This window comes from Pezoporus flaviventris, unplaced genomic scaffold, assembly GCF_033815535.1.
Source record: "Pezoporus flaviventris isolate CSIRO_AGI_PZ_B2104156 unplaced genomic scaffold, CSIRO_AGI_Pfla_v1 ptg000021l, whole genome shotgun sequence".
Taxonomy (NCBI): Eukaryota; Metazoa; Chordata; class Aves; order Psittaciformes; family Psittacidae; genus Pezoporus; species Pezoporus flaviventris.
This window is the reverse complement of record NW_026892569.1, coordinates 6,169,071-6,313,249: the sequence shown is the minus strand read 5'-3', so window position 1 is coordinate 6,313,249 and position 144,179 is coordinate 6,169,071. Positions and strand designations below refer to the sequence as shown.

At 43.3% G+C, this 144,179-nt stretch overlaps 1 protein-coding gene across 3 annotated transcripts; it reads left to right on the top strand.

Annotated features, from left to right (window-relative positions):
- The first annotated feature begins 57,455 nt into the window (after positions 1-57,455).
- SLC25A26 (solute carrier family 25 member 26) lies at positions 57,456-140,815 on the top strand. 3 transcript variants are annotated; one of them, XM_061455816.1, is made up of 10 exons: positions 57,456-57,671; positions 59,455-59,611; positions 61,203-61,312; positions 75,071-75,175; positions 76,850-76,897; positions 116,083-116,127; positions 127,046-127,115; positions 135,137-135,201; positions 136,377-136,450; positions 140,391-140,815. In XM_061455816.1, the coding sequence occupies exons 1-10, from the start codon at positions 57,639-57,641 to the stop codon at positions 140,485-140,487; spliced, it is 804 nt and encodes a 267-aa protein (XP_061311800.1). In that variant the 5' UTR covers positions 57,456-57,638; the 3' UTR covers positions 140,488-140,815. The 3 variants fall into 3 exon arrangements, with proteins under 3 accessions (XP_061311800.1, XP_061311801.1, XP_061311802.1); XM_061455817.1 differs by lacking the exon at positions 76,850-76,897; XM_061455818.1 differs by lacking the exons at positions 75,071-75,175; positions 76,850-76,897.
- Positions 140,816-144,179: the final 3,364 nt, after the last annotated feature.

The following is a 144,179-nucleotide window of genomic DNA, read 5'->3' as shown; positions in this document are numbered from 1 at the left end:
AATCAATAGGCACACTGCTCACTCAGAGCAGTGGCCAAGAGCTGAAGGAGGACATGTGGGCAGGCACTGCACGGCCACCCAGCTCTTTGCTAAAGGGCTTTTGATTTCTCAAGGAGAACAAAGCCCACTGCCCTCCCGTGGGCGCCAGTGTGATATCTGAAGGATATCTAATAAAACGAGTGAACTCTGAAACAATGCAAACAAACATCAGGCATGAATTGATCGGAAACCTCTACTCATTCTCTGACCTGCTACTGACACAAACCTTCTTTCTAAAGCAGGGAAGAAGAAATGGAAGTTAACCATTTGCTCCTGACAGGAAGCAGAACGCAGTTTCTTAGAGACTGCTTGCTTGTGGGAACAAATAAATACAGGAAAATGTTTCCTAGGTGAAAGATTTGGATTATTCTATGCTCACTAATTGGTTTCCATATCTAGCACACACTTGTTTTCAGAGGGGTGGTGTGAGAGACATGTAATGGGGAGAAAACTTTGCAAACCTTTTTTTGGCTTCAATGGGTCCCAGTTGTCTACCCGAAGGCTCTAATTCAGCCAGTGGATTACTACTTTTATTCCATTCATGTTCACAGAGCTCAGTTTCTAAAGAGAAATAGAGATTCTTGTGCACTGATACATCTATATACATGCACATAAAGGAAACTAAGAGTTGTTGTGCTGTTTTACATTACTTTATGCTGCACAACATAAGTGGCTAATATCACATTGCAGTGATTTTTATGACGTTTACTGTGGAAGGGTCTGTGCTACACATCACATTGAGGTCTATGGGAAGCTTCCTTTTACTCTGTGGCATGGCAAACTGCTCTACTTGAGAATAAATATAAGAGCATTTAGCTCCTTATGGAGCTGGAACAGGAATCAGTGCCCATGGAGGGGGGGTAGAGGAAAGGTAGATGTTGGGAAGGGCTTTGGATGTGAAATTTTTACTCATTCTTTGGGCCCGAGGGAGAGAAGTGCCTTACTTGGCAGGCAATGCTAATGGAAATAAGGAGTCAAGTCTTTCTAATGAGAAGAAAAACACCACACAATTAATTAATTTAGGCTCCTGGAAATTAGTTTGCTGAACATACTTAAGGACTAAATGCAGGTGTTAAGCCTGGCCATTCCCACACTAAATTACATGCTCTCACTTACACACATAATCACTGTCTATTTAAGGTTTTCCCATATTGCCTGCTATTATGGTATCTAGGCAATGGTTCCCATACTAGTAACTTGACACCTATTTTTACCGTACTGCTAAAGTACTAAGTGGTACTGCTGTAGTCTGTCCTAAAATCAATTCCTAATGTTACTTTAGGAACAAAAGTAAAACTTGATGTATTTTTCCCCAAAGGTTAATATCATATGTTTCTGATTGAGCACAAGAAAAAAAGAATGTTTCCTTACAGGATGGATTTTGTTATGTCTCTTGTACAGGGCATGGAGGAGCGAAAAACCCTTAGAGGATTAGTAACAAGCAGGACCAAGACCCCACTTCACTGTGTAAAACTCAGCTAGGGGAGAAAGCTGCTCAAGAAACTGAGATAATTTGGTCTTTTCTGTTTGTGCGGCAGCAGGCAGGTTGCCCACATTGTAGGTGGTAGCATGGCCAGCACCAGTGGAGAGGTCAGAAGCTGAGATAACAACAGATACCAGATCATTGACAGGAACAGCATAACCCTTGGTGACCATCAAAGTGTGTGACTGAAGCTGTCCTTACTTTTTAGCTTCTGCCTGGACATGAGGAAGAAGAGGGATTTTCAGTCTCCCTGGAGGCAGGTAAATACATGCAGTAGGAACACTTTTCCATCTTTGCCACCAAAGTGCATCCAGCTCTGTACAACTCCCTGGATATTTCACTGCAAACAAGCAGGCAAATGCTGTGCTACGATACTGTTACATGAATCAGCTTCTGCTTTTCAGTGTGCTTTAAACTGCATGATAGAGCATGGGCCTTAATAGCTAGGTGATGATTCATTTATGATGATACCAGGACAATCCAAGTGAGTTTTTACCTTTTATCCTAAATGTAATGCACTCCATCTATTCCAATTTCAGCAAGGTCTCAGCAAATTCAATGATTGGATCAGTATTCAGCACTTTTCATGCACAGATCTAAGCCCAACTGCTACTAAAAGTTTAACAAGACCAGCTTTTTGCATTAACTTTATAACAAGAAACAGCCTCATTTCTGGGGGAGGGGTGTCTCTCTACTGGAGGTAAAGGGCTTTAGTCTTAGCTTGTGGAACACCGCATAATTCAGTGTGCTTTAACAGTCATGAGAGGAGATGAAGAGATTCAGAGGGTCTCCAGTTGTGGCTGGGCAAAGCTTCTGCCAGCAGCTTGCTGGAGATGAGTGAGCTGCAACGCCCCTCTCATCTCCAGCTGCTCAGCCCCATTATAACAAAACTCAGATGCATTAAGCACATTCCTGATACTGCTTTTCTATGTAAGCAAACGCAGGCAGGGAGAGAGGCTATGTGATGGGGAGCGGGACATGAGACAGTCTCTTAGTGTAGATGTTGTCCACGATACGAAAGGAGTTGGGGAATGCTGGAGTTATACAAACATTCCTGAAATAACACGAAAACTTTAGCAGATGTTTCCTCCATCTAATTTTCCCTCCTTCTCTTCTTTCTGTGTGTGGCTTTGCAGATCTTTGTGCTTTTGAAAACTCCCTTTAATGCAGACTAAAGGGTCTGCATTAAAATGTCAGGTTTTATTTTTCCAAAAGACAACTGCCAGAAATGAAACCCTAAATGCTCATTTCATAGCCAGGCAAGGATCTCCTGGGAACCACAGGGAATCCCACCCTTATTTCTGATTAGATTTTTGACAGCAGCATAGGAGCCAAATTCTCAGTTGCCCAAAGGCTTTCATCTTGATGAGAATCAGACTTGGAGAAGCTCTAAGGTACCAAATCATATTTACTGTCTCTGTTAGTTATTGGCAAGGCGTCTGGAAATACCTTGGAGTTAGTGTTTTGATTAGAACTCAATCATAACTTTTAAAAACGGAGATAGAAATGATCTCATTTTTGAGCCAAGAACTTAGCAGATCTGAGGAAGGAATAACTTTTAGCAACAGTTTATACAAAGAGCTTTGGAAAGGATCAAAATCTTCTGCTGTGCAGAGCAAGGTGATCCCTGACAATTTAGGATCAGGACAAGTCCCTTTGTAGGCTAATTACTCAGCATGCTCCTAGCACAATTTGCTTGAGCTCTTCTTGGTCATAGATGGGGCTGGTATATCAAGGTAGATGGATTGTAGCTCGATTTCCACACTGTTGTGGTGAGCGGAATGTCATTTGTTCCTATTGATCTCAACAACAGCAGCAGTGGGTCAGCCTGGCCCTAGAAAGGTTCACTCTGAAAACTCTCCTTCAAGTGCCCAGACACAGTGACTGTGAGCTATTCTTGTACAGAAACATAGATGGTGACTAGGGTGGGAGAATGAGCAATAAAGAGCTGCAAAATGAGGGGTACTGTAAGGTGGCAGAGGGGCTGAAACACACTGCTCCTCCTTGGGTGGGCCTTTGGCTATGCTCTTCCCCGTGCTTTCCCCCCTTTACCTGCTCTACTCACAACTCATGCTCTTTCCAGCAAGAGCTGTTTCTGTTTTCTGCTCTCACAGGATAAAGGATTCTTAACCTCACACTTTATGAAATGTAACACACAGAGAAAAGGCTAATAAATGACAGATGATGAAAGCACCCTGCTCGGATACCGAGAGCACTGGCCCATCCCATGTGCAGGGACACATCTATGAGAGGGGGCTGTTTTCCAACTGCATTTTCCATGTGCCATTTTTGGTTCTGGGGATGTATTATTCTGTTTTTAAAGAAAACAGAGATGTGAAGCTGGGAAGGGGCTCCTGGACAGCCCAGGCTGCAGTGGGTGGCTTTGCCCTCTGCTGGGTAAAACCAGACCTGCTGAAGCTTTTCTGATTTGGATATTCAGGAACCAGCAGATAGCTTTGCCCCAAGGAACACTGCATTTAGAAAACAGCCCCAGCCAAACCAATATTGTTATTGTTATCTTATTCTGTAAGGTAGCTTCAAATTTGCATTCAGGATCTGAACACCTGGGAAAGAGTGGGGCTAGTAGCAATGATGGAAGGTAAAGGATAGGGAGACACAGACATGCATGGCACAATGCAGAAAAGGGAAAAGTGGCAGGTTGTGTCTGCCCTTTATTATGTCCTTTATTGTGACTGCCCTTGCTTCTTCCCAGCCCCATATACTCACACAGATTTCAAATGAGCATATCAAGGTAGCAAATCCAAAGTACATTTGAGAGTTATTGATTTAAATTCAGCAAATCAAATACATCTTATTTGAAACCTATCTGCGGTAACAGGATATGCCATCTGTTTCTTGCAATGGTAAAGGACAGAGACTTCAGTTCCAGAGACATATGGAAAATGTGATGGTTTTTACCCATTTTTCTCGGTTGTGAACCTTCAGAAGCAGAGAGCACTGCCTTCAAAATCCCATGGAGGATGAGATGCTTGGAGCTCCTGCCAGGGGTGGGCATGGGGGTGCCAGTGCTGTCCAAAACCACCCGGAGGTTTGGCACAGTGGCAGGTACCTTGTACAAGTGCAATGAGCACTCACTGTTGTGATGGTGTTTTGGGGAAACATTAGATGACCCAGTGGCTGGGCCCGGCTTTGTGGGCTTAAGGAGCAGGTTTGGATGGGACATGAGAGCAGCTCTCCAAAGACAGAAGTGTTCTCTTTCTCCTCTAGCACATTGACCAAGTCCAGCATGTGCTTTTGGGTTAGTTTCAGAGAGGAGGGATGGTTCCCCTGGCCATAACGAACATTCCTGTGTCCTTCACTCACATAGAGGCTCAGGCTGGCCAACCTCACTCTATCAAGGTCCCGCTGGAGGAAACAGAAATGCATTAACTCACTGCCTGGCAGTTTCCAGCCCTTCATAAGACCAGGTTTCTGCTTCAAATAATGTCAAGGACTAAATACAATAAATCCATAAACAATATTTTCTCCCTTTCATGTATATTTCAAAAGCCCTTCCTGAATTTGGGGTTCAATCCAACAAGTTCCTGAAGGGTAAACAATGTCCTAGGAGGGTAAACTATTTATCTAAGGTCACCCATAGTGGCACTCACAGAATGAGAGATGAAACAAAGCGGTTCAGACCACCCGTGTACCCCCACTGAAAGAAAACTGCAGTAACTCTGTTTTATCATTCATCAACTCAAAAAGCTATAAACACAAACTCATCCTAGGCATCAGCTCCTTTTGACTGATTCCAGCCCAGTGCCATTTCACATAGCTGCAGTGCGAAATCTAGTGATTTCATATTGGCTATGCCGCACTTGGGAAGACAATAACATTAATTTTTATTGTAACAAACAGTCTTAATTAAACTTGCAAAATAAATACATAGTCGTGCAGCCCTTTTCTGTGCTGGAGCTTGGCATTCATCTTTATTATTGTTATTAAGTGCTAGGAGATGAGAACATTTTGATGAGTAATAACGGCGCATACCCAATCAATGCATATCTAAAATATATGTTTACAAAAGGCAGTGGCACGAAAGTATGACTTGTGCTGTTATGGCCAGCTAGATTAATGCCAGTAATTCATCATGTGCCGTGGGGATTAGAGAGATGAATAAGAATACTTGTCATGGCTCTCTGGCAAGCAGGCAGCAGTGCCTGGTCTGTATCCCAACCTCTCTGCTCCCACATTTCATCCTCAGAGTCATGAGGCGACGTTCAAAGATGAAATATGCCCCAAACTTTGCTGTTTATGGTCACTTACAGTAATTGTTTCACAGGGAATAAAAAACAGGAATAAATCCTACATTCTTTTTCCTGTTTCTCAGAAGAGATGAAGTCTTAGAAAGTTTCAGCTTTCTCTCTTTTTCCAGTGATTTACAATTGGACAAATGGGAGTTTATATCCCTTTAGTCCAAGTTACTACTGTTAGCAACAGCTCTGAACTTAAGTTAAAGATCTTTAAAATGGAAGTTCAGACAGCCCATGGTGGAGGTCTTGCTCAGAGCTCTGAAGATTCCCCGGGTCCATACATCTGGGGTACATACATCAGTGAGGTACCATCACTGTCACCCAGCTCAAGCTCTCATGTAACAAAGACCTCTGAAACATACCCAGCACTTCCAAGCTTTAACCCAGGAATCTGTGAATGATGCAAAGCATGTCTGAGAAAGAAATCCAGCCTTAACTGAGAGATTACAATGAGCACAGAATTTACCACATACCCCCATAAGCTGCTCTGGAGCTTAATTAACTGTTCATTTACCACATCCATTGAAGATTGTTCAAATGATTCATTTTAGGCTCAGCTTCACTCAGTTGAACAACTTTGCTGTCCTTAAGATCTGATTTCAGTACTCAGCTCTGCCACCAAATGACTCCTTCCCTGTATGCCTCCATTCCCATCTGCCCCTAACAACACATCCTTTGTCCATCTTGTCTGGTTTGATTATGTCTCACTTCCAGCTAGGGGTTTTCCTGCAGACACACAGCATTAGCATGCTAGCAATCTGCTATCAGGTATGGCTTCTAGTTGCTATACAAATATTTGATAACAACTAAAATGCTGGACTTTACGCTAAACTTATTCTCCCCAATAGGCTGGATCATATCCACCCAGCTGTGAGATAACTCAAATCTGGTATGTTAGTTCAGACATATATATTTTACAACTAAAAATATCAATCACAATACATTTGCATTCAAAATTATTTTCATTTCAGTTAACTAATTCAAGAGTCAACCCTCTGAATTTTATTACATACCATCTGAAAGGGCTGGGAGATGGCTATATGCCCTATTAGCTCTACACAAATACTCACCAGCACTTCCCAGCAGCTAAAGGTAAGAGGAGGAGGTGTATGGGAGCTCAAGCTGTGCACACCCAGCACTTCTGAATTTCCATGCTGCCCATGGCTTACACCAAATTTATACAACCATAGCACAGGAAAGTAAGTATCTCCTCTGCAGTCACTCAGTGTATTTTATGTGTATACACTTGCCAGCACCCAGGACTCTGATGAGGGCTTCACCTCACATTGCAACTGGGCTCCCAAACACAGCTTCAATTTCAAACCACTAGCAGGAAGTGCCTGTGGCATGTGGTGAGTGGTGGCACAGAGAGAGGTGACCTGTAGGCTTTTCCAAACCCACTGCAAACTGCTCCTGTGTATATGGAGAACATTGTTTAATTATACACAGGTCGCATTGGGTTCAGTGCATGTGTTGGAGACGAGGAGCAAGACCCTCAGGAGTACAGGCTGATGAGGTGTCCTCATGCTGCCCTCCTGAACCCTCACGCACAAGTACAACACACTGACTGATGAGAGCATCTCTTTTTTCTAGTTCTCTGACCTTCCTGCTCAGCAGTGAACTTTCTCCACACATGGGGCTCAATTTAAGGTACAAAAAGGATGTTATCTTTTTCCTCCTCTTCCCTTTATCATAGCCTATTTGGCTTTGCAGTATTGTCATTCAAACACTCGGGCAGTTGGGTCAAGCTATGATCATACTTTAGCACATCAATCCATGAAACACCCCCTGCAGCTGAAACCTACGGTAGTCATACCACTGCCTGCTCTTTTGAAAAGGAATTAAATCCCCTCATACAAGGGATAAACTGACCTGGCCAACAAGGGTCCTAAAAACATGGCTAAATGTGCTTCTAATGCAGAATGTGTCTCTCAGTGAGAAGACCCACTGCCTGGAAACAGTGATTCATAGTGAAGTTAAAGTCACTGTGCGTTTTATTCTCCCTTGCACCAGTTAATATGAAGCGGTTACACTGATGAATCTCACAAAGAATCTCCTAGCCATGCTATTAATCAGTGTAGCTCCATTGAAATGATGGAACTGCACATACTTCTATCAGGTGTGGAGCCAGCCCTATATATTTTCTGGAGAAACAGCAGGATTTAAGACAATAAAGTGGTGTCTAAATGACTGAACCAGAACCAAACCCCAAAATGTAGGGGAAAGGAACGTAAAAACCATGAATCTAAGAATAAAATCATACTTTTTGATACAAACAGGTAATTTCCACTAATTTATGACACTCTTCACTCACTGATATATATGGGAATTTTGCCACAGATATCACTGTCGTCAACCCAGTATGATTGAGTCTCAGAAGAAAACATCAAATCCAACTCAGTCACACCTACATTTTCTTATGGGATCTGTGCATGCATTTTACCCCCCACAGGCATCCTCCCCTAGAAATACACAGTTTACCTGCCTTTGGTATTTTTCATGGTTCATTACTCAGGGTAATTTATGACAAGTTTATGCTGCTACAGTACATCATTTTGTAATTTTCTGCAATAAAACCATTGCACTGACTAGTCTTGATTCTTTATTACATTTGAGGTCACTTGAAAGGGTAATTTCATCTACTGAACATTAAATCCTGCAATAATTCAATACTTTCAAGTTATTTGAAAGCAGGACTCTCCTTCTCTTCTGCTGGATCATGTGGTTAGCTCTGAGTAGCCATGGCTGGAAGAAAATACTGTCATGGTTGCAAAACACACCTTGGTGGCAAAACACACCTTGGTGGCCATCTCTGAAATGCTTAATATAGTTGAAGTAGCTTGTATGGATATGCTGAATGCCTGATCTTTTATAAACAGTGGACAGACTCACATTTATAGAAGGGGCTTTGGGAAGAATGGACCAGACCATGGTCCAATCTCAATGGAATTTCCTTCAGTGGGAGCTAACCAGGATTTTAAGCATTTTTCCGTCATTGTTTTCACAGCTAAACCATTGGAATCCCTTGAGATTCTTTAAACCTGATGAATTTGCTGCTAAAATACTCAAGGAAATGTAGCTGCACAGGAACTGGTTAAGTAATAACACTAGAACAGCTTTAATATTGCACCATATCAGTCACAGAATCACAGAATCACAGAATCACAGAATGGTTTGTGCTGGAAGGAACTTTAAAGCTTATCCAGTTCCAGCCCCCTGCCACAGGCAGGGACACCTTCCACTAGGGCAGGTAGCTCCAAGCCCTGTGTAACCTGGCCTTGAGCACTGCCAGGGATGGGGCAGCCACAGCTTCTCTGAGCACCCTGTGCCAGCACCTCAGCACCTTCACAGTAATCAATTTCTTCCCTGTATCTCAGTCTCTCCTCTGTCAGGTTAAAGCCATTCCCCCTTGTCCTGTCCCTACAGGCCCTTGTAAAAAGCCCCTCTCCAGATTTCTTGTCAGTTCCTTTGGGCACTAGAAGGCTGCTATGGCCTAGGATGGATGGTGGAGGCAGTGCCACAGGCTGGCATGCAGCAGGAAAGAGAAGAGGCTCCAGCAGAGACTCCCTGTCCTTTATTGTGCACATCCTAAACAAGAGCTAGTGAGATATTTCTGCCCATCCCTACCTGTTGGCACAGCTTTTCACTACCCTGTGCTGAGAAACCGAGGCTACTTTATTTCAGAGTTCAGCCACATCCAGTTGAGGGAGGAAGATGATAATGAACAGAAAGCTGGAATATCTCCAGTGACTTGCAGAAGAAGCTGTAATACACAGAAACACACTGATTGCAAGGGCTGATGTCTGGCACATGCTGAGGCTGGAAGCTGCCTTATTAAGGAGGTATTTTTTCCCAGTTAGAACCCAGAAGTGGTCTCTCCTCATGCCCTCCTCTAATTCTTCTGTCCTCTAGGATTTTCCACTGCCTGCATTTCTCCATCATTTCTCTTTTTCTTTCTCTACAGTTTAACTCTTTCATTTTCCTACTAACACCTGTAATTCAGTGCCATATCTCTCCAGCCTTTCTTTAGCACAGAGTGAGAGAAGAGAAAGCAGGGTTTTGGCAGGGAATATTTTGGTAGCTCACCTTAGCTGTTTCGTTCCCTGGGTACTTAGCTGTAGAGCTTTTAACAAGGGGCAGGGGTAATTGCAGCAGTTTTCCTATCCAGTAACTTGGGTAGCAAAGAGGTTGGAATAAACAGATGACTTGGATGCTCTGAGAAGTAACAGGCATGACCTCTTCTCTTTGTTTTAACCAGTGCTTTGCTATTTCATCCCTGCACTTGCCCCAGCTGTCAGCCTGTGGCCTCCTGTAGTCTCTGCAGAGGAGAACGTGGATGCAAGATTTCATGGGTGATCTTCACTTCTCACCCACAGCTCCTCACTTCAGGGGGAAAAATAGCCTTGAACATGAACTTTTGATTAATGAAAGAAAGAACCCAGGCACTCTCTGCTTGTTTCAGCTGAGTTGTTAGTTATCAAAATAATTTGTGCTCAGTCTAGAGTGATTCTCAGCTTGCTGTAGAAGTCTGCATTGCCGTTTCCTTCTGAATTTCAATTAGGTGTCATTTCCGTGTATTGCCCAATTTTTGCTCAGGATAGATGCCTCTCATAACATACTGAAATTGCTCAATGCAGTGAACTTACTCTCTTTAAGAACTTGAATCATACTAAGTGGCTTTACTTACCATCTGCTTTTTTGAGTTACTTACTCTTCTGCTCATGCTGCCTGCAAGAGCCATTTGTTTCCTTGCCTATAAATTAGTGGTCCAGAAGAAACTGCAGTGTTGTCAACAGATTACTAAAATACAGTTCTGAGAACGGACCTACAAAAGAGGTTGGAAGCAAAACTTAGCACAGAGCCAAACTGTCTGTAATTGGATTTGGAGACCAAAAACATTATAATGAATAGAGTGAAAGAAACAAACAGGATCATTTATTTTACTTGATTATTAACAAAACTCCTCAGTTACATGTGATAATTACTGGCAAAGATTTACATACAGCAAGTGTGCCTGAAAATGTGTAAGCCCATTTCTTTTTAGCAGATCCACTATCCGCATACCAATTACATGACATAAAATGCATTGAGCTTGGAGAAATCCCACAAGGCTTTCAACAGCAAAACCTGCTAGCCTTTCCCTGCTCTGTGCTTGGGATTTCTTGCCGGATGTCCTGATTAAAGCAATGAATACATATTCTCATCAATCTGTCATGTATGTTTACAAAATTATCTCTAGAGAAGCTTATAGGTTGGCCTGGAAATGAGAAGTGACACGAGATCAAGATCTTCAGTCCTCACCCTGGTAACATACTAATGGATCATAATGGGGGATTTTGTGCAAGCAAGGTATGTGGGTACATCTCCATTAAGAGCCTTTCTTATCATCCTGCATTTTAAAAAAGCAAAGTGTAGAGATTTGCTAGAGTTTTCATCCATTAAAATAAAGAATGAAACTCCAGCTTGTTCCTCCGAGACTATACCATCCTAGGGGTTGATTTAAAGGCTACTTATAGAATGGAATTTGCTGAATTCAGAGTTGGACTCCAGTAGGTGAAAAGCCAAATGCAATAAGGTAGATGCAGGGATGGAAGGAAACAGCCATGCCCGTACGTATATAGAGATTCAACTTTGGAGGAAGGAGGAAGGTGTTTGGTGGGCTGGGTGTTGATATTAAGAGGTTCAGATACAGGAAAATACACATGCTTTGTACTGGCCTCACCTGTTTCTAGGCTGGCCTGACTACCTTATGTAGAAAAAAGCATTAAGACTTTGGCTGTGCAGCACCTGCCAAAAATCCTTTGAGCACCCCTGGTTCTCCTGCAGTGCAGGGAAATGGAGCGGCAAGAGGAAGATGGACATGACAGATGTCCAAGCTTGAGCCACTCAACTCAGCTTTCACATGAAGTATCTGGGTTAGAGAGCCCGTTGCCCAGTTTGCAGCTCTAGGTGTTGCTCCAGCTCCCGAGGCAGTTTGCAGTGACCCAGAAAAGGAAGGTGTTAAGGATACCAGTCCATCTCCTTTCCTCCAGACAGGCATGGTGGGAGAGAAACCCACCGAGCTGTACGTCTAATGCCAATGGGGCTACGATAGGGGTGGTGAGGGGTAGAGACAGGGTGGTCAATGCTGAAGTTTAAGGGTAGCAGGGAAGTACCTCTTCCTGGAGTGGCAGAGGGCAATACAAGCCAGAAATTGCCCAGTATTTACAATTCCAATACCAGATAGCAAAGGAGATGGCCAGACAAGCAAATCAAAGGAAAGTCTTGTCCAATTTTCCTCTTGTTACCTCACTGAATTTAGTGGACTTGCACTAGCTGAGGGGGCAGAACAAGGGAGTGAGCAGCAGGAGAGGAGGATAAAGAGCCACTGTCCCCACTTCTGGAGGTCTTTTCATCTCCAGGGCTAAAGATCACAACCCACTCACAGAAGAACATATGGCCCAAAATTGGATCTGATGCTGTAATTTAGGACTGCCCCCACACGTTTCTCAGACACGTTTATCTCTAGCTCAGGTATTGTGTGTTGCAATGCAACAGCATTACTCATTGTCTGTTACAGAGGGTGTTTTTTACCTACAAATATAGCGTAACAATCTATTACTTGACAGCAACATCGTTCCCTCATTACTGTTCATAAAAGCAGAGGAGATAGACATGTATACTGCAGTGTGACTGACTGCATGGTCACAAATATCTTCAGAGGGAAGTGAGTCTTTCACTGTTTAGGATGTTAGAGTCCATACCTTAACTCTTCCTAGACCTCAGGAGGGGGACCTAAGATCTCCTGGATCACATATCATTTGATATGAGCCCTAAGACTTAAAGCCCTGCCTTCTTTGAAAGTTTACAGTCTCCCTATGTATTAGAATCAACATTTTATGTATTTAGAGGAATGTACTTCAGAGAAGCGATCTGTGAAATCAGAAAGATGAGAACTGGGTACCATCAGGAAGCTAATGCGACAGGCTTGTAACAGCTGAATGACATTTTATAGTTCCAAGACTCTTTGCTGCAGACTTCACTCTTGTGCTGACAACAGTTGACGTGTCCTGCTCTGCCTGAGTCTTATCCCAGCCCCTGCAGACAGCCAGTTCTAGTCAGCCTGTAGAACACGCATCTGACCTTTCTGGAGCAGGTATAAAGGCAGATGGACATGACGTTTGCTGATGATGCTTTTGTCTACTTCATCTAAGTGCCTTAAACATACTGGGCTCGTGTAGCACCTAACTGGAGCTGCTGGCTGAAATGTTTCTTGTGTTGCAGAGATGCTACACTTTCATGCCATACTTTCTTATGATACCCTGGAAGAGATGGAAGTGAAGAAACACAGATAACCTTGGCAACAGAAGGTCCATGCTGGAAAAGGGGAAGGAAGGACACAGTCTACAGTTGCACATCCTTCAAACCTTGCTATAAGGCATTTTACAGCCCCACTGAGTCACAGGCATACCTGCTTAGATGTATTAGCCTGAATCTATTTTCAGCATTTACAGTGCAGTTGCACCTTGGACTGGTGCCTCATGGTGTTCGACATGATACAGGAAACACACAGCCAAGGCTCCAAATGATGGACCCAAACAGCACAGCTATAGGTGAACACAGCATGGTATGGATTGCATGGATTTCACCTCCCAGCCAAACTTTGCTTCTTTTCGAGTTGTTCCATTCCCTCATGCTGCTATCTTTGTCTGTTGGAGAGGCACATCTTGTGCCTTTTCCCCCATCCCATTTTAGTGCTAATACTGCCAGTGGAATGGATTAATGGCACACTATTTTCAAGCCTAGTAATCCTTGTCACAAAAGCGAGTGAAAGCATACGGTGAAAATGAAGATCTATCAGCCCTGCTGTCTGACTGATGGCTCACTGTGATAGCTAATGCAAAGAAGAGGACAAAAAAAAAAAGAAGAAATCCCTTTCTTATTTTAATACCAAGAGCAGTACACAGCCCCTGTATCCATGTTTTTGACACACACTACAGTGAAAATGGCAGCATGCTGGAATGTCATTGTGACTCCATGACGGGCTGTAATTTCACAGCCCTCCGTGGGCACAGTAGACAGTCAGCACTCTGTCTGCAGGTACTTGGGTTAAAAATGCCTGTCGCTCATTCTGTATGCTGTATTGTGGCATCACCTAGACGGTATTTCAAGCTCTTTATGCCACACAAGCCATTGTGTATCCAGTTTTCCACTAGTCAATTGGGCAGGAACTCAAAGTGCAGCATGACTTGTTTTCTCAGTCAGTAACTAGCCACACTTGACACATTTATATCTAACACTAGCTGGAAAACAATGCATTGAAATGAAATTCATTGCACGCATCTTCAGCTGCCACACTGCAAGCATGCTCTTCACTGACCTTTTCCTCTGTACCACCTTTCAGGCACACCACAAGGCTCCCTGAGCCTTCACAGGAGCAAAAAGAAGAGTGTACTTGTTTTCTGTACCCCCTGTCAAATCTCGTCTTACTATTTCCTTTTTTTCAAGCCAAAGGCACAGCTGGATACTACACAGTTAAGATGTTGTTATCCTAGGAATCACCTAGGAAAACTTGGTTTATACTTTAGCCCTGCTGGTTCAACTTTTTGTGCTTGAACATATTGCCTGTGTGCAGATCCATCCTGGGAGCGGGAACAGCCTTCATGTGAAAAAGGAGCTGTGTGACTAATGTTATACAGGAACAAATATGGCTGTGTGATGCTGGGGTGAAGGATACAGTGCTCTGCTTCTATCCCTCCAGTAAACCAGCTTTGCTCATTAGTGGGAGCCCTTTCCTTGATGGATTTCAGGCCAAGCCTCATGAGCTAAGCACTTTTCCTTTCTACCAACATGTGGAGGAGGAATCATATTCCCCTTCTTTCCAGGGGAATGTCATGGTTACACCTTGGCCCTGCCAAAGCATTGGATACAGGCAGGAGGAGGAGGTGGGGAGTCCAGGGGTTGCCCTCCTGACTTCTGAACTCAGCAGTTTTAGCCCGGGACAAGGCTGGCCCAAGACATCTCCTCCTCCAGCTTTGGCAAAGGCAGTATGAGCCCATCAAGAGTCTGGCCTGATGGGCAGGTATGTAGGACTCACTCTTTCCAATAGGATGGGGCATGAAGCGCGAAGCAGCAGTTTGGGTCCCTTTCCAAGGTGTCTGCCCTAACCTTTCAAAGGGATTGCTAATCCTCACTTGATTGTTTCCTGCTTTGAGCAATTTACATAGTTATTAAGTCCAGCCCTCATTCTCTTCACTAAAACATGCAGAGGACAGGGCTGAATGAGAGGTGAAATTTCATTGCTTTGTATTTTGTCTGCCTGTTCCTATCGGTAGGGAGCAGCTACAAAGCCTGGCAACAGTCTGCAGAGAGCCTGAAATGCTCCAAAATTAAAAAGACCCAGGTTCACACTTCTCCTGACTCCTCATTCTCACAGAGAAAAGGGGAAAAAAGAAAGAAGGAAAAGAGAAGATCATTTGTTTGCAGAATATTTCTGTATGTGTGTGTTTTGCAGGTTAATTGGAAAGGGTGTTTCTATGCCAACAAGGGCTGAGAACAGACGGCCAAACTTGGAGAAGCATCCACCCCCAAGCAGGCATTTTGGATGCACAGATGATGTGGCCCAGTGGCTAGCATAGGGAGCAGCCCAGCAAAAGATGGGACCTCTTGACCACAAGTCTCCCTGTCTGCAAGGCTTGTACTTCAGTCTATCCCTGCTCTTATTCATCCTGGCAGATCCAACAAGAAGGTGATCTGAATGCTGACCAGAACAGGCTGCAGAGCAGCTCAACAGCCAAGTCACCAGCAGCTGGAATGGCTGCTCCTCCTCTCCAGCAATAGGAAGGCACCAAGTGTCACTCAGCTGTGTAGCTCTCAGGGACTGTTGTGATGTTTGCCTTGCATAGTGGGTTTTGACTTTAGGATTTAGAAGCAAATGCCATATAAAGGAATCAAGTCAGTAACACTTTATTAACCTGTGAGGTATTCATATCAAAAGTTATCTGCTCCAACTCTCTGCCTCCAAAGATATTTAAAGTTTGGGGGTGAGCACAGCGTTTTAAAGGGAAATAATTTTAATAAGTGCATATCAAATTTCCAGATAAAGTTAAAAAGAAAACTATGAAAACTTGGCTTCAAACTACTCAAAGAAGGCAGAGAATGTTGAGGTTCTTCGTGACTCATTTTTCACGCAAGAACTATAATTTAAGATGGCTTTCAGGACTGTCTTGGGAGGAAGATCCTGCTCCACACACTTTTGCATTCCGAGACATTTGAAGTGCAGATGGGAAAGGAGGCGGCTTAGGCATGCCTCTGGATGAGAAGCTACAAATAGGCTCTAAATGGAAGCCAAATCATTTCTTATGGATTTCTGGGGTGAGCAACATACTCATGGTGGTAAATGGGTCTCTAGGACATTCAGGACAATCTCTCCTGGCTGAGTTCAGCACCTTTGCACAGGTTTTCAAAGCCAAAAAAGAAGTGTCCTACAAGACCAGCTGAGGTCTTGCAGCTGGACTGACCAACATCTCTTGGATCAGCACCCATTTCCAAACTGTAAGTGGTATGTTAGTGGGAAAAAGAATAACCTTCCTCACTGCAAATTCAGGTGGTGAAAACAGCTTAGAAACGTGCATCGAGTGGGTCCTGTTATAATGCCAGAAAGAAAATCAAACCTTTAGAGTTGCTGAGTGACACATATCCCAGCTAAATACAACCTCACTGCAGCACCACATCACAGCGGCTTGTAGCTGAATTCATTTGAATCATCAAATGAACAGGTTTCACTGTTTGCTTATCCAGGTTTTCCCACACGAACAGGGAAACGGAGTGGGTAGGATCAGGCCATCATAACCTGCAGCCAGCCCCTGCCTTGTATCTGTGCTTCTCAGGCTGCTTTTGGAGCTTGACAATGCTGTGCTTTGCTCAAAGCCATTTCTGTCTTAGCCCATGTTTGCAGTGACTACATCAATTTTTGGTTTTCCCAAGTTAAGATCAAAAGATATCACTTCAGTAAGCTATTTCTTTAAACTAACCTTGGAAATCATTACCAAGAGACAGAATAACTACAAATCTGTATCTTGTTTAACAGCCGAGCCACTTTTCATATGGGGCAATGCAGCACTTTGCTGCTTGCCATGGTCAGTAATGGAAGCCACCGAACAACTCTGCTCCTTCCTTTGATCTGCTGAGGTGCACACGAGCAGGGTCAGCACATTTCACAGCTTTAACACTTGCCAGCAGAGAGTTAATCGGTGCCTTTAATGTTCGTCACAAAACCACCTTTCTAATGCTTGTGTTGTGTGCCTGTGTATCTGTTATTAATCAACACACCTGTGCTGTCCGCACCAAAAAGCTTTGCTAAGGTAACTTTAAAATCATAGTTTCGTTTATTCAAAGCAATGACATAAGCGACACCAGCAAAAACACACTGACTCTATTACAGCCACAAATTATCTCCAGGACTGAGTTAGAGATAAAAGCTTTGCCAGGACAGCAATGCTCCTTAGGGATCCCATTTTTTCATGACATTTCCACGCCAGCAGAAGTCATGTGAAGGAAGCTATGCCAGCATAAAGTTTCTTTTGCCAGCAAAGAAGTGTTGGCCAAAAAAATTAAACACTTCACTCTTACTGCTTTCCCAGGAAGAATTTCTGGTTTAGGCTCAGATGTAACTTGAGCACTGGGGACAGAGTAATCCACTACATTTGAAAAGTCTTCTCTGAAGAAGCAAGGTAGGCAAGGCACCTCCAAGAGCTTTTATTGTGGGCAAGTATGTTCTATTCACAGTGCCCTGACATCATGTAGTTTTCTTCTTTGCTTATATAGCCAGAGCCTCTCCACCAGAGCTCTGGACCAAAGAAAATGTTCCCAACAAATAATCCAGGCGATAAGCAACTTGATTTGTGCTTAAGGAAATCACTTGCCAGAGAGCTGTGAGGCAGCTAACACCACCAGCCTCCTCTGGAGCTTTGCTGGCCTTGTTCCCTGCAGTGCGATGGTGCTTAGTGCTGGTTCATAAGCAGCACTGCAGCCAGACTCGGGAGCTGCAGTATCAGCTACACCAGAGACAAATACAAGAGACACCCTGCCCTACTGCCATAACCTGGACCCTAAGCAAGTGCTGTAGGAACTTCCAAACAATACCTTAACTATGGGATCACACCAGCCAAGATGACCAATTCTTCATCACTGTTTACTTCCAACTTAACACTGTGAGCTCTGCTCCCCTCCATCAGCTCCAGAGCACTGACCAGGGAGCGAGGAGGCAGCCCTCATGTCCTGCTTGAAATTCCTCAGAAACACCGCGGATGTGGTGTCTGTGCTATCTGGATTGTAACGTTTTTGGTTTTGCTATCCTCTAGATGCAGAGCAATAAAATTAGCATTCACATTCAGATTTATAACTCAGTAAAGGCAAGTTCCCTCTAATAAAAACAAGCTCATTTATGAGACCAGATTTCAGGCATGACTTGCAAAAGGGAAAATAACATCCTGTGTAATTCTAATGGCTCACACCTCAGTGGGCAGACACGGCAGATATTTTCCTGCAGCTCTGCTTCTGCTCTGAGCCTTCCCTAATCCGCGCAGTGCCTGTGGGTCATTCACAAAGTCCTCTGGTGCCACTCTGAGCTGCTGGCTTGGATCTGCAGGGATCCTAGTCCCACAGTCTCTGCCTATACATCCTGGGGAAGGGGAACAACTACAGACCCTCCCTCTGCTTCCCATCACACACTGCTAAGCACCCTGGTGCAAGCTTTATGGTTGAGGTGTCAAACAATGACCGCAGAGGCTGAGGAGGGATAAAGCCCCTTATGCTGCTGCACTGTTGTTAGTGCCCTCACAGTCATTTAATATTACCAGGCATCACTCCTGGGACTGTGTGTGATGCACACTTGCTGTGGTACATTGTGCCTGGGTACCTCCCCATGAAGTGAGGCATCTTCTTGGCCCCTGTGGGCAAACAAAGTGGAAGGACTGATCCATAACCCACTCATCAAGCAAAATGAAGCAAGAAGAGATGAGTTTAAGCCCTGCTGTTGCACATGTACTCTCTAGAGGCACTAGGGAAAGGGTCGCCTCTGCCTGTTACTGCAGCATTCCTCATGCTCCCTCTGGCTCCCATCGAACAGATCACTCTGTGAGACTTCACCATTTCACTTCCCACCAAAGTCCTTCTGCTCTCACAATTCCCCCACCCTTCAGCCAGAAGCAGGAGATTCGGGAAGCAGGTGGGAAGGAAGCAGCTAAGGGTGGTTGTGGTCTGGCAAGTTGGGGGAACCTTAAAGTGTACACCAGGATAGATTTTAGCCTTTGACACAAAGGGTTGTGAATTGTGCATCAGGAAAGCCCAAGACTAAAAGTCTTCCTCTTGCTGTATTTACTCTACCAATAAAATATCTTTATAGCAGCTGGCTGTAATGTAAATCCTCTTTAAGAACTAACGGCTGTGCAGGGGACCATTAACGAAACAGCTCCATTACTAAGGCTTTTGGTCAGAGACTGCCTGTACTTGTACTCCTTACTCTGCAGGGAGGACCGCTCTGTGAGGCTGCATGGAGCTGCTCAGAGACTGCTTTGCTCAGGGCTTTACTGCTGCATGGCACACTGGCTCCCTGCCCCACACACCAGATAATGGCTGGATTTCTCTCTCCAAATCAATGTTGCTCATTAGAAAACAGCTGAATTAGGGCCACAGGCTGGTTGCTGGCCATGGAGCTGATTTAGGTCTACCAATAAACCTGACCCCACTGCAGACCATGAGGAAGCTCAGGGCATATGTATGTGTCTAAGCACTGCTCTGAGCCCAAATTCCTTCTTGTGCTGCATCACAATGCCCTGCTGCACTTATGTGCAGTGGTTGTGATACACTGCTCATCAGCAAACCCCACCTTGGGCAACCTTTTTATCTGTCAGTTCATGAACCCTGGATGTATTTGCAGGGTCTTTGCAATGTAACACTTTCATGGATGCATTTAAAAGAAAACCCCAAAAATCAGCTATCACCTGAAAGACAGTAATTATTTGCAAAATTATCTCCTTTTGAAGTAGTAATATAATCATTTGCCTCTCTCTGTCCCTGAGGCATCTGCCTTTAATCTAAGACCTTGCAGGCCTTCCAAACAGTGCCTGGCTCTGTGATGCTAAATTCCCAGGATGCTGCACTTGGTGGATGCTCTTTCACACTGACAGAAATGGAGAGGCCCCGCTCCACCTCAACATATTCTGGGATACGACTCAGCTTCTTAGTGCCATATGTGTCGAAAGGTGTGAAAGTGTAAGCACAGGGCAGGCCGAGGAGCATGACAGAAGTGATCAGAGCAGAGAGCCAAACAGTGACATGCTTGATGTCCTCTGTCTGATTTTGCCCATGTAGGAGGATATAGGGAAAAACAGCCAAAGCACACTGCAGTGACAAGAACCTAGGCCGTTGCACTGATCAAACAGCATTTGCCTCTTTCTTCCAGCACAGCATCATTCCTCAGCCTTTCCTCTGAGCAAGGGATTACCTTGTTGCACACTGGGCCATGCAGCACATTGGCATGGACCTTACCCAAGCCCTCATGTGCATCAGCCCACAAGCATCACCCCTTGTTATGGAGAAAACTCCAGGAACAAACTTGCCAACAAAGTTTTCAAGCTGACAAGCAGGTATTCAAAGTTTTCAAGCTGACAAGCAGGCACCCACACCGATCCGCTTCCACAGAAGAGCCCACTCCCCCGACCTCTGCCCCTCGTCCCTCCTCCCACGCTCAAACACAGGAGCTGCCCGAGCTCCCCCTCTTTCCCCCTTGGTTTTCCCCTTTTTTTCTTTTCACAGCTGCTCACCCTGCTCTGCAGGGGCTGCAGATGCCTGCCTCTGCAACAGCACTTCTGGTTTAACCCCTTCGTAACTCTGAATGTGAATGTGCCGCTTGTTGCCAGTGACAGCAATCTCTTCCTCCTTATCAATATCAAGTAGGACGGATACAGAGGCTGCTTCTCTCGGAGGTACCTGTGATACATAATTTTCAACCTATCTTCCTGATTACTGTTTTTTGAACTTTAAACATCTTTCCCCAATATCACAGGCTGAACAACATCTCTTCAGCTTAACTTTCAGTTTTTCCCTGTCCTTTTCCAAAGCCGAAATTAAGGAATCTGGCGGAGCTATATTAATTTTGCATTCAGTCTGTCACTCCGTGTGATTTCTTAAAGTGAAAAACATATCTGCGTACATTACTTCAAGCCATTTTCCTTGCCCCCTCAAAACAACATTAATTGTAACAATGTATTATAGTTCAGAGTTCCATTTTTAGGCCATTTTTCCTGATCTTCCAAAGTATACAAAGGCCACCATCGGTTACAATATTTTACCAATGTTTTCTTATTTACCGAGCCCTCAGGAGACTCTCCAGTGTGCCTCAGGAGCTCTTTCCAGTGTGCCAAAATGCACCCAAAGGACTCTTTTCCAAGATGTCTTCACTCTGCTGATTTTCCATTATCAATCTCACATTCACACAAACACGGGATCCCACAGACACACTCCACACAGTTACAACGCTTGAGACAAAAGACAGAGACTAAAATTCAACCAACCAAACAACAGTTAATAACACAGTTATAACATCTTGTCACCAGTACCAAAATCACAAAACCAAGATCATTACTGTAAAAAGCCACAAAATAAGACAAATGCCAGTAGAATCAAAAGCAATACATCCTAACCCCTATGACTCAGATCATATTGTAATATTAATAGGGGGTTTCCTTGAACCCTTTATAGTTGACCAGCCTGTCAGTGTCCCAAGAAGAACGAGACCCTTGTGCCCAACCAGCCTGTCCGTGTCCCACTGTGGGATGTACTGGACAGCGCACTGTACTGGAGGGTGATTCGACTAACCTATTCAGGGACCCACGCTGACAGCATCACTGAATCAAATCCCTTATAGGCTGTTGATAGCACACTGGACCCAAAACCATTTCCACAAGACACCCCTGTGTCTTGTAGGACCCAAACCACAAGATGCCCCCTGCTTAGTTATAACAGTCTGTCACTGATACCAAAATCAGAAGACCAAAATCCTTAATGTAACAAGCCACAAAATAAATACCAACAAGATCCCAAACCATTTCCACAAGACACCCCCTGCATCTTGCAGGACCCAAACCACAAGAAGCCCCCTGCTTCTTATGGGTGTATGCCAGTAAAATCCAAAACCTTTTCTACAAGACACCCCCTGCGTCTTGCAGGACCCAAACCACAAGATGCCCCCTGCTTCTTGTGGGTGTATACCAAACGGACGCTAGCAGCCGGGTATACGCCTTTACCTATGAGATTTCCTATCTCGATTTACAGAAGGCTTCCAAACCATGCGTACGCTTACCAAACCAATTTACCAAACCGAGATGCCCCCTGCACCTTACACACTATATAAAAGAATACCTTTTATGAGATGGTCCTTGTCTGCTCCCGCAGCGACCCGAATGAGTCAAGGGGTCCCTCCGGAAAAAATTCCCGAGGGCCCTAGGGAGCCCTGTCCTCAGCGGGTCCTGCAGCCGAGCAGAGAGGGTCCCACCTGGGGTGCCAAACTGATACGGAGAAAACTCCAGGAACAAACTTGCCAACAAAGTTTTCAAGCTGACAAGCAGGTATTCTTTATTGCTGTGCCGGGAGACACGGGGGATAGCTCCTCCTAACGTGTGTCACCCCATTGCCACACAAGCCGTCCTTTCATAGCCACTGGGCATACATACATATTCATGAGGCTACGTATGGATTACATCATTTTCCAGAAAGTTCCCCGCATGCGTACAGAATTGTGGGGGTGGTCTCTGAGGGTCGTTTACTTCTTCCAACAATCTTCATCACTTCTGGCAGCCTTTGAAGCATGCGCAGTAGATGCTCATACCAGTTTAATTGGTTCATTAGCACCAGAGGCATAATAATCCTCCTATCCTCCTACTTATCAGTGAGTTTAACTGTAGCCCATCCTGGACACCTGTGGTTCCCAGATACTCCTTATCCCTGTATCCTGGTCTTCTAGACTATTTTTCTTAAACTGTGTCAACTATAACGATTCATCTTGTGAGAATTCTCAGTATGTTCTCTAGCTGTACTCTATTTTTTTTTCTCTATGTATCATGCACCTCAGTAATTTTCCATTGCTACTGTTACAAAGCCATCAAACTTAACATTACTTAAATCTAATTCTAAAGGTTTCTATATTCCATTTTGTGATTTTGTGCCCCCTTGTTTCACCCTGCACCATGCTCACCCTCAGCTCCCCCATCAACATCCAACGGTTTGGGCTGTGCCTGCTGTGCCATGCTCCCTGCCTGGCCGGCAGCCCATACTCATTTGCTTGTGCTAAGCCAAATTAAGCAGATAACTTCTGGCCTCCCACGGTGGTTGCTCCTGTTGCAGTAGTCTGGGTCACTCTGTTCTGCCTAAGGCTTAAATTCTTCAATACCTTTGAGGTCTCCTCACTGGTCTTCAACTCAGCTGGTGCTGGCCAGCGGGTTCAGCAGGTACTGGGAAGGACAGGGGAGGGACAAGAGACAGTACAGTCCCCTCAGTTTTTATTTCTATCTTCAGCAGCCACAGATGAGGCTCCCATCACAAGGGTATGGATGTTTTGGAGCTGTGGGCTGCCAGCCTTTGCAATGCCATGGGCTCCACAAGTAACAGTGGGTTATTTTCCTGGCAACAGCACAGACCGTAAGCCCAGCACCCTGTGATTGCAACCTCTTTCAGAGGCTGGAATGCTATGAAATGGGCTGAGTCTATCACAGAGCTGTGGCTTCAGATTTATGTTTCACAATCTGCTTTCAAGCAGAGATGCTGGCACAAGGAGCATCCTCCTGCAGGATTCTGGCTGCCTGGCAGGATTTAATCAGTTACGTTCATGAAATCTGCCCCAGCCTGCACCTGCTGACCTTGTCCCCAAGGCTTGCAGCATGTCAGATGAATGCAGGCTTGCAGATCCATCACTATCTTTTCCTAAGAACTGGTATATCATCCATCCAATGAACTCTGATGATCTTCCTCCAATCAGCATGCAGATTCCTGTTAGCATTTCTTAGATAGTCAAAGAGTGTTTTGTGCAAAACCAGAGAAAAGATCTCCCATGGAAGAGGTAAATGAAAAATAGCTGCACCTTTGCACAAAAGCTCTCCTCCACTCCTTGTCTGGTCATTTAAATGGGTAATTACTGTATAGTTTCGATCTTCCTGCTCCTCCATAGGTGTAAAGGAGAAGATGAAAGCTTAGGTTACCCATTATGAACCAACAAGGTCCTTGCTCTGAAGCCTGATGGCCTCACTCCTCCAAGGCCAAATCATCTCAGTGACCACATCAAAAGAGAGAGTTGTAATGATGAGCTCAGCCCCAGTGAGAAGACACAGTAAGAGCAACCGCTTTGAAACGGAGCTCTTTCTTTGTGAACAAAAAACATCTTCTGATTTGGCACAAGTGACAAGGAAAATATCCTTTACGAGAAAAAGTAGAGAAAACATTGCCCTTTAAGCCTGTTAAAATACGAGCATAAAGGTGGCCATCCAAAGAGTTTTCACTGACTCTTAATCAGATGAGGAGTTTCATGGTCTCATCCGTATTATTCTGTTATTGAGGTATCCGAGATAATTAAAATGAGCCAGCAAAGGGTGGATGGTCACATAAAGGACCTGCTCCAAATGAAAGTCCATTTACTAATGTACATAAAGATTAGCAGAAAGCACATGGCAAAGCATGCTCCAGGGCTCTGTGGGGTTATTCAGAGGAGGACAGTTTTCACACTAATGCTGGCAATTCTCCCTTTCCAAAACTCATCAGATCTTCACTACAGATCCCTACTTGGTGCATCTACAAATTATCATGTCTCCTGGCTGAATGTCCCCCCTTGGCTATCAGTGTTTAGGTTTGCTCATGATAAGGCTGAACACAGTTGTAATTCCAGCCTATATTATCTCACGTTGACTGTACTTTAAGTGTTTACTGTAGGGAGTTGTTATTTCCCGTTTTTACAGCCTACCAAAGTTTTCACCTTGATCATTAGAATCCACAGTACACAACAGATGGCTGATTGATGCCAGATCATTTGGCTTTATCACAGCAATCTTTCTGTCTCTCTTTTTTTTTTTGGGGGGGGGGTGGGGGGGTTGGGGGAATATGTGTGAATTTTTAGCATTTCAAAGGTAAAATTAATTATAAATCCCGCAGTAATTTTGTGACTGAAAATCCCCAACCCCATCGTCAGGAACTGACCTTGGAATTAAACATGTTCCTCCAAAGTTCTGACGTGATAAAATGTTCCTGCATTTCCAGGCTTGGTGAAACTCATCATGTGAGTAGGCAGCCGTGAGATTTTCTGGGTCTGCTTTCCAGGCTTGGCTAATCACATAGCTTTCATAGCAATAAATCACTATTTCAACAAAGGGCGGTCTCTTCGGCAGAGACGTGCAACTTTTACTTACAAAGGTATGGATTATTGTGTTTATTAATAGACATATTCTGCAGCTTTGTCTTGCTTTGTGTACTGCAAGCGGTGACTTGGCCCCATGCCATCAGCACACAAACATTATTAATGAAACCTTATTCTGCCACATCTAGACAGATTATGAACAAACGATGAGGAGGGATTTGCATACAAGCAACTCCATCAGGAGCATGTGAGAGAGGATCATAGCTTCTGGTAAATTAGATATGCCATTTCCTTTGGGGAAAAGATCTGAAATTCAGGTCTAAACTTCAGATCTAAAATACCAGAAATTGTATTATAGACTCAAATGCGGCATGCACTAGCTGCTGGCATTCACCTGGCACTTCATTTTGTCAATGACTGGGGAATGACAAATTACTTCCAGAGGAGGATTTGAAGGGCTGAGAGAGCCATGCCCACTACAAGGGATGCGCTGGGTTACATTATCGGTGAGCAGGGCCATCCGTGGCAGGAGCTGTGCTCTGTCTAGTCCCAAGATACAGAAGTATAGTCTGCAGGACACAGAGAGCAGGGATACAGAGAGCTCACCAGTTTGGTGATGAAAATACATACAACTGCGGCTATTGATTACAGGCAGTAAATTACTTACTGGAATTAAACCACAATCATTCGTGAGTATCTCCTGATCTCCTAAGGGATAAGGTCTCTGCTTTTCCCAGGTCTCTGGCTTTTCCCAGGGCACTTGTATAAGGGTGGCAGTAGGGTTTATTCACTGCACAGCAAAGCATTCCACTTTGAAGCTTTTGTCTGTGTTTCATGTCAACAGGACATCCCTCACCCACCCTCAAATCTCACTCCTGGTATGGTAACCCCATGTGAAGACATCTGTCTCCACCAGTATTTCTATACTCCAATGCTCTGCTGCAAAAGGGAAACCAGCCAGCATGGCTGATGGTTGTCAGATCCCCCAGATATCTCCATATAGGGGTGCTCTCGGTACCTGTCTCTTTGCAAACACCACCAGTATAAGAAGAACCACTGAATAATTGAATTGTCAGATAGTGGTACTCAGCCATGGAAAGGGCTGCACTGAGACTGTGGTTCTGCAGAATAGTCTAAGTGGGAACACAAGACACATAGAAGATCTTTGTAGCATTGACCACGTAGGTTTTTCAACAAGATAAGCCTTCTGCGTAGACTAATATGATCCCATTACAGTATCAGGAGCTTTGTATGAACTTACACAGCAAGATGCTGCAATTCCTTTTTAAAAAAAGGTTTGAGATATCTTGAAATGCTCAAGTACAGGGAAAGAGGAGCAGCTCAGAGGCACATAATTCAGCTGCAGCATCTCACCTGCCAGAGGCAGAGAACGGCAGTCGAGCAAACACATAACACAGCAGAACCCAGCTTCTGGGGTGGCCACCCCGAAGTGCAGAGCGTGGTCTGATCAATCTTTGAAACACCATTCTCATCATATCTATTATTCATTAGACACCACAGAAAGGGGACTTGCAGTTCTCTGTGGAGCTTAGATTGGCTGACACCATCTCCTAGTACCTTACATGAGCACCATCCCCGCCAGGCACACTGCCATGTATCTGATCCCCAACACAGGAGCAGAAAGAAGCATTATGGCTGCAAAAGGATGACACGCTGGGAGGTTTCATTATGCCACATTTGACCTTCCAGGCTTTCGTAATAGATTGTTCTTGTCATCAGGGCATAACAAAATGCATTGCCTTGCTGGCATTTGCTGCTAGCAGCAATACAAATCTTAGCTCCGCTAGCTTTGTTTGGAGGTCCAGCACTCTGATTTAGAAAGTAACTTCAGAGACCAAAAAGCTTAAATTTTTTTTCCTCCAAAAGATTAGATTTTAAATCCCTTTGCAAGAAGACATTTGCAGCTGAGCAGTCCTTTCAAACTACATTTCTTTCTAGATAGGGAAGAAATTGAAGTGCATTAGAAAATGTCCAACCAGATCAGTATTCTTAAATATTGGTATGCAGGAGGCTGGAAAAAGTGCCTTTTCTTCTCTGTGCAGTCCAAGAGAGGCCCTCCAAGGGCTTTTGAAGCCCTTGCCCTGCACCTATTGTGTGCTTGTGCATCCCAAACATCCTCTTCATTATTCATCGAAGACTCTCAGCTTTATGTTTTAATTTTCAATTCCATGCCACAGCTAGCTGCTGTTTGCGTCCTGTCTCACCAAAGTTCAGTAGTCAGCAAGAGAGGTCACTTTTTCAATGATGTACTTTAAGTACTATATCACTTCTTGATGCTCCTATTGCTCACAGTTTAATTACACTGAAGATAGCTGTGATAATCTTGAACTAATTCTGTTTTCTGAAGGTCACACAACCCTGTCCTCCTCTCAGCCTCTCATAAACTCTGTCAGACATAATATCATCCTTGGTTTCCCTCTGAGGTGGCTACATTTCAGAGAAGAGCATATGAGCACCAATATCACTGACAATGATGGAGAATTATCTTTAGTCCAATTATTAAGCCACTGTCTTAAATCCACTCGTCTTTGATCACGTGCAAGCAGAAGCATTGCTGGGGGAATGTCTCTAAAGGCTCTGCAAATATTCATCTTCACCTCCTTCATAAATATATACATATTCTTTCACTCTCAGCCCCTCATTCAAGACCTGGCATGCAATTGAGTAAAAACGCTGTATTTCCTTTACTAGGAAAATCATCTTGGAAGAAATATTGCATCAACTGTGGTTCACTAATGCACAGCCAAAAGCTGTCATTAAGTGATACATCATGCATTAAAAGGTAAAGTTATGGGTTCTAAAACAGTTTTGGTAAAGGAAAATTAAACTTACACTAAATTACCTATGGAAATCACTCACCTAAACACTGACTTAATTCATTACAATTGGTGCCATTATAGTAAGTACCAGATATATTCATAACTGCATGGCATTTATCTTCAGTTAATGACCTGTAGGAAGGTTATTACATAGGTTTCATCCTTTGGTTGCTGTAAATGGAAGTATTCATGGAGCTGGCTTGCAATTTTACCCTCCACCCTGAAGAACAGGTATTGCTGAGCCCTCTTGCAGTGAGACTAAGGTGTGGACCAGCCGGTAGCTCAGCATCCACCCTGTGCTGACATACCCTGCCCAAGGGAATAAGCACCTCATTTCGGTTGCTCTGGCCAGAAGCTATAAGGAGAGGCCAGGAGCTATAGGGCGAGGTTATGACTACTCCACCCTCCTGGTACTGCTGGTATGGGTCCCTTCAGCATGGTGTACTTGGGAAGAGCAGGCCAGGAGCAAGCTTTATCTCAGGTTCATTGGTATAACACAAGATTTCTGAGCTATCTGTGAGAAATACAGGACAAACACGTCCTACCCCTAATTAATGGCTAGCTGTAAGTCTACTTCTGCTTCCAGAAACAGGAATTAATGCTGACTCTGGTCGCAAATGGGTCCATGAAGGGTCAGAGCAGTGAATAATCAGCCCTTCTCTCTGTTTACAGGCTGGACAAAATAATAACAAGTTAGTAGATTACAGCAGCCCATCCACTTCCCTTGTGGGCATTAGGTTTTACACACAAGTCACTAATCTGGTGCTTTTTACCCATGTTGCTTGTACTGGAAGCAGCTGCATTGCCAAATCCTAGAAGTGTGGTCTTTACTCATAGCCAGGTTTTGGGAGTCATGGTCCAAGAGGTACTGGGCTGAATGCTGTGCAAAACAGCTCATCTTCCATGGCTGCTGCTTTATTCTTGATAGTTAAGTGTTCTTGGTTTTCCTAAGCCTCATCAAGGCAGTAGGTGACCCAACAGGCTGAAAGACCTGTTGTTGCTATTCGTTCACCTCCAGGTCTTTCGGTTCTCCTGGGATCTCAGTTCAAGGATGGTGGTTCACATCACCTCTGGTTCCCTTAATCCAATTCTTCCTGTCTCTAACCACAGTTAATGCTTGTAAAGCAGAGAAAGCAGCTGCCTGTCCTGGCAATTAATGGGTTTTCTTTGGCTGGTGTTTTATCTATTGGTCTTTCCTCTCTGGACTAATTTTAGAAGTTGGATTCAGTGCCAGCTTCACAAATGGTCTTTTCATTTTGTAGAGGTGCTTGGCTTTGTTCACCAATAACTTCATTAGAGGTACTCTCCAAATTCCATCTCTGCTTACACAGCCCTCACAATTTTCCTTATTTTCTCTTTCCATGAGTATATCAGAGCTCAGAGGACCCATGGTGATGGAATGTGGGAACACTGACGAGTCTGTAGGAGGAACAAGGGCTGCAGCACCTGGGAAATTGCTGAAAGCCTCTTCCAATCGCAGCCACATTAAGAATGTCAACCCTTGATGAAAAATGAAGGTGTTCGGGATGCTGGGAGCTGAGAGGAAGAGAGGGGACAGACGTTTCACAGGCAATACACAACTGGGAGGAGTGGCAGTACACCAGATGGTTGTGCTGCTCTTCAGAGACACCTTGGCAGGCTGCAGAAATGGGCCAACAAATGCAAAGACCCGTGCCTGGGAGGAATAACTCCAGGCAGCCAGACATGCTGGGTGCTGACCGGGTGGAAAGCAGCTCTGCAGAGACGGTCTTGAGGGTCCTGGTGGACACCAAGTTGAACGTGAGCCAGCAGTGTGGCCCTTGGATGATGGACCGAAGCATGTGATACATGAGAATACGTTGAGAGCTGGGACTACTCAGCCTGCAGAAGAGGAGGCTCAGGGGGATCCTATCAGTGTATATAAACACTTAATGGGGAAAGTAAGGAAGATACAACCAGACTTCTCAGTGGTGCCTCGTGAAGGAACAAGAGGAAATGGGCTCAGACTGAAATACTGGAAATTCCACTTAAACATAAGAAACAACTTACTGTGAGGGGTGGTTGAACACTGACACAGGTTGCCCAAGGAGACTGTGGTGTCTCCATCCTTGCAGATGTTCAAAGCCCAATGAGACACAGTCCTAGGCAAGCTGCTTTGAGTAGATACTAAGGGGTCTCCAGAGCTGCCTCCCAGCCTCAGCCACTCTAGTTCTGTGACTTGTGCTGTCTCTAAGGCAAAACTTCAACTATTTTCAGCAGGGTAAATTTTGTCTGCAAATGTTTCTGACATTATCTGAATTTCTACTGGTGTTCCTTCTTTCTTTTTAGGAGCAATAACCATCTGTTCCAATCCCCTGAATGAAAGCTTTTACCTCCTATCAGCAGGCATGGTAGGAAAGAAGCAGCAAAGACTGAAAACAGCTTATTGTTTATTAAAGTTTGACTGAGTTTATATCCTTTCTGGAAGTCTGCAGTCTTGTGTATGCTGACTATTCTCCTGGATATCTTTCCTACGGGTTTAAATGGCTTGCTTATTTTTTAACTCCTTAATAAATTCTTGGTCTCAACAAAAACTCGTGGGGGCAAGAAGTACCTGAAAACGTGTTGCATTAATACGGAATAAATTCCCTAGAAAAAGTCTGAGTCCTGGTGTGATGGATTGTGCAAAGATTTGCTTGCATTTATCAAAATCTGTGACCTGAGGCCTGGGAATGGAGGAGGGTTGGGATTTGACCAGAATGGTTCTGACCCTTGACAGAAGAGTGAGATCCATAGGGACAGGAGCAGCATTTCATTCCAGCATCGCTGTTGTTCTGGTTTTATTTAAATTGGAAAGGTGAGAGGGCTTGGAAAGCTGCCAGTGTTCATGCTATAGTCACTGGTAAGGTAAAATGTGCCTCAAAAAGATATACAGCTCTTCTTCCACAGCTGCATTTGCTTTAAATCTGGAGCTAAACCTCTCCATAGAACAGATACAGGGAGCATGGATTGCACTGATTCCTGCCCCACGTGGCTGGGAGGAGTTTTGGCACCTAACACCAGGCCCAGCCCTGATGCAGGAAGGGGTGGTGAAGGGACTGACTGCTTTGCATGGCTTAATTGCCCAGGGTACTGCAATATGCAGCAGTTTGTTAAATCATGGCTGATGTTCAGCTTTATTTCTTTGTGAGAAATGGCAGCCAGTAATGAAGGAGAGCATTTAGTCAATGGTAATAAATAAAAATAATTTCTCTCTTAAGAAAGAAAAAAACAGGAAAAACAAAGGAGCCAGAGCTGGGCAATCAGCTCTTCTTTTCTTCTTGGATAACATCACCAACAAAAATATCCAGGAGCTTTAAGGAACCACATGCCCACACAGAAGTTTATTGGTGTGACAGAGCAGATTCTTCCTTGACTTGGCTCTTCCATCTTATGCTTAAACCTTAAGCCTATCCTCTGTCAGGCATGCATTATAAAAGAGATTTTAGTTCTCTGCCCACGTAACACTTTCTTCCCTCTTGCTTGAGCCTCCTGCTCTTGGCAAGAGCAGAGTCTCCTACAGAAACAGATGTTTCCTTCTTGCCTATCAAGGACACACCACTGAGGCTGAGGCTTTGCATCCATTCGCTCATACTTCCAAGCCCCACAGATAACCTCTGCATCCTATGGGAGCTCCCTTCTTTCCCTTGGGAAACCCCTGCCCCTTCTGAGCAGCACTGGGAGAAGATGCTAAAGTGAGCAAAGTTTTCCCAGAGTGTACTCAATAGCTTCAAGGCCAGGTTGGACGGGGCTTGGAGCAACCTGCTGCAGTGGAAGGTGTCCCTACCCATGGCAGGGGGTTGGAATTGGATGAGCTTTGAGGTCCCTTCCAGTAGAAACCATTCTGTGATTCTATGTCAAGGCTTTTGCTGTATGTCTGCTCCCATGAAAATCAAACCAGGTTACTGAGATGCCATATGAGCTCTTACTGACTGTACAACAGCAACTTGCAGGGTCTGTTAAGAATAGACCAAATGTCTAGGGATGTTGCTGGCTCTGCCTGGTCCCTGTGTATTTGCTCATTAGTTCGTGTGCTCTTCCCTGCAAGGTTCTGCTATCAGTTTTCGGAAAGATGGTATGTACTAGTTACTACACTTGCCTTCCTCTGTTCTGTGCCTCATTAGTTGCAGCTTTTGGCATGCTGATAAAATGTTATCTCCCAGATAAGCTGAACACACTGTGTGGTTGTCTTGACTAGTGCAGTAACACTTGGCCTCTGTTTCTATGGGAAATAACAGAGTGGAAAGGATACCTTCTGAGACATGATTAAATTATGTCCTTGGAGTATTGCCTCCACAAGCAGTGGTGTCTGAGTGGGGATCGGAGGATGAGCATCCCACTGCTGCCCTCTTCCCTGCTGGGTACCATCAGCACGCGGCCATCTGATGCAGAAGCACACGTGTGGTGTCCTGACCTGACAGCTGAGCAATGGCAGGGACAGCAGGAGACCTGATTTAATAACCAGGTGTGCTGCCTAAGACTGCAAAAGGCAGGGATCAGCTTGGAAAGGTCATGCTGCAGTGAGCTGTAAGAGACTGACATGGAATGAAGGATCTCCCCCATGCCAAAAGCACAATCATACTTTTGTGACTTGGGGGAATTAAGTTCTCCCTGGGGGCAGCTAATCTTTCTGTGACACTGGGCCACTGCCCACCTTGCATTTGAAAGGATGCCTAGGACTACATGTGGGTTTGTCCAGTACCTGAGAAGTGGGAGTGCCTGGAGTCAGTGAGGATCCAAGCACATCATGGGACACGCTGAGGCTCACCATCCAGCTTTGAAACTATGTTCTTGGTATCTGTATGTATCTGTATGCCAGTAGAGCAGCATAAACCATTTCCTATGAACCCATCATGTGTTTTCTCTGCTGTTCTTCCACGGATTCCCCGGTGCACACACACAACATGTGGGATCTTTTCTGCAAGCCCCTCATACCTGACTGTCAGCATTAATATAGTAGGAAAAGCACCATAACACTTTTCAGCACTGACAGGAACCAGGCTTGATCCATGAGAGCACTGTATATATTCAGCAAGGAATTCAGAAAACCAGCTTACCAAGGAGTAAACCAAAAAAGCTCAACATTTAATACCCTTGTCTTTTTGCCTTCTCTCCAGGATATGAATCTGGACCCTTTTGATGTTCTGGGTTTTATTTCATTCAGCTTTCTAGATGATGAAGTGACTGAGATCATCACTCCAACAAGACAAAAATGGCTAATACACAGGTAATGCTACTGCCAGCAAAGGGCCCAACTTGCTCTAAGGCCTCTGAGCAATCTGTGCTTGGTGATCTCTGCAGATGGTTGAAGTGGCTCATCTCCTCTCTAGCAGAAGTGTTTTGTGTTCTCCGTGGGGAGGGGGGGGGGGGAACAAGAATAACTGCATAAATTACCAGTGGAAGCAATCTCTTCCCTGACAATCTTCCCTGTCTGCTGTGCTCCTAAAGGACCAGTATATGCTGAGTCTGATCAGGCCTGTCTGTTCGTGTCGGGAATTTCAACAAGAGGAGGGAGAGGAGAGACTCTGCTTTCCAACCAGCATAAAAATCTCCTGCAGCAGAGATTGCTTCCAGTGGGCTTAGGCCCTTTACCCCCATTAATCAGAGGAAAAAGTTGCTCCTAGGCATTACCTAGTTACCTTGGACTTTGTTTTCAGAAGTAACAAGACCACAACTACCTCCTGCTGAGCATCTGGCTTATGTTTGAACAAGGCTGATTTTCAGCTGGGACATGCCTGGTTCTGCCTGGATATTGTCCTGCTTTTCCCATGGCCCAGGCAGGGCTGAGTGTGACCATCTTCATATCACACAACCGATGCAACCACAGCACAGCTTCACTCTATTTTCAGTGCATGGAAACAGGCTTATGAAAGCGTCCTTTACAGGTTTCCTGTCCTAATCCAGGGAGAAATCACTCTCATTGTTCACTGAGCTTAAGGAATTGCAGGGGTTTGTACATTCCTCTAAAGAGCTTGCAAGCCCTGCAGAAGCAGTGCCTGTGTTCTCTGCTTTAGCACCTGCAAAAACCACTCAGATCAGCAACTTGCCAGAGCCACAGAATACATAAACCTGGTATTTTTGCATCTGCTTAGTGTGTGCTGTTAGTGGGAACAAGCTGAGTAGGTTCATGTCTTTTTTGCAGGAGAAAGTGGATGACTCAAAATCCTTTCCCTTGTATTTTTAAAAGGAAGCCAAGAGAAGCCATTTCTCTCCCCTGCATAAAAAACATTTGACAGGACCCAAGCTCATTGTTTTCCACATTTTGGGTATAAATCTCTAGAAGCAGTGATTGCAGCTGAGATAAACTGCAGCCTATCAACTATTTGGACTGAACTGTGTCCTCCCACAGTGTCAGCTCAGGTAGGACCAAGCATCCTCTTTGGGCTGGGTGTACATGTAAAGCTGTTTTCCTTGGTTCTGATTGGTATTTCCCAGCCCTCACAAGCCATAAGGATTTGGGGACTGCCTGGAGAGATGGGATGAGGCAGAAAGGGAGAAAACACCAATATGGAGTTGTTAACTGTTGTCTGAACGGCTGGAGTATGACTCGAGGTGGGAATGAAATGCCACTCGCAACTGCACATGGAGTGAGAAGAGTGTATTAAATCGTCTCCTTTTCCTACTTGGGCACCACCTGCTGGCATGTAATTAAATTAGCATCACCAGGCAGAGAGCAAACTGCACTCCCTGGGAATATGCCAGGGTTTTTCCAGATTATTAAGCAAGGTGGAGAGGAAAGGTTCTGTAATCCCCTTGTGCACTCCCTGTACCGGCACATAGTCACTGTAAATACATCTCCCTGTACATCCCTTGTGTCTTTAAGAGTGTGGTGGAACACTTTCATGGTGTTTTAATAGAATCATAGAACCACAGAATGGTTTGGGCTGGAAAGAACTTTAAGATCATCCAGTTGCAGCCCCCCTGGCTGAGAAATACTGGAGCAGCATACTTGGGCATCCCAGAAGGAGCTGCAGCAAGAGCACAGCCCAGGAGCCAGTGAGTTGATCCCAGCAGGGATCTGCAAGGGGGATATCAGGAGAGGACTGTGGTCACATCCCAAGAGCTGCTGATAGGTTTCTGGGAGCTTTGACTTCACATCTGACACAGATCCAGCTTGCTTTGCAACCCTCAAGCAGCATAAGCTGCCAGAAGGGAAAGGAGATGGGGTGGAAGGAAGGGTGAGAGAGAACGCACATAGGGAGCGAAGCACTAAATAACCATGCCAAGGGTTCAGCCTGACCAGCTACAGTAATCCAGGGCACTGCAGGACATAGTGTTGGCCCACAGATGAAGACAGGGATGTATCCACAACACGGGGACTAGCAAGCCTTCCTCTTCAGAAGTGTGCTGCTCCCTTTCCCTTGCAGAAAAGGAGGAACAAGTTTGCTGGCTCAGGACTCTTCCCAGGGCAGGTAATACGGCCAATTTATTCCTCCCAGGCACCCAGAGTCATCTGCTGGTGCATATACTGGTAACAGGGTAAGAGAGCCCGTCGTAGGAAGTGATCATCCCAAGATATTTCCTACTCAGCTTTTGGCTGAGAGCTTCACAGCTGGTCCCAGACATGCTGTTCTGTTCCTCCACATTGAGAGAAAAAGGATAACCAGGTCTTGGATTGGGAAGGCTGAGGGGAAATGAGAAGTGACATCCAAAATTCCTCATTGCTTGCAAGATATGTGTACACCACAGGAGAAAACAAGCCAAGAAGAAATCAAATTAAAACCCATGCTTGTGAGAAACTGCCGAGAGTGAAAAACCTCCAAACTATCATTTTTGTTGCAATCTGCTGTTGAAGGCTTGTGGTCTCACTGGACCCCTGGTACTGTGGGAGAGCTGTGTCAGGGGGCTCTCAAAAGGGATGGGGAAAGCCCTGTGAGACATATGGGCAGTTATGGGCATATTTATACAGTATCTGCCCTTATCTGGCTGCAGAAATATGTAACCTCATAAACAGCAGTGGTTTGGGGAGCCTCAGACCTGCTGCAGGTCAGATCTCGGTCCATTTCCTTGGCTACGAGCTGAGAGAGACACAGGAGTAACTTCCCTGAACACAACATGCATATGAAGCTGTCCAGGACAGCAGGAACAAGCTCCCAGGGGCCGAGGCAAAGTAAGGACCTCACCCCAGGGTAAAACCCAAGCCTGTCTGCCCAGCCAGCTCCATGGGAGCATGCAGGGGATGCATGCAGAGAGCACACGAAGTAATGATGCTAAGGGTGTAGGGTCAAGCACATCCCTGGCACATGACAGCCCCATGGTGTGTGTGTTGGGTCCACATCTACGGGGGTCCTGGGCCAAACACAGCCCCTTCCCCAGCAAGCAGGAAGCACTTAGGAGAACGGGAGTCGGTGGAAAAACAACTTGTGGAACTTGGGTTGCTGGCGTTGCATGCTGTTGGGGTGGCCACGGAGAGAAAGGCTATCCTGGACATCAACTTCTTATCCCCAATGCTCCAGCTGGGGTATTCTGGACACAGGGCTCTCAGCAGGGTGTACAGTGCTTTACTCAATTCATTTACTCATCAACTCATTGATAAAGAGCTTGAACAAAAGTTCTGCTTATCAGGGCTTGTTGGCCTTCCCAGACGAGAGAGGAAAACAGCAGCTTCCCCCAGATGGAGAGGTGTCACCCTGGACATGGGATTTCCTCAGTGGGCTTCAAAAGCAGCATGGCCTGAGCTAAGCAACTTTGTCTTCCTCATCATATCCAGGGCTCCAGCGCATCGGCTGCCTGGCAAGACCCAGCTGCATGGGGAAGCAATCATGTCCCATGAGGATGCATGGGGACATGAGCTGCGCCCCATGAAAAGCTTCTCCTCACATCAGATGCTGAGAGATGAAATGTAGTGAGAGATTATGGATGGAATTTCTGTTATTAAAGAATAAAGGTAACTTTGCCAAAAATACTATTTCCTGGAGAATTCTTTGCAAGAAGTAGAAGGTAATAAAGTAAAAATGTTTCCTCCTTATCAGACACAGGAAGGGAAAATCAGGCATTTAAAAGCAACTTCTGGAAAGGCCCCTGCAATGTATAGGATGTGTGGAGCTGCAGGTGGGATTTGTGCAGAGGGAACAGAGTGATCTGAAGTTGAGGAAAGAACTTCCTACAGCTCTGCTTGTGTACAATGATGGGGCTTTCACTTGGCAGCCCTCTGCCTACTCGGTCATTCCAAGCTGTTTCAGATCCCCATATGGGTAGGAGAAAAAAATCTCAAAAGGGTCAGAAAAAGGATTTTTTTCAAACAAACTGGGAATATTTCCTAGATTTCTTCAGCATGCAGAGAAATGTGTGTTTTCATGTGCTCCCTGCAGTAACAACAGCTCTTACAGACACAAAACAACCCTCCCAAAATGCAGCTATACCAGCATTTAGAATGAAAACTGCACTCACATCCAGAGGAATGTGGAATTCCCCTGGTCACCATAATTTCCTGTGGATCTGAAGGAGATGGTTAAAAAAAAACATGCAGATGGAAGCACTAAGATGCCATACCCGATAGAGCTGCAATTTCCCTGCCGGATTTGGCTGATGGGGAGTAGTGGGGCTGCCAGTGGGCACTATGTAGAGCTCAGCACTGCCTGACCTGCAGCCCTAGCAGGGGAGCGAACCTTCCTTGCTTTGCATGTAATGACCAGTGCAAGCAGGGGCTGAATGAGCCTCCAAGGCAGCACAGGGAAAAAAATAAGTAAGAAATAAGTGAAAAGGACTTTAAATGTGTTGTGTGAGCAATGAGGCTTTCCCCTGTGCTGGCTCGGTCTGACAATCTCTCCTAGTCCAAGTTTCAAAGAGAGATTTACACTAGCAAAAATATAGTGAAAGGCTCTCTTTTATATGTTTTTTAAAGCCTATGAAATCAAAAAGCTCTTTGAAGCTCCAGGAGCTCTAGACATTGTCAAAAAACATCTGCTTCTATTTTCCTGCTGTATTTCTCCTTGATGGGAAATTAAACCAATCAAACTTCGGTCATGGAGGAGAGGCAGGATAGCCCTGTGCTGATAGCCCGCGTGCTGGGCTGGGACCCAGCTCTGCAAGTAGGGATTTGTGGCACCTGCACAGACCAACACTGCTGGAATTCCAGAAGCCAGGCTTTGCATCCCCTGCTGCGATGGATGGGGTTTGGTCCAGCTTGCTCAGGATACCTGCTCCAGTTATGTGCTGTCCCCAGGCCCAAAGCCCAGCTGCCCAAAGCCCAGCTCCCCAAAGCCAGCAGCATTTGCTGATCATCCTCCTTCTCTGCATAGAGAAGTCTTTCTGGATAGCTAATGCTGGAGGACACCTTTGCCTTCTCCTTCCCACAGCTCAGTCTCAGGAAGCTTTTCCCTTAATTCAGCCCCATCTGTGATTGAAATGAGAGCTCTATGAACAGCAATGGTGGCCTCAGAGAGGCCACAAAGAGTTGCCTCCATGCCCCTAGCAAGGGAGGAAAATGCTGGCCAGCCCCCAGCCATCACATAGCTCACTTGGAGTTTACAGTGTGGAAGCAAGCTGGAGAGAACATCTGTGGATGTGTCATCTGAAAGCACTTTAATGAGAGGAAGCCCATTTTTCAGTGCTAAAGCAGAAGCTGAGAGGAATATTACAAACTGTGAGCATTGCTTTCTGCTTCTTTCACAGCATGTCTGAACCATCTCATCTGGTGCACTAAGAAGTTAGTTTAGATTTCCTGAAAAACAACCCCAACAACCCCAGGAGTAAGAGCACATCTCCCTTGCTGCTTCTCCTGCAGGTAACTGCTTAATAGGAACATCTCACTGCTGTCAAAGAGAAATAAACCAACCAGGCCTGGAGGTCTTCCTCCCCAACTGTTATCTGCAAGTGCCCACAGCTGCTGCATGTAATTTCTAGCACCCTGACTGCTTATATGACACAGCTACAAAAATATCATCATGGTGAACAACCTCATTGTGTAAGAAAAGAGTATTTACTAAGCTGGAATTGATCCTATAGGGACAGCCAGGGTAGTGCACTCTGTGACCCAGGACAGTCAGAGCTCATCCAGCTTCAGTGGTGGCCAGGGCTGGCACCCCTCCATCACCTGGGGTGATGGGGTTCCTTCTGTGCAGATCCTGTTCAATTAAATACCCAGCAAACTGGGCTCAGATGTGCAAGGGGAGAGAATGCGTAGCTCCTCAAGCTGTTGTTTCTCCACCCACGTACTGGGATAAGTAGAAGATGTAATGGAAGGAATTTGTGTCCAGACTGAGAGGGTATGGAGGAGAAGCAAAGAACATCCTCTAGAAGAAAACCATGTTTCAGCAGAGGATAATAGGGAATACCTTATGTAATTCTGGCAAATCTGCTCAGAGGCAATGCTTGGGAAGGTGAGGGGCAAAGCTGGTGTTTCATAGCCTCAGCCAGCCTTCGACCACATGTGAATCCTGAGCTTAATAGCTATTGGAAGGGAAGGGACCACTACAGCTTCACAACTTCAGTTCCTCAGCCCTTTTGTCTTTCTGACATCCAGCCCCAGCTTTCAGTGATTCTGATTTTTCAATGGCAGCCTGATTTTTACTCTTCTCAGAAAACTTCAAATAGCTTCTAACTACAGCTCCAACTGCTGCAGCTGCTGGCTGTGAACTCCCTGGTTCTCCAAGGATACTCGCTCTCATCCTGCTGTGATAGGCAGGGTGGGACTTAAAACCAGAACAGAGCTCTTAGTTCTTCCCTGTGGCTCTTGTGTGCTCCCAAACCCTACACTCGGGTTTCCCTCCTATTGGAGATGGGAGCTGGAGGCTCCTTTCCCAACCAACAGGCAGCACTGATATGCAATACCTGCAGCATAAAAAATATTTGGGAAATTGGAATGCAGGGGGTGAAAAGACCAGCGTAAAAGTCTGTACTCAGCTTGAGGCTGAAAATCAGTGTGTACCCCATTCACTCACCTGATTTCTCCCCTCCCCATTAGCTCTGAAAGGGTCACCAAACAGCCACGGCTGAATATTATTTCTGTATGGAGACAGGAAGAGTGACGAATTGGCATTCAAAATGGATACAGCTTTTGCAGCAGGGAAGAAATTTGAGGGAGAGAGACTCAGCTGTGAAAAAGAGAGGTTATAAGATAAAGATTCAACCCCCAAACACACACAGAAACACAAGGGAAATGATTTTAACAGTAAGGCCCAGCAAAAACCAGGATGCCAAATGGGCTGCAACGCAGTGTGAGCTGCATCTAGTGGCCAAGGAAAGTAGTGCTTTTCTTTGAACGAGCAGTTCAGCTTGGTAGGAAAAGTAATGACCAAGTCTAGAAGTAGAACTAGCACTTCTCTCCTGAGCAGCAAGGACTGGACCCAAGCTACAATCGTCCTGCCTTAGCAGAAATATCAGCTCCCATAACAAGTCTCAGCATTTCAACCAGCACTCGTTTGGAAGGCAACATAGGTGGTCCTCCTGCTGGAGGCAGCAGCTCTTGGAGCCTGAGACCACTGCAGCCACCTTTTGGGGATCGGTCCCAGTAAAAACAGGCTGCTGCTGCTGCTGCCTGCACCACTCACAAACAAGGTGTCATAGGCAAAGGATTTGGGGCAGACAGGTAGCAAACACAGTACAAAGCAGAGGAACACATTAGCCAAGACAGCCTGAAGGCCGAAAGTACCAAGTGAGTCTCTGCAGCTTCGTATTCTTCTCAGGCATATATAATCCCTGGTTCACATTATTAGGATCCTGAGTGCTTCCTCCCATAAATCTTGACAGTCTACTGACAACTCAATTTGAAAGCCACGGTGCTTCCTTGATGCAGAGCTTCTTTCTAAACAGGAGGCAGAGTACATCAACCCACACCACGATTCATTACCCTCAACTCAGAACACACGGCAAGTCAGGGATAAAGCCATGACGTTTTGATTTACACAGTCTAATCAAGGAAAAGGCTATTAACCGAGGGGCAATGGATTGTTAAATAAAATGACAGAAGGAACATAATGTCAAAACACTTAGTTCTGACTCCTGGAACACATAATTGCTCTTCTTATCTATCCCAAGTCTTTGCTATGAAAGTTAAAGCAATCCCTCCAGCTCAGATACAACTATAAACACACTGAAGACCTGATCTGGATACCATTTAAGCATTTAGAGCATGGCAAAGTACCTGAAACTCTGAATAAAGGACTTTCTCAAGAGTACTCAGTAATAGCGAGCTCAGAATTCAAGACCTGGGCACTACCTGCAGCACTATTGCTGCAAAACTTGCAATAAGTTGTCCTTGACTGAGAGCAGAGTTAGCTTTGTGGGGGGCACAGACTGGAGGGATGTGCCGCAGCAGGTTGCCAGAGTGCAAGAGCAATATCTGTGGTTGTAAATATTACACTTCTGGCACCTCCATCCATTCAAAAGACCATCTGAAAGCTGTGCATCATTGTGAAGAGAAGGGGAGCCGAAACTGAAAAAGCAAGAGAGAAATTCACAGCAGCACAGAAAGCCGTCAAGAGCCATATATCTCTCTATAAATCCACTATAACAACTATATCCCTCTTACAGCACAAATAGAGCAAACGCAGAAAAATCCCAACCCATGGAAAACTTCTTTTGCCACAGCCCCTATTAGGGCTAGCTGTAGGTTGTCCTCCTCTCTCCAGGGCCACCTAACACCTTTCACTACCACCTCTTAGTCCTCATCCCTAATAGAACTGTGCTGCTCCAGCTCAATCCGTGAAGTCCCTTCCCACTCTGGTCCCATCCTGCCTAATATCATTAAAGCCCCTATGCCTCCTCCACAGCATGTGCCCAATTCCTACCCACCATGACCAAGACAGCATGTGCTGGTACTTGATTCTCCCAGCCTACTACACTCAGGGCAGGAACTTTCCAAGTGGAGCCAGAAGCTGCCTGCCTAAGCAGTTTTATTTGGCAGGGATCTAATTAAAAGACATGGGGATGGAGATTCAGGCAGAGTTCATTGTTCTCTTTGTGCTGGTTTTGGTTGGGGTAGAGTTTGTAGCCCTATAGAGCTTCTAGAAACCAGGCACCAGTGCACAACAGATCCTCCCTCAGTCCCAATTAACATGGCTTGCTATAACTATTTGTCTAGGCCTTCCCCACACCCCCCCCCAGTTTTGTGCTTAGCTTACCTGCTTTGCCTTTCCATATTTGTTCCTTATATATAAAGGAGATAGACAGCAGTGCCAAAGAGACCAGGGAGCACTTAACACCAAAGGAATAAATGTGAACACACAGCCCACAGATGCACACTCACAGAAAGGCATTTCTGAATACCACTTGGCTCTTAAATAACTCACAAGGCTTATCCTGAACTATACTTGCAGCATGGTGAGCAACAGTACATGGAGCAGAAAATGGTGCACCTTGTATTTATCTTCTCATGAGCTCTGAGGGCAGGGATTTCAGGCTATCCTGACTCCAGTCTTCACCCCCTGGGTGTTATCTCAGGCTGAAATAGCTCCTATGGCTCTGAACATTCTACACCACCAGCGTCTTTTCTTTGAGAACTTGCAAATGATATTACAGTTTCTCCTCTCATTCCTTTTATCAGCTCTCCTACTGCCTGTCTACCTGGCTGCACATCACCTAAGCACTCTGTTGAAGTCCAAACAGGCTCTTTCAGTACTCTTCTTGCCTAGGCTGGGTTCTAACTGAGCACAGATTACATAAAGAGTCCCTACAATCTGGCCCATTTCACTTAAGGCAATTCTAACCAAGCAATAATTCATGGCGTTTTCAAATACAAAATTTAACCATAAAGCAAAAATTTGACAAAACTTGACCATAAAGCAAAAAAACCTCCTGTTTTCCTGCTTTATCCCTTCATTCACTTCTCACCAGCCTGGATCATATTGCTTTCTGAAATCAACAACCATTCCCATTAGTAAGCAGCTAATGTCTGACTCTCTTCTCTTCTACCCTGCTCCCCTCCCAGAAAAAATAAGAACACCCTCTCCTGCCTGCCTTTTAAAGGGATTGTCTTCCCAGGCAAGCCAGTGACTGGCTGTTTCCTGGATGATTTGGATCAGTTGAAGAAGGGGGCATCACAGATAAAGCAGAGACCAGTTACATAAGGAAGGTTTACTTGCCTGAGGGTATAGCAGTTCCTGTTCCAAACTAAAAGCTTTTTGAGTTGAGGAGCTGATGTTACACTATGCTGCTCCTACAGCACAGCAATGGGATAAGCTGGAAATAAATAGGTGAGCTTTTGTTTTATTTTTGCTCTCTAAGGTCAAATTACAGCAAAGCTCTGTTTGTTGCAGTGATTAGTTTTCAGGATGAAGGAGCTGATGCTCCTTGCACAATAAGTTGATTTTATGCCTTTTCTGAGTACTTTTTATTTGAAAGACTGTCCCTGCTCCAATAGGCTGCTAAAAGCCAGGCCTGCAATTTAAGTTGTGGGTTGTGAATGGTTGATTATGCAAGGCAACTTTGTTTCCTAGTTTTTATGGACTTTTGCACACAAAAATCAACACAAATACTGGTCCTGGTGACTTTGGAGTGACCCTGAAACATGAATCCTGGTCATGCCAGACATCCTGCACTGTATTCAAGGCTCTGAATACAACTCTCTAGCAACTATTTCTGTATCAAGGGAAGCAGGTTTGAGTTAATATAGCAAATGTACATTTGTTTCCTTTGCTTCACAGAGGGATTCTGCTGTCACAGATGGATTAGTGCTCTCTTTCCCCTCGGTATTAGTTCTCTTAAATTATCAGCCCAAGATCTCCCGTTGGTTTTAAGCTCTGAAGTAATCTTCTACTGTACCTAACCTAAACTGCTGTGTGGTTTCTGGGGTCATAGGAAGTGCAGGAGTGGGGACTTGTTTGGGCCTGTGTAACAAGAGCACTAGCAAGTAGAAGAAAGTAGAGGAAAAAAGTCTGCTGATATCAATCCTAGGCTGGGGGAAACAGTCTTTGATTGGCCTCTGGGGTTCCTCTGGTTGCTGAATGTCTATGGCATGGGAAAATGTTGGTGAGAAATCTGTCAAATAAGCTTTTCCCTTGAATCAATAAAACTCCTTTCCTCTGAAAGGGATTTCTTGGCTATTGCCATACAACTAGCATTGAGAGAGAAAAGAGCCATCAAGTTTAGATGCCAACAGTGTCAGTTTGATGCTAGAGGGAAGGACTTGCCTTCATGTCAGTCCTGAGCCATTTCTCCCTGTTGTCACATTTCTGGGCTTACCAGAAGTGGCCATTGCTTCTGCCTCTCTTTGCTCAGAAAAGTCTCTTTAACATTGGCTTATGGGAGAGTTTTGCTGCTGTCTGATGCTGCTGTCTTGGCTGCCAGTTGGCTTTCTCAGGCCTGAGGTGAGATCTGAGTTGAGTTCTGCCCCGATTTCCGGCTTACATGCACAGGGAACAGGCAGGGGAATGATCTCCATCCTCTCCCTCACTGCAAAGGAGCAGAGGACTCTGCAACCCAGTAACCTGTCCCTTCCCTGTATTCCTACATCTTTATTGCAGGAGCATTTCAGCTCTTGTCCTGGGGTAGCAAAATTTTTGGCTGATATTACTGAGTAGTTTTAATTTTAAAATGACTTTATCATTTTGAGAAGGGTGATGAGATGTGCTGAGGGTTAGTTTGGATGTCTGAGCTGCAAGAGGAATTTTGAGATTTGATCAGAGTCCACTGGAGAACCTATTTTAAGTATGCTGAAAATGAAAGACAAGTACACCAAAAAGGGTTCAAGAGCATTAGTACTTTCAGCCTGAGGCTGTCCAGAGCCCTTAAAATACATTGTGTCGGTTTGAAGAAATAAGGCACCATTATGGCTTTGGCATCAAAAGCAATGTAATGGCTCTTCTTTGCTGTCAGTGGGTTAAAGGCTTTCTCTGAACTTCAGTGTTTTCAGTGGAAGATGTGTATAATGAGCCTCGGATGGGGCAGTCTGTCACAGATCATTCAATATCTGCAACAAAGCAGAGCTGCTTCAACAGTCCCTGAAACAATATTTTTCTAGTTGAAAGCGATGTTAACAGCATGTTGAAACTCTAAGTAGGGGAATGGGAGGATTTTAAGGTGACTTCTCTTGGAAAGGCCAAGAGTTTTCATACACTTCTCTTTCAAAAGGCAGATCAAAGGAGAGCTGCTCATTGTGTTTTTTTGAAATCGTTTTGGAAAGTGTAATAGAAAGGGAATGGTAATTCAATAGAAGTAAAGAGCTGGAAAAGGTATTTTAGAGGAAAACTAACTTTTTTTTTGGCACCCTGGAGAGGTTCTATACATGCTCATCACCCTCACACATGGGAAGTATGAAGTGTCTTGAAGCATGGCTGGTTCAGCAAAGCTGTCCCATGAGCCTCTCCAAGGAGAGGTGAAGATGCCCCCAAGGCAGGGAGATTCCATGCCTGATCTGTGCCAGTTCTGTTGAGTATCCCAGGTGTGCTAAGAGCAGAATTAATGTATTACCAATTTTACTGTCTCTCTGGAAGAAAAACACGGAAACCAAACGTATCACTTGAGCTTCCTGTGAGAGCGATTACTAAACCAGCTCAGGGCTTTTCTTCCAAGATCATAAGCCTAGCTGACTTTCTTATTCTAATTCAAGTGGGAAAGTAAGATAGCATGTGGCCTTCAGTCTCTTCTATTTGTACATGTTTCTCAGAAGATTAATTATTTATGATAATGTAATTATAGAAGTGAACAAACAAGTGCATTGCCCATTCTCCTTCCCCCGCAAAGAGGCTGCAGTCTGTCAACAGGACACTAGATGGTAGTCTCGGTTTAGAAACATCTCCACGGGTGTCCAGCATTGCGTTGCATTGACAGTAAATCGCGGCTGTTTCAGCGGGATTTGCTCTTTGCAACACGAGATTTGAGGTGAAGCAGTTGTGATGTTGAAACGTTATTGAAAGCAGTTCTTTGCAGTTAGGTTCAGAGGCTGGTAAGCAATTCGCAGCTGATCTCCAGAGAAAGAGATTTCTCCTCCGATAATTTTGCAATTAACCACTACTGATCTACCTGAAAGCCAGTGAAATCTCTCTGATGGTGTGAGCACAAGTTGTGATCAAAAGCGAAACTCGGCCTCCAGGGTATCTCAACGACTGTAGTAAATTGGACATGGAAAACATTTTCCCCCTTATCCCCCTTACTTTGGAGCAGATGTATGAGCAAGTGTCACCTGAGACCATGGAATTGTCCTAGCTTGCATGCTATTACATGAAGTTGTCCTAATTCACTTTTGGGGTGGACAGACTGTGACCCATGAAGTCATGCAAATTTTATCCTAAATTACTATGTTACTAAATTACTTGCATTCTTTGCTAGGGCTCCAATATGCTTTTAGATCAAGCCTGTTCTTTGAAGGAGGTGGGCTAGAAACTTTAATTTGTATCTTCCCCAGTCAAGCCCCAACACCCTGTAAGACACTCCCCTTTACTTGCTTCTCTTCCCTGAGAAGTCAGAATTGTTAAGGCTTATTTTACAGTTACTGCAGATACATTTATAAAAAATAAAATCCACATATGCCATCAAACTGTCAAGAATAGAATACGAAAGAATTCAATAGCAGCACTGAAGCAGAAGATACTTAGTTGGCTTCATTTCCCACTGACCAATATTCAGGCTATTTTAGAAGTGCCAGCTGGGGATGGAGATTCTTCCAGCTTTCCCTGAATCAAAGGAAGGATTCCCTTTGGCACCAGTGAGGTTAAGACTCTCAGCCATGTTCCTGCTTGCTTTGTTCGTTTATGTTTCAGTGTGAGATTAATAAAAAATGCATGTGGGATGTGGAAATAGCGGGTTTTAATTATTAGGTATCACAGATTGAGAAATTAATTCAATTCTCACTGCTGAGGGACTGGGAATGGAATGCAAGGAAAAATCAGGCATATGTTACTCCTGATACAACCCTTTTGGTTTCTACAAATTGCAAACTAGTATTGATTTTTATACATAAGCTATGAACAAAAAGGAATTACAAAACTCCTCAGCAGCCTGAAAAGCCAATATCGACCAAGCTCAAATGGCATTTCGGAGAGCGATGCTTAGCTGATGAAAATAAATAGCACTAAAATAGCTTCTCACTTGTAATTTTTATCTAATATTGTATCAGGTCTGTAATCCTTTGGAAGTGTCATCTAATGCATCACTGGTGACTGCAGAGATGTGTGCAATTAATAAAGAAGGTGCCTGGATGTGGAATAGCTATCCACCTCCAATCTTCTTGATAGGTTTCAGTTTGATGTATGATATTCTTCTGATGAAAGTACAAAATCTATTAGCTCACAAAGTGAGTCTCATTCTTGAGTTCCAGCAAAAGAAGTCCTTTGCTCAAGGCCCACTTTCATACCATCAATTTGTCTTTGTCCCAGCATGCATCTTCAGCTGTGAAACTATGTGGTCATGCCATAATTCTTCTAACAAGAGTGGATGTGGGGTTGAAAATGTGGATTAGAATCAAATCTGGTTTAGTATTTTGCTACCTTTTAATACCTGCAGCAGAGGAAGGGAGTAACACGAAGCAGAGGGGTGTGAATGGACAGGCTGCACATGAAGGGAATTCTAGCAGGAAGGAGAGTAGAGCATGGGTATGGGATGACTCAGATCCTGTGGGATCAGTCTGTTCAAACATGCAGATACGACTTCCTACTATCATCCTGGTGCCAGTAGAAAAGAGCCTGTGGAGTAGGCATTAGGTCTCTGAATGCATCTAATGTTCTGCTTAAACCAGTCCCAGGTCTCCCTCAGGTTCAGCAGAAAGTGAGACCCAGCTCCTTGCCTTCCCAGAGCACTCTTCAAAATGCTGGATTCTTTCCTTTCAAGGGAATTTCAAGTAATCCTCAGTTCCTTCAGTAACCTCCAGTACTGAGATGAGAGATCCTACTAGGCAAGTGCTGCTGTCATTTTTAGGCTCAAGAGGATATCTGTTTGTACAACCTCTTCAAGTATATAAGCTCCTACTAAGTACGGAAGCTTGTTGCTTGCAGTAGGACATGGGTGTTTCAAGTTCAACACACACTTTGTCAGTCTGAAGCTTGAATCTACCTGTGGCCAATGGCAACAAGAGCAGCCCCATCCCTTAGGTTAGAAATATAACTGTTTGACTGGTTTGAAATTAAACTGAGAAGCAGGAGTTGTATATGACCAGATAAGGAAGGACTTCAGGAAGCCTTTCTCTCTATCTTCATATCCAAGATGAACTTTGATAAACTTGGATTAAAAAAAAACAAGCAAAATTTTCCTTCCTCTTTTGACTTGCAAATGAAGCTAAACTTTTACAATCAAATCTGATTTGAGTTTACTTTCAGCTGAAAAGTTCACCACAGACTTAAAAGACTAAAGCCAGGACTGTAATTGCATATTGTGGACTGCCCCTGCTGAAAAAGTTTTCCTGATTTCAGAGCAAAATCCTACTTAGTGAGAGGGGGTTTTGTACTAAATGAATGGTTAGAAATGCAAAAGTTGATGTTTCTCATTCAAATGCAGGAAGGATATTGGTTCAGATCCCTCCTCCCTCCTTTGAAATACTATTTACCTACATCAGAGCTAATAAGGTTAATGTGTTAGATATTCCCTCCAGTGTAAATTGTATTGGTGGGAAGAATACTGCCTGAATAGAGTCCTCCAGCTCTCTTCATTTGCTTTCAATGTGTCAAATTAATTTTGCCACATGGGTAATAAAAGCTGTGCTTCTGTGTATTTCTGTAAACATTGTATGATTTAGAAAGTGTTTATAATTTCTTTCAACAATGAAACTTAAACTGTGCACAGTCCAATACCAGCGAGTAATTTCAGAAGCGACTGAGGCATGTAATTGAGTTTGTCAGAGTAATTGTATTTTGGAATAGATAGTGGTGTGGGGTTTTTTTAGTAGTTAGACTCTTGTATTTAGTATGCTGATTAATTCTATTAGAGGAGTTAATTAGACTTAGAAGGTGGGGGTGTGAAGGGATACAAATCACTTTAAGGCTCTGCATTTAACTCAGAGTTGATGACTCTGTGCATAGGGAAGGGCTGCCTCTCCCTGCTTTGGACTCAAGTGTGTGATTAGAGCTCATCAGTGCAGCCCCGCGCCTGCTGACAAGGACGGGCGATGATTATGGATGCAATTCTCTTTCAAGTGTGAACCTCCGAACTGAGGTACTGCCAGGGTACCTGCAGAGTTGACCAGACCAAAAAATAAGCTCCTGTGCATACTCCATAATAATAATTACAATATCTGTGTTTCTGGCACAGCCTCCCCATATTGTTTCCTGTAAAGAATAAAAGGCAATAAGGAATAAACAGGCACTGCTTAAGGGCACTCTCTGGCTTTGCAGACTTCAGAAGAACTTGGGCCCAAGTCTTAGCATGAGAGATTGATTTTCTCCTGTGAAAAAAAGAAAGACTCGGATGCTGGAGGTGCGGCAGCTGCAATATCAGCCCTGGAAGCACTTGAGCTGGGAGCTGAATGCAGGTCTGCTGACATCTCCCAGCAGGAGCTGGCACATCTTGCTCACAGGCAGCTGCACGGCCCCTGCCTGCACCAGAACAGTAGATGATCTGTAGAGGAGCTGGCTTGTCTAGAAGAGGCAGATGACCTTGCAGCTACACTAAAGAGAATCTGTAGCTCTGACCCAGAGCCTGTGCTCATGGAAGTTATGAACTATTTTAGCAGAGCATCACTAGCCCTGGGATGCAAATGGAGGACTGAAAGACAGTGATTCTTCCTATCTGTTAGCTGGGTGCTGTGCACAAAGAAGTAAAGCCGTAAGAGTGACTGTGGAAGACCTGACATGGCTCTTAGTCTTCTGCATCTTGGTCCATGTACTTCTGGAGAAGGAGTCTCAGTCTGAATAGACATGAATGAACATGAGCCAGCAGTGTGCAGTCGCAGCCCAGAAAGCCAACCGTATCAAAAGGAGCGTGACCATCAGGTCGAAGGAGGTGATCCTGCCCCTCTACTCTGCTCTCGTGAGACCTCACTTGGAGTATTGTGTGCAGTTTTGGTGTACTCAACACAAAAAGGACATGGAACTGTTGGAACAAGTCCAGCGGAGGGCCACGAGGATGATCAGGGGACTGGAGCACCTCCCATATGAAGACAGGCTGAGGAAGTTGGGGCTGTTCAGCCTGGAGAAGAGAAGGCTGCGTGGAGACCTCATAGCAGCCTTCCAGTATCTGAAGGGGACCTGTAAGAATGCTGGGAATGGACTCTTCACTAGGGACTGTAGTAACAGGACAAGGGGTAACGGGTTAAAACTTAAAAAGAGGAAGTTTAGATTGGATATAAGGAAGAAATTATTTCCTGTAAGGGTGGTGAGGCACTGGAATGGGTTGCCCAGGGAAGTTGTGAATGCTCCATCCCTGGCAGTGCTCAAGGCCAGGTTGAACAGAGCCTTGGACAGCATTGTCTAATGTGAGGTGTCCCTGCCCATGGCAGGGGGGTTGGGACTAGATGATCTTAAGGTCCTTTCCAACCCTAACTATTCTCTGATTCTATGATTCTAAGGAAGGATATTGCAAAAGGGAGCAGCAGTCAGGACTACACACAGTCCAGGTCAACAGGATGAAGGAATCACGATGCTGTGTCAGGGAATTGTTCCCAGGCTGCCTGGTCAGGCCACTACAGCACTGTCAGTAAAAATGCCTCTTATCTTCCAACTTCTTCCATGTACAGATAAAGTAGCCTGGTCAGTACAGGGCATATTTTAATAAGATTCAGAGTGGTAACATCTGGCAAATTCACATGTCATATGCTTCTTATTCTCTGCACACAAACAGCCTATGTTCTCATGCTTTTGTGTTTCTCTTGGATAATGCCTTTTCTGCAAGAGAATACAAATGATAGGTTATCTGCTGGGAATGGCAATGTGGCTCACAATGGCATGATGCAAAGAAATGAACAGAAACTTTCACTGTTGGGAAACTTCACATCGGAAACCAGCTCCGATAAACCCACTGACAAGAGAAGAGCTGGAAATTCTCTCTTGCTGCAAAACAGAAGGAAAAGGGCCCTGGAAAGTCACAGGAAGGTGAACAAGAATTTCTTGTCATCAGTCTCCTTCCGCTGTTCCTGGGAAAGACCTCTCTGCTGCCTCTCAACAAAGGGTTGTGCTCCACAGTGTCAAAACAGAGAAGATGTCTTGCAGCCAGGAGAAGCGACTGAAGTATCTGGGTATTCAGTGGCTATTAAAGCAATAGTTCAAGGCTTTGGGTGTCTACAGATGCAAATACATGCCTCCAGGGATAGTCTAAAATGCCAAAAAAAGTTAAGTCTCTGTAGCTGACAGGATTTATGATCCTGAAAATGTTTAGGTGGGTGCAAAGCCCCAGTCCCATTCCCTCCTCTTCTGGAGCTGCTCTTTCACCTCCCTCCAGGAGCATCCCTGTGGGTTAGACCTGTAATTGGTGACTCAAATACTAGAAACTGGAAAAGGAAGACTGAGGTTAGGCAGCCTTCCTCCCTTGCTGTTGACCTCCTCTTTAGGGATAGGGCAGCACACACATCCTGTCTCTGGTATGGATTTAGGGATGGGACTCTTTGTGGAACAGTCGCCTCCATCCATTCTATTGCTGTCCCTGGCCCTGCAGAAGGGGAAAATGAAGCAAGACTTGATGTGATCTTACAGGACACAGGCAGCATTCTGAAGTGGTTCCAAAAAGGGGTGTGCAGGAGCTTTGGGGCAGGCAAAGTATCCCAGCAGAAAGTCCTTACGCAAGTCTGTACTCCCTTTGGCCCTTTGCTCCCTCTCCCTACTCTGTCATAAATGTACTTTGGTTTCTTTGTCCATCTCTGAGTAGCCAAAACAGACTGAAAAAGACTTTTCTTTGAATTAAATGATACTAAAAATGAATTATATGAAGTACAGAGTGCCAAACACATAGCATGCTTTTTTAAAGCAAGCTATTATTTGCACAGTTTACACTTAGAGAATAGCTGTAGTTTACATGCTAAAGTTCAGCAGTTCAAAGAGCCCTTGAGCTCCTTTCTTCAGTAGCACCTCCCAATAGGTGGATCGTTTTGGCCACAGTGGCTGCTCTATATGTCAATGCAAGCACTTCCTATCAGCCATTGCTCCCTGGGAGCTAGAGAGGGAATTTAGCTGATAAAAACTCTGAGCTGAGCAAACAGTTGGCAACGAACTGATTTCTCTAAAATATTGCTCTGTACAAAACCAATTGCAATTTATTTCTGCCAAGAGGCTGCTGGAGTTGAGCAGCAGATCTTGGGTCATTCACACACCTCTCCCAGGAGCCAAGGCTACTGCATGGCACTGCTGGACCACAGCATTGGGATAAAGGATTCATCCATCCCCATGGAACAAGAAGGGGTCAATGTCCAGCTGTCCAAAACCATGAAATTCAAGGAAATCCAATTTTACTTGAGTCTTTTCCTTAGAAAGGTCCAGCAAAACAGTCCAAGGGGTCATGCTAGGCCTCCACCAGGATGACCTTGGTGTACTAATGGTCTGTACTGGTTAGAAGGGGAGGGTCAGAGGATTCAGCACTGATGTCCATTCCTTCTCCTAGGAGAGGACAGCCCATCCCATGTTTCATTAACACTGGCTGCAGCCTTTGGAAGAGATCAGATCTGTTAATCCTCTCCTATAAAAAGGAAGGCACTAAATCACCAGAATGACTCAAGCAATTCAGTGGCTGAAGGAACCCAGTGTCCTGCTTCCAGGCACTCTGGAAACGTCAGGGACGTTCCACTGGGACCATTTGGAAAGGCACAACTGTTTAGGAGTTTAGGACCATCCTGTTGCAAAGTTTTTCTTAATTCTGCTTCCTGAGTCAATTAAGTCATTGCAGCAGCCCATAAAATGAGCTGAGAACAGATGTGAGTGATTCCAGTGTCCGGGGATTGGACTGTAACCACAAATGCAGGCATAATTTAGATTTTCCTCCATTTCTCTTATGTGCTAAATGGAAAGATTAGATTAACTCAGCTGTGCTGTAGGACTAAGTGCAGGGAGTCTCTGGAACACGTGCTCACATGGAAAAGATCACTATGTTGCCACTGGATCATTATTTCACTTATTTTACCCAGAAGTTAAAATATATGTTCTCTGTCCTCCCCAGCCCTTTCATCTTCAGTAGTCCAGGCAGCCAATAAGGCACAATAAATGAGGAGCATCAGAAAGTTGTACAGTTTAAGGCTTTCTATCATTATTCAAAATCCATATCATCATTAATCACTTCTTTTTCTTAATGAATTTGGGGACTGGTGTTTCTGCTGCTAAGTACTCAGAGGAGTTATTAAATTTCTGGCTGTCTGGTTCCCCCATCTGTTTCCATAAAAATTTACTGCAATTAGTATTTCAGCAAAGTTTCTAAAACCTGCCAGATTTCTTAAGAACAGAGAACACTACTGTAAATGTGAGGGGGAGCTTCTGGTGTCTGAGGAGCAAAAAATGATCTAAAATGCATATTAAACAACCCTTCCCTGTAGTTTGCAGGAGGGTTAAAGCAGGAAAAAAGGGAGACAGACAAAATGAGGAGAGGCTGGAAAAACTGTTGCCTGTCCAGATCCAGCTGTTCACTGCTGGCTTGATATCAGGGTAATATTTCTTTTTCATCCTTCTGAAGTAGGCAGCTCTAGAAGCACATGCAGCAGCCAGGGAAGTGGGCAGAGGGCTGCAGCAGAGCTGCTGAGTATGCAGAGGTGGGGCACCAGGCAATGGGGGGGCTGCTGAAGCTGAGTACCAGTCCTGGGCACAGGACTCTGCTTCCTTGAGTAAGGGCCTTGAATTTTACCATAATGAAGCTGTGGCCAAGAGCATTGTGCCTTATTCCTGGCAGAAATAAACTGCAGAACATAAGCCTGTGCTTCCCCGAGAATATGGCAGGAGTATGTGAGTATCAAATGTTCAAGGAGGCTGGTGATGACCTGCAGAAGGACCATTGTCACACCTATCTAATGCATGGAAACCACACTGCTCTCTGATGCACTGGTGTGATCTCAAGGAAGTCCCTTTGCTCTGCATTAATTTCACAGCTCTGCATCTGTTTGCAATAAAATGGGATAAACAAGATTTGGATGGACAAAGGGCTGTGTTTTGTTCCTATTCTTTCAATTAACAGGCCCCTCCTGCCACAATAGGCTCCTATGGTGCATCACAGCCTCTTGGGTGCCATGTGCCCACAGAACTGAAATTCCCCCTCCAGATGGCCTCCCTGACCCCATTATGTACCTGCTTAGGCACAAATTACAGAGATTCCCGAGTCTTTATTTTCACTGTATTGATGCCAGGGTAATTTTCTGCAGCTGATAAATTTCAATCTGCTTTTAAGAACAGTGGGATGGGCTGGTTGTTTCTCAGGAAGAGCTGTAGGGTGTTGTCCGAGCTGAAGCAAAACTCACATCCAAGGAGAGCTGACTAACTGGAAAGGGTTGGTTTGGATGTGCCTGAATTGCCCAGGAGAAAGATGATAAACAGAATGAAGAGAGCAATGGCTTTAATAAATAAACTGGAACATGTGTGCAACTGATACCACCAGGGGCTGATACATGCCAAGAAGTCTGTTTTTAACATCTGCTCTTCAGCAGCCTTAATTTGTTATGACCAGATCAATACATCTTCTGCTGCTGGTGTCAGACATCCTTTAGCAGCTAGAGACTGGGAGAGGAAATACACACAAACATTTAGACATGTCTACAGATACATAGATATACAGCTAGAGGCATTTTTGTACATGTGCATTGTACCAGTGGAAGGTTTAATAATATGAAATCGATTCAAAATACTGCTTAAGTAGCCCTGACAAAGAGGACCTACAGTGGCTGATACTCATTCCCTATGATCTCTCTTTTGTTGCAGAGTATAAACTAGAGGATTGCTGTGTTGTTGGCAGCTCATATCCCACTCAGTGCATCCAAAGATGCAATATGTTCTTTATCATACTGTAATTCAAAAACTTCTCATCTTTTGCCAAGGCACTGCAAATGCTGAAGGAAGCAAGTGAGGTGCTGTAGGCATAATGGTCATTTTTAAAAGTACTCTTGCTACTCTTTACAGAGAAAGAGAGAAGGGAACAAATAAGGAGATAGAAACAGCTGAACAAAAACCCAGTGGCTAACAACCTGCTCTGGAGCTGGCAGAGTCAGTATGGACACAACTATTTATTCTCCTCTGGTATAGGGTATTGCACCAGTAGTGCTTGGGAAAAGCAGAGTGTGGCTTGTTCCTCAGCTTCCCCAGCTCGCCCTTCAGCCACAGCAGAAACCAGGCTTGGGAGAAGGTACAAGACCACAAACAAGCTGAAAACAGGGTTGAATTAAGGAATGGGACCACAGACACCCATTGTTCGGGTGCAGTCAGATGCTTCATCTGCCTGTGCTATGTTTTTCTGCTAAGCCCACCTTTTTCACTTGCAGTGGAGATGCTGGGGAGCACCTGCAGTGTTTTCTGGCAAGAAAGAAAGGACACAAGAAAACAAATCTCTTTTTTTCACTCAACTTACTCTGAAAGCTCAGGGGGACTTCACTGAAGGACGTAGCATGAAGATTAATGTTTGGCTTGCGGCATTAAGCAGAACTTGTTCATTTAAGACGGGACAGTGGCTTGGAACAATAGGAGGTTGTGACCTCTACGATGCAGGAGCAGTTCTTCTGGCAGAAGGTGATAAATAAGAGTCGCACAGTGTATTTGAAAGCTTTGCACTGCACAATATGAAAAATGCTTGCTATGACCCCAAGAACCTTTACATCCAGAGACCTCTTGGGCACACGTGGGAAATGAGGTCTCGTTTTAAATGCTGCCATCAGTAGGTTGTATGGGGATAGCAGTAACTCTAAAGGCATGCCTCATTTACTGCAGATGTCAGATTTTTCCCTCAGGATTGTTCCAAAGCACCTGATTTAATGATGCACCTAATTCAGTGATGGACATGGACTTGGAAAATGAGGAACTTCCTCCTTTTGTTTGTTTAGCCAATTACCAGAACATCAGCTGGAAATGGTGGATTTCAAATCACTTTTGTTTCTGTCTAGACAGCAGGGTTCTTTTGGAAACCCAGGTACTCTGCTGGGTATAACTGCTCACAGTCCAGTCTTTGCTATATTACAGCTGAAATATGTAGCCATGGCTCCTGCTTCTTCCAGGAATCAGAATCAAAGTTTTCAGGATCAGTTCCTAGGACAGCAAACTGGCTTGCTTTTGGCTTCATGAACATCACAGGCTTTGGAAGAAAGGTGGTCAGCCAGCTCTGGTGGGGACATTACTATCACCAGCTGTCAAAAGACTCCACTTATGTGATCATGTCCTGATCTGAAACAAGAAGTGATCCTTGATGAGCACAAGAAAAATTAAAACTCAGGACTGATAACCCAACAGATTATTGTAAAAATCATTAAGTTAGGACCAGGAAACCAAGGAGCTGCCTTAAAATCAAAGGAGGCTGAGAAATATAATACATCCAGCTTCTTTCTATTTTTGCCTGCAGAGCTCTGAGCTTTTCACTTAAATGAAAACTAAATGAAATGAAGGCTATTCTGACATTGTTTATACCTGGGGACTGAGGCAGTTCAGAACACAATCTGCAACAATCGGTGTTGCATAAGATCTGTAATAAATTTGCTGGAGTTGGGATCTCCACTTTGATCTCAGTCACTATGCTGCTGTGGGCAGGTGTGGGAATGTGCAGGTGGGTGCTTCCCACCTGCAAACACCATTAGCAGTCTGATGAAGGGGAGCTGAGCACCTGAAGGCAGTCACTGATGCTGACCCATTGTCACATCCTCAGCTGCAACACCCAAACCTCACCCCAAGGGATGTGCTTGCAGCCAAGGAAACTTTGACTTGAAGCCTGGTGATGTTCTGGTTCCACATGCACTGCAGTGCTCTCCAACATTTATCCCTTCTCCCTCCCCTGGAATCGCACTTCCTGTAAGCTCGAGTGTGCTTTCCTGCTGGTGAGGGTTACGTGAGGACTTTGTGCCAAAGACCTCTCTGTAGCTTTTGAAACCACTGCCGATTTGAATGTCCTTTGCAGAGGAGGAGATTCCTCCATGAGACACAAATGCAAAACGCGAAGGTGTTCCCGACAGGATGCGAGTGAAAAATGGCACTTTCCCTTCCAGCGAGAGCCAACACACCTCCTGAGAGCAGGCAGGAAAAGATGTCCCTGGCCAGGAAGCTTTACTCATGACTTGATGCCCTTAAGTGGCTTCTCCAACCTAGCTGATTCGATGATTCTATGTCCTTCTGATCTGTTTGCACGAACAGGGAGCCTGCACAGGACAGCACCAGGACCATGCTGCAGACATGGGTTGAGGAAACACCCCCCAAGCGACTTCACGAATGTTTTTCCCTCAGAAATGCCTTTTTTTCCTCAGTGGACGTAGGTTTGCTCTGAGAGGCCGCGAGAACAGAAAAAGCCATGGGAGCAACTACCTCCAAGAGCCCCTCGGGGGCAGCTCTCTTCCCGCCTCTCCCGGAGCGGCACAGCTGCTACTGCTCAGCGATTTACCCACTAATCAACGCTCAGCAACAACGTATTAACTGATTAACGCCGACTGCTAATTAACGCGCAGTTTCCACACCGCTCTACTGCGGGGCTGAAGGAACCGCCCCCAACTCACGTTAGCGGTGCCGCTTTCCGCCGCGCGCAAGCGCTGTGACGACACGGTCCCGCCTGACCGCGGGTCAGGGGCAGCAACATGGCTGCGCCCGTGTGCGCGTCCGGGGCGCGTCCGGAGCAGGGGATCTAGCCCCGTTCCGCGGCGGGGGGGTAGCCGGTTCGTGCTGCGCTGTGTGCCCGCTCCGTGCCGCCACCCCTGCATGGAGCCGCGGGAGTCCTGGGCGGCCTTGGCGGTGAGTGAGCGGGGTCCGGGCCTGCCCGTTGCCAAGGAGACGCGGCGGCCTCAGGTGCCGGTGCCTTGGTTCGTCTCTTCTTGGCTGTCTGCAGGCGCTGGGTGCGTGCACGGTCCTTTGTGAATCATTTCTCCCCCTAAAAGTTACTTCTCGATGTTTTCACCCGGCAGCATCACATGTAAGGTGTCCCCATAGGTAAGGACCTTCTTGGAATTACCCCAGTGACTGCTGTGGGTTCTGCGTGGAAAATCACGGGTGAGGTGCCCTTAGCTAGTGTGAGGAGAGCTGCTGACCTGTGCCTGTTGGGAGGGTTCAGATCCCTGCCAGCTGCAAGGCTCAATGCATTTGAATTAGGTCCTGGTCTTGCTTAATTGCTTTGATGGAGTTAAGTTTAAGGGTATGTTCAACTCCTGGTAAAGGTTTTTCAGCTGTTCTATATTTAATAATGCTGTTGTTACAGAAAGGTGGGGGAAAAGGTGCATTCAGCTGTCTTGCTATCTAAAAAGCTTTACTGTTTTCTCCAGATGGTATAAGCCCCCAGGTATTGCCGGCCTCTGGTAGGGGCTCTATTAGCTGTTTCATGAATTTAAATGACATTTGAGATACAGAACTTTGAAAATGAAAGAAGTGATTAGTAACTTTTGATTCGTGTTTTAACAGATGGCTGGGTTAAATCTGATCAATGTTATTTTGAGCAGATAAGGATTTTGATGACAAAAATATGAAAAAAATCAATGCATGCAAAGTAGCCAACTAGATTAAAAGAGTAATTAACTTATTGATTCAAAGTTTAGTAGTGAATAGTGAGCATCTCTGTGAATCTTCTGTTGGCCCTGAAGAGAACCCAATCAAACACACGTGATTTGTTTTCAGGCAGTTAAAAACCTGCACAGCTGTTTCTTGTGTGCTGCTCTATATGGGGTAGACTTCAGACTCTGTTTTCTGTTCTGAATTATAATCATTAATCATAATAGGTTAATGGTAACTGTTCATACTTTTTTCTTTTGAAATGAGTTTTCATACTTCTTTTAGTCTCCTCCTCCTGTTTTTGACAAATAGGTTTTTTTCTATAGCTATGTCCTGGGGAAACTAAAGAAAGTCAACTAGAAACACAGACAATGGAAAAGGATGGCTTTAGCTGAAACTGATTTTTTTAGGGTTTGGTTATAAGAGTTGCTGTGGGTGAAAACTTTCCATTTTTTCTTAGACCTTTGAAAACATTTTTTTTAATACGACTTTTTTCCTCTATGGACTTTTGACAGCAAAAGAAAAATCAGTTTTACTTCAGGCTTTGCTCAACAAATGAAATGAGGCCTGATAGTTTAAATGAAGAAGTTTGCTAGAAAAAATGGGAAAGTGCTTTCTAGAGATGCTTAGGGTGAAGCAGAATTGCTTCTGTATTTCCCTGATCTTATCACACAACTTCATAGAGGTTTTGATCATTCTGTGCTGTCCTGTATTGGTAAGTGGCATTCACTGTCTTGCTTCTATGTTTAGGTGTTAAGTGTTACTTTGTACTATCTGAAACACTGAAATTGTTTTGAAAATACCTTAAAAATGGTTTTTAAAGCTGTAATATCTATTACTTTCTCTCTTGTTGAAGCCTCCTTGTTATAGCTATAAAGCTATTGAGATCTGTGTAACTCTGTCAGTTTATAAGTTGACCTCAGAAGGGATCCAGTCAGTTGTGCTTTGCTTTAGGCTTGCCTCAGTTATCACATAAGCACCACAGCTTCACACCTATGAATATTAATGCACTTTACTCTATGGTTTTGTCTTGAAGGCTGGTGGAGTTGCTGGTGTCTGTGTTGACTTGATCCTTTTTCCTTTGGATACTGTAAAAACAAGACTGCAGAGTCCTCAAGGCTTTAGGAAGGCTGGTGGTTTTCGTGGCATCTATGCTGGTGTTCCTTCTACTGCTATAGGATCATTTCCAAATGGTAAATTTTCTTTGGCTTATTCTTTGTTGTCCTTAAGTAGGAACTGTTATAGTTTAGGACATTTGTGCTCATTGCTTCCTCTCCTGCAGGTGATTTTTAGATTCTGTGAGTCCACGTCCACCTGTGAAGAGCAGTTGCTAGAACTGCACAGTTGAACAAGCTCTTTCAGCAAGCCTGGAATGAAGGTTGCTGCATGTTTAGTCAGAAAAGCAGCCCTTACTCCTTGGAATCATTCCTTACTATCCTTACTTACAGGGGTACCCTGAAGCATTTTTGGGTGCCAAAGAGGGCTTGAGTCTTGATAGTCCTTTTGTCATGACCCGCTCTGTCAGACCATTTGGAATGATTCGAAATTCAAAGTGTTTGAGTACTGGAGGTCTTTGAGCTCGTTGCCGTGGGGATGCTCTGCTTGTCTTTTTCTCCTGGAAACAACTACACCACTTAAAATGATAAGACATCAGGAAAACTTCTGAAAATGAAGCTTTTAAAAAAGTAAATGCTTGTAGTCCCTGCAGAGAAAAAGTCATCTAAGTCTTTGTAGGGAGGGATAAATGAACAACAGGCTATGCTGTCAGTAGTGAATGTTAGGAAAACTTTGCTAACAAATCCACTGATACCTTCAGATGTTTGATGTCCTTCATAAGGTGATACAAAAAAATTCAGTTCTTTATCTTGTCTGCTCTGTTATCTCCTTCTGAGGTGATAAGCATCTTTTGATTAACCGAAAGCAATTCACAGAGCCCTTCTTCACAATTAAAATCTGTTCCCCTGCAAGACATGTCAGTTTTCTCATGATTTACATCTTCAGAATCTGAACTGTGGTTTTATCTTTCCAAGTATGAGTGAGAACTTATCTTTTGGAGCAGGAGTAACCCTTAAGGTGCAAATGCCTTTGTAGTTGACTTTTGCAGTGAATAAACATGGCTGGTATTGCTGTGCTCTATTTTTGTATGTTTCTTGTTCACTGAACAGGGCTTTTACAAGTCCTTCAGAAACTTGGAAGAATGGTTTTTTTGGAGCTAGAGTGCGAAATATGAAACTGACAATAGCTAGGAAGAAGTTATTAATAACTGCTACTGAAACAGTTTTACACATTGCAGGGTAGAGACTTATGTCATGTACCATGATGATTTTTGGGTTAGTTAATTTTTTCCCCCTTTTCAATTTACTGATTGTTCCCCTTCATGTACATAAAGACCATCTAATTCAATCTAACAATCTCCTCTCTACCCTTCCTACCTAGGAATGGTACCTTCCCCTGCCCCCCCCCCCCCAACCTACTGGACATTCATGACTAATTCATAACACATCTTTCCTTATCTCTGTACTAAGAATGGCCTTAAAGTCCTGGCATCTTTGATATTAATAGGAGATTTTCCAGTGATAGCCAAAAGCTTAAACTTCTGCAGGAATTATCCTATAGACTTCACTGGTACCATTTTGGGGGAAGAAATCCTGCTTTGAACTACATGTGCAGAATAATGAGTGACAAAGTCTAGCTCTAAATGTTTTTTTTATTGGTTTTTTTTTTTTTGTGCTAGTTTGGTGCTGGAAGAGCAGTTGAATGACTGCATGTGTTCTTGAATTTCAGCTGCTGCGTTTTTTATCACCTATGAGAATGTGAAATCCATGCTGCACCATGGCTCTGCATCCTCCTTGGCTCCAGCAACACACATGGTGGCTGCCTCCCTCGCAGAAGTGGTAAGAAAGAAGATCATATACTGTGTCTGTGGGAAGAAGGTCCTATATTGTGTCTGTGGGAGGAGATGAAATCATTCAGTTATGAAACCTCAGGTTTCGTGTCATATCTTACTTTTTGAGTGTTGACCATCTTTATACTCATGAAAGTCCTCATAAAAATTACTTTATGTTTTTTAATGAAGTGTTGGCACTTGTAAGGATTGTTTCAAAGTGAATAAATGAGTTAATAGCACTTCTAACAAGAGCTAGTATGTGACACTCCATTTTGTGTTCTAGAATTTGGTGTTCTAGCAAAGTCTATTTGGATTGTAGCAAGTGTTGAAAGAGAGCACTTCTCAATGTCATCAAATGATGATGGTTCCTGTGTGATCCAGACCCAAACATATCTGTAGGTGAATAGTGAAGGTGCTTTATCTTAGAAGCTTGTATATGGTGTTTTTAATAACTGTTCCTGAGGTTATTTGCAAACAGAAAGAGCATGGTTGCTTTGGATTATCTGAATAAAATATATTCCAGGTTCACCAAAATCCCTCAGAGGGATCTGTGCCATTTTAACTTAGCACAAGGTGACTTGTTATAGCAGCATGGCCTAGCCACTTCCCACAGGAAGCAGTTCAGCTCTGCTTTGATTCCCAAGTAATTTTTATTCTTCTGTAGAAATGATTCTGATTAAATTGAATGGGACTTAGCCACGGAACTTAATTTAACACACCAAGCACATGAAGATAGGTGAATATAGCACCCTGTAACCACTCTGGTAGTGGTTATAGGTGTGAGTAGATAGAAGGTGATTTAAGGCTGTGTGGAATATGTTTGTGTTGCTGGCTCAGATAGGGTTTTTTTTTCTATCTTGGTTAGAGCCTGTGCTGTCAGGCCATGATTTCTAACTTCAGGCAATGCACAGAACTTGCTTCCGTAGAAATTCTCTAAAAGCTGTTAGAAATAAGTGTGAAGTTCTTCATCACTATGGCAATGCGTAGCCCTGATAAATTTGTTAGCCTGATATCTCATGGACCAGCAGATCCAAGAGGGGTTCTAAGCTTCTCAAGTGCTGTTTCAGAATCAAGTGAAATAACAGATGGGCTCATAGCGAGGTACCAGTGCTCTGTGATAAAATCCACTGAAAAACAAGTCTCTTCTTTCACAAGTGGGTTATTTATAATATACTGCCTCTGCCTGTGAGGTTTTGGTGGGAAAATTATAACTGGATGTGACTTATCAGCAGTTGGCTGCAGATGACTCCTTGCATGATTACAGAACCTGTTGCCTGTTTTCTTCCAAGGTGGTCTGTGGTCCTGTGAGCATCACAGCTCAGGCACTTACTCCTTTCATTTTCAAGCTGATAAACAGAGATGCAGCAGAGTTAAAGGAGTTGGTCAGAGCTGTTTTAGATGCTTGGCTCTTGCTACTGTATGGCCAGGGAAATTCATAGTGATAGCCATTGAAATGACTTTATGGTATGGAAACTGCAGTGCCGTAACAGCTATTATTCAGTTAATAAGATTTTGCTTTTTGCTAGGTTTTCTGCTCCTCTTGGTGTGATGGGAGAACTAAGCTGTAAAATAATTGAGATGGGGATTTAGAGATTTGCTACAATAAACCTGTAATAAAAATAGCATAAAGCAAGATCTTCTCACATTTGTTTTATATGAAATCTTAGATGACTCATATAAATAAACCATTCCAAATTGGATCAGGGTGAAAGTTATAACTATAGTTTTATTGATTAGTTATTAAGTTTTAATCAGGGCATAACCTCTGGGACTATTTTGTCAGTAGTTTCTTTTAAGATGTACTCTTCCTCTTTTGTACACTTTACTAATTACAATGATATAAACTGCTGTTAAATAATAAGCCAAAGACTGTGTCATGTTAGGATTCTCAAGGCATCCCTTTGCATTTCCAAACCGTCCTTTTACAAAAAAGGAGAAATTAAGATTTGGGGCGAGAAACTGATGTTGGATTTCCAGGTTTGCTGTTCCTTCACTGGTGAGCATAAATGAGTTAGGTTTTTGTGCATCAATAAAATGTGGGTATGTACTAACCTTAGAGGTATGTTCATGCTGACTAATCTGTGTTTTGAATGTGGCTCAGTAAAAACAATAGGTGAAAAGGAAACAATACAAAGGTTGCATCAAGATGTATTAAAATACATGGGAGGAATCAGTAAAATGGCAGCTCTTAGTTTTTGTTACAGCCACTTTTCTGTGTTGTTTACAGCCTGTGTAAAATCATGGAAAACATGCATTTGATCTAATTTCTGACTTCTAGGCTAGGAGGCACAAAACCAAGCCATAAAAAGCAGTGCCTGCAGTGGGCTTTTTTTCCCCCCTTCTAGGCAAGGGGAACATAGAAGGTGAATCTCATCTCCCAGAATGAGATAAGGAGAAGTACATGCAAAGTCTGACCCTGTTAAACATGATTTTTTTTTTCCCTATAACTGAATCTTGCTGTATAGGGACTCTGAATATCCCATAATGCGTGAAAGCTTATTTACAAAGGCACAGAAACTGTGGAGGGCAGTTATATGGTATCTCATCAAGGAAGAAGGTTGAAGTATACATGAGTTATTAAGGGTGGGGAAAACCCTTATTTACCACTTGTGTAACTGAAATCTGGAGATAGGAAACACACTTGCTGCATCCAGGGCTTTGGATTTTCATCTTGACTCTGCATTACCCTGTATGTTTAGTCTGCCTGTATCTTTACTGTGAGCTGCCAAATGTGCTTGGAAAACATGATATCATAGGGAGTGGAAAGGAAAACCAGATGTTCTAAAACTTTACTTTTAATATTCTAAGGCAGTGTAAGTAACTCTGAGAAGGAGCAGTGTATTTAACCTCCTGGTGTGCATTTTAATAGGAACTGGGTGCGTCTTGCAGATCCAGAGTTAACTGTACAGCTCCAGATTGATTTATATGGAGTTTATATCAGCTTAATGTGACAGTGTATACTATTAATTAAAAGAAACCTTGATAAAGAGAAGTCCCCCTCAGGGCCTTTCCACCAGCCTCCCGCAGACATGGTTTCATGGGAGAAGTTTAGGATTGTCCCAGTTTGACCGATGAGGTTTCCTTCATAAGTGCCAAAGTGGTTGGATTCAGCACAGTTAATTTTATATCCCACTGGCTTTTCCACGGAGGTGAGAATAAAGTCGTTTGGATCATGTCCTAGAGAAGGCTGACAACAGCATTTTCCAGTTAATGTTTAGGTATTGTTATGGTTACGATCTGAGCTTTGCAAGATATTTAGTGAAAGTTTCAAGCTGTTGCTTGTAAATATCAGGATCGCTCTTAACTTTCTGATGAAAAAAGTTTCTTTTTGATTGGCTACATTTGGTGATTTTTTTTTTTTTGTCTTGTTTTACTTTGACCTCCAGCTCAACTTGTGAGGGAAGGTTGGGGAGAATTGAAAACCAGGATGCGAGGTAGATGTCCTGTCCCTTTGGCAGCTAGTGGTGGTGATCAGGTTCTTGAAGTTGATTATGTGAAGTTGTTGAGCTGCTTTTGTCCTTGGGTAAAACTCCAGAGTACATTAGGAATACAGCAGTAGGGATGTGTTGACGCTGTGCAGAGCATCCCCAAGGCTGCCAGATCCCAGGTTGCTTGTAGTAAAGTGTCTACAGACCATGCTGTAGTACCAGAGAGAGTAACTCAAATCCTGAAAGCTGCCTGGTCATATTAGTGCCACGATGCCTGCATGTCCTGTTACGTTTTTAAGATCATGTAGCCATGACACTTTAAGTTCCTCACCTGGCTTGTGTTCGTTCTGTCTCAGTGTCTCAGCAGCATGGTCTCTTGAGTTGTAGAAATGCTGGACAAGCTCATGAGCCTAGAAAGGTGTTTCTGGTCTGACTGCAAGAATGCCAAAACTTGGGCTTTGCTGGAGCACGAAGATTATGAGAAAGGATGGAACCCTTGTCTGTGTTCTGAGAGAGCTCTCAAGGGTTAGCTAGGGACTGCTCCCTTAGAAGATGATGGGTTTGGCTTTCCTCAGCAAGAAGGAGTTTGGCATATCCTCACACTGCTCTTCACAATTTGAGGAAGGATGGATGGTGAATCCGTTTAACTTGAAACTCCCAACCGTTTGTCACTTAAACGGGGAGAGGGGATGATGCAGCTCCGCAGGGCAAGGTGAGGACAGGTATTTCAAGGTGAAATTCCAAGCTCACTTGTGTATTCCTGTGTGTTGCCACTTAAGATACTTTAGTGATACGAGCAAAGTGTGTGGTTCATCTGTGATTAGCATCTGACCGTCAGTATTAATAACTTGGGAATTTTTTTATCTGCTGTTGCGATGTGTCAAATAAGAAAGCTTCTTAATGCAGGAATTATCTTTCTGGTGAATTCAGCTAGATTTCTCTACTAGTCCTAACTTGATTTTTAGAAGCAAGCCTAAATGCAAGCAAGTTTACAAATCATGGTTCTGTAGAATGACATTTTGAGTGTGCTTTTAATTCAAATAAGGAAAGCGCATGCCATCTATTAGATACGATGGGCAACGTCACATTTTCTATCGCTCTCTGTTTAAGAATGATCCCCTTCCTTCTGCCTTGGCAATATCTTTTTGAAGCTATTAATTAGTTTTGCTTTAATAGAACAAAAAAAAAAATCTCCAGAGTTGTATTGGTATGAATTCTGTGAGAGTAACTGGCTAGATCAGAGAAGGAAGTTGCTATCAATGCCCATTCTGAGGACAAGGCAGTAGCATGAGTTGGGCAAATTCAGTAATATTGTGAGGGAATCTCCAGCAGGATAATTGGTCAGGGCTTTACAGCATTGTAAGCCCAAGAAGATCATGTGCTGCAACAAAGAAATGATTTAGTACTTGCAGTGTCTAGACTTTGCAATAATGGCTTTGAATTTTTCACTATCCTTTCTCTAAGAACTGAACTAATAAATGGACAAAACTGTTTAAAACCAAAAGCTGTGTTGTCTACTTTGCATCTTACCTGCTTTCAACCAGTGGGCTGACGATAGTATTCGAAGTAGTGTCCAAAGTCTGACGCAGTCAAAGTTTGTAAGCTCTTTCATAGTACTTCATCTCTTTTTTTGCTGTTTACCTTGATCAGTGTCTGTCATTTTTCTGTGACTGTGTCTTCTGTGCTGTGTGTGCCTCGGTACCTATAGGCACCGGGAAGAGGAACATGCTGACCCTGGCAAGATGAGCAGTGGTGGGGAGTTGCAGCAGTGTAGGTGGTCTTATGAATACATCATGGTGATTTGAACTATTCATAAATGAAGGTAGGTGAGGTGAGGTCTGCAGTACAGATGCTGTAGGATGTTTGCCAAATCCTTGTGCAGAAGCATAGTTGAGCAGTGGTTGGAAGATGGTTGTGAAGGTGTGACTGCTGTCATTAAGAGCTAGTGAAGAAGGAGCATAGTTAGAGTGAGTGGAAACTCCAGTTAGAGCTGCAGCTGAAAATTGGTTGTAAATAAAGATGAATGGAACAATGAATCCACAAATACTGCCAACAAATTCATCATACAATTAAAGGCTGAAACAGCAAATTAAGAACTGTCAAACACCTCACCAGCCAGCCACGCTGAGCTTCTCTTTATGCTCCATGTTATCTGCATATATTGAATATTCTTCATCAGCTGCTTTTGGGTTACCTGCTCAGTTCAGGGCTTAGAGGACATGCTATTCTGCAGTAAAGAGTAGAAGCTTGATGGTTGCCACCTCTCTTCTTTTGACCCTAGAGCTGATATCCTTCAGCTGATACAGAAATATCTGTATGTATGTATGTCTGTAGAGGAGCTAATTTGGGTTAAAGAGTGTAAGTGAGGAAAAAAAAATAATGTAAAAGTGTTTCCTGCTGGATTTCCTGGCTTGCAACACACTCTGCCAGAGTCAGCTTTGGAAATGTCTGAGATAGCTTAAGGTAAATTTATTTGAAAGTAAGGTTCTGCAGAAGGTTTGTTGGGAATAACAGTTTCTGAATAGCTCCATATGTGGACAAGCCTGTAATTCTTTAAGTGAAAAGGCTGTAGGAAAGAGTAAGGGATCAATTAGAGGAAAATACTTGATAAAAAACAATGTAGTTGAAATTTCCGTGTTCTGGGCCAATGTAACCCCAAGAGACTGAGCAAATAGTAAAATACCAGTCATCTTTCAACAGGAGACTTAATGTGTTTGCAAAAAATATTGCCTGTGTTCTCTTGCCGGGAGTCTCATTAATGTTTGTCCTCTTGTAACACAGCCTGACCCCACTTGGCTCCTTGGAAACAGTTTTATGCTGGATGGGCTGCACCATGCTACTTTTGCTGAAAGAACAGTTTGGCTGGTGGATATGATTAGTTTCTTAAGCCTTTAAAAATAAGTTTAACAGACTCTCAGCGGTGAAAGAGTTGCTTGGAGAGATTGGATTGGGCAGAAAATTCTGGAGGTTGAATTAAGAGTCTGCTCTTTGGCTTTAAGCCTTTCTGTGTTTAAATGTAGTAGTAATTTATGATTCAAGCATCAACCAGGTTATGGAAGACTTTTTACGGAAGACTTACAAAGCTATTCAACTGTCTGATTTTTGCAACTTGAGTTTAAACCAGTGCTTGTGACTGTACCAAGGAACTTCAGAATCTGTGGGACACTTATTTTGTGCTGGAGTACAAAAGAGGTGTGCACAACGGTAGGTCTCTTTAGGTAAGTTTTAGATTGTAAAACTCTACATGGATTAAACTTTGAAAGACCAATTTAGTTATGCAAAGCACAGAAACTTGCAAAACACTTGCAGTGAGAAGGACTTCTATAAAGAAGTGTTTAGTGTCAGTTTTGTCACCCTCAGAAACTTTCCCTGTTCTTTGCCTGTTGCCTGATGTAATTGGGGTAGTAGTTTCTCCTTTCTGCGAGAAGAACTCGGCACAAATACCCACTGCTTGAGGACTGGAGTTTTCGAAGGCGTACCTGATGTGGCTAATGGAGAGGTAGGCAGGAAACCCACAGCAGGAGTTGTAGAGCACGTAGCTGGGCAATTAAAGAGCCACACATGTGAAAGGAATTGGAGAGGGGCAGAAGCCCATGCTGAGAGGGCTGCTGAAGTGATGGACAAGGAGCCAGCTGAGCACTTCTGTGGGGTGCATATGTTCAGACAAGATGGTCATGTGAAGGGAGAAATGTATGGTGGTGCAGGTGATGCTCTGGAGCAGGAAGAAGGGAGCCCTGGAAAGCAGTAATAAGGAGTTAAGTTTGACAATGACAGGATGAGCTGGCACTCTACAAGACAGTTCTGCAGATGCCAGGTAAATACATCTAAGGTGGAAACTTAGAGGAGGTTGAAAATGTTTGTGCAGAAGCTCTGGTTTTCCGAGTGCTTGCAACATTTCAGTCCCTGTGAATGGTCTCATCTCTGAAATAGTATGTTTTCAGGTTCTAGGAAATGCTGAGATCTGAGGGATCTTGCTGGCTGAGATTATTCTTTGAAGAATGTTTCCTGCCAGCATACAGGAGAACTGCAGCTAAATTAATGAAGGCCCTATTGTGCCCATCAGAAGAAAAGATGGGACAAGGAGCCTGGCATTGTTCAAACTTTCCCATCCAGAGCCCATTAATCAAAACTTGTTCTCTCCATGGGTCTTAAATTAGGAGTGGAGTCACCTGTTCATGACCCCAGCAGCTTTGCGCAGGACTGAATTTAACTGATGTGCGTAAGTGTGGGAGGGGAAAATAAGATTAGCATATTCAGAGGTTTTATTTGGAACATGAACTCTTTTTCTGGGGCTGGCACTTAAAGCAGAAACAGTGGACAGTGCATATACTGGGCAGTTTCTGTCCTCTCTGGAGACAATTTCCTCCTTAAAGTAGGTGTTAATGCTTCAATTCTCCACTTTGGTTATGCTTTACCAGGTAGTACAACCTGATGACAAGCACAAGTGAAAGGACTTGTTCACAATTTAATTTGTGACCCACAGCAAACTACAGACTGCAGAAACTTATGCTTTTATTCTGTTTTGGTCAAAAGGGCAGCAGTTATTTAGGTGAAGGTTTACTGGTGTTTGAACTGATAATGGTCTGAACTGAAGCAGTCCAGGCTTCTCTGTTTAAAAAAATATGAAACCAAATGACAGATGTATTTCATGTTTCTCCACTGTTCTGTTAGTATTCCTGGTAATGGAAAGGGTGAAGCCATTCATCTACAGCTCCATCCCATGTTCCTCACCCGCCACGCTGTCTAATATTCTCAAACCAAGAGTTGTGACCAGAGTTTAGAAACGGTTATTGGGAGGATGAAATACTTTGCTAATCTCATAAAATTGCATTAAAGAAGTTCTTTCCCCCCCCTTCTCGGAGAGGGGAATCTCAGTAAGATCTGAAGTACTGAACAGATCTCCAAACAGAGCTTAGAGAGGCATGGAAAGCTGCAGTACTGAATTCTAAGTTTGTTGAGAGCCTCTGACTTGAAGGGAAATTTCCCATCCTTTTTCAGGATCCAAAGGAAATCAGTGCAGTTTAAGATCTCTTAATTTTAGACACACCTATTGTTTTAATCATTCACTTATCTGAGGAATGGAAAAGGACATTTTTCATGGTTTAGATTAAAAACAGTAACTTCCTACTTGGAAGGGAGTATCTGACAAGAAAATTGAGATGCTCAGACAGTCATTTATTAACCTATTTTGGGAAGAAGCATTTTTTAATATAAAAAGCTGCAGCCAAACAGAAAACCACCTAACCAAACCTGAGCTATAAGGTAGCTTTTGTCTGCAGGAGTATGACTAATAATATCTTGGTTGCATCTTCTCTTTGAATGGGGTTTTAGAGTTACTCTGTTTTTCTTGCTCTTTCTACATTATCTTGGAGCAGAAAATCCTGACCTTCAGGAATGGGGTGAGCAATTAGATGTTTGTTACCAGATTGATGGCAGCCTAAAGATACATCCTTTGGTAAGTCATAGCCTCTTTGGTGTAATTTTTCTGCAGCAGCTTTTTCTCCCAAATGGTTACTGCTTATCTTGCACAGGTATTGCGAGGTTTAGCTCCCTGGATACAAAGTCATATAGTGTCATAAACTAGATTCTTACTTGATTAGAAAAAACTTACACAAATGACATTTAAGAGTAACTTTCCCCAGGTATGTTCCTTTAGTTGTGTATTAAGTATTAAATTATATGGCGAACATCAGTTAAAGCTTCCCAGCCTGCTTAGACAGATAAAGTCATTAAAACTAACCTCCTGCTTGGGAAATCTAAAATTTAAGTCCTTTAGAAGGTATTCTGAAGGGTTTAAAGCTGTAACAGAGAAGTTTTCTGGAGCTTAACACATTTCTGTACCTAGTTTCCAAAGTAGGCTTAGCAGTGCAAGCCAGAGATTTGCTCAGTCACCAAGTGCAGGTTCCTAAATCGCCAGCCACTAATGTATTTCGGAACCATTCTTTGTCCCCAGACTCTACTCTCTTGCTTTTAGCAGAATGGCTAATGACTAAGTGGGGAAAAAACCTTGGTCTTGATCCTCACCCAAACCCAGGCTAGTGCAAAGAACAGATCAGCTCATCAGCCAGGAGCATCAGGTGCCAGCATCTTAACAAAGTGGCTTCTTAATATTTGCCCTTCAGTGGTGTGTCTTAAAAGCACGGGTAGTATCTCTCTTATTAAAGATAAGTGTTTAGACCATATGATTATGGGAGCTTTTAAGATCTATGGGTCAAATCATTAACTGTGCAAGGTGCTGCTAGTCTGCATAAGGAAATGCTTTCTCAAGCTGCTTTTGGAGGTCCAAAGCTGTCAATAGTGTTGTACCAGCTGTGTACCCAGTGCTGAGAACTTGCTGTGCATCAACCCAAGTTAAGTACCCAACATAAACCCTTAATAGCAACTAGAACACCTCCTCTGTTGTTTTTCAAGTGCTTCTGGATACAGCTCATGTGTAGATCATGCCTGCAAGGTTAGTGCTTGAACTGTGGTGTAGGTGCCTAAAAACAGATGCACGTTATCTTTGATTCTCTACTAAATCCTACAAAACCAGTCATGTAGGGAATGGTTAGCCTGGAGCACAAAGGGTGGAATCTGAATGGGATATGTTAACATTTAGATAATAATACAGCTTTGAAGACCAGGAGGTATTATGCTCCTTTCTGAAGATGTTGTCTTACGTTTGTCTTTGCCTAAAGGACAGCATATGTTGGATAGGGGAGCAAGGACCTGCTGGTGAGCTACAAGTGGTGTCATGGTGGCTTGTAGATAAGTTCTTACTCCAGAATTTGCAGTGGCAATGCAATGGGATCTTCCTAGTCCAACCAGACTGTGTCTTGTGTTATTGTCTAAAGGAAGATGTTTGGTAGCCTTGTGCTGATGGCTTACGTGAGTATTGCCTCCTTCTGAACAGCTGCTCTAGCCTTAAGTAGGATTGGCAGCTATCATAAGGTAGTGGTTGAGGATAAGGTGTTTCCAATAAACTTAGATGAGCCCGTGCAAGAGGCTTTGTGCAGGTTCCTGGTGCTGTTTGCAGCAGGTCTTGTTTTCTGTTAGCTGTGGCCACGTAGGAACAGGTTACAGATATACTGAAACAGTTTAAATCGGTATATATAAAGAGTATTTGTGTTACCTTAAAGGCACTGGTCACTCATCACAGCGAGTCAAGAAAGGCATTGGTCAGAACAATCAGGAAAATCTAGTCTCAGTATGAATCCAACCAGGAGATGGCAGCATTGATGCATGCAAAGAGTATTTCAAAGTTAAAATGCTTCCCGGAACCAACAGGAAAAATTAGTATCCTTCAGCTGGAAGATGTGCTGGTTTAGCATTACATAGGTAAATATTAACAAAATAGGCCTAGTTTTAGCTTTTGTCCCTAATGGGCTAATGCAAGTCAGTAAATTAAAAATGCACTTCAGTTGGCATCTAAATACTGGAGCCACATTTGAGCTGGTAATGATTTAACACAGGATTTTGAAATTCAGTGCTCGTGATCAGAAGTGGTTATGGCATTAAAAGGCTGGAAAGTTAACAGATGCTAGTGTTGTCATTTCTGCATACCTCTTCTGTAAAGTAATCGTAGATTTGCTTAAAGCTGTAAAATTGGCTTTTGTTAAAGCTTAAATCTAAAAATCCTTGAGTCTTTTGTTTCAGTGTTACTGTTTTCCTGACCTTATGGCATGTATACATGTGCACTGACATGGGGAGAGTCTGATAACTGGTATATTGGGTTACCTGACCTGGTAAATAAGGAAAGAGCTTGGCCCGGGGGGGGTCTTGATTCTGACTTTCTGCTCCCATTAACAGAAGGGAATGAGCATGGTCCCTATCAACAGGGTGCTGTTGTCTGATGCTTTCATGTCAGGCAAGGTAGCTGAGGGCACACTGCTGTGCCCTCTCCATGGCTGGCTCTACAGATGTTTGACAGAGCTAATTTGTCACAGGGTCATCCCTGGATCTGGTGGGATGCGCCAGGAATGGCCTGAGTTTGAGAGGCTGTATTGTGCTCTCCTGTGGCAAGCAACAGGCTGCATTTATGTGAAGAGCCAAGAGATTTAAAAGCAATTTCTTCCTGGGCTTTTGGTGACCAGGGAGGTGAATGGGCCTCCACTGTGCAAGGTCACATTATTGTCTGTCCTCCACATCTATTTGTCCAGTAGTTGATGCAGCTAAAAAGCATGTATGTGGTTGGTGACTGCAGAGCATCTGCACAATTGTATTTCACCCTCGCTTGTTCAATTTACTTATAGCTTCCAGATTAAGTATGAATTCTGTTGGTGCAGTGTTATCATACTGGTGCTGCTTGACCCTATTTAGCTAAGAAATCAAACTGTGGAGACGTGTATTATGTTCTAACTTTGTCAGCATTGCCTGGAAGGTGCTGCAGTGATTGAGATCTGGGCACAATGAATTTGAGACTTTTCTGAACCCATCTGTCCCAGGTTGTTACTGTCTTTAAAATCTTGTGGGCTAATAGATAGGTGTGAACCTAATCTTGCATGCTTCCCTTTAGAGACCTGTGTTCGACATCAAAAGACTGCTGGGATTGTTAGTGATGGTAAGGTATGAATGTAGGAACAAATCAGGTAACACATTGTACATTCAGGTGCACAGTGAAAATGTCACTGTTCTGTCTGATGTTAGCAGTTGCAGCTTGTGGCTTTTTGTGTACCAGAAGTGCCCCATGGAGCCAATCTGACAGCGCAGCCCGGGTGACACGAGCCTCTATTTCCTTTCATAACAGCACAATGTAATCACTCTTTTTGTTCTTGTGCAGCCACACGCTCCCTTGTAAGCACAAATTCAAATGGGAGAAACATCAAAGTTAATTTGAAATGAAATGCACCCCAAGTAGTCTGGGGGAAATGGAGACATTACTTTGAGGCCACCCTTCTCCTGCCAAAACTGCAGCACCCCAGATGTCAGAAAGCCATGCTGCGCTCTTTGTCTGGTCTTGATTGACTGGATTGTTTTCATCCGAGCCTTTTTAAAGCTTTCCTCCTGCCTCCATGTTTTTAAGGAATAAAAAGCTAATATAAGGACATGGAGTGTTATGAAGCATGAAGTTCTATAAATATTTATGCTGAACTATCAAAAAAACTTGACAGTTCTTATTTTCTTGACAGATTGGGGTCACTTGTTATTTTTGACCCTGAGAATTGAAGAGCACATGGAGTTAGATCTGTTTGTAATGACTTTGGATATTGTTGTCTGGTAAACTTGTAGGAATGTAACAGGATAACAGACTTTTTTTTTTGTGGTCTGTCTGTGAAAATGGAACTTAAGCCTTGGGCTGTGTTACCCACAAGTCATTGCTCAAATTACTGTTTCTGTGCAATGTGGCAGTGAATTCCTGAACTTCCTTTGGCACATGCGAGTTTGAGGTAGCAGATGGGTTTATCACTTCACATGGACAGCTTTCACTTGGGTTGCCCTTGACTTGAAGTACTCGGTGATCATCTTTGTCTCTAGGAACCACAGTGTGTTCCTGAGGCCAGCACAGGATGGGAACAAGGAAGGCTAAATATCTGGCTTATAGTGTCCCCAGTGTTTTGCCACCAGTCCCAGCGCTGCTTTAAGTATTTCTCAGGCCAGCTGAAGACAAACTCCTGTTAAAAGTGCCAGTAAACAGGTCTTTTCTGGAAAGAGGAGAGGTTTGTAACTCTTGAGGATCCTTATTGAACATTATGCGCACACAAGCTTAATTCCTGCCTGAAGCTGAAGTGGCAGGTGAACGTTTTAAAGCCAGGTCTGGGTTTTTCAGCAAAGCTGGAGCTTTGTGTCAACAGCCATGTTATTACATCCAGCTGCAGGGGCCTTTCTTGCCTGTAAATCCCTTGTGTAGGAAAGGATCACTCCGATGGTTCACACTGAATGAAATCCAATGTGTTTTAAGGTAAATCTTGAATATATTGTGTGCGTCCGTGTCTCTTGAGGTCAGTCACTAGGGGGCACAAAGGAACTACCTAGGAAAGAAGTTTATTCTTCCAAGTCCTGCGTTTCCAGTTTACCTCTCTGAAAGGGGGGTGGGTGGGGGGGAATTCCTGTGGCCGCCAAAAGACAGGATAGCTTCAAAATTCTGGTTTCATTGTTATTTTTTCCCCACTCAAATCTGTTTCTGGTTTGGAAGTTAAAATCTTCAAGGGGACTTCCACTTTTCTATAAGCACAATTTTGTGTTCAGAGCCAATGCATGAGCTGCTCATCAAGAGCTGTTAAGTACAGCTGGGGTAATTACTTGAAGTTATTTCCTCGTTTCTCAGTTTTCTGTGCTTGGAACCATCTCCAAATGTGTTGGCTATATAAAGAGCAAGGCAGCAAAAGGAATTGTTCTCTGAACTTGTGGGTCTTTTGCAGGTTGCCTGCCTCATACGGGTTCCATCCGAGGTAGTCAAACAAAGGGCCCAGGTTTCTCCTTCCTCGAGTACCCTCCAGATTCTCTCCCGCACCTTGTATCATGAGGTGAGTTCAGAGCAAGTTACTTCATTCTTTCCACTCAGTTCCATACATGTCCAGAACCATTCCTACAACTTTATGCCAGTTCTGTGTTCTCCCAGCACTTTCCCATCTATTCTTCTGTTAAAAGTGATTGGCATGTTAAGTTGAAGGAAACCAAACCCCCACCTTCCCCATGTGCATGCACTTACATGCACACTCTAAACAACTCTTTCCGCTTCTTTTTATATGAAATATCTACACTAAAAAATAAATTTAAAAAGGGGATTTAGCTTTCCTGTTTCCAAAGCTCTGCATGTGTTTATCATGGAATGGTTTGGGTTGGAAGGGACCTTAAAGCTCATCCAATTCCAACCCCCTGCCACAGGCAGGGATGCCTTCCACTAGACCAGGTCGCTTCAAATCCCGTCCAACCTGGTCTTGAACACTGCCAGGGATGGGGCAGCCACAGCTTCTTTGGGCACCCTGTGCCAGTGCCTCAGCACCCTCACAGGGAAGAACCTCTTCCTTATGTCTAATCTAAATCTACCCTCTACATGTCCTTGTAAAAAGTCCCTCTCCAGATTTCTTGGATGCCCCCTTGTATTTATGCCATGTTATGGGAAAACAGAAGATCAAGTCTCTGTATCTAGAGTTTGCTGAATGGTTTCCAGTTTTTGTAGCTGGCTTTAGAGGGGGTGTCCTCAAGGCACCATTTCAGAGAGGCTCTGTAGGAGCTCTGGAAATGAGTGCTTATCCAGTATTTGTAGCTTTTGAAAAATAAGGGCTTTTGTTATCTTTTCTGTAGTTACACTGATCCTTCCTGTAGAAACCTGTTCACCATTGTTTTTACTGAGTCTCACAAGGGGTATTTTTCAAGTTTATTCCGTAAGAGAAAGTGGCTCCTGAAAATACTGTGGGGAAAATATTATACATATTTCTGTGTGTAAAGGCCAGGAAAAGGAAGCCATAAATATGACCTTTAAATGATCCACTTGATTTTTATTTGCTTGTAAATAAAAACTATTGTGATAACCCTGCACAAGAGGGTCACTGAAACTTCTTCCTTGAAGAATGGATTGGTCATTCTGCTCTAAAAGCTGGTGCTCTCAAAACTGTATGGTTTTCCCCTTCTTTATAGCTGGCAGAGAACCTTAGGTTTTGCCAAACACTTGAATAAACTGCCCTATAAGATAATTAATATAATCTTACATACTTATAAAATTGTAATGGTTTTTAATGTTATCAGCTAGTTAAAAATATAAAATGTCTCGATAAAAGCTCTGAATCAAGACTAAATGTGGTCAGGGAAAGTTGTCATCCTATGAGTTCATTTTTGCATGGGCTATTCAAACAGAATGGGGATAGTGCATACTTTTAGACCAAAGTTTTGGGCAAGTAGAGTTTGAAGTAATGTATTTCTGTATCTTCTTGTCATTTTATTTTTAAATGTAAGGCATATCTTCTTTTCCATAACTGTTTATTATGAACAGTGGCTAAATGATCTTTGAAATGAGCATAAACCCCTCTGGTACTGTGAGTCATGGAATGCAGTATGCAATGCTATAATCAATATAGTCAATTTGCAAGAAGTTCAGGTCTGACATTCAGGCTACAATGTTTGCGTCATAATCACTGATAAACTGTGGTCTTTGGCAAACTAATTCCCTATAGCTAATGCTTTCTTTTGTTGGCTTACAGGGTATTCAAGGACTTTATCGGGGTTACAAAAGCACAGTATTAAGAGAGGTAAAACACTTATTTTTCTCTTTTAATTGATTCCTTTGTATCACTTTGTTTTCTAACACCAGATAGTACGATTGAGATCAGCTGCTCTAACCATAAGCTCTAAATCCTAGGGTGTTTCATTCTAGGTAAGTTACTAGTTTGTGATTGAAATAGAATACTGATAACGTGCACTAAGAAAACTTACGATGCATGCAAAAAGTTGTCTACCACCCTGTGTCTCAGTTCTATTGCTGAATTGTGAAAGGATGGAAATGTGTATGTTAACATGATGAAAACCATGAAGTAAAATACTGGAAACTTCCTCCAGTGCTGTGATTGCCTCATTTGCAGTATGCATGCCAACAATGGTGAACTGGTGGCATCAGGCCAAGTTTGGCACAGACAGATTTAGGCATTCTTTAAATATATTTGTCAGCAGATGCCAAAAGATTATCTGTCCTCTGCTATATAGAGAGGATTGTGCTCTCTTTTTAAATGGGTGAAAGCAATGCATTTAGTCATCCAGGCTGTGGATGTGATACGGCATTACTTAACTCTAAATCAGAATACTTCACTGCTGGAAAAAAAACGATGGAGCTAAAAATATTTTGGCCTGCTTGGCAGAAAATAGCTCCTAAACTAAAATCTCTTCATAAATGTACTGTGAATTACAGGATTAGTGTCATGGAAGTGCTTGATGTGCTGTGTAAACTGGAGGCAGATTATAAGAGGTAGAAAAACACACAGATGAGCTCCTAGTCTAAAACTGCTTCAGAATTGGAGCCCAATTGGTGCACCATTAGCACCTCAAATAAAGAGATAAGGTTCAATTCCTATGAAAACATAAGAGCTTTTGTCCAGGAAGGTTCTTAAGTACTCTGTTCCATGTGCTGTGTGTGGGTTTGTCCTCTCCTTATGTAACTTGCTGAATAAACGTTTGGGTCTTTGCTGCTTTTGTGATCAGGTCTCTTGGCTGTGTTGCATTGATATTAAAGCCAGTTGCAGAGGCTTTTCAAGCCTCCATTCAATAGCTCTGCTTTTAAAAGCCTTTCTTCAAGCTGAAAGCTGTTTTTAGGATAGTTACGCTAGCCGGCTCTTGTTACAGTTGTGGTATAAGAATGGATATTACCTAAAATAAATACCAAATATAGAGTTCCTTAAAATGCTGACACATAATAATGGACTGAGTCTAATTTTGGCAGGTCTGAGTGTTTAAAAAATCACTTATTTGTGCAGAGATGATACCTGCTTTTCTGAAATGTAAACCCCACCATAGCTTTGTCCTGTGCTGATTTTCTGGCTCACTAAACATGGTATTCACTCAGATTTCATTTGCAGACGGGCAAAAAAAGGCCAACAAATGATTTTGATTTCTCTGAGGGTTTCTGAATAAATGAATAAATTTGGATCCCATTGCATACAGATTTTGCATACTAACAGGTAGATAAAACACATGGTTACCACTGGGTGCTGTTCTCCTTAAAATCTGTTTTGACACATGTCGGGGTGGTAATTCGTTTGCAGACCATATTCATGGCACAGTGTATGACCCTGCTGAGAGAACTTTGTTTACTCAAAATGGCAGCACTTTGCTGGAAATTTAATGGGCGTCCTCTCCATTATGTATATTCATAAAAGATCTTTCAGAACTGATTTCAGTTGAAATATTGCTTTTTGGGAGAAACTGTCCAATCAAATGAGAAGTAAATGAAATGTGCTTTCTCTTCCAAATGAATCAAATCAGAGGTGATGTTTAAAAGAAAAACATCATCTTTGAATTTAACACTGTCAAGGCCGTTGTCTTTTTCTGACACTAAATGTTGTAAAGTAATGTCCACTTGAGTCAGAACCTGCACCTGGAACTGTTGTAAGCCTGACACTTAAACGTGGTGTTTTCCCTTCTCTTTGGGGACACTTCTTCCTTTAAGGAAAGTCTTTATTTTCAGATAAAAATCTGTATTAATTCATTATTGGACACATCCAGGTGGCTGCATAGTGTATATAAACTGATACTTAATTCCAGCTGACTTCTATACGTATGGACTTTGTTCACATGCTTTGGTTCTTCACTTACACAAACCCCTTTGTTTAGTTCCACTGGAGTGGGGTTTTTGAATAGAGGGGCTTCAATGCATAATTTCTCATGGAAGAGGCTGGGAATATTGATGCTTTTCAGATGATGATATTCTTGCACTGCCAAAATTCTTGAGCCAGAATTTGAGGAAGGTTAATTTTAGTTGCTGCTTTGAGATAAAATTTTGCATATTACCTAAAGCAGTGCCTGGCCAGGGATGTGCTTGCCAATTGTTTGGGCTTAAGTGAAAGTCAGTCTCTTATAAATGGAGTGAATGTTGAAACCTTGTCTTTATAGCATAGCAGATCTTTTCAAGACAGCCTTATTCTGCTCCGTGTAATTTGCATTAGCTGCTGTGCTGCTTCTGTTCTGGTGCAAGGTAGTTGCTTCATCCTCACTCTTTCACTTATCCTTCTGTTTTCTCATCAGAATAATCTCTGTACAGATGAATACTGGAAGAAAAAGAAAATGGGTATATGTGTAATATTTTTGGAAATAGCTTGGTTAACCTCAGTGCTTGGAAGTTTTGCCTGACTCTTTCAGCTACCTCCTTTTTGGTGCCTCTTCTCTCACATTGCCATTACATTTTGGTCTTTACATCTTTCTTTGATGCAGTTACACTAAACTAATCTGAAAATCAAAGGGGAAGTGAGGTACAGTGCCTCGCTCTGTTGGCAGTAGTAGCCCAAAAGAGACATCTGTGCTCCAAGAGGAAAGCTTTTGTGATAAAGCACAAAGCGGGAGCGTGGTTATTAGGTTGCTGAATGAGACTTTGAATAAATCGGAGGCTGTGAAATGATGTGGAATTCCCATGATGTCATTTCCAAAGCAAATCCAAGTGAGAATTATCCTTTCCTATGGGTGTAGTGTACCAGTGTGCATTGGTGTGGAAACTGCTTCCTGCTACTAAAAGCTGTCAATGAACAGGTAAATTTATTCATTTTTTCCACAAAAGAGACAAGTTCATTTGTAAAATCTCATAACAAGGCAGGAGCAGCCTATAAATCCTTTATAAATCCTCTAGTATTTCTTAATGGGAACACAGCTCTGCTGCTGAGGTCTTGTATAAGCAAGTGGAGCCAGATTTTTAATTCCTGCATAATTCATTTTATTAACTATGACCAAGTAGAACATCTGTTAAAATTCCATAATGTTCAGTTCATGGGAAAAAGAGAGAAACCCCTGAGTTCCCATTGGAGCATTTCCATTCCCATTAATGCTACAGGACTCTAGCAGATGTCTTAAAAGATGTTATGAATGACAGGACAACATAAAAGAAAAGGAAATGCCTTGTCCAGTTTTCCTGTGTAAACTAGCTTGCTGTAGAATGAGTTATTTCACCCTCTGCGTGTCTGTGTGCAGGTTGTGGCTTTGCACAAGAAGTGCCACGTTTAGCTGTAGTGTCCCTTCTGTTGGGAGTTAACATAGTGAGTGAGTCCTGAGTGGGTGTTCTGTGTGGTTTTAATCTGATTTGTTACTTTTGTAAAGTACTCCAAATGGACTGGGCCCTAGCCCAGAAATAGGTTGAAAAGGAGCTAAAATTAATATTGAACCCTTCCTTAAAGACAAAGGGGATGGAAGACGACTGGCTCTTTATAATTCACAGATGTCTTGAAATGAGACTAAGACTTCTACAAACATGGAATAGTTTGGGTTGGGAGGGACCTTAAGGATCATCCAGTTCAAGCCTCCACGGACAGGGACACCTCACACTAGATCAAGTTGCTCAAAGCCCCATCCAACCTGGCTTTCAGATCACAGTCCAGTGTCAGTCTTTGTGCAGGTAGCCCTAAGTAAGCCTGTCCTCTATGTTGCCTCATGGACTGTTTGGAGGCAGTTCAGGCTCTCTATGTGCAATGGCCTCTGTTCAGGTAGAGGTGGTATTGATGCTTTACTTGACAATGTTTTTTCAGAGCTCTGAACTTGAAAGGAGCTACCGATAAATCTGAAGCCACTCTTTTACAGCATGCTGGTGATCTTACTTGCAGAGAGGTAACCTAGTTATCACTTTGGGAGTCCTAGTGTTTTAAGTTAGTACAGTTGTGGGTAGCTTTGGGTTTTTCCTATTGGTTTGGGTGGTTTTTTTCCCCTTCAGTGTATGCATGTTAGAGCCCTAAGTGGATAAAGGCAGCTGCTGCTACCCTGGGATGGAGAGAGCACTCCATGCTACATTAATTTTGGGGAGGAGAAGGACAGCTAGTTAAAAGTATGTTGTTGCCTTCATGAGTGGCAGCAGTGTGATGAGCAGGCAACAAATTCGGGCTCTTGCCATTCTCAGAAAGCCAAGAGTTAATAATGCCTCTGAGGAGGAGGAGATACTGTTTGTTGTATGGATGCCTGACTAGTGTCCTGACATAATGTGTCTATCAAAAGGGATATGGAGGATATGCAGTGCAGCCTGTGCAGGAAAAAATACCTACAAAAAAAACCTTCTTAAATGACTTGCTAGCTGGGAGATGGAATCTAAAGCAACTAGCAGCCAAATGGGCCTTAAAGGCTCACCTGCTGCTTATTCCTAAATGTAAAGGGTCAGTGCACAAAGGATGCTGAGAAGGTTTAGTGTAAAACTGAAACCCAGCTGAGACCTGTTGCCCCTGCTGAGGGAGGGAGTGGATGTGTGAGCTTGAGGAGGAACAGTCTGCAAACAAGGAGCCTCACTTGTTTATCCACCAGAGGTAGTTCTGCATGCTTTCCTTTTGTTAGGACATCTTCACGTAAATATCCTGTTCTCCTAGCTGTTAGAGGCTTTTATTAAGTTTATCTCTGTTGCTGTAGGACAGAAAGAATGTTATTAATACATTCTTTTACTTACGCAATTAAAACTTTGATCTCCTATTTGCCTCTATTACAGAGCAGATGTCGATAGAAACAGGCAAATGGGACACTATGTTAATACAGTACTTGAAAAAAGAAACTTCCTCTTCAATGAAATATGTGCAGGAGCTGTGTTTTGTTACATTCTGGAAAACTGAGCTGGTTTTATTTTGTGATTCTAGATAGGTTTAACCAGGAATTTGCCGTGCAGGATTGTAGCTCTGGGGTGTTGACTTGTATTGAGCAACCAGCATTTCTCTGGCTTGGGTGTTTCCACATAGAACAAGTCTCATGAAAGGGATAGGGACTGTAAAATGAATTAACTAGCTAGTCCCTGCCATGTGGAAGGTTGTGCAGAAGTTACGTGACATGATTAATGGAAGGGAAGTTAAAAAATAAGTCTCTCTTCCCCCTACTCCTAACCACTACTCTGTCTTGGAAACCTTGTATCAGCTCTTGTAGCGCTTGTACACTTGTATCCTTCTGGTTATCTACATTCAAGAAATTTGAATCTTGAAAGGTGTATAAGGATTCATAGTAGTTCTTGTGGGATAAAAGCAGGAGACAAGTCTGTGCTCTGGGATAAGGGCTCAGGCACAGCCTAACTCATGAGCTGGAATGCTGAAAAATGGACAAAAGGAATAACTGTCCTTTGCTGTTGCAGGTTATGCTTATTACTATCCCAGCATTTGTATGGAGAAGGTACTTGGAAATTGGACATCTCAAAAAGCACTTGGAAATTGGACATCGCAAAAAGCACTTAGAAATGGCTTTTGCAGACCACAAAACACTCTGGGTTTTCTAATATACCAGCTGTGGGAAACAGGTTTTGTGAAATGCTTGAGTAGCAAATAAACTGGCCATGGTGGACAGAGACCTAAAGCAAATTCCTTGCTTGGGAAGTTTGTGGAGTTGGTGGTGTCTTCATTTATTTACTTTATCAAGCATGTGCAATGATCTCAGATTTTTCCAGCTGAATTCCCTCTCTGAGGCTAGGTGCAGTACCATATATACTAGTTAGAAGCAGAATGCAGCCATCCTTGCTGCCATCGATTTGCAGTTTACCGATGGAGCATACAATTATTGCATCTGTCTGATATCAGTGATCTCTTCAGATGAAAAGAATTTCCTATAGGCAGAGTGTTTCTGTAGTTTGAAAACTCCAGCCTTGCATGTAAGGTCTTTGAACAGAAAAAAACCCACTTTGAAAACTATGTGTGCTAAAAACAGCCTCTGTGATTTGATAATACAGATTCTTTCCAAATGAATGTGTGTGCAAGCAGAGTCTTGCAGGAAGTGTATTCTACCACATGCTTGAAATAGAGACACTATTTCCATACATTCTCTAAGCAGCTTACTAAAGCATTTTTGCAAGTGATGTTTTCTGCAGCATTCATAGTGTAGGAATGTGTTTTGTGGGTCAGTAGCAACACTGTGGGCAAGGACAAGTTGGGAAGAAGAAAATGCTTAATTTTGTTCTGGTTTTCTTCATGCTGTGATAATTGTGTTTTTGTTGGTTTGCTTGTTTGCTGCTTTTTATAATCTTAATAACATAACTCTGTTCTTTACATTGCTTCACAATGGTGTGAAGAGCACACTCCATGTGCTCTCTCCAGTGGAGAATGAATTTCTTCACTTTCTTTCCCCATGCAAATAGAATTATCTGGGACAAAGGATCAGGAAGTGTTTGCAAACACATAAAAGCATCCCTTTCCCTGATGAGAAGGTGGGACTGTACCAAGAGGGAGGACAGGCACCAAGAGATGAGTCCTCATTGTAAAAGGAGGAGAAAAGGCTTAAAATATTAAAAGTAGTAAGTACCACATAAGTGATTATAAGGTGTATTAAAAAAGCTATCTGGTAGTGTCATGCAATAAATAACAGCTTTAAAGCTTTCCAGGGCAAACTGAGGATATTAGAGTTAATGGAATAACTTTGAATCTTCAGTCGTTGCAGCCTGAGAGCATGACAGTGAAGTCACTAATGGGATAAGACAGTTGTGCCTACTTCTGTAAAATTTAGCTGACCTGAATACTTGAGACTTGTTGAAAAGCAAAACTGAAAGAATCAAACAAAAATTTGTGGGATCTTTGGCTGAGTGGTGGCTTTTACTTTTAATTCCCCAGCCACATTCCACTATGGGCAACTGTATTTTGTCTGTCCCAACTCTCAGTGGGAGACAAGATTTCCTGTTAGTAAGCTGTGGTCATCCTGCTGATGGCTGCAATGTTGCTGGGCTCTATCTGCTGGAGACTGTGTTTCATATGTGGGTGAAGCAATTTCTGTGTGTCTGTGCTGAAGTAGGTAGGTTTCTAATGCTAAAACCTGATGTGCATGCCGCTTACCTGCTTACATAAAATCTGTACAAAGACATAGGGATGTATGTACATGTAAAATATGGTATTGTTTTTAATAATACTTTGTCAAGGGGTTAGGACTCTGAAGCAACTAGTCTTATAAATGTGATTGATCTGGAAGAACAAGCAATTTAGCAATTTCTTCAAGTACAGGACTATCTTTCAAGGATGAAATTCTTGTGTGAAGTAGTCCAAACATTGATTTTTACAGTGAAATACTTCCACCAGCAGAATCACACTGCTGTCAGTCTTAATGGCAATTATCTCAAGCTGCTATTACCCAGTTTCTCTATGTCTGCTAAAAACCAGAAGCACAGTTAAAAGAATCAACAATCCAAAATCAAAAGCTGTTCGCCAAAATTCCTTGTATGATGTTATCTCGACCAGCAGTTCTGCTTTAACACAAAGACCCCAGTGTCTGCTCTGTCTGCTCAAGAGAAGATGCACTTCAGAACCCAAGGACATAATGGGAGTTCTGGGGAGCAGGGCTGGCATGGGACCAGGAGCCTGGGTTGTCTGCTTCCTGCTTGTCCTTGAACTTGGCAGTGACCAAGAGCCTTTACCACTTGTGAGTCTCTGGCCACTGACTGAGTGGTGGCTTGCTTTATCTTTTATCAGAAAGATGGTGTTTTCAGAAAGATGTTTTTGTATTCTGTAGCTTGTTGCAACAGTTCAGCAAGAGGGAGGTCTGAGGGCACCGACATGAGTTCTAGTGATTTGCTTGGGGGAATTCTCGCCTTTCTGTTGCAGGGTCAGCCCCTCTGTAGCTTAAAGTAGCAGGAAGCAGTGAGCTTTGAGCTGGAGTTCAAAGGAGGCCCTGATGTGTACCAGCTTCTGGTTCTGGTACAGGGTGAAGAACCTCTGGCAGTGGGGTGAGGCAGGCAGCCAAGGAAAATCTCCTCTTATATTATCGCAGCGTTGATTGTAAGGATCTGTTGCCCATACTCTCGATATGAAGTTTCAGGCACATACCCATAATCATAGAATTATAGAATAATTAGGGTTGGGTAATAACGTGCCCATCAGCAGTGCTAGTTTTAATGGACATCTTAGTGCTTGAATTGCTGCTTGTTCAGGTTTTTGAAGGCAGTAGTGATCATGATCTTCCATCTGCAGTTACAACAGCAGATCTGGAGGGATGTAGCTAAAGCACGTAGGAAAAAAGAAACAGATTTTAATCTAGGTTGTTGCTGCTGAAACTATGCCTTAATTTGACAATAAATAATTCCACCCAACCCTGATGTCACTAGATTTTTTTATATATGTATATCTGTATATTTACTCATGTATATACTTTCTTTTTTACTTGCTTGCATTACATATAATTATATATGAAAGTAGGCATCTGAGAAATATGAAACTGAAAAGTTGAATCTGTAATTCAAAGTTTATGGTGAATGTGTGAAAAAGAAAACAGATCTGTGGCAGAGAGCTTGTGTAATTTATCGCAGTTATGTTGATGTTTGGAAACATGGCTAGAGAGGCACTTGGGAGACTTTGCTACAAGAACAGTTCTTCCAAGTGCTCAATACAGGTAATCATTTTTCTTGAAACACTATCTTATCATGATTTTATGGGAAGTAGGAATCGATTCCACTGCTTTGAATGTAGAAGTGATTAACCAAAACGGGCATGTAGGTCTTCAGAATGTTTTACTGGCTGGTTAAGGGAAAAGAAGTTAATTTTGGGCACGGGAACTCTAGTTTCTAATTTAAAACAAAACTGAATCGGAGCGCAGTGACCTTCCTTTTCTTCCTTGCTGTGGGCATACAAACTTGAGTACTGCAAGCTGTTATACACTAGAGGGCACACCATGCCTGCACTTGCTGCAATACCAGCCCAAGAAAATGCCTATCACAAGGGATCTAATCTCAGGATGACCTGTAGATGTTGAAATTGACTTTAATCCTGCCTCTCAACCCAGTTGCAAAGCAAAGGAAACATCAAATTTGAAATGTTATTAATTTTGACTCTGGGGACTAGTCCCATTGAATTTCCTGGGACTAACTTGTATGAGTAAATGGAGTGGATTTAGTATGTATGATTTTAGGTGTTCCTATCTTTTGACTTTGATATGAGTTGATTAAGGTCTATAGGTCTAGCATTCCCCTTGTATTCCTGCCCAGTGGAATAATGCCTGTATGATCATAAAGAGAAAGGAGGAGATTGTATGATCATGACACCCTAGTGCCTATACTGAGATATGAAGTTACTTATGTAAGTTTTATGAGTTCTGAGGTTATGCAGTAAGCTATTTTACATTTTATCATCAGGTTTTGCTGAGATTACATATTTTCTTTGTTTATCTATTGTTAACAAGAATATAATAAGATTTATAATCTTTGGGATAATCCCCATGTGGTGTGCACCTTAATTTTAGAACCCCATGTTGCTTTGTATGCTGTTAGAAATACATGGTGGGGGATGGAGCAAGAGGGACTGATGGCAACATGATTTTCATTATGTTTATAGAAATGTAGGCAAAGCAGGTCTGGTGTGTATGCTGCAGATGGAAATGGTGTTATTAAACCAGGCTCTTATCTCACTTTTAGTTTTCTGTTAATTTTATAGAAGCCAGTAAAGTTTAAGCTCTGCAGATTTTCCTTTTATGCTGCTTGAATATGTGAAAACTGTGTTCTTGCTTTTCAAAGCCAGCAGGTCCAGCTACAATAAAGTAGAGCTTGGCCTGAACATTTTGGCATCACAGCACAGATACAGCAATGCCAAGGCTGCTCTGGCAGATCCAACTATCCCAGGCTTGAATCTTTCCCAGTTAAGGATGCTAGTGATGCACACTATGTGACATGGATTAATTTGTTGTGAGTAAACTGAGGCATCGCAATGCTCTTTCAGACAGAACAAACCCCCCAAAAAGAGAAACAAGAAAGAAATAAGGCAGGATGCTACCCGTGCTTTCCCATGGGAAAAGTACCTTGTGTTCCGTGTTTACATTTGACATTGTACAGTCTCTTCACATGAAAGAGAAGAGCAAATAAAGAAGTATCCATGCATATCCGAATAAATAATGTGCTCACACCTCAGTGGGAGGTTATCTGCTCCCTTCTTGCTTTTGCTGATATGAACTCCTGAAGTGCAGTAAAACATTTTAGGAGTCTCATGAAATACAAGGCCATAAGGTGCTTTACTGAGACATGTCTTGCTGACTTTAATGTACTGAATGCCAATTAAAGCAAAACTTGGCCCAGTATGAATTTTGCCACTGGCTACATACCTCACAAGGTTGGGGTGGATGGTTATTCCCCTTCTCCAGCCCTCCCAGCATTTTGCCTTCTGGCCTGTACAGCTGCGCTGCTGCTATACTTTCTATTTCTGGAAATGACCCATGCAGTTAGGTCAGTTTGTTTTAGCCTTGCTCCTTGTTGCTGAAGTAGAATAGCACATTTTCCTTGACTGCATGAAAGCTGGGGTAGACAATCGTGATAAATATGATTAATGGGCCTCTCTGCTCTGCAGCTGAAGGCTTCCTGAGATTCTGTGTCAACTGCGCTACAGCTCCCCAAACCAATCTTTAGATAGAAAGTGTTCCTCAGCTTCAATTATCTTGATGGTAGTTTTAGTAAGGCTCTTGTTACAGGAAAGTCTTTGCAATTGAAGTAGGAGGCTGCAGAGGTAATATTGACAAGAAAAGCAATAAATATGGGTGAATTTGGATTTTTTTCCATTCTGCTCTGTTACCTTGAAGTTTCTTAGCTATGTTTCCGAGGACTGAAGTTAACTCTGAGTTTAGGCTAGGTTAATTCCATGCCCTGCTCAGCAGTATAGTAGCTATGCTAGGGGCTAGTAGCAAGTGATGGTGACTTTGAGTCAATTATAACTTGTCAGTACATGAGATATATTTGTAGGTTACTGTTCTTTTTGTTTCTGGTAAAGTGACTCAAATACTGTATTCATAGAACTCGACAGAAAATATCTTGTGTTGTCACATTTTTCAGAAGGAAAAACAAATATTATCTTGATGAAAAGCGTTATCTGGAAGCTCCAGCAATTACCTGACTGCTCCCTTCAGAAATGGAATTAAAGAATATGGGGGGGGGGGGGGAATCCCCACATCTATGGGAGTGATAATAAGATGTGATTGGCATCAGAGAACATTAAGTTGCACCTTTCTGTTAATCAGCAAACATATTTGTGAGGGTAGTCTGAATTGTCCTCCAAACTGGGAGGCCAGGCTTCTGCCCTGCTGTGAGAATTGCTGCTGCAGCACGGGCTGCTGAATCTATCCGACTTTCCTGGGGAGTGCTCCGCAATTGTCATGGCAGGAGCACATCAGCATTCTCAATAATTGAGTACAAGTCTTAATAGCAAATAATCCTCTTGAAGTTGTTCCTCCCTCCACTGCAATCAAAGGAGAGCTTTGTTAAGGCATTAACTAGCAAATGAGCTGCTAAATACTGGTAATAACCTATTTCCCATAGATTGCTTTTTAATTATAGCCTAAGCTGTGTCCTGAAATCACTGCTTAGGCAAACCAATGTTTATGGTCGCTTCCAACCACTGTATGTAATTGGCAGCAAAGTGACTTTTAAAGTCTTTACTGATATTAGAACACTCTTTGCTTATATATTTCTGCCTGCAGACATAATTCTGTCAGTGTTTCTCTTCTTTGTTGTTGGAGTTTAGTTTAAATGTGCTATGAAACTGTTTTAGTTCTACTTCCATGTACAATATGTCCTCATTAGATTTTTAGATAGCATAGATATTTTTCCACTTAATTGTTACAAGAAGCTTCCTATGAAGGAGGAGGAATTAACCACTTTATTTTTATATCTATTGGTTACTGCAAACTATTTATTTTGCTAATCTGTTGCAGCAGCCATTTAGAAAACTAAATTATGTTTGTTTTTTTCAGGAAGTGAGTATTTTTTTGTCTATTCATTGCTTTTTTTCCTCCCCAGACTTCAATAAAGGCTGCATGTCTTCCAATATATCATTCTGCTTCCCTTCAAACCTGACTTTTTTATAAGGCAGCACAGCCGTCGCCATTGGCAAGCATTAAGCTTGATAATTAGTTCAATATAGTGACCAATCCTGTGAATTATGAGTTCAAAGCAACATATGGACATGGATGAAATCAGATTTTGGCATTCTCACTTAGATTGTTTCAGGACACTGCTGGAGCTTCTTTGATCTGTAAATAACAACTGCAGTTCAGGGCCTTACTTAAAATACATCAAACACATTCATGACTTGTGCTTTTACATGTAGACATTGCTTCTAGTTACGATTTTGAATCAGATTAATAAAGCTCTTCATGTTTTGAGTTTTTGTGGAGAAAGCTTCCAAAGATAGTTCTTTTCATTCTTCACATTTTAGGAGAAGCAGCATACATTTCTCTGTCTTAATGTGCACCCCAGACTGAATCAACAGATGCTTTATGAAGCCAAAAGTGACTACCTCCTGTGTTGCAGATCCTCTACATGATGGCAGTGGGTGTCTTCCTTGACTCTTTTAGCATTATAAAACAAGTGAACCGAAGGTATATTTTCACTACACTGTGCAGTAACTTCAGTAACTCCTTTCCTTGCTGTAGCTTGCCCATAGCAGCCTTTTTCCTAGTTCTGACGTTTGCCATGCTTTGAATTATGCCGTGTCGTATACCAGACGGTAGCTGGAGATAGCCAGGCAAGCTCTATTTGCTGCTCCTTAAAGATATACACAGGTGCTGACCTAGTTCAAGAAGCATCATTGCTTTTCAGTAGCTCACTAAATGCACTACCCTGGACTTATCAGTTAGTTATAAAAGGGCTATATGATTTCTTGGTAGCAAAGGAATGTGAGTGTTTTACCATCAGCTTTCCAGCTGGGTAACTCCATTGCTTCTAATTTAACTCCCAGTGTTTTGCTTATTCAGCATTCAGCAGTAGTGCAGTGGGGTTTTTCTGGTGTATAGTGTAATTACCCGAGTTCTGCACAGCCACTTAAGAGCTGTTTTCATAGTGTTCTTGGGTCTACTTAGTTAAAGTTCTTGCCCAATACAACCTCTAATATACAGCTATGAACTTGGTGAAAATTCACAGCAACTCTCCACCACCCACAAAAACCCTATCAGCTTGAAAGTCAGCTGAAAGAAAAGCTGCTTTTCCAAGCAGCCCTGTCCCTTTTCTGTCTGTAGTCCCTTGATAAGATGCCAGATACCTCACACTTGGAGCACTTATTTGTGGGTGGCATATTGGAGAACACGAGCAGGCATGTTAGATTTTATCTGACAGGATCAGACCTATGTCCTGTCCAGTATGTTGTCTGTCCTTGGGACTGGATGTGAAATCCAGTAGGTGCCCTGCTGTGTTTCAGGCTCACAGCTGGTAGCTGTTGAAAGGCAAGCATTCAACCTTCCTCAGTGAGTCCTTGTCCAGGACCCCTAACAGCAATGACTGTAGAAGTAGGTACTACAAATCCTAAACCTTTACATTAACCCTGTTAAATGCGTGTAGCTGGCTTAGATTTCTTTCACCACTGACAGATATTTTTTGGGGGGGCAGCTTCTATTTGCCTAGAAAAACAAATACTTCTTACTTATTCCCCATTTATCTTTTCTTTCAAGAATTTCCTCCACAGCACCTTTCTTTATTTCAGTATCCCGCTGTAAAACATCATCTTACACAGATAAACTTTTACCTCTGTGGGCCGAATCATGCTCCTATTGGTGTTTTCTGATGCTGACTTCCCTCTCAACGGAACTGCGGGCTGATAAATTGGGCCTCAGTGCAAGTCCATGTATCTCCCAGACCGGTGTGGCAGAGGCTTCTCCAGAGTGGTTGCATGGTGGTCCCTTACCTTTGTTGCAAGATCTTTTGAAGGCTGCCATTTGTTGTCTGGAAAGTAATAACCAGAAGAAGAGCTAACAAAACTATGGGCTTTGTTAGATGGTTCAGAAAGAATAATTCTCACTATGAGGATTCTTTGCAGCTTTGGAACAACTTCTTCTGACACCTGCTATGCTTGGAAGAGGATTTCAGTTCTGTGTTGGAGTAGGTAAAAAAGCTGTATGCATCCAAAGAACCCTGAGGTGTGTAGATGTAGTGTAATAAGAGAGAAAGAGTTGACATCAAAATGTTAACTGGAACTGTTGTGAAAAAGAAACCAGTAGAGGACAAGGAAAGGCTGAGGAGTGGCAACAGCAAAAACACTGAGGTGTAATGAAAGGACTTGTATTTAGGTCCAGATTTGGACAAAACCTGACAATGGGAGGAAGAGTTTTCAACTGATTTGGTGCTTTCTTATCTTGACTGATTTCCCAGTGCTCATGGGGAAAGGGGCATACTCATTGAAATGGAGTGTACTCATGGACACCTGAGGGGTTTTGTCACATACTCTGCCTGGCTGGAAGGCCTTGTGTTTTGCAAAGGGAACACCCTGCAGAAAGGAAATGGGTAGAGCATGTCATTTTCACCGTGAGAAACACTGAGGGATGCTTTCAGTGGGATGTCTTTTTCTTGCTGGTCCTAAAGGCCTTTGGTTTCTTTACTGGCTTTTGAAACTGAAGAGAGAATGCTACTGCAGGGACCATCTGTCTTTGTGGTTTTAATTATGTCAGAAAGTTTGAAAGGCTCTGCATCTTGGAAGATAAATGATTCAGTGAATTTTTATTCTTTAGCTTGAGTAGTTTGTATCATTGAGCTACTTAATTTGTACTTTGCTCAGCTTGTTTGTTTAAGCTGAATTCTGGCTTGGCCAGTTGGGAAGGGATGGGCCCACAGGGCTTGGAATTGGCTAAAAAGGATATGATGAAGAGCAAAAGGACAGTGAGGTCTGCTCTGAGAAGGTGAAAGAGTTGCCTCTGTGAGGGCTTTGGGACTGAATCTCAGCAGGATTTTTATTGTAAATTAATATCTGAAGCTTCTGGGAATTTGTTAGATTCTGAAGAACATTATTCCTTTTTCGTTTTTCTCTAGCGTTTGTGTCAAAACTGTATCCCATAAGATTATATTTTATGATTTTTTTAGTTATTCTTTTTTTATCCTCAATTTATTTACCCATTTTGGTGCTCTGTAACACATGTGTGTTTGCTATGAGTGCTAATCCTTCATCTTAATGAGCAGGAATTTTGTTTTGGATTCTTAGCTCTTTCACCAGTGCTCTTGATTGTTTTTTCGCTGTGGTTGTAGATCTAGCGATGTGTTTAATGTGTTCATTTTGAGTTTTAGATAGTTTAGAAATGCCTATTCTGAATATTTGATGGTACTAAAATGTAGTTTGTGAAAGAATGTAATTAGAAACTAAGCCCAGGAATTTCTGTGGCAGGGCAGGCACTTCTGGCCTCAACTGTCCTTGACTGGAAGAAGAATAAAACTCACAGTGCCTCTACAAATCACTGAAGCATTCCCTTCCCTGATGTTATGATACATGTCTTATGGTCTGTTGAGAGACAATATGAATGTGCCTGGTGGAGAAATGTTCTCTGGATAAACTTGGATGTTACTGTGTCTTCTCCCTGTGCCTTTTATGATCCGCATCTCTCAGACTGATGTGAATATGTCAAATATGAGCTGCTTTTGAAAAAAACAGACGTATGTCTACATCTAATGAGCATGGAAAAAATGTGAAGTAAATGCTATGGAGAAGTTTCAAATGCTAGCCAACAAAAGAGCTCTGATGGGTTTGTTTTCATTCCCCTACTTTTTTGAGCCTATTTCAGGATTGTTGATGTTTCATTTGGAATTTCAGATGGGTGTTTGAAGGAGGCAGTGTATTTGTGTGATTTAAGATGGCCTCTGTGCATGGTGACTGAGAGCAAACTTTGCCTAGATATTCCAGATGTCTGGAAGAGAAAGTAAATGAGGGAAAACAATTTGAGTCAGGAAGAAATAGTTAAACATTTGGGGTTGGCAAACCATGGGGAGAGAACTCTGCCCACGATCCTATAGTGCCATGCTGTGTTCAGAGTAGTGAAAAGCAAGATGCGAAAGATCTTTCATCCTTTGTTTTACTCTGAGGCAATATGTTGCACAGATCCACGGGTGAGGTGAACATAAATTGTGCTCTTGGAAGTTATCCGACCAGTAACTTAACCTCTGACTCACCGCCGCATGGTACAATATTACAAATGTAGTCTCCAAGGAAGGATGAACACATTTCCTAAGCCATTGGGCACAAACAAAACCTTCAAAATCAGTCAAGGATACCTCCTTGTTCCACCGCTCCCTCACCCCTCATGCCATGGGATGTATTTATTGTGGCTATTGCAAGGAGAATTCAATCTGTCCATTTTGTTCTGTTCTCAGAGTGACTAAAAGCACCCTTCCTTGTTTTATCTAGGTTGTGTTTAGTTCTGTGTCCTTTTAAAACTTTCCAGACCACCAAGTGTGATGACTCTCAGTAAGCGTATGAATATCCATGGCTTGACAAACTCACCTCTTTGGTTAATTTACTTCAACAGAAGGGAATATAAAGAAGGAAAATCAAAAGCATGGTTTTCTTGACAGTCCCAGCAGTTTAGGAATTAACTAATTCAGGCCACAGGAATCCTGTGTATTATGAAGGGACCAGGAAGGAATGTATCCTCTCGCCTATAAATTCACTTTATCTTCATGCTCCCCAAAACCCACCAGCCATGCAGAGCTCCCACTAACAGTGAGGAAGTAGCTTGCTACTTCCAGAAACTAATAAGGCTGCTTAAGTGCTTAAATCTGGTTTAGCTCTTTAACTATGAAGTATATTAGCTGGAAATGTCTCTTGTGTGTGGAAGGGAACTATTCCCATTACTAAATTTCCTTTCTCTGGAATTTCCCCCCCATTTTTAATTAAAAAAGGGAGCAGAGCTGGGTAATACTAGTAGGAAGAAGCCAACTCAAGAACCCAATAGCAATTTTGTCCTAAGTAGCTGGAATATCTTGCTTGGGTACTGGGGCAGACACTGAAACGTGCTACCACTTGCTGAGGTTAATGTTTGATCTCTCAGTCCCCTTGGAAATGACGATCTTAAACTGGGATGGCCTAGAACAACTTGAAGTATTTATTTTCCCAAGGCCCCTGAACTGCCAACACAGGGAATACTTTTACTGTAACAAAATACTGTGTATTTAAAAAGAATTCCTTCTTTCTGTGGAGAAATGTGACCTTGATTAAATTATTTCTATTTTTAATCAACTTGAAGGTCCCTGGAACTTCTAAAGTGCTCAGCAGCTGTTCCTCAGATGTCTGCTGGCCTGTTGGCCTCACAGATTTCCCCATCTCCTCGGGAGCACTAAGGACTCTGAACACATCCTAAACAGGCAGAGATAATGTTTTGTTGCCAAAAAAGACTTAAGTGATGCCCTGAGCTCGGGAAGGGACTCTTTAAATGGTCTCCAGAGCTTCCTCACAGGGGTTGTATGTTGGAGAACCCTCTTAAAGAGCGCTTCAGTTTCAATAGCTGTATACTGATCCCCAAACACTGGATCTTCTTTCTGCTGCCAATCTTTCTTTTGCCCACTGTATTTCCTTTGGGAGCAGAATACAGGCAGAATCTCTTAGGCTCTTGCTTTTCTCTTTAATCCAGCACCACAAATCAGAAATCCTTGGGTTTTAAGCGGCTTCACCATTTATTTACACAGGTCTGCGGTGGCTTTTTGTTTTCTTTGTTGTTTCATTTGTGGTTCCCCCCTTGCTGTGTTTTGGATGGTTCTGTTTTCTGTAGGGTATTCTGACGTGCTGTTTAGCTGCATGTGTACTGCTTTCTCTTGCATTCACCTCGTCATCTCTGAGCATGATGCAACGCATGACCGGTATCCTGTGCTCAAGGCCATAGTGCGTTTTCTTTACCATCCAGACATTGTGTAGTTGCAGCTGCTGGAAGGCAAAACCCAACAATGCCAGTGAAGTCTGGATCAGAACCATGGTATTAATAATTGGCAAAGGTACCGAGTTTTACTGTACTAACCAACTATTGTCATTTATCATGTCTTAGGTACCCATTGAAAACACATGGGCTGCAGTCCAAATACCTGTGGAGATTAACAAGTTGAAGGTTTAGTTCAGGGCACTTCTGAAACCACTCAGGTATTAAAAATGAGGAATTCTTCTTGGTACAAAATGTTCTCAAACTTCCTCAGCACAGATGTCCTTTCAGTAGTTGTTATGGATAGTCTGTAAGTAACCAAAGCATGATGCAGGTCAGAGGTACCACTTTCCTTTTCCTGGTAGATATGAGACTTTAATTGGAGATTTAGGCATGGAATTTTGTTTCTGTGATCAGAATTCCATAGTTTATTATAGTGAAATTCCTGAAATAGCAAATAAATTAAAAGAAAAAAAACTCTGTAAGGGAGGATCAGGGAAATCAGGGAGTTTAAAACCAAGATATTAGAATTGCATGGTGTTGTATGTGCATTGGGTTGTAATGGCCTTTACCCATCATGAATCGGACTTGCAAATGCTCTGTGCAGAGGTGGAGTTTTGCTGTTTGTGGTTTGTTTTCAGTTAGTTGTATCCATACTAGATAACTGTTACAGTTACCTGAACAGTCTTAGAAATCATTTGAGACGTCTGGTACTTGGACGCTTTTCAGGTTTTATGTAGCTCTATCAATGTTATTTCTACCAGGTGATCTTATTTCTCACCACAAGCACTAATATTCAACTCTCTCAAAGGTGTTTCTGTAATTAAATTTATAGTGCAGCTTAATAACAGTTCAGAGAGCATTACACTCCCTATGTATCTGAGTTGTATTTGAAAATGGATACCCAGCTACCGTCTGGATTGAAACAGTAAAACTGGATAGCATTTTGTGACCCTACAGCTTTTCTCTTCAATCACATCTTAACGTTCCATTCTACTGGAACAGAAAAGATTTTGTACAAGAGTGATTTGAAGTATTTTAGTGCAGTAAAGACATATCACAATAAAATAGAACTGTTGGCATTTCTGTGTATTAAGAGCTGTTCTGCTCTCCAAGCTCCTGTTAACTTAAGTGTGAACTGCTTGAACAAGATGCTTGCGGGGTCAGGCTGCTTCCAGGCATCTAGATGAAAGATATCCTGGTTTCTTTACTTGATGAAGCATGTTGCATTAACAGGAAGTTACTAGTACCTTGTCTCTCCGCTTCTTGTATTTTTCCATGAGAATGATCAGGAGATAAAAGAAGTTTGTTGCCTAACAGAGAAATGATCAAACGGTCCTTTGACAGTAAAGAAATGACATTAGAAAATCCTATTGACCAAAAGGATTTTGCAGATTTTGATAACTGAAATGTCATGAATATGGGCACAGTGCAGATGCCACAGCTTGAATAAACTTTCTGATCCAGGATACAGGTGTACCTTTGGATGAAAGAATGCAGAATTGAGATTACTTCCGTTTTAGCATGAGCTATACCCCAATATATCCTTTAATGCCTGTGCTTACTCTAACAGAAAACTTAATTACTAGTGCCTATAAAGAGCAGGTGGTATCTCCTGATTGTGTTTTAATATGAGAAGGTATTGAGCATAGATTGAGACTGTGTATATTTTAAATCAGCTGTGTCTGTAAATTCCATTTCAGTGTTACTTGTGCTTTGAAGAACTTAAGATATTTAATATGTCTGCAGACATCCCATAAATTCTTATTCGCCCCACCTGCCTCCCAGTGCTAAGTTCCTGCTGTTACGAGTAGAGCTTTGATGAATATTTAGATTGCACTATAAAGTTCTTTCCTTCAAAGGTATGGGTTTTCCTCATGGAGAAAGCTTTGTTTCTGTTCAGAAACACACAGGACAACAGGATTGTTTTATGTCCACAGTTCAACAGTGTTGCAGGTGGGGTGGGAAGGAATGGCTCTTCCTAGAGCAGCACAGAGATGCAAATACAGTTTCCTGTTATCCCACAAGCTTGCTCAAGTTTGGTATATCCTTAGGATTTTTGGTACTAAAGCCATCTCTTTCCCTAGTTCTGAAATGATTGTAATGGTCATCATCTTGATGGGTATTATTCTGTGCTTGCTACATGCTTCTTCATCTTGAGACCTTCCTTCCCATGCCCCCTCCACGTTTCCAACCGTACATCAGAAGTATCACAAGTCTCACTCATAGGAACCTGGCTGGGCTGTCTTTGATTCTCTCTTCAAGAATCAGCTATTTAGAGTGAGATAAAGGTTTACATGTGCAGCTGTATGAAATTACAGCTCCCTTTTCTGAAAGGGGATGTTTACTGCCTCATTAATACCAGTTAAAAGTCCTGCTTTTATAGCAATATATTAATAGGAGCAAGGTGGAAATGTTAGTGGAAAGCTGAGGTCTGAGGTTTTCATTAGTGCTTTTGAGTGTTGTTACTGTCCTTATAAAGCTACAAATAAGCCAGTGTTCTTGTGAGAAATGTGTGCCCCTTATCTGGCCAGATGGTTTATAGAGCATTAGATTTATCATTTATCATTTTCCTTGTCTTTATTCATAAATGACCTCATTGTGAAGCTGTCTGGTAGACAGTTGTTTGATCAGAGTTGGCTTTGAGAGGTTTTCCCTAGAACTTCCTGGAAGACCTCATCATTTAATGGTTTAATTTTATCTTGAAACATTTGGGTTCTGTGGAAAATCTCCTGTGTGTCCTCTTTAAGAGCAAAGTCAGGATCTTGCAGCTACTAAAAGTGTTTGTGTTACAGTGTCAGGATCTGACTTTATACAGTCCTGACAGAGGACTCAACAACAAACCTGGATCATGTACATGCTGTGTTCGGCTTCAAAGCAAAATTGGAGATCTGTGGACATAATATGAACGCCCCTTGTGTTGCTGGGGAATAAGATCCATAGGTGACATATATTTTGATGGAAAACGCTTATCCAGAAGTTTTTCCCTTCAGGGTATTTGTGCTTCTGAATGCAACAGTAATCATTAATGGGAAGAGGTTGTGCGTTCAGGTCGGCTTCACATGTGTTATCATTGCACATCTGAGCTGGCACGTTATGTTTGGGTCCTTCAGCCACAGCTGTAATATGAATAATCCTCACAAACCCAAAGCAAAGCCTTACTGTTTTACTGACTGTCCTCTCAGCAAAGGTCATCTTTGAGCTGATGACCTCCTGGTCCAGTGGACAAGATGAAGGGCTACCATTTTTTCCAGATGTCAGATCCAGAAAGATTGAGTGCTGTGCCTGAGGTTACGTTCCTAACTTCCTATGCAGTTGGGGAATTCTCCTTATTACTGGAGCAGTTTCAGAAGTGAAAGACTACCCTACTGCTTCACTTAAGGGCTTTTTGTTATGAACTAACAGTCGAGCACACATGTGGCATTTTGCAAGGTGCTGAGGGCTGAAACTGCCACACTGGTTGACTTTGCTATTGATCTACTCGGAAATTCAGTGTACATATGTGGTGACTTCTCTCCTGCTCACTTTAGAGCTCCAGAATAACATAAGCCTGTAGCTCAAGCTTCTGCACCACAGCCTGCCTCAGACTACAGAGGCTTGCACAGACTCTTAGGGTTGTACTTGTTTCCCACAATTTTCTGCGTGTTTGTCTCTAAACGAACCATGAAATGATTCAGTGCCTGCATGTGGTTTTAATAGCAAGCGCATGTGGGCAAATGAGAAACTACAGAACGTTCAACTGGAAGTTTCCAGCAGACGCTACGGGTTAAAATCGAAGTAGGTTTGTAGTTTGTAGTACAGTGTTTGTCAGGGTTGGTTAATGGGTTATATGACATTTTAGATGAGACTTCTTTCTATAAGTTTGTAACAACTGTTGAGTTGTGGAAACCTCCACACTTAATCAGGGGCAGATTATGAGCAGCAAGCTCCGGTCTGATCTTCAGTGGGATCTGATTGTTCTTCTGGGAAGTTTATGTGGTGGTGTTGGGTTTTGGGTTATTTGTTTTGCTGCTGCTGTTGTTGTTGGTTGTTGGGTTTGTTGTTTTTTTTCAAGCAAGAGTGTGCCACAAGTAGCTTTCTGGTCTTGCTTTAGCTGAGAGTTTTGTTAAGGGCTTATATTTTTTAAGTCACACTAGTCATCTGCATCTTGAAAACTGCATCTTCTGGCTTCAGCTGTTCTTTTCAGAGCCCAGAGCATGTGTTCAGCTCTGATGTCCCTTTTTCCATGGGAAAGGAGACTGTGACATCCCACTAGCACAAAATAAGAAGAAATTGATAGATAATAGAAATCTCTCTTAGACTATCCTGCCTCTGTATTTTCTTTTGCTCCCAAACTTAAAGGGTTAATGTTAGTTTAGACTTAACCAGCTTTTGCTGATGAAATACACAGTGAGAAATGCCTTTGGCAGTCTTTGAGCTTCATGTCCTTGTGTGTGAAAGGGAGGAAGAGCATTGGGCAAGCCACAGGGAGGAAAAATGATAAATAAATACAAGTACTTGAGTATTGTCTGCAAAGGAGACAAGAAAAATCTGTTCCTGTGCCTGTGATGAGAAGGCAAAGAAGTAATGACTGAAATTGCTCTGGGGAACTATCCAACAACGGAGCACCTGAGCTGATCATCTGTGTGGTCCATCCATCAGGAGGGGCTGTTAAAACAGGTTAGACAAACATGTTGGGAACAGGCCCTGCCCTTGGTCAGCAGCTTCTGTATCTTGTTTTCCCCATAGTGCTGTAATTCCCAGGAAAGACAGGTGTAGCTGTTAAGAGGAGGTGAACAAGAAATCCAAGGGAGCAGTGCTACTCTGTGACTGAAACACTTTGGGTATTGTGTAGAATAAGAGACTTAAGTGAAACAGGTAGATAAAGACTATAAAGCGTATTAAACTGTGTTTCTCCACTTGTGTTACTGGAAGAGTTGTTTTTCTATAGAGAACTTTTTCACTGTCGAAATGATGTGTCAGGGAGGTGGTGTGGAGAAGTACCTGAACTTGGTGCATGGGTGCTGGGCTGCATTGATTTCTTCTTGCTGTGATATTTGGGCACCAAATTGGGTTGGTGTATATATATGTATAGATCTTCTTGCTGCACTGTGAAGAGTCTGCTGGAAGCTCTGGTCAGTGCAGGGGTCTGAAATGACAGCAAGGAAACTATGATAAAATTTGGTATGTAAGTGGACCCAAACCTGGGCAGTTTATGGAACTTCTCACAAAGCAAGGGCTATAGTTTTGAGGCAAAAATTTGCATGTTCTAGAGAGAAAATGCACTTCTCTGAAGCACAAACATCTCAAGGTGCTGTAGTTATAACACCTGTATGCAGCTATTTTATCTCTGGGCTCATCGGGCTTTAGGAGTGGAGCCATATCTTAAAGGAGCTGTCACAGCAATCCTTGTTTGCCTCCAAGGTGTCTCCTGAAGTGCTCCTGCAGGTAATAAATCACCCAATAAAACACACTCTTTGACAGTAGGTGGAATTTGGAAATTAATTTGCACCCCTTAAATGAGGCTTCTCAAACTATAATTATCATGAAAGGAAGAAATGAACTGTTTCAGGTGTACAAATGATTTATTTATGAAGAATAAACTGTCATCAAGGTGGCACTTAAGCTTGCAGCGCCTCTTCTGCCTTTCTTTTAAGTGAATTAAGCAATGATGTTTGCCTTCCTTCCCCTAGTTGCAGGTCCTGGGGTAAATCTCCAGTTGGTTGTGAAATGTTTGGTACAAAAGTGGCCTGCAATAAAATTATAGCAGCCTCTGGTATGTTATCTTTCTCTAGTGTGTGAGCACCATCATTCCCTGCTCAATGCCTTATCTCTGGAAGAGTCTCTGGTCTCCGCTGGGGACACTACAGACCTTGTGCAGCCCAGTTGGCCATTTGGATTTCTCATTTTCTCTTCAAGTGGTGGATTTTGTGTACTGGGTGTTGGTAGCATCAGGAAATAGGGGAAGAAGTTCAACTAGTTAGCTGGACTGCATATGGTGTAAGTTACCTGGAATAACAGGAGATCCAAGATGCCCGGTTCTCTTTTTAATAATACAGATTTAAAGATGCCTGAGAGATCTATTTTTGAAGGCTTTGAGGGCAACATTTTTTAAATGCAGGGAAACGTGAGAATAGCAACATTCTAAAAGTGAATCATTTACAGAAATATTTACCTTCAAAATTGAGCAAGCACCCTGCTAAAAACATGGTACCAATGTGTCTGACCTGGGCACCAGAGCACCTGAATGCTTACAGCAGCCATGTGGGTAAAGGGGACGTGGGCTTCATGGCAGCTCTCATTGCAGAATTGCCACTAACCACTGTTCTAGCTGCTGCATCTGAAATGTATTAGCTGCTGACAGTGTAATTTGTTGGCTTCAAAGAGCATGTGGTGTGCTGATAGAGCGTATGCAGTTTGTGTGACATGGAAGAAAATTGCCTCATTATTACATATTAATATTGCATTATTAGTGCATTTATTTCTGAGGAAGCCCAAGAGGGTTTCTATTCATTTCTGTTGGACTCCAAAGCGCAGCTTCTGGGAAGGGCTGTGCCTGATTATTTCCCCCCATGCGTGTTTGCCTGTTTAACTTGTTTGTGAAGTTGACTTGAAGAAGGGACGAGGGTGCTTAGCACCACTGGTTAATTCAAAACTCCTTTGCACACAGTGAGAAGCTTTTTCAGCTAAAGCCCCTTGAGAAAAAACAGAGTAAAATAACTTACAGTGCTCTTCTAATTTACATTTCAGTAAAGTATCCTACACCAGAAGTGGCTTTTGCTGGAAAGCATCACAAACACAAACAAACTAGGCTGTCATTCAAACACACCCCACTCTGTATGATGCTATTAGATTGGAAACGCCATATTTCAGTTATGGGAACTGACAGTTTACAAACAACTCATGTGAGCAAAACGTACTTGTGAGTCTTTTCGCTCAGGTTGGAATAACACTATGCAGAATGCTTTTAATATAAACTAATACCTTTCTCCTCCCGTCTTCTCCAAAGCTTCACCACAAAGTATTTTTACTGGATTGCAGAGGGTTGTTTTTTTTTGCTGGAAATATTTTTCATAAAAACCAAGTGGCAAAAATTAAACACTCTGGAATGCAGCTGAAGGGGCAGCCCAACTACCCGGAGCATGTCCTGGTTTGCTTGAAATATGGTTGCCCTTTACAAGCACTCAATTCATCTTGAGGCCAATTTTAACAGTGCGCAGCACAGAAATGACTGTTATGACATGCCCTGAACCAGCTCCAGTTCAGCTTGTGTAAATTCTACATGTGGGGTGCTTTTGGAGCTGACAGGTGGAATTTTATTGTGATTGTATTTAACTATTCCGCCACACTAAAGGCTTTTGTCATTTATCTTCCGAGTTGCTACGTGTTGCAAAGCAAAGGCAGGAGTTCTTTACTTTAACCAACAAAAAGTTGGGTTTTTTGTGTCTTTTTTAAATTTATTCATTTCCAATCAGTACATCTTGTAAAGACTTCCTCAGGGTAGGATCTTCTCAGTGCTCACCTACTCTTTCCAAATGGGTACTTTCCAGCTGGTCTGTAGGCACAGGGCATCATCGTCTTTTCTGGGATGAATCTCCATCAGGGGCTGTAGTGATAGGACCAAGGGATAATGAGTTTAAACTTAAACAGGGCAAGTTCAGGTTAGATATAAGGAAGAAGTTCTTTACTGTGAGGGTGCCAAGGCATTGGAACAGGTGGCCCAAAGAAGTGGTGAATGCTCCATCCCTCACGGTGTTCAAGGCCAGGCTGGACAGAGCCTTGGGCAACATGGTCTAATGCGAGGTGTTCCTGCCCATGGCAGGGGGTTGGAACTGGATGATCTTAAGGTCCTTTCCAACCCTAACCATTCTGCGATTCTGTGACTGCTGCTGGTGGTGGAAATAGCTCATCCTTGGTTTAAGCCTGAGAGTAAAGTCAGCCAATGTTGTCTGTTCCTTAGGCTGTGCTCAGAGATCCTCTTCTGTCTGCGCTGCTGAGAGGTTACATTCCCTAGTTGCTAATTGTCATCTTTAACCTGGCTTATTTGGCATGAAGTGGGGATGGAGCAGTTACATGAGAAGCCAGACCAGTGCTTGGAAGGTACAGGGACAGTAATGGAGGGTTCACCATGTCTGTCAGCATTTCAGCATGAATTTTGGAACCTCCTTTCCACCCCAGATTAGTTCTAGGCCTAAGGCACTGATAATATTCTCTGTAGGACTTCCAAATAAAGTCAGATCATTTACTGGTGTCATGTCAGCTGAGCTTTTAAAATGGTATGCGTGACTGCAGAATCAGAACACGGTTCTGCAGGTTTCTGAGTGCTTTTCATGATGCCAAAGACCACTACCAGCCTTTGGTGGTACTATTTAAAGAAAGGTGGTGATGATATTATATCTATCTGCTGATTGAAAGGCACAGTTAATTTTTGCTCTTGTATGAATTTCACAGATGTTGGTTGTTTTGTCTGAAGTGTTCTATTACTACTTGTGCTGAGATAAAAATTGTGGTTTAAGTGAAGAAAGCATTCTGGCACAAATCAGAAAATCCCAGGGAAGACAGATGAAAAATGTGATTAAAATGCCTTGAGGTTGAGACATTGCAGGAATTGTGATGTTTGGTTTAAGGCACCTGGCTATATTATATGCTGCTAACACCAGTCTGTGCCTTTTCAGCCCAAAACATTACAAACATTACACTGGGAAAGGCATTTGGTTTGAGGTCAGCTTGTTCCTTGTATTGGGCAATAGCATTGCTTTCTTTCCTTTTCTCTTTGGTTTTTAATTTGCTTCCTAATTTCTCTTTACATACTGCCTGTTGCTCAGTTCTTTGAGTCCCACTGTGATCAGTGCAACCTCAGGGACACCATGGCTTTGATTAGGTTCAGTATTTCGGTGTTTTTTTTCTTCAGATGCTGCCTTGCACTTTTGTTAAACTAATTTGAACACTACATCTCAGTCTTGGGCCAAAGGATGCATTATAGGGTCTATGAGTAGCACTGAATAAGGCTTACAAGTGCTACAGGTAAGGGGGGGACGGACACGGATGGGCGGACGGACCTAAAGGCAGGTTTCTCAAGCAGATACTAAAATACTGTCTTCAAAGGTAAAAGTTCTGAAGATTCCTCATGGTTAGGGAATGTCTGGCTATTTCCCCAACCAACATTTTTGTGTTTGATTTTTCTTTCCCCTCAAGTAATGCCTGCTAGCATGAAAATTATTTCATTGCTGATTTTCTTTTTCCCAGCTGGAAAATAATTGGGAAGACTGTGGTTCAAATCATATCTATGTAAATGCCACCTACTGCTGTGTAGCACAGACAAAAGGCCATACCAGGCAACACAACTTGAGCCATTGCACTGTGAGCTTTATGAACCTACCTATGACAGCAGGGAATTGGCAAATCTGCCCCTTGGCTGTGATGGGCATTTGACGTGGCTGCAAAACCAATGAGGAAAAGAAATCATCTCAATGGAAACTTCTGGATGCGAAATGTCCTTTAAATGAATTAAAGCTATAAGATCAGCATTTCCCATCCCTTTCCCTCTGGAGGCCGCACTGCAGTGGGCGTGCAATTTGGCTTTCTCTGTTTGGTGTCAATGTTTTCCACAGAAGTAAGGTTTCTTAAAGGAACCATCAGTGCAGCAGATGCTGTGCTCAGACCTGCTGCGTGAGAGGGGAGTGTGCTGGAAGTGCTGGGATCTGATCCCATTGTGGGGCCCTGGCAGTTATGTTGACTGCTTGGATTTTTCTGCCTCTAGTGGTGATGCTGAAACGTGTTGGTGAAGCTGCGGTTGTATTGTTACCTTGGCTTATCTTCTGTTGGGTGTTTGAGGCCACTTTGGGTTCTTTATTGTATATCTAAAGTAACCACAGACAAGTTTAGTCTATTTCCTTTGGCTCTTCCCTCCATTCACCATGTCAGTTGCAGCCCTAAATTAGCAGAAAACTTTGGGTGTCAGTTCAACAAAACACTTTGGCCCAGCTCCAACTGTGGAAGAGCTTTTAGAGAGATGGAAAGTTGGGAGCATAAAGAAGAGTATAGAAACTAAGGACTTGTTTGAGTCTGGTCTTTTAGATAAGTTTTTAAAGCGTAATGTTCCTGTTCAGCAATATGGAAAGCTAATGTCATTCATGGTTTAACCCCAGCTGGCAACACAGCCACTTGTTACTTCCCCACAGTGGGATGGGGCAAGAATCAGAAGAGTTTAAGTGGGAAAACTTCTGTGTTGAGATAAAGGCAGTTTAATGCGTAAAGCAAAAGCTGTGCATGCAAGCAAAACAAAGGAATTCATTCACTTCCCATCTGCAGGTGGGTGTTCAGCCGTGTCTAGGAAAGCAGGGCTACATAGTGGCTACTTGGGAAGACAAATGCCATCACCCCAAACATCCTTCCCTTCCTTCTTCTCCCAGCTCTATATGCTGAGTATGATGCCATATGGTGTGGAATATCCCTTGAATCAGTTGGGGTCAGCTTTTCCGGCTGTGTTGCCTTCCAACTCCTTGTGCATTCCCAGCCTACCTATGGGTGGGGTGAGGAGCAGAAAAGTCCTTGACTCTGTGTAAGCTCTGCTCAGCAATCACAAAAACATCCTGAATTATCAAGGCTGTTTCCAGCACAAATCATCATCCAGCATAAAAACATCACTCCGTACTAGATACAATGAAGAAAATTAACTCTACCCCAGCCAAAACCAGCCTGGCTAAGGATGTGCTTAAGTGCTTTGCCAAGCAGGGAGGGGATGATTTATACTGGTAAAGTAGAAACTCAATAGTGTTGACTTTGCTGATCACAGCTATAACCAGGATTTCATAGAACAATGCTCTGTGGCTCAGCTCCCATCAGGCTCTGAAGATAGCCCAAACCTATAGCTGGGATGTGTGAACAGCCATGCAGGATGAGCAAGTGAAGAAAAGAAGGGTTTGTGTGTATGTCGGAAGTTCCAATTTAGTTCTTGCCCACCAAAGCATCCTTCTGGATCCTGTTCCCATGCTCTTGTAGTTTCACCCACTTTCCTCACGTCCAAGCTGGGTAACTGAATGTGAGAAATTGTTTTGGTTTAGCTTTATGGTTTAACATTGTGGTTATGACAGATCCTCAAGGCAGACGGAAATGAGGTGGTTGCATGAAGACATGCAAATGAATTCAAAGGCTTATGGTGAAAGCATCTTTTCCACAAATGAATTGAAACAAATCATAAAAAGCCATGGCTTTTATTTCTACAGGTCTTACAATGGTTGTGCTGTTGTGCAGGCAGGGCTAGACTCCTTTAAGGATGCCTAAGGAAGCAAACACTCCCTGCTCTCTGCACTCTGGGTTTGCATATGCAGCTAGCCTCTCTGAAGCTTTTCCCAGCTTGCTGACAGGCAGGAAGTTGGGGATGCAGGCAGTGGAATGGCTTTCCCTGGGGCTCAGTAGCAATGGACAAGTCTGCAGGTCCTCACCTGGGAGAGCAGTGAGTCCCTTGTGGCCCTGCAGTGCCTGACCCGACATGGTACGGCTGCTACCTTCAGTGGTGAGGGGGGGAAAGAAATGCACCATTAGGAGCAGAGTAGCTCTCCAGCCGCATAGGCAGGGAGGTCTGCTGTGTCCAGGGGGCTTCCTGTTTAAATAGTTAAGAGTCTGCAGAACTGGTTAAGCCATCAAAAAACTATAAAGGGTACAGAAAAGACTTTAAAGGAAGCATCCTTCCTGTGTTGGTATGTGCATTGTCTGCCTGTTCATTTGGGTTCGATCAAATTCTTGTTGTGATTTTTCAGCTACCTTTAGTGAGTTTTAGATTAGGTATTTTGTAATGTACAATTAGATTTAAGTTTGTAGGACTGTAGCTGCAGTCCAGGAAAGCTTGTGCTTTAATACATGAAAGCAAGGGAGAACATTGTCACAAGGTAGTATGCCTCCGAGTGGAACATAAGCAAGTCATTTCACTTGGTGGCTTCTGCAAGACCATGGCTTGTGCTTGGGCTGAATAAATGCTACTGTTTATTAAAAAATAGAGCTAGATGAGGGAGAGAAAATAGTCCAGTCTTATTTCAGGCACACAGGATAGTCATACTGTTCAGTACAGGATTTAGGGACGTATTTGACTGCTGCTCTATAAAGAGGTGGAAAATTACACGTGTTTTAGTGCTTTGCAGACCTAACTCCTATTCAGCTAACAGCAATGGAGATCAGATGTGATGAACTCCTTCAAAGAGTCTGTGAGGATAAGTCCTTTAACTCCTCCTGTACTGACTTGTTGTTTAGGCCTGTATGTCAGACACCTCACCTTGGCCTGCTGCGGCTTCCCCTGTGTGCTGTTCCAGTGGCACCCATTGGAGCATGGCCCATGAGGCTGTGAGCACCTCCCAGGACAAAGCTCTTTCTTCTTTTACCTGTGCTGTGCAGTGCAGATACAATCCTCAATAGCTGAAAACAGCCGTCACAGAAGCAAGCTTAGCAATGCCCCATTTTGTGAGATGCTAGTAAAAGCTTGAATGTGTATACACAGAAGTGTGTGGTTTTGTGTGTAAGATACGTAGAACACCTTTACATGAATAACCTTTCCTAAATCTGACATTAATCTGCATTTTTTCTGTCTGCCACATGATGGAGGTACTGGTGTGAGATACATAAACAGTGCTGCATGGTCACACACTTCAAAAAGAGAAGTTCCAATTTAGTGATTTATAGGAGTAGTTCTGTTGATGTCGGTTTTGCCCTGGCTCTGATGGAGTAATTTTCTCACAGTATCTGTGGGGTGTTTAGTTTAAAGCAATGTTTGGTTGTCTTTTTTCTTTTTCCTCCACAAAAGGCGAGAATACCCTTACCAGGTAATCAGGGCTATCAATGCAGTGAAATACCAATGCTTGTATTTCGGAAGACGTTCAAGAGGATTTGCTTAGCTTACATTAACTTTATTGGGAATTTAAGTGGTACTTAAATGTTCTTGGCTTGGGCTCAGGTACAGCTTCTGTAAAAGCAGGGAATTTGCAGCCATTCAAGAAGTTAAAAAGAGCACATCCTAGATCTGCTCTCAGCAGGAGTCTGTGCATCCTGGGAGGGATGTGGTAATATCCAAATTAGTTGATCCTTGTGTTGTATGCTAGAACCTTGCATCTGCTCTCTCCTCTTTCCTCCATCTTGACCATTCTGGGTCCTGATCCAGAAGCTGTCAAACCCACATGTGCAGAATTCCCAGTGCTTTCAATGAACTCTGGATCAGGACCATATGCAAAGGCAGAGATGGATTTCCCTATGACAGTTTTTCTAGTGACGCTCAGAAATCTCCTGGTAAGAGATGAGTTTATTTTGTTACAGTGAGAGCTGCTCTGTTATACTTGTAATCATAATGTAGTAACAGGACATTTGTAACAGAACTGCTGAGGGTTGAGATACATCCAGGAAGGGAGAAACACATGTTTCTTGTGGCTGTTACTCCCAGGACAAGAGTTCCTCTGCTGATGTCAGTGTGATTACAGCTGCCCTGTTGTCAAGTTTCTCTGATTGAATATTTGCTGGATGAAGCAATACTCTCGCTCCTCTCTATAGATCCACCTGCTTTGTGAATCAAGCATGCTACTTGTCTAATTCCTTGTGCTTAGGTCCTTGTATCCCCTGCAAAATCCTCATTTGAAGAACTGTTCAACTCTGTGATACTCCAAATCTATCAGTCCAGCACGTACCTATACATTTGATTTGTTTGATTACAGGTTAAAAGCTTGTGTTTAGAGGCTGTCTCTCAATAGGGGCCTTCAAAAGGCGTTTTAAAAATTATACTTCTATTTAGAATGCTAAATGTATGTAAAATGTACATTAAAATGCCTTCAGAGTTAGTGAGCTGACTTGCCATTTGAGTGGCAGCGCATAACCACGCGTGTGTGTCTGCACCCACGTCCTGATGTAATAGCTTCTCCAAATGTTGAAGTTTTTCCTCACAAGACTACTTCCAGCAATGCTGCACTCCACGCTCCAGGGTTCTGCTCCTGTCTTTTTTTCATGAGAACAAAGATTAGCCCTTCATGGTCCTAAACTCAATGCATGTGCATGACTTAAAGGCATTACCTACCAATAAATAGGAGATTAGCTGCGGCTTGTGTATTTCCTGATCAGTTCAGGTTTTTTCAGATGGCTCGTTGTTATCCCGTTTCCTTTAACGATGGGACACTTTAATGAGTTTGCCATCTGACATACATCTGCTTCCTGTTAAACAATACCTTCATTCTTCTACAACTGCTAAACTCATCTTTTAGCCTACAAGATTTTTATCTGTGCCTTGCAAGCAGCATGTACAAATCAGTGTCAGCATATTCATTTTCTTGTTGGGGATTTTTCTGGGCATGTTGTTTTCAAGGATGAACGGCAAAACAGGCGTCTCCTTCAGTGCTTCTTTGTTGGAATATGGGTGAACATGGATATTATTTGCCTAATTAGGGGCTGATTGGTCTAGCTTGTGCATAAAGTCCAATAAGATCAGTTTTTGTGGCTAACGTACCATTCCTAATAGTTATTCTGTCCTCTCAGTAAAGGGTCTGGTGCAAAGTGTGTGTGTGGGGGGGTGGTGGGGTGTGTGTGTGAGATTTTTAATACTGTTTCTTTGAGGAAAGAGCCGTTAATAGCTCAATGATGGTCTGTCTCACGCGTGGGCAAAGTTAAGGCTCTGTGATCATCAGGCTCTCTTAAATCAATCCAGCCTGCATTGAGTTTGTGCATCTGCCTCAGTGCTTCTATTTTCCCCATGTTTTGGGAACACACAGTCATGCCGGATCTCTGGCTGTGTCTTTCCCCTTCACTGCTCAACATTGCCCCTCCAGAAAAACTTGTTTCTTTTCTTTTTTTCTTGTTATAAAACCTTTTTCTAGAGGAGGGAAAACTGGATAGAATTTTCCTTGTATTTATCTGTCTCTATACAACCTTTGTGTGCTGCTTTTATAACAAGTATGCAGTGCTTTCTACAATCCTGTTGCATGTGCAGTTCTGCCACACAGGTCCAAAGGACATCTATGAGAATGGTTTGGAACCAAATTAAGCAACCCTGTGGGGCACATAATATTTTGTCTCTGAAAGGAATTTACTTCCATTCACATGTGCCAAGTGACCAATGGAAATACTCTGGGTTTAGAGCTGGGGAAACAGAGGAAGCAAGGTGCAAATGTTTATTTGAGGATCAGTGAATCAGAGTAACAAACATTATTCAGGAATTCTGTGTTTCTCCCTGCTTATAGGTTGTAGTTGTCTCCCAGCTCACACAGAGTTAATGTTACTTGCTTAGAAATGACGGAATTGCTGATAACTTCAGGTAGCTGCTGGTGTATGATCTGAAGCTTTTGTTTTAATGGTGCTCTTGGTTTCTACCAGTTCAAATGCCATTCATTTGCCCCTGGCAGTGCTGTAGAGCCAAGGTTCAACACTGAAGAACTGCGGAAAGTTTTTATTGAAAATGCAACTTGATGGTTTAGCTGTGCTGACCCAACTTCCCAGGGGCTTCCACCCCTCTTTGGCTTCATGCAGTCTTACAGGAAGGTGCTGTATGTGAACTTGGTCTTTCACTGTGTCTCTCAAGGAATGGAGCCAAGAGATCTTCTCTGGTCGTTGCTGTACCAGTGTTGTCATACTTGCCTGAAGAGGTTTGTTTCTAGTTACATCAGTGTTTATTAACAAAGCCCTCCATCATTTATTTAACATATAAATGTGTTTATTCTTTCACCACACCTTCCATCGCTCGGAACACAGCTGATGGCTTTGACAGTCTTTCATTCATGTTAAGATTACAAATTACCTTTGTTAGGTTCCTTGTGGAATCTGCAGTTTATCAAGGAGGTCCTGGGATGTAGTATTCATTGAAGCTCTGCAACAAAATAAGTCTACTTTGTCAGTTTTGGTGCATACAATCAATGATGGCAGTACTGAGCTCCTCTACATCTTCATTGTCAGTCAGAACTGCAGAAAGGTACAGGTCTTCCTAACAGTGCCGATTGCTGTGACCTCTGATGTGACCATGGAGAAGTTTACCTCATTTCACGCTGTCTTTTTCAAATCCTGCCATAGGAAAAGTATATTTATAGCTGGAACACCAGTTTATTATAATCCAGATGTACTGGGCAAGTGTGTAAAGAGTTTTAGGACAAAGCACTGAATCAGATTTACTGTGATTATCAATGGAAATGTTTTGGTGCTAACTGCAGTGTGCAGACAGCGTTGTTTTATTCTGCTGTAACGTGAACCTATTTGAGAGAACCATCTTTTATAAAGAAGCTGACTTTAAAAAAAAGAACTGTGAAAGGGACTTCAGTAAAGGGAAGATTGTTTTCCTGAAGTTTGCGGTTTATGTATCCTTGGAAAACAGTATGTTCTTTGATACTCAGAAGTGGGTTATTAGATATTTTTTTGTAATTGTAATGGAGAAGGCGCAGTTTGGCATCTGCAGCTCAGTCACCGTGATGGAGTACTCCTTATAAATAGAGGCTTCAACATGACAGTGTCTCTGTGAGCCTTGTCAAAAAACATGCAACTGATAGGTTAGGTGCAAGCTTGAGAACCACTCCATGACTGCAGTTCAAGAACTGATGTTCTTGTCATTAGCCTTTGTGATACTTGTACTTTCAAAATTCTCTTCATAGCTGTTGGCTTTCCTCCCATTGCTGTTAGTATAGGGAACAGTGGAGGAATGGGGAGAGCTGTTCCTGGGATGGAGGCACAGTTGCAGGGGCACAGATTGCTCTTACAAGGTGCGCCTGTTCCTCCTCTCACTGTTTATGCCAGTCTCTCCTGCAGTATTTACTCTAACATTTGTAAAAACAGATAGCTGTTTTGGAGAGCGAAGCCTGCTGAACTGGAGACAGGGAAAACCTGAATAAACAAACATGTGCCACAGATTAGTAAGAACATCTGTAGGTTTTATATTGTTTTGAGAACACATACCACATAGTTTTTTCATTTCTTATGCTTTTCTAGTTTCTCTCTTTCTGTCTCTCTCTCTTCTTTTTAAATATATTGCTAATAAAGATTGGAGGTAGAAAGCACAGCTGGACTCTGCATGACATGCCACTGTTTAATTTCTAGCTTGGAGGATGAGAAGAAGAGTAGTTTTATTGTATCCTAGAAGAGAATAAAGCCACATGCAAATTCCAGACGTGGACATCTGTTTCCTCTTTGTGTGAAAGAATTCTCATATTTGGAAGGGAATCCCAGTTCTGAAGGGGCTGATGAGTTGGTTTGGTTGGGTTTTTTTTTTCCTTTTGGTTCTCCCTCCCCCTCTTTGCCACTCCTTCAGCATCCTCTCCTTGCTCCCTGGCTGCTGCATTTCCTTTGGGACAATTGCAGCTTGCAGTTTAGCATCAGATACCGAATGGGTGAATTTTGAGTTTCATTAGAATGTGTTGTAGCTACAATGAGTATTATTAAGCTCTGTTGTAAATTGCTTTTACTTAATTAAAAAGTACGTGATTGTAGGACTTTTGCTCTGTCATCCATCTTCAGGTTGGTGTTTTCATAGAGTGAGATGTGCGTGTCTGTTGCTCTGGCTATGAAGTGAGACTCTTGGTAGAAGCAGCTTATTAAAATGAATCTTTAAAATTTCTGTATCAGGGGAATTAAGCAGATCTGTAGAAATAAGAACCTGCAACATTCATTACATTAAGTTAGGCATCAGGTGCTGAGGACTACAGGGACCACAATAAATGAGAATGTCACTAACCTAGAAAACATTTGGGAGCAACAATTTACAGCACTCTGGGGGCTTTAAACTTCTTTCTTTTTTTGGTGTAAGAGCTGACTGTGTTGAACAAACAGCACAGTTATATAACATTAGGCCAGACATGAGAACTGGTACTCTCTGTCTATTTTATATTAACATTGAATGAGAGGGTGGTGGAGCTCGCCAGGGTTTCATATTTGCTGGCACAGAGTTACCCACATGTGCGGACCACATTTTTATTGTTGTCTTACCCTATTTCAGGCATAAATATCGCTGTCTGGCAGGGTGTGATTCTGTTCATTGCTGAAAAGCTTTCCTTTTACGAAGCAAAGTACGCAAAGGAATAAAATGCTGTAAATGTTCAAATTAAGAAGTGTCTCCAGCCTGGAAGATTTTGTCACCTCTGTCGTGGTAGAGGAATAAAGGGCAATTAGCCATCTAAAGGCTTTGTTGGATGAGCTACCCTTGCAGAGCTATTTCATTTTTGCATATATTAATCCTGCCTTTGGGTGTGGATTGCTTAGTCTGGTCTCTGAGAGAAACAAGGCTTATGCAAACGGGTTGTATGCCCACATGAATGCATGGCAGCCTGTGCAGCCCTTGGACACTTTGGCTACAGAAATGGGGTGGAAAAGCAGAAGCAGCAAAGAGAAGTAGAAGTTCCTCCGAGTTTCTTGAAGAGAAGAATGTGAGAGGAGAACAAAGATGATAAAGGTGTTTGGGAAAGGCTTGCAGTTGGAACTGAACTTTCAACAGGGGCTGTGGAATGTTGAGGGGAAATGTGATGGAGTTCCCCATCTCGAAAAGATCGATGACCACAGCTTGGAAATTATTTGGCTTCAGTGAATCTGATGACAAAACCTGGAGGAAGCCAGATTCCCTTCCATTCCAGTACCCATGAAATTGCTTGTGTGGGTTTTGCTCTTAAATCAGGATGTTGTCAAACAGGCTGCAATGGATAACTGTAAAAAATGGAGGACATCTCCTTAGTATCATCTTAGTGCACGCAAAGGTGCTGCTCTGCGTGTTTTTGTTGGCGAAGCTTCCCAGTTTGTTTGCTTTTTTCAGGCTTAGGGATGTTTAGGCCCTTATCCTGCAGGCATCCTAGAGAGGAGGGAGTCCCGTGGCTGTGCAGATCCCACTGTCATACATCCATGCTATTCCCAGGCATTTTGGAAGCCTGTGCATAGCAGCAGCTCCTGGGGCACACGGGGAAAAGTGAAACAGATAATCCCCATCCAGGTTGGGTCCCTGCTGAGCAGGACATGGAAAGCAAGCACCAGGAACACCGAAAATCAAACAGCGGTCGTGAACAAATTTCCTCTCTGATTGAAATGCTTCGAGCTGGGAGATAAAAAGGGGTTTATGTCAAAAGCTTCCCTTGTTGTCTTGTTAACAGCTGCAGAATTTTACCACTCCTTCATGAGCATAGGAAAGCGAAACTTGGAGGCTGTGTTTGAAAGCTTGTTTTGTTTGGTGTACAGCTGGATACAGAGTGTTTCCTTTCCTCTCTTTTAACAAATTTGAAGCAAATGTAGTGGGTATTGTTTCCTTTTTCCCTGTTTTTTGGCCTAGATAATAGATTATGCTGCTTTTCATTTTACATGGCAAAGAAATCATGCCATTTAACTCCAATTCAACAATGATGCAGCAGCATGTGGAGATATATATATCTTCTCATAAATATATTACCACACATTACTGTCAAATAGCTGGGCTTTTTCACCCAGTATTAAAAGGAAAATTTAATTGCTACAGTAGAGTTTCAAGGCCCTGATAAATAAGAGCCATGTCTGACCTTTATTGTGGGGCTCAGAGCTGCCACCAGGGATATTGCTCATTGCTCAAGATGACAAAGTTCCTCTGAGATTTCAGTTTGTCAGCTCAATGTACAGCAGTGACATTGATTTCTTCTCACTGCCATTTCCTGCCCGAATAGATAACAAATGTTCTGTGGCAGGTGCCTGTCAAGCTTCGTTTTGCCTGGCAAATTAACCTAATAGACTCATTTATTAATCATTAGTTGCAACACAGTGAGGCAGACAGGACTCTTTAGCTCTTGTGATGTTTAATGGATGTACCATTGTAAATTCCTTTGTGTAGTGTGAATTTGGGTTTAATAAGCAGTTTGTTTCTCTGTAGTGAATGTTTTTAACCTGACATTACTCACAAAGATCAAAGATTTATGTATTAGTTAAATGTGACCCATGTTGAGCATCTACTCCATGGCAAAAGGTGCGTAAGTGCTCTCTGAGACTGATAAAATGATGCACAAACTGCAAATCAGCCTAAGGGGGAAACTGACCCAACATGCATCGTGTCTGGGGAAGAAAGTTAAAAGTAGGAGAAGCAAATAGATACTTGGAAGAAGATTTGAAACCGGGGCTTGACCGGCTGTTGAAGTGGAGAAATTAACTGCAGATGAATTTAGGAAGGGGCAAAGCAGACCTGCACATACATCTGTAGGGCAACTCTAGCACAGTACTATTTTCCTAGGGACCCCTATCTCCAAGATGTCTTGAGATAGATTGTTGGGCTGGAGATAGCAGGGGTGGCACCAGAGAAAGATACTGGACATGGCTTGTCATAGTGGTGATGGAGGAGGAAGATACAGAAGAACTTAGTGGAGAGAATGGAGGAGGGAGGAAGAAATTATAAGGGAAGGTATAATCTTGGAAAGCGATGTCTCTTGTTGCAAAGAATCACTCTGTTTATGGTGAAAACTGACTTACTCCATATGTTTGCCCTGCAGAGCCTACAGAGCTGACAGCAATGTGTGTTTGCTTTTTTCCCTGCCACGTGTCAAGAGTTGGTTAAGAGTGTTAAGCTGGTCATGAGGTGTTTATCAGGGCAAAATCTACAAAGTAGGCACAGGCATTGCTGGGGACACATGGCAATAAGAATAAACCTAGGCAGAGATACAGGCTGTTGCTGGACAGAAGAACCTCTCATTATACGTGGGGAGACAAGAACCATCAAGCTTCTCCTTTGAGTTTATTTGACTGTGGTAGCTCTTCACATCCTGCTTTTAACTCTCAAGGGGGCTTTTTAACATGAGATTACTCGGAGAAAGCTTCCGCAGCTGATGCTCAACTGCAAAGCATTGGTTGGAGCACAACTGTTCTCAGCTCAGCCTTTGTGAGAGTGTCTGTTGCTGAAGATGTATTTTTACCAAGCTGTGACCGTGGTCTTAGGAACATGTTTCTTGAACCATCCCTATGGCTTCCTTGGCTAAGCGTCAAACCAGGAATGTCCCTGCACTAGATCATACTGCTTATTGCTCTTGTAGGCCACCCTGGTAACAATACATTAACCTCTCAGCGGGGAATGTGATAAACAAAGTAAAACCGCTTTAGTGAAACCAGTCATTTAATGGCAACATACATTAAGTGTCCATAAAGATTTGTAAATGTAATAAGCTGCAGTTCTCTGAGTGAACAGTAACTGTTCTTAATTTAGCCAGTGGAGGAACATGCCAACCTCATTTGCTTTTCTAACATTATGTTGTTTTTTCTTTTCCCACCTCTCCAGATTCCTTTCTCTCTGGTACAATTTCCCCTCTGGGAGTCCTTAAAGGTAAGTTCTCTTTAATGAGAGAAATAAAAGTTATACATTTTGCAAAGGCTTTCCATGGTAACTTATCTAACTTGGTTATCCCAATTATGGGCACGTCCAAGAATCAGTATGGACTAACCTACCTATGCCAGAATAACTGAAAAATAACAGGGAATATGTAACCATAGATGTGTAGCATGCAGTCTAAATTTTACTCCCCAACATACCAGAAATCTAATCTATTTTTTTTTTTTAGTGTTCTTCAAAGTTATTAGGAAATTGCAATTGCTACAGAGAAAACTGATGGTGTTTTGCAGACACAGAAAGACTGTGTCACTGACAGGCTGTTGGCTGCATATACTTCATTTAAAGGTCATTTAAAGAAGCTATCAGTAGATGATACTCTAATAGCACAGTGTTTCAGAATGATGCACTGTGTCCTCCCACCAGCTGGTTGCTCTGTTTATCATGGACAGAGTCAACGTCTAGATTGAGCACAAGGTTGGATTTGAAGACATGGCATTTCTTCATCCCTCTGTTTTTGCTTTAACTCACTGCAGAAGGTGAAAGAAAAGCTTCTTCATGTGCTTTGAGATCTGGATTGGAAACATGGACAATTACTGCAGGTTACTAAAGGCATTGTAGCAAAATCAAATATTTGTAGGAGAGGACCTGAAAATAACTTTCTTCATGTTAAGGGTACTGGACTTCTGAGCAAGCTGGCCACTGACACCCAAATTGGGCAGTAGTGCTGGAAGGGTGGGATCCTGTGATGATCTTCCTTGTCCCTTGCTGCTTCCATTTGGTTAGGAGGACTTATATTATCCTTGGGACAATAGCTTGTCCTCTCACTGTAAGTGGCTTGGGTTGTTCTGAGGGGACAAACCCACAGTGTGAATGTTGCATCTGGAGACTTCAATGAGTCAGATACAAAGGGGAGTCCACTGGCAGAAGGAGCATGAAATCCTACAAGAGCTTTCACAGAACTGAGCTGTGTTCATAGAGGATTCTGTAGGTTCTTCATGAGCTCAGCCTGATGTAGTGTCTGTGTATTGTCCCATTGCACAGGGCAGCTTTGGCTGCCTTATTAGGAATCTCTTTCCCTGCCAGTGTGCAGGAATGGCTTTGTGTAAACTCTTCAGCAGGGATGCTGGCCTGACCTGCTAATTGTTAGTGCAGCAGGAGTGTTTGGGAGCAAGAGGTGACAGTGCTTAAAAAGTGCCGTGTTCTTGCCAAAGCCACATAAGCCAGCAACGTTGTGTGGTTGTTTGCAGACTGTAAAGTTGGTTTAACTAATGTCCACGTAGCTGTGACAATAAAATGTATTGTTTAGATTGGAGGCTTTAAAGAAGACAGTTTGAATTTAGCTGGTTACAGGAGTGAGTCACTTAGGATGAGACATCATGTTTAATCTAAAGAGCTCAGTGCAGATCTGAAGAGAAACAAAACCAGGTCAGTTTGTTCCACAAACCCATTGCAATATATTCTGACTGTGGAACCAAGAGCAGATAACTGCAAAGATCAGTCTTATGTGCTCCAGTTGCCTTGGCTCTGCACGTGGAGAGAGCTCAAGGTTTGTCACATCAAAGCCAGGCAATGGAAGCAGGATATGTTTTGTTTATCTGAATGGAGCTCTTAAGAATTGCCCTGACAGTACAACAAAGGGCAAAAACCACTATGATCCAGCAGACTGGATGTGGCCAAGTAGCATCGATAGGAGTATTATGCAGGCTAGGGTTACTCATTGGTGCAGGAAGGGAGCATGAAGAGATGGCAGTTAAGAAGAGGTAGGAGTCCCAAGGACAAGAGAAAAATGATACAAAGCCTGAACGTGGAGAAGTTATTGAGGTGGTGTCTGAGGATTCTACACTGTGTTAATGGGATTACTTGAGAAAGAAAATGCTGGAGCAGTTGTGTATGGTGTGTGGGTCATCTTGCAGAGCAGATCAGAACAAGTGCCATAGCTCTGTCATTTTTAAAACCATTAGTACTAAGTTACATAAGATGATGGAAGATAGACTCAGTCTTGTAATTCCCTGAACAACCTAATCACCATAAAAATCAGGAAAATTATTTTTCCATTGTAAAGGACATGGAAGAAGAAGTTTCCTTTTTCTTTCCATACATGCTGGCTGCAGCTGGCAGAAGGTTGTTAAGCTTAAAGAAGCTTAATAAAGGTTTGATGTAGGTATCAAATCAGGTGTTTATCCCATTTTTTCTGTCTGCTTTGTTCCAAGCTGCTCCGGTTATTCATTATGCTTCCAGCAGATTTTAGCCACAGTTTACGTGCAGAGTTTTGTTCTGTGTGTGAATGTAGACCAGCTGTCCCATGTGAGAGTAAACTTACATATCGTGCACTAAACTAGGTTAGAAGAAGAGAGCATTGTATGAATGATTGACCTATACGGTTACGTATGCTAAGCGTGCTGGCAAAGAGGGTACTGCAGTGATTAGCAAGAAACAGATACTGCTTCAATTATAAGCCGTCCTGCCAGTTACTCAGGTGAGCACACAATTTAGAAGCAGTTCATAGGCTTCTTTCTTAGTTTACAATGAATTAAGAGGCAACAGTAAAGAAATGATGGTGTAGGTAGCACCCACTGCTCTAATGCATGCTTCATGTCCTTTCTTTTGCTAGTTTTTCATTTTTCTATACTTTGTTTTAGATTATTGATATAAACCAAAGGGGAGAAGGAAACTGCGATGTTGTATTGAATTTCAGGACAGACATTGTAATTCTGTGCTAGGCTGAGTTAGTGTTGCTCTTCTCTGTCTTTTTAGCCCAAGCCTTATAGCAAAACCAAGTTTGAATTCATCTTAGAGTTCAGGGAAAGAGGGGCATTTCAAAGCCCATTCACTCTTCGCTACACCAGCCCTTGGAGGAGCACCATGGCTAATGACCACAGGGGCTGTTTGATCCGATTTAGGTTCTTTTAGGGCTAATCCTTCTGATTCCATCTCAAAGCCAGCTGGCCGTGGAGAAAAGCAGCAGAACACAGATGTGGTGTGCTTCCCAAAAGCCTGCAAAGCACACTGCCTTCCATATTAGTTCAAGTTTTGCAATAATGTTGTAAGACACAGTCCCCTTGTATTCTGCCCTGGAATTTCCAGGGTGCCTCTGTAATTTGCTTTGGAAATATTGTATGTGTGTTCTTCATTGTGGGAATTTCATATTACAGGCTGTGTATTTGGCATGAAATTGTTGTGGGTTACAGAGAGTCTAGCACAGCTCTCCTGCTTTCACCCTGCTGCCCCATGTGTGTAGTCTCCACTGTGGTGACTGCAGAACTGTGGAGCTCATCCCTTCTCTATTATCTTCTGTTCAGGCATTTTATTCAGCACTTGTGATCATCATATCGTAATACCTACCAACTCTAAGTGATTTATCATCTGTTTCATGTTGTGCTTTAATACATGTTTTTTCTTTTAGACCTGAGAAAAAGACAACTTTGATTTCTACTGTGGAAATACCACAGAAATACAGGGCATCAGTGGTTCTTTTTCAGCAAAATAGTGCTTAACCCCCTCTTCCCTCAAAATCAAGAGCCTCTGGTTAAGTTTAAGTCCAGAAACATCTTGTCAAAAATGCCTGCATCTTATGGCTAGTGGGAAGGGTCAGCTCCCTCAGAGAACAGAGCTGTGTGTAAGGTAAACCTGTCCCAGGTGAAACAAGACTCATTCCTCTTGGGTTTTATATTTCTGCGTGTTGGCTGTGCTTCAGAGCCTCTGAGAGTTACTCAAATGCAGCTGTACATGGAGAATGGTCTCTTTATAGACCAAATGTATTGTATGTCTGGAGAAAAGGCTTTGGTAGCCAGTGAGGAGGGAAGGAGCAGGTGGGATAGGAGGACATAGGTCTCAAATGAGTAGACTTGAAAAACAAGGGGATTGTTGGTTGGTTGGTTGTTTTTTAAAGGAAAACAAACCTACTATCCTGGGCACCTTTTATTTTCCATTAGACGTGTCTGATTCTGGGGTGGGACACTTGGGTGGTGCTAAGACTGTGTAACATCAGGGTCAGGCTGACTTCTCCCTGCAGATTGTGTGTGCCCGTGAGTCCTGGGAGGGCTGGCACAGACTGTGCTACACTGCTGGCTCAGGACCTGCAAGGAAAGATTAAAAACCTTGGACTAGCCATGCTCAGGCTGATGGTCTGGCTCTTCTGGTACTACGTGGGGCCAGGATTTCCTTCTTTGTCTTGGTGTTGGGCAAAACCTAAAGCTCAAAGACTTTCTGCAGCTATAGTGAGCCCATGTGGTTTTCTGTCACTGGCTTTAGCAATTAGATAGTTTTCTCAAATCTGTGAATCTCGCAAATTAACAGGTGTTTTACAAGGAAATACTCGGTTGGACCTTGAGAGGCAACAGCCAGAGACAGGGAGCTTATATACAATGGGATTTTGTAATGACTGTGGTGGCATGTGGTAGTGCTGTAAGATGCTGAACAAGCAGTGACATGCTTCAGTGGCTTCAGGAGAGTACACACAGGCATGTTTCCACCCTGTAAAATAAACTGGGCATTGTAGTTAAGACAATGGGGAGAGTCCAGCCATTCCTGTGTGAGGCTGAGCAGTATCAGAAGGTTGGTTGGGTCAGAACAGAAGTTCCCTGTGTTCCTAAACTGGTTTCTGCCCACACAATGGAGAGCAGGCTCGGGATTGGTCTTACATTTCCTTAGGTCCCTTGTTTTTCTGTCCAGGTTCAGTTGTCACCCCAGGAACAAGGCACTTGCTTTGAGAGGAACAGAGTTTAGGAAATCTGCTGTTGGACTGATCTGCATGAAGGCATTGGCATGTGGACTCATTTGCTTGGTTGTCTTGGTTCCTCTCCCCAGAGAGCTCAATTTTGAGGGGCTGGTATAGGCAGTAGAGGGTGTGAACAGGTCTGGTTAGAAGTGGACTTAGACTTGCTTGTAGTTGTCAGTGCAGGCATACCTTTGAGATGTATTTTGAAGCATGCTGTGCAAAGACTGCTTGGTGGGTTTCTGTGGGGAGTGGAGGCTCTAATCTTGGTTGGAGCTCATTGCACCTGAGCTTTAAAGTTAGTAAGAATGAAAAGTTTACAGAATGCTTCTGCCTGGGCAGCTGGGGCTCTCAACAGTAATACGTGTTTATAACTCCACCACTGAAACAATAAACCACATGCTATTTCCCTCCTAAAATTTACAATCAAATCTGTTGCTGTTTAACAGGAGAAGTAGAAAATTAGAGGAATGTAGCCAAACTGGGCCTAAAATGGCTCTTTCCCTCCGCTATAGGTAGGTGACAGCTTTCCTTTTTTCCTAGAGATGCAGCCTAGTATTTCCTTCTGCTGCGCTCGGCTACGTGTAAGGCAAGAGTAAATGAAACCCAGGCCCAACTTTAAACCCATTTCCTTGCAGGCAGTGTAGTAAGTGTTCTACCATACGTCACTCCTTCTTTGAGTAACGAGCGGGCTGATTTAGGGATTAAGTCCTAATGGTTAAATAACGCTAACGTGTCTGCCATTCACTTAGGTGCTCTATCAGGAAAACACATTTCCAGGCGTGATGTAACTTGCGGCCAGCGTGGCCTGTGCATGCCATTAGCATAACGGCTGCATTTTCCTCACAAAAGAGCAATGTCCCCAACAGCTGTTCAGCAAACAGCCCTCGCTTTATTAGTGCCACAATAAGTGTCATTCACACAGCCTTGAAGCGCAGTCAAAGGAATGCTGTACGCCATCTGCACCAAAGAGCAAGAAACAAATGCAATCCTTACTTACAGCACTGCAGGCACGTTTGAGAAAGTCAGATGGGCTTGGCTCATCAATGCAGCATTTAAAATGGCAGAAGTAAACCAGACTCTCATAGTCTTGGAGATACAGAGCCAGATTGTGATGCTCTTGGTCATGCCTAGACCACAAGCGGTTCTCTAGAAGTTGCTGAGGTTGCCAATGACATCTGGGGATGTTTGGTACAGTATAGAGGTAATCAGTGGGAAGGGCTCACTGTTTGATTCGGACACTTGCTTCTTGCTGAAGAACCTTTAAAAGCTCATGATCCTTCCATGTAATTTATTCATGCAAGCCTGTATGAAGCACAGATTTATTAGCAGGTAGTGGCAGTGCAGATGCTCAAAGAAAGCCATTCTAATGTCAAAGTGATTTTTCAGAAGTACGTTTGCCTCCCCAGGCACATATATGGCCCTTCATGCCATGGAAACTGAGTGTTGCCGGCATATTATGTTCTGCCTTTACCATGGGAACACTGTTTCGAAGACATTTTATTTAACCAGGCTTTTAGCACATTCATTTTGATTTACATCCGAACGGGTCACAGGCATCAATGCAGTATTATGTGGGGAGAAAAAGGGAATGAAATGCTTTTAACGTGAAAAATATGCTGTTGCATGTAGGCCAACTTTTGTTCTTTTTCAATTTACCTAGGATTTGGGTGGGTTTAATTCTAGGGCCAAATTCAGGACTGGCTTAAGTGAGCACAACTCCATTAATGCAATTGGGGTCTCAATGCTTTTGTCAACAGTGAACTTAGATCATTGAATTTTTCCCATGTTTGGGCGTGCATGTTTCCTGCAAGATAATATACACATGTACGAGCACATATGCCGCACATATGTGCATAGAAATTCACTGGGGAGGACATTTGGCTCTATGCTCTATGTTTGATTTTACATATAGAAACAGCGATCAGCTCACAAAGTTTTTGCTTCTCCTCTAGCTAACGTGCCATGCATCTGTAAGGCTCAGCCATGCAGAATGCCACGTTGGAAGCAAAATACCTAGTAGCAAAGGCAAATGTGAAAATTGCTTTTCTTTCTTCGGTCTGCAGGATTGCACATGCACACAAATCCGTGTGATTAATTTGGAGAGATTTTTTCTCCCCTCTGTTATCACGAAGTTGAACACGGCCTCGAACAGAGGGTTATGTGGAAATACTGCAGATGCTTATTGTTGGAGTGAATTGTAATATTTACTCAGCTGCAGGCCTCAAGTTTAGTGTATGCCATGAGTTCTGCTTGCATCTTAGTGCCTGCAGAATAGCAAGGCCAAGGCAGAGATATCTCATTCTCTGTGATGCTTCATATAGTGTTTGGGGTGTTGGTCCTGTCATCAGGTTTGAGAGACAGGCAAGTGCTGTGCATTCCCAATATATAATAGAATATATCTGTATATCCTGAATACGGACCAAGACCCAACTAGATTGAAAAGCCTTTGGTATATCCTAGGAGTGACTTTTCCAATGCACTTTCTGCCCAGCAAAATGAACTTCCTTGTATTCTCAGTATCAAAAGAGCTAAATAACATTTGTAGTGAGAAGCAGAGGACACAGGCCTATGGGGCAGCATGAAATGGGATCGTCAGGAAGAAAAGTAAGGCTCTGCCCACATATAAAACTTGACCCTTCTCTGTGAACATTATCCCTGTGAATAATTGGAAATCTGCATTCAGGCTTCCTGCTGTGTCCCATCCCTTGAGGACGCACCCTCTGGATTGCTTTACATGGTGCAGCGATGCACAGCGAGATTTACATATATATCACATAAAAGTGTTTACAATAAAAATTAGCATGTGATTGAGCTGGGAAGCTGCAGAGGGCCCCAACTGTACGAGTTTCCATGCACTTCAGCCAGAAGATTTATTTCCAATTTGTTATTCATAAGGGAAGAGCGAGAGGTTGGGATGGGGTCCTTTGAAGTGGAAAACAAAGTCTTCTATTCAGCCTTCAGCTTAATAGAATACACATGACACAGGCTTGGCATGGCGGCCCGCTTTCATGTAATGTGCTCCTTGTCATTTTGCTTTCCTAGGCAGTGAATACTAGTGGGAATGGGTATTGCCTTGGAAAAGTCTCATTATCTCCTGCACCCTTCTGCAGGAGGAGCACAGTGTAAGCAGGTAGGAGCCATTTGGTGATCCAATTGTTGTGGCTGTGTTGCTTATAATTCCCAGTTTATTATTCCCAGTTTCATATTGCAAGAGCATATATAGAGAAAGCAGTGTAGTTGTAGGGCTTCTGCAGGCACTACATAGGGGCTTCTGCCCTGGGTGGAGGCCCTGAGCAGGGAGCTGTCACCTGGAGTGGAAGCTCTTCTCAATCTGTGCAGCATCTAGGATGGCAGAGCATTATCTATTGCAGTATCACTGCAAGTAACCAGCAATTCTGTCCAAAGTCGGTGTTCTGTGGAAGATTGTTTGTGAATCCTGTATTTCTTTCCAGGAGCAAGGCTCTAGTTTTACAGTGGTCAAGCCTCTAATAGCTTCTGTGCTTTGCTCTGTGTTAGGAGTATTAAAACCATGCTTGATGCAACACAAAGATGAGCATTTGTGAAGAACTTACAAGCCCGATTTACCACAAAGCCCTCTCGATAAGTGAGTCTGTGGGCTCTGAGAGAAAACACGTGTGGCCTTCAGCTCATCAGCTTGGCCCATAGCATGGGTGTGGTTAGAAAGAGTTTGGACTAGAGTCCTGCCTGTCCTCTTGGCCTTGTGACACTTGTTCCTCTCAGCTTCCTTTTGGATGATGTCCTCATGCCCCGCTTCTCTCTCGCTCTTCTGCATGTTCAGGTTTGGAGCTTGGGTGAATCACCGAAATTGGAGATGGAAAGAAATGCATGAAGTCATCTCATCCTGCCCTTGCCAACACAGGATTATTCCCCACAGTACAGTCTCGAGTGCCTTCTCCAGTCTATTTTTAAGTGACTCAAAGGAGAGGGCTTTCCTCTCCTCCCTGGGGAGGCTGGCCCCGCTCTTCAGTAGACCTCACTGTTGGGGAATTTTCTTCCTGTTCTCCAGCCTCAATTCTCCTTTTCCCTAATTTAATTGAACTGTTCCTGGCTCCACCCTTCTACACAATTTTCCATATTGCATGACTGCTGCAAATACCTGTTGTCAATTTGCAGGCAATAACGGGAATTCATCACCATTTGCCTGGCTTGGCAAAGGCTCTCTGTGCAGAGCTGTACTGGGAAGCCAGCCTTTATCAGAAACTAGATTTCAGAGCTACATGTCAAGAATTAAGACTGACCTTTTCCTACTTCTTTGGACAATGCCATTAACATAAAACCCTGTCATGACTGAGAATTAGTCTGGGCTTCTTGCAGAGCCATGAATGTGTGTATTAATGTGCTGGTTTTCCTCCCAGTCCTCCAGCAGATCTTTCACAGTGATTTTTTGCACTACAGAAGTAGCGGCTCTGAGTTCTCAGGTTTAGTTGTAGGTGTAGACATGCGTGGAGAACACTTAATGTGAAAATACACTAATTCTGTTTGTATCAAGTGGCTCCAGGAGTTAAATTCTAAACCATGACCTTCAAATTGAGGCTTTTTAAGCACTTGAAGTGTTTTGAAAGTGGATTTTGAGGGTTGGATTTATGCTTTGACAATACAGAAGTGCTTCAGAAGGAAGCACCTTTTGTCTTGGGAAGATGTGTCCTTCATCCAGCAAGACTGAGCTACAAGAAAGCTGTGTGTCCAAAGAGTGTAAGTTATTCTAGAAAAACATCTTATGGGTTTGAATAATTATGAATCCCTATTTATTTGCTTACAAGATGAAAATCGGTTTCTGCTGTGGGTGACAGCGGAATAGAAACCCATACTGCAAACACCCAGAAAAGCATGGCTAGCATTAAAGAGACTGAAATCCCTTTAGTGCTTTCGTACAGCAGAGCTGCAGCTATTTAGCTGTGGCAGGATACCAAACAACATTGTGGCTGGCCATTGTTGCTTGAACAGTTTGATTTTTAAAACATTCAACTGAAATACAACCACCAGCCAAGTTGGAAGGGGCGAGTCACAGGGACAGCACGTTAAATGAAGAGTCAGCAACTGAAGGCAATGAGTTCTCATACCCCAGTGGAAAGTGCCTGTATTGCAGACCCAGGAGCCTGAGAGCAGCATCGCAGCCTAGCACAGCTACAGGGCTGCTTGTAAGGAAGTTTTATAGCATAGAAGTAATACGGCTTTAAAAAGAATGAGATAGTGCCACAGCTATAAAATGAGATGACTGATTTCTCTGTGGTAGGCCTGAGAAGGGCTGTGAATCCCACTGCTTTTTGCTCAGCACTGGTCCTCACATCATAAACCAGAAACCTCTCCTCCAGAGAACTTCCAGTGTTAAGCATGTCAGGAGATGGGAGGGAGGTGGTGGAGTGGAGCGGAGGAGGAGAGAACGAAGTGGCATAATAGAAACCATCCTAGCACACATCAGCCTCTGTTGCTGATACTGATCGGACACATCAGACTGCTGTGATTCTTGATAGGTGTTTTTTTTAGAAGGCACTGCTCTTGGTGGTGGTTTTAAATGTGCATGTTTAAATGATGCTGTGAGTTAATGGATTAGAGCATGGTGTGTGGGAGCAGCAGGGAGGAGAAGGGTGTGTGGTCCCTAGTGACGCCAAGTGAAAAACAGACACACCTGCTTTGGGATGTAATGGGAGTGATAAGAGTAATTTCTTAATGATGGGGGGTTTTGGGGAGTGTGAGGGGAAGCGTTGGTTTAAGAAATGTAGGGGCAAACAGGACATGTCTCACTGTGCTGAGTACTGTTCATTTTAAATGGGAGTGTTTGGTACATCTGGGCTGAACTGATACTGGTTCTTGCATGCTAACCCCTTCTCCCCCCCCCCCCCCCCCCAGTGTTTTGCTTTGCACTGTTTTATCTGCCAAAAAGACAATAAATTCACAACATATTTGCAAAGCTGCATGGCCACAGGCTTAAATACATACATATGAAATCCCTGAAAGCAATTTGCTTCAAGCCTTCCTCGGTTCCAGACATCTTTCTAACTCCATCTGCTCGTTCAAGTACACAAGTTCCTTGGGAAAAATCACTTATTACATCACTGAAAAATGCCACAAAAATAGCCTTTCACTTAAGTTCCCATCCTCGGAGTTAACTCACATGGGGATCAGATAGATTCAAACGTTTAATAACTTTTTATTTTCCTTTCTCTTTAAACACAGGATCTCTGGTCATGGAAGCAGGGTCACGTGGTGGATTCTTGGCAGTCAGCAGTCTGTGGAGCTTTTGCAGGTGCAAAGGATTATATGTTACACTGGGAAAGACTAAAGAAGAAAGGGGAAAAATGTGCAAATCTATTAAGTACAGCAGAACAACATTCCTTTGTAATTCAAGTTTGTTTAGAAGAAAACGGATCCAGTTGTTGTTTGGAAATAGAAAAGTCAGCAAAGGAAAGGCGGGGGGGAGGGCTCAAACAGGGTGTCTGTTTGAAAGACAAGCAATTTGTTTTTGACAAATTTTAGTTCTTTAAGAACCAGGGGCCTGTCACTCAGGCTTTGTCATCATTTCAAAGTTGATTTGTAAAATCCTCATCCAGGAGAAACTTTTGCTTGGGTGGGGGTTTGTGCAGCTGTTTGCACCGAGCACTTCCCCAGGGGTTGAAGTGATTGCAGCGAGAGGCCATGATTCACCATTCATGTGACAGCTCTGACAGCCATGTAGATTAACTAGAGCCAGGAGAGCAGAGGCTAGTGCTGCACAGCCCGCAGGCTAAAGCCTTCCACAGCAGAAAGGGGGGGGAACCCAACAACGCAGGACGAAACATCTGGGCAATCTCCAGACACTAGGACAAGAATAAAGAGTGGCAGAACACAATACTGCACTATTTATTACCAAACAAGCCAGAAGTTAATTGAATTCTTCAGTAGGCTTCTTGCTTGATTTTAGCCTACTGTAGTTGTTTCAAAAAGAAAGCAATTAATGACTCATCAGTAGAGCTGACAAGTTGAGGGAGGAGAGATGCAACTGTCTAATAGAAAAAACAGATTAGTAAAGAGATGGATAGCCCAAGCTTTTCCCCAAGGAGCTAAAATACATTTTGAGATTCCAAACCAGTAACAGAGTCTGTGGAAAAAAAATAAATCCTGTTTAAAAAGGAATTATAGCATTTCTGGAAATAGAGACTATCAAAAGCAAAGCTTGTTCTTTGCTAACTTGTAAAATGAGAGCCATTACATCGTATGTAAGGGTTTTTTAAACAAATTCTGTTAGGGGAATTGCAGTATTAATAGCAGCAGGATTCCAGCAGAGATTTCCTTTTGATGGGTGCTGTAACTGCATGACTGAGAGAAGAAAGCATGGCTGTAGCTGCACATGGTTTAATAGATCCTACCCATGAGCTGTGTTGGAATGGTTTAAGTAGAATTGATTCCATTATGGGACAAAGGGGGTATTTTAGGTAACCTCTTGTGGTCTTGTCCAGCTGTATTTTTTATGTTTGTGTGATAGGAAAGGAGTTTTATTCTGCTCAAAATCTCGTCTACTGTTGGGTTTTACACTGACTTCAGATCAGTGCAGATGGAATCAGAGTGATTGAAGCAGGTCGCTCATTTTTGGTTTGAAACTAAACAAGCTATCAGACTAAAAATGCTTTAGAATGCAATCTGTGTGTCTGCAGGTGTGATGGGGATCATTAATTTAGCTCTGTTGATTTCTTTACAGTCAGATTGATACAAAAACTGTGTTCAGGCGTGTTCAGAGAGCTTGAAAGGTTATCTGATTTACCCAAGGCCTTGCAGAGTAATTTCCTGAAGTCCAATTTGGTGCCTCAATGGGAAATCTAGCCTAGTGCCCCCACTTCCTTTTCTGTATGTCTGATTCTGACCGGTTATGCTTGGACTTGCTGCTATTTGGTGGATGTTCAGTAGTGTCTGCTCACTTTCTAGCAGAAATATTACAAGAAGGAGCTTCCAGAGGCATGGTTGTGCATAAACACTTTGCTGTCCTTCGGCAGATGCTGGGGAAACCTGACACTGTGCTGGAGGAGACACTGGGTCCTCCTGGAGCAGCACAGAGACTTCCAGGTCCATGGTGGTGGTAGATGAAACAGTTTAGCCTAGGTGTCTTTATGGGCTCTACTCCTCAGGCACAAATCTTTGTAGAGCTGGAGTGCTATTTTATAGATCATGTTGTAATTGATAATAAATATTCTCTGGGTTGTCCTTCCAGCTTCACTTCCTCTGGCTTCAATTCCTCCAGCTTGGTTTTCTTTCTTTGTTCTTTGTTTCCCCATTCTTCTCTCTTCGCACTATTTTAAACTTCTTTTCTCATGTGTTCTTTTGAGGATCTGCCTCAAAACTCATGAGGTTCAACTCTTCAGAACCTTCCCCTTCCATCTCCATTGCCTCACTCTGCAGGCATGTAACAGACAGGCCCTGTGTTGATGTAATCTGGTACCACATCCATTCAATTTCACTGCAAACATTTAGCCTTCTTGCTGAGTGGAGGCAGTGGAAGAATAATTTCCTGCTTTCTGAAGAATGGATTCCATGGTTAAAAGTCAACTACCTACACAGAGCTTCAAATGAGGGAAGAAAAACTAGACCAAACTGTTTATCCCTTTCTTTCCACCTCAAAGCCTCACTAGTTCCCTGTGAATAAAATAAGATTGATGTGTGCATCTGAATGATTTAAAATCATCATGTTCTAAACCTTAGAAGGAGAAGATTGTCCAAACCCCAATTTTTAAATTAAGAGATGCTGTCAAATGCCAACATGGTAGGAGTGGGATAGTGAAATCACACAGAATTGCTTTTCTCCTGTGTTCTTTGCTGGAATTCAGTGCTTTCTAAAAATATGTTAGAGGTCTTGAGGGGCAGAGTAATGCCTGTAAACCTGAAAGAAAAGTCCTGTTTGGCTTCCCTTTATGGCACACACGTATGTGTGTGTCTGTGTGTGCTGGTTGGTTCCTAGCTAAATCATCATTGATTATTTGGCGAAGACAGAACAAAGCACAACAATATATTGGATTCCATCCCCAGTGCCTGTGAAATGGCAGTGATTTGAGCCAAAGTGCTGTGAGAGGCCCAACTCTTCCTTGTTGAGTGCACATGTGTAAGATCTGTGTGTGATCCATGGGTTTTTTATAGAAACCTAATAGGCATGAGCATAAATATGAGATTTTGAATCCTCTCTGTCTCATCTGTTAATAATTTAATCCCTGGAGGCTGTGTCCAACTCTGTGTTCATCTCTGGTGTCTTAACTAGAGGAGATGTTTGCACCAGTTGGGGAGTGAGAGAAGGTGATGCCTGAGCAGCTGGTTGAGAGGAGCCCAAGGGTAGACTTTAAGCCTGAGGTTACATTTGAACCAAACCTTGCCTCATGTTTGGACATCAGCCCACATTTGGGCGCAGGCTTTAGCAGGCTGCAATCAAAGGAAGGAGGCATTCCCCATGCTGTGAGCAGGCCAGGCATGATTGTGGTTGCATTCCGTGCTCTAGTCTTCTCTGAGCTTATGCTGCTGGGCTGGACTCCTGCACCCCAGCCCCACATAATACAGTACAGGCCATCCCAGAACAGCTTGCTGGATAGGTTTTAGGTGTCCTCCATGGAAGTGGGCTGGTGGCAATGGAATTCTGCTGTTGGGTATTTGCTGTTTGGAAAGGAAAGTACTGCCTCATACCAATGAGGCGATATCCAACTTGTCAAAGAACCTGAGTGTCCATTTAATGACATTGAAAATTGCCTCTATTAAAGACACCTTCTTTCTCCCTACTGTAAAAAATAGTGTGGCTTAACATTAATAATTAATGCTCTGTGGTGACAAAGTCACCAAGAATGGAGGAGCAAGTCTAGTGAATAATAGAGCAGTAACGAAAGCTCTTTGCACATTAAGGGGGAAGACTTCCCATCACTTTTGTTCTGACCTAATCGGCTCTGACAAGATTACACACTGTGTCTAAAAGCCTCTTTAGCTCTATAGCTCTGCATGGATGTTTGACTGGTTCTCAAGATTTCCTGATAGTGTCTGTTTGGACCATGTCTCTAACCCTGAATTGGTTAAATCACGGGAGGGGCAGTGCTTTCCCTCTTAACATTTCTGTTGAAATCCAAAAAGGTTCTTGGGTCACTTTGCTCTTCTGTTGGCAGGTGTTGTTCCCACAGCGAGAAAAGGCCAGAATAAACTTCCTCTTCACAAAAAATAACATACTATCAATAGAATAAAGGTGTAAATATGAACTGATTGATTGAAGAGTTCTGAAAAATACCATTTGTGGACTTGGAAATCAGTCAGTGTAAGAGGTTGCTGTGAGGTTTAGTGTTGGAACTGAGTGTGTGACTTAGTTTTTCAACCTGGATTTGGGATTCAATCCTGAATCAGTGCTGGCTAATCTTCACATGTTGGTTCAGAAAATAGCAATGAAGACAGGCAATAATACAGCTTAACTTGGACTTTTATTTTTTTTTCCTAAGGTGAGCGAATTCATCAAGGACATTAATCAAGCGCAAGTGTCTGTCTTAAAACAAGCTTGACTTGCTGAGCTGGGCTGGTGTTGCAGAAGAGAGTGCCAGGGATGTGGCCAGAAAACAGAAACGCAGAATCAGGAGGAGCCTCTGTGGTGGCCAGAAGGGTTCCCTGGACCCTTTAGAAGGGCTGAGGGAAAGCTGTAATGGTACAAGAAGATTATATAGTGGCTGAAGAAGAACTTCTTCCCTTCACAGGGTCTTACTTGAGGAGTGTGTCAAGGAACCTGTGAAACATTCTCCTGTAGCAGCAGCAGATCCTGCAGGCAGCCACCTTATTGTGAGGACCTAGGGTTATGTATTGTTCTCAGGTGAAGTATTTCACTCTGTTCTGATGCGTCTCAAGTTTTATTTGCATATGACAGCTAAAAAGGTGGGAAGTGCCAGCTTGAACCGAGGGGAATATTAGGACTTCTTATTGGGGATACAGGTAAATCATTCTCTGCAGATGTCTGTCACTAGCATGTCTGTCAAGAGCTGCTCACTGGGGAAATGTGAGTAGCAGAGAGATTTTCTGTTTAACACCCTGAGCTTGGTAAAGTTTAGCTGGTAGCTGATATGTGAATATACACAGTGTCCATTGTACTTCTTGGGAGACAGGTGATGAATTTTCCACTACTATGTGAAGTTTTCTTTTCCCAATAAGGCAGTTTGTCACTCTGCTGGAAGTGTTAACAAGGCAAGGGACTTCTGCTGTGTGTAAATCCATCTTTGTGCCTACTTGCTGAGCCCAAGTCATCATGAGACCCTGCTAGGGCAAGGGAGAAGGGAGCCTTCTCCAGGAGTGAACTGGTGGCTGTGTCTGGATGCAGACTGCCTGCACAGATGCTGTTTCCTCTGTCAGCTCTGTAGAGAAGCTGGAATGATGAGGAGTGTAAGGCTGGATGTGTCTGGGCCTTTCTTGTCTGATACCTGATACTTTGATATTGGCTTTTCCCAGTGGCTGATTAGTTGAGCCGATTCCAGCCTTACATGACAGTTCTTGGAGATCTCAGTGGCAGCAGGAATAGACTAAAGGTGTATTTTAAAGATCTGTTGGTCCTGACTGTGCATTAGTGCAGTGTACACCCCTCCTATTTTGAATGAGTAGGCTCTGGCTGGACTAGTTTGTATCTGTTGTATTAACCTGATGATTGCAAAAGAGTCATGGTTTAAGCTCTTTTACTGTAGAGTAGATGGGACTGAGCAGTACTTCACTAGCGCTAGAGCCTGTTCTTGGGTACTGTGTACTAACATTGAAGAAGTCACTCTAAAATTACGTTGGACTTTTAGGGTTAAGGCTGGAGCTAATTCATTTTGTCAGGCTCACTGCCTTCAGTAAAATGCCATTCCCAACAAAAGCTAGTTTTAATCTTGTGGTTTTGTCAAACATATACAAACTTACATGTAATTTAGCCACTATCCTGCTGTTGGTTGTGCTTATGAAGTCCTTTATTCTTGCAGTTGTCATTCTAAATCAATTGGTAATTTTGTACCAAATACTTCTCAGTGATGGAAAATGAAATGTTAGTAACAGGAGTCTGACAGATCCAGACGTTAGCTGAGGAAAATGCAAAATGATAAGTCTTGATTAAAACATTCAGATAAGAATATCTTATCGGGATAAATTGTGTTTGTTCTAGTCACTCCATCAGCCAAGACTGAAGCTTCTGCCAATAAGAAACTGTTAGGAATGAATGTATGGAAAAGATTACTGGGATCTGATATGAGAAATGTTAGTCTGACTGAAGTGTGATTGTCGCCTCTATGGCTGAGTGACATGTTGAGATTTATTTGCTTAATACAGACCTGACAACCATGCAGTTCACTGTTTAATTTTATCTGGGTCTGTGGGCAAAGGAAGGGCTTCTGCATCCAGGCTTATAAAGCCACTCTTTTCCATGGAGATTATTTTTACTGTTCTAAAAATACATGAGTACCAGTTTCTCTCCAGCCCATTCTCTCAAAGCCTTTGGGTCACTTACTCAAAAACTGGCTCACAGTAAAAAGATTTTTGACCTTAAAGAAGGTCCAAGAACAGGCTGGAATTTAGTTCAGCTTGCTCATAGTTTCTGCTTTGGCTCCTTGAATACATCCCATTTTTCCTGCTTTTTAGTGAGGTGTCACTGCTTGAAAGCTTCCGGTGGAGTGAACCGGATGGGCTGAGCTGATGTGAGCAGGAGCTGCTCCTAAAGCAGGCTTTTGGGGCTGTTGGCTAGCTCTGCTTGCCTGCTGTCCCTGTTTGAGATCCAGGGGACTGCACATGTACCTTACTGCATCTCCTCAACTGTTGTGAGATGTTCCTTAATGAACTGTAAGAAGTCAATGCAGGGTGCCAGCTGGCCCAACCTCCTGTCTGACATAAGGCAGGGTTTAGTTTGTTAAAGCAAAGGGCGCTGAGAGAGGGAGACGCAGGTAGGAACAGAAGCCAGAAGGGAAGATGGACTTTTTTCATTACTTTACATATTTTAAAAGAAATGCTTTTCCTTTCTCCCATTCCAAGAAAAAAGAGATCAATTTTTCTACATTCCATAAAGCTTGGAACAGAAAATAGATTATTTTTAGCTTATTCCCTGGGTACTGTGTAGGCTTCAGTCTTTGGAGTCACTTTGCTCCCTGCTGGAGCAGATAGAGGATTTATGCAAGCTCCAGAGAAAAAACAGGAGGAAGAAGAAAAAGAGATTTCAGAATAAGTTTCTCATCTCTTCCCCCTCCCTTTCTTTCTTCACTTACTGCTGGGCTGCTCCTGCATTTTAAATGTTTCCTTCACTTTGGCTCTTCCTTATCATGAATTATTTGAAATATTGTGAACAGAGGAGGGAGAGAGAGATTAGAGTTAATTTCAGGATAGGGAAATAAGGCAAAAGGAATAAGATCCTGGGAGAAAAAGCAGCAAAGCTGGTCCCTAGATATAGCACAAGAGGCCAGGCTGTAGGTACAGGGTTGACATAGGGAAACACACACAGGTTTGTGGCTGAGCCATGCAGATGGATAAGCTGAAGATTTCTGGCTTTCAGGAAGAAAGCCACAGCTGAGCTGGATGCTCCAGTTGAGAGTAATGAGCTCCAAGGGTGAAGTCTGGGAGTAATTAGAGGACAAAAATGCCTGTGAGAGGAAAACAGTACTTGTGGCAGCAGAATTCTGTCCATTTCCAAAGACCCTTGAGCATCTTCACATTGTTGTTACCCAAAATGGAGTTGGTTTCATTTGTTGGAGATGAGCTCCATCAAAAACATTGGCTTATCTTTTATCCTTGAAACAAGAGTCCCAGGTCTAACAGGTGAAGTCCAGATCCAGTCCATCTGTATGTTGTGGATAGCCTAGTCTGAAGCACGTGTGTTTCAGATGCAGAGCATCTTTCCTCTTTCTATCTGGCATTTGAATGGTCAGACTTTAATTCTTAAGGCAGAACACAGTGTGATGACCTTATTTTCCTATCTCTGCAAATGAGTAAGCAGGTTCTTCTTTTCAAACTTGTCTGTAGATGTTGAAAGTGGAATCCATTATCCTTAGGACCTTCATATACTTGTATTTGTACAGAGTCCAAAACAAAAGGACAGTAATTTCAATGGGGATGTTTGGATTTACAGTTAACCGGTATAGAGCTGTTTCCTTAAGTCAACACACAAGAATAAAACACTCTGTGTACAGACCTTCAACAAACATACCTGGACTGTGACGTGAGGAAACATTCTGCAGGCATTAATAACGGAGCAGCAGTGTTGACCACAGCCATGGGAATTATAGGCAGTGTGGCATTCCTATTCACCCAACAATGTCTCACTTGTGTTTGGTGTTTTCATTTGCTCAGGTGGATTTGCAGCTGCAGTCACCACACCTCTCGATGTAGCAAAGACCAGAATTATGTTGGCAAAGGTAAGAATGGAGGAGGCCAGTGGACATGCAGGTGAATGGCTTGGGTAGTTTCTCTATGGTCATTACAGAATGAAATCCAGCATCTATTACTGTTTTCTGTTCTTGTCCTCAAAGGCAGGATTAGATGTGAACAGGTACTGCATACAGAACTGATGAAATTGTTGCTTCTTTCCTCAGATTGCTCTTCTGGTCCTTTCCCTGTCTGAGAAGGGCTTGTGCTTATGCACTTCAGAGCCTCATGTGTTGTCTTTAGGAGAAAATCCTTGCAGAGTCAGACACTCAAAGCTGAACTGCCCATCAGGGATTTATTCTGCTGTTGGTTTGATAGTTGTTGGGCTTCAGAGTGCAAGGAGGGCTTGGCACTGGATTTTCTGTCCTAAAATTTGAAGCCATAGAGATTGCGATGGCTTCTATCTGCCAACCAGGGCAGAAGGAGGATTGCTTTTATCATCAGTAAGTTTAGTAAGAGTCACATGCATCTGCAGTGGGGTGTATCTCATTGCTGGGTGTTCTACCTGCTGCAGCTTCTTTGCCTTTGGACAGTATGGGTGATAGAACTGTAAGAACTGGGTTTCATTTATGTCTGCTGCTATCGTGAGCAACCAGGTCAACACTGGTAAGAGAATGATGATGCTTTAGGGTGTTCTGAGCCCCAAACAGCATCTTTGTATTAGTCATCTCACACTAACTAGATCATGCATGTAATTTAATTGTCTGTAATACTGCTGTTTGTCCTCTGTTATGCACTCAAGGCTATTTTCACATGCAATACACTACTCGTGTTGTTGTGTTGGGTTTTGGGTTTGTTTTTTTTTAAGTCAATCTCAAGGATGCTGTCCTCTTGCAGTGACCAGCAAAGTTACTTCTTGGTGCTTTGAGTGTATTTCTGTTAATGTCTTACTCCAGTGTCAGTTGCTGGACATAGAGTTGAGTGTAGTGCAGAAGGGACTGAATAGCTGGTTCTGAACTAATCAGCTCTGTGACCTTGGCATGATCATTCGGTTCTTCTATGCCTCGGTTTCCCTTTCTGCCCTTTGCCTCGTTCCTGGAGACTGTGCCTGGTCATTAGGATGTCTCTAGTACCTGTAATGTGGCACTAACCGTAGTCAGGGAGCTCAGTAAATAACTAAACCTCTCTGCCAACAGTTTCCAATCTGTCTCTTTCTGTGGTGCAGGCTGGTTCCAGCAATGCTAGTGGGAATGTTCTGGCTGCACTTGGTAGCATCTGGAGGACACAAGGTTTGTCGGGGTAAGGACATGATGCATCTCAGGTGGTATATCTGTGTGTCAGTAGGTGGGATGGTCTGCTTTTATTTAAATGATTGACTGATGGCTTGGCTTTGCAAACGAAGATTTGGGAAGGGCTTTACCCACGCTTACTACAACCGTGATGAGGACTAAAAGGGCAATGTGGGATAGGCAACTCCTGTTGGAAGAAAGACTGCTTGGTCATTCAGGATGTTTCCGAACAAGACTGTTACTCTAATACGGAATAGACTTTCAATTACATGGACAGGGAGCTGCTGTGGGGTAACTAATAACAAGTCCCTCTAGGGAGGTCTCATGTCCTCGCCTTAGCACTGGCTGGGAGCAATGTCCATGGAATTGCATGGAAAGAGGGCATATATCCATGGTACAGTCTCCAAGCTTAGCTCCAGACTTTGAAGGCAAGTGTGGTTTTGTGTTTGACAGCCTGTGGTGGGCTTTTCTACATGAATGTGTGCAGCTGTGGTTTGTACCCGGTTAAACTTCAGGCATGTGTATCTTGTGGCAGTGAGTACCACAGTTTCATCTTGAAGTGTGTGAATCACCCCTCCTGAGATGTCAGGGAAGGCCAGTGCTGGAGTCACGTGTCCCTTGTGGACAGTCTTCTCCTCCTTCTGGCATTTTCCTACTGATTGCAAACACCAGCAAGGTCTCCTCTGTTCCTTTGTATTTGCTGTTCTTACTGGAAGCATGGTGGGAGCAGGCAATGCCAGTGTGGTGCCATAGAAACATAGAATGGTTTGGGATGGAAGGGACCTTAAATATCATCCAGTTCCAACCCCCTGCCACGGGTAGGGACACCCCCCCCATGTCCCTTTGAAACTGAGGTTATTGGAAGCTTTCCTTGAGACTTTTTGCTGTAATTTCTCATGGGTTGTTAATCCACTTGATGTGGCCGATGCTTTCAGTTGCTGCTTTAACATGTGTAAGCTGTCGCTCTCAGCAGCGTGCACATCGCAGCCTGGCGGGGGACAGGTTTCTCTTCACATGTGATCTCCGCTTGACCACCTCATAAAAGTCCAATTCTCTTTCTACACATGTGGAAAATAAAACAAATTGCAGGAAGTTCCTGAACACGGATTGCAGGAAGGCGCCCAGCTGTGCGCCCAGCAGCGCTCAGGTTTGCTCTTTGAGGTGGCGAGGTGAGGTGGCAGTGGATGAGTTTTGGGTCCTACATGGCTTGATGGACTCTAGGGCATGTTTTGAACATAGGAAGAAGTGAGGCCACATCTTCTGCTAATGGCAGAAGGGTGTGAGGAGGCATGGATTTGGCTGGAGAAACCTTCCCCTTTTCCCCAGGGGGAAAAATGAATATGTGTGTTTGTGTTCTTTTTAGGGTGTTTCAGCAGTGCCCTTTTCTAAACAACCCAAAATTAAGCTCTGCCTAAAGATGGCACCAGTGGAGTCAGACCAAAGGGAACACAATTCAATTGAAATCAAAACAATAAGCTAGTCTGGAGAAGAAGTAACATGGAGAGGAGGCCAAGCTGTGTCAGCTGCAAGGAAAAGGAAGAAAGTCTTGGGAAAAATAAACGCAGAGGCTGCCATGCCTGCTGCCAATTATGAATCTATTAATCAAAACCAATAAAAATGTCGGGCTTTTTTGGCCAGTTGCATGAAATGATTTATGGCTCCTCTTAATAAATCTCGTACTTGAAGAGGAGGAATTCTGAGGGCAGAAAGACGTGTTGCTTATTGCCACCTTATTAAAACCAGAGCACAGGCCTCAGCTTCCTGGTCTTGCACCTAGTAAATCCCTCTGCTTCATGCCAAGAAATTGCACATCCCTTTCTGTGCAGGGAGAGCCAGACCTGTGGCAGGAGGTGCGATAGGGCTGAGGTGAGCAAATCCGTGTGCCTCTTCGCTCTTGCCAACCGTGTGGATGAGCTGTTCACACGAGAGCAGGTTTACACCTTGCTCTTCATGCAAGGAGGACATGGTGGTGTTTGGAACCTGTTCATGAAGCTCCATGAGAAAGACAAGGGTTATTTGAATGAGAAATCTGGTGCAGTGGCACATCCCAGCTTGTGTGTAGTTGGTGATTTACACAAGGTGTCCTGTTCCTCAGATTAGCTTCCCAGTTGGAGCAGACATGGAATGGCTGGTGTGAACCACACCAGACCCAATGTGAGTGGTGAAAGCAGTTTCTGTGCCCTGGGCTTGCAGCTCTGTGAAACACAGGCTGTATGAGGGAGCGAGCTCAGTGCAGGGCTGTACTTGGTGTTTCTCAGCATGGCCATTGGTTCAGAGTGTAACACAGAGGTTTTGTGGCCGAGCACACAGCGCCTTTTCCAGTGTGGGACATGCTGTGTCCAGGCCCTGCAGTGTCTGTCCAAAGGAGTAACTTTAGGAATCCTGGTTTGTTTCTATTGAGAAAGAATTTGCTTTTGGTTGCTGAGTTGTCACCCAAACCCATTGCCTTTGGCTGCTGGGACTGTTGGGCTGGGAACCCTGGAAGGCATGCACATGGTTGAAGCGGAAGGGAAAATCCAGGCAGAGAGAGAAGAGTGGCAGGGTGCTAGGGCAATCTGTACAAACAGCAGATACCAATAGACAGATCTGTGTCCACCAGAGCAGTGTCTGATGGGGCCAGCAGAAATGATCTCGGCTTACCTCACCTGCTGACGAGGGCAGGTGGGGACCAGTTTGGATCAGGTCTGCAGCTATCTCTGGATTCAGGACAGCCCTGGAGCTATTCCGTGCTACCCTCCTGCAGAAGGGAAAGCATTGATTGGAGAGGCCGCAGGTGGAGGTGGGAAACTGGGGGGAGAAGGGCTGGGATTCTTGGAAGTGATGGTTAGTAACAGAGGTTGCCAGGGATGCAGCTTCTGGGTAACTCAGTTATCTGCCCCTGTTTGTGTAATAGCTGTGTCTCGAGTGGGCTGTTCTGTAGATGAATGTCTGCCCCTCCTGTAATGAGGGCTGCTGGATTCAGCAGAAGGATGGTGAGCGTTCCGAGAGCAATGCTGCACCGTAGGATTTACCCTATCAGCACTCTGTCCGTACATGCCTTGTACAAATTACCTTGTTTTAAAGCTGTCATTATAGTAATAGACCCAATTGCTGTCTAGTAAAGCCATAAAATGTTTCCATGTGCCTCTGTGCTCCAGGCTGCTGAGCAAAGCTCATTATAGCAAAACCCAGCCAGTGGATTTGGATTCCCCGGTGCAGCAGGACTAACGTGGTGTGGGGAAGCAAATTGCTCCCTGGGAGTACCTCCATCTCCATCTCACTGGGAATTGCACCTTGTCCCATGGTGGACATGCTCCCAGCAGGCACCATACCGAGGACAGCGTCCTGCTGCTCAGGCGTAGATCGGTGAGGGGATGCCAGACGGATTCAAGCCTAATGTTTAATCCTTGCTTGCAACAAGGGAAGCCTGTAATCTTCTGGGAGGATACACTGGCCTGTCCCAAAGTTGTTAAACCAGCTAGATGTGTTGAGCCAATTGGCTTTGCCAGGGCTTCCTGTTAACTTCCAAGAACTATTAGGATCAGGTACCTAAAACTTGTGATGGCTGAATGCTTGCAGCCATTCCTGCTGGTCCCTGTTGTGTGTGATGGGAATGAGCTGCTGCGGTGAGCAGGGCTGTGTGTGTCATGGGAAGCTCCTGGTAGGGAGAGGGGATCCCTCTGACAAGGCTGCATGAGGGCAATGGGAGGTGGGATGCTTGCAGCCCTGTGTGGGGATTTGTCTGAGCTGCTCTTTCTGTGCATGGCCCACAGCCTCCAGCACCTGAGGAGTGAGGTTAAAAACCACAGTGCTCTGTTAGGGAAGTCCAGACAGGTTCATCCAGTGAGCGTGGGGTGGGACTGAAGACAACAGCAAGAGAGAGTTTGTGTTGGCTTTGTCTCCTGAAGCCCCAGCAGCATCCAGGCAGCATCCTCTCTCCTCTCATCTGCTCAAACAGCCTTTGCCTTCAGCTTGTTTGCAGGTGTTGTCCCACGGATGGCAGGAATCAGCCTGGGAGGCTTCATCTTCCTGGGGACATATGAGAAGACTCGGCAGCTGCTGCTCTGACACAGGCATGTCCTGCTGGAGAGGATGCTGAGGAGGAGTCCACCCATGGATACAGCTTTCCTCCCGCAGCCCCTTACCCGTGCTGCAGCAGCTGTTGAGCTGCTTTCACTGCTACAGAAGAGTAAATCCTCCAATAATCCAACTTCCCAAATGAGGAATTTTCCTGCATGGAAAGCAAGTGAGGTCACTGCGAGAGTCCTGCCAAAATAGTGGTGTTTGGGGAGGGGTATCAACAGCCAATTACAGTGGCTGAGAGCACTGCTGTGAGAACTCCTGCAGGGAGAGGGGTTTGTGAGCATGGAGGCTGAAATAAAGCGAGTTTTCATCATTCAGTGGCACCTGCCTCGTAACGTGGGGAGGGGTTTGGTGGTGGGGAAGGGGCTGATAGAGTTACAGTTCTGAGAGTGCTCCAGGTTGGGAGAGCTCTTTGTAAAAGACAATAATCCATTTGTTTCTGATTTGAGCTGTGTTTTGTGGAAGTTTATATTCCTGTTGATACCTGCAGGTGCTCAGCAATCGTTCCTGTGTGGGAGCCAGTGCAGCTTCATTAATTGGACTCGCGTTTCTCCAGTAAAAGCATGGGCTTATAGTATTTTACAGCTCTGCTTGTGCAGAGACGTGCAGCTCAGCCTTCTTCCTCCCACAGCAGCTGAGGAGCAGAAGGCTGGAAAAGCAGAACCTCGGGAGGGAGCCCAGGAAGATTGGGCTGGGAGAACACACAGGTTCTCCTGCTGGTGTATGGACAGATCCTGAGGGCTCTCAGGGGGATGCTGGCAGGCAAAGAAAACCTTTGCTGCTGCTCTCATGTTAGGAAATGGTGCAGGGACGAGCTCAGGGAAAAGCCTTGTTGAAATTACTCAGTTATCACCAGGGTCTGGGGTGGGAGCCCCAGGTTTACACCAGCAGCCAGCTTCTGCAGTAAGGACGATTATAATGAGCTTTCTTTGCAAGAGAAGTAAGGGTTGAGAGTGAACGTTACTGGAAAGGGCAAGCATTAGTAGAGCATAAATACAGAACACTTTGTATTCCTGTTTTTCTGGCTGTTTGCTGTTTGAATCCATATTTGTTACTCATCTACCAAAACATCATAGGTACTACCGTGTACGTTAACGCTTGACACAGGAAGTCTATCTATATTGAAGAGAGCACCTTTGGCATGCACTGAACGCCCTCCTCATGCTGCACCGGTGCGGTGGGATCTGAGGGACTGGGTCCAGCAGCTCACGAGTGTTCCCTGGGGTCAGCCGAGGGGCTCCTGGGCATTGGGATGCTGGGGGGAGCTGTGTGCTGGGACGTGGTGCAGTGTGACCGTGGTCGGGCTTGTGCAGCACTGGCCTCAGACTGGCGGTGAATGCAGCTTCCAGGTCATCCCAATGCTTTTGTGTTACCTGAACTCATAGCGGTGCTGCCGTGCTGTGACTGGGAGGCTGTTCTCATCAGCAGGAAGATGTACAGAGGCAGCGAGAGAGAACAAATACCAAACCAGGTTAGTGCATGACCAGAGGGGGCCGTGCCCCTGCACGGACACGGGCTGCTGCTCAGGCTCAATGCCCGGCTTACTAAGGCTGGGTGGTTTATTGCACTGTCCTCCCGTGACATAGTGATAAGCCATTTTTTTTGTGGCCAAAACTGAGAAAATTATTGGCAAATGTCATGGTTTAAGCCCAGCTGTAAATCAGAACCACGCAGCTGCTCTCTCACTTCCCCCTTTCCTCCCCCCCACTCCCGGAGGGATGGGGAGGAGAATCGAAAGAACGTAACTCCCACAGGTTGAGATAAGAGCAGTCCAGTAACTAAGGTATAACACAAATCACTACTGCTACCACCAATAATAATAATGATAAGGGAAATAACAAGGGAAGAGAATACAATCGCTCATCACCTGCTGACCAATACCCAGCGTGACCCGAGCAGTGATCTAGCCCTTCCGGGTAACTGCCTGCAGTTCTACATCCTGGGCATGACGTGCTGTGGCATGGAATACCCCTTTGGCTGGTTTGGGTCAGGTGTCCTGTCTCTGCTTCCTCCCAGCTTCCCCTTCTCCCTGCAGAGCATGAGACTCAGAAAGTCCTTGGTCAGAGTAAACATTACTGAGCAGTAACTAAAAACATTGGTGTTATCAATGCTGTTCCCAGGCCGAAAGTCAAAACCACAGCACTGCACCAGCTGCTAAGAAGGAGAAAAATGACTGCTACTGCTGAACCCAGGACAGCAAACCAGTAAAACATAAGAACAAAGGGTGTACTTCTTAATTCCCCATTAAAATGGGGAGTTTCAGCCAAGGCCAATATTGGCTGGTTAATTCTGCTCAGTTTCATGGCAAGGTGCAGCAGCGCTGCCTGCCACTGGTAAGGTTGTGTCTTCTGTGAAGTTTTATATACATATATATATATAAAATCTCCAAACCAATTTTAGGGGCTTTGGGGAAGGGATGGCTATTTATTTCTCTCTTGTAAAAGCTGACATTTTCTATTAAAGCTCTTTAAACATGGTGAGTGGGTTAGCACTGCACTTGGTGCATTTAATTACTTGAGCTGAAAATAACTGTGCCTTGTAAATTATTGGCTCCAAGTGCTGTGTTTTTGTTGGTTTCACTCAGTATTTGCATAATCACTTTTTGTCATCACTGCTTTTTTTAATTCAAAACCAAACCCCGAACGAACAATTAGCCAAACCTCATGGGGAGATGGACCATGGATGGACTGCACACCCCAGACTGCAGCAGGGAGGACAAGGACACCCAGGAACAGCACCAGGCAAGTGTTCCACACAGACTGAGCTGTCTAATCCTGCTGGGAATGACACTTTTAGTTTGTGGGAGAAAAGACCTGGAGGTGTTTTATCAGGGACTGTAGCGATAGGACAAGGGGTGATGGGTTTAAACTTAAACAGGGGAAGTTCAGGTTAGATATAAGGAAGTTCTTTACTGTGAGGGTGGTGAGGCACTGGCACAGGTGGCCCAAAGAAGTGGTGAATGCTCCATCCCTGGCAGTGTTCAAGGCCAGGTTGGACAGAGCCTTGAGCAACATGGTCTGGAAACGGTGTCCCTGGCATGGGGGTTGGAACTGGATTATTTTAAGGTCCTTTCCAACCAAACCATTCTGTGATTGTGTGTTTAGTTTTTCCCCTGCTTCCTGTTTGCCTGAAGACTTAGCAGTGTTTTGAAATTGTTTTATATGAAATGTTTTATTTCAGATTTACCAAAACTTGACAAATTAATTTGAGGCAGTTACCGGGATAATGCAGAACAACAGAATGTGAATCTCGGCCCAGGCACTGTCCTCTTGAAGGCTCCCTCTAAACTCATACATGTGTTAAAGGGTATCAGAGTAGTTTCAGAAAATCCCAGACTGGTTTGGGTTGAAGGGACCTCAAAGCTCATCCAGTTCCAACCCCCTGCCATGGGCAGCGACACCTCACACTGGACCGGGTTGCTCCTTAAACACGGGCCAGGAATGGGGCAGCCACAGCTTCTCTGGGCACCCTGTGCCAGTGCCTCAGCACCCTCACAGGGAAACCTGCTTTATACCCAAAATTACAATTTGGAGCAGGAAATACTGGTTTTTAATTTACACCACCCCCCCCCCCCCCCCCCCATAAACAACATAAAAGAAGAATTCCAGCTTATCTCTAAAGCTACCTCTGGAATTTCCATGCAGGGTGAGGTTTAGGTTTGACTTAGAGCAAACCAG

What these genes read in the sequence shown, in the direction of transcription:
- SLC25A26 (XM_061455816.1), top strand. Translation starts at nt 57,639, where the DNA reads ATGGAGCCGCGGGAGTCCTGGGCGGCCTTGGCG. An exon ending in AGTCCTGGGCGGCCTTGGCG is followed by an intron (nt 57,672 to 59,454) that starts GTGAGTGAGCGG and finishes TTTGTCTTGAAG; the next exon opens with GCTGGTGGAGTTGCTGGTGT. An exon ending in CCAGAATTATGTTGGCAAAG is followed by an intron (nt 135,202 to 136,376) that starts GTAAGAATGGAG and finishes TCTGTGGTGCAG; the next exon opens with GCTGGTTCCAGCAATGCTAG.